We start from the raw sequence: 142,660 nt of genomic DNA on the forward strand, positions 1-142,660 counted from the left end.
CATTGTTTAAGCCAGGTAAATTGAGTTTAGGCAGCCCCCTGACGGATGGAGATATGAATGAAACACCAATGTCATTTGCTACAGCCACAATCTCAGAACAGTTCTTCCTACAAAAAAATACTTGGGGCTGGGCACAGTGGCTCACGCCTGTAATCCCAACATTCGGGAGGCTGAGGCAGGAGAATACTTGAGCTCAAGAGTTGGACACCAGTCTGGCAACACAGCAAGATCTCATCACTACCAAAAGTAAAAAAAAAAAAAAAAAGATTGGCCAGGCACGGCAGCTCACCCCTGTAATTCCAGCACTTTGGGAGGCCAAGATGGGAAGATTTGCTTGAGTCCAGGAGTTTGAGACTAGCCTGTCAAATTAGTGAGATCTTGTCTCTCCAAAAACTAAAATTAGCCGGGTGTGGTGGCACACGCCTGTGGTCCCAGCTCCCGAGTAGCTGGGACTACAGGCGTGTGCCACCACACCCGGCTAATTTTTTGTGTTTTCAGTAGAGACAGGGTTTCATCATGTTGGCCAGGCTGGTCTCAAACTCCTGAGCCCAAGCAGTTCACCCGCCGTAGTCTCCCAAAGTGCTGGGATTACAGGCATAAGTCACCACTCCCTGACTAAAATATTTTTGATCTGCAGTTGGTTGAATCCGTGGATATAGAACCCTAGGATACCAAAGACCAACTGTATGTTATTATCTTGTGATCTTTTGCAGGTGTGTACATATGACAAAGTCTAGTTTCACATAGGTAATCTATTGGAAACTTTTTAATATTTTTTCACTAAATTGGAACTGTTCTTATTAAACTGGGTGAGTTAGGCTCAGTAGTCCATAGGCCATCTTCAGTTTTACTTCCTGCTTTGTCCATATGGGGCCAAGAAGACTTGATCATAAGGCAAGTATCCACCTGCAGGGGCCTTGCAGGGAGCGGTCACTGACCTCTTAAGCCTGTGAGTAGGACCTTTATCTAAGAGGCATGCTGGTGATAACTACATGCACAACATTCGGAAACTACTGTCTACAGGCTGAAGTCTAACTTCTGGCCTAAAATTCAAAGCCTTTCATGCTTCATCTTCTGCAGTTCTTCGTTCTTCTTTCTCCTCTATCCCCTTCACCCTTCCAGTCCCACCACATAAATGACTAATTCCTGAGTAGGTCATGCTTCTCCTCCATGCCTTTACCTGTGCTATTGCCTCTACCCAAAATATCCTCTTCCACTTTTATGACCACTCCCAGACAATATTAATCCTTCCCTCTTTGGTGTTTCTGTTGTCATCTGAGTGATTTATTCAGCAAACATAGGCTATGGACTTTCTTTGTGTCAGGTAGTATTCTTGCTTGAATTCTTGCTTGAATACTACCTGACGCAAAGAAAGTCCATAGCCTATGTTTGCTGTGGAGAAATCTCAAGCCTCAAGGGCTAACAAGCAAGAGACAAACACGAAAACCAGTATTTTGTCTTAGAGGTGAGGAGTGCAGTGAGAGATACGGGTATGATGGTAACACCAAAGAAGCATGACTGGTCGTGCTAGAGAGAGGGGAGACTGGGCAGGACCTCCTGACGGGTCATTATAACAGAAGAAAAGTGTTGCAACTTAACAAAAGGGGAAGAGCCACTCTAGGAGAGAGAACCATGTGTGTGAGGCGTGGAGCTGTGAAACAGCAAGGATGCACTCTGTATTCGTTTCCTGGAGCTACTGTCCCAAAATACCACCAAGTGGTGGCCTGAAACAACAGAAATTTGTTCTCTCACAGTTCTGGAGGCCAGAAGTTCAAAATCAAGGTGTCAGCAGAATTGGTTTCTTCTTGATGTGCTGAGATAATTCCTTCCATGCCTCTCCTACCTTTCGGTGGGCTTGGGCAATCCTTGGCATTCCTTGGCTTGTATAAGTCCAGTCTCTGCCTCTGTCTTCACATAGGGTTCTCTTCTGTGTCTCCCTGTGTCTTGGCTTTCTGGCCCACACTAAAATTATCTAGGGCAATTTTATCCCAAGATCCTTAATTACTCTCTGAAGACCCTATTTCCCAATAAGGTCACATTCACAGGTACCAGGGATTAAGATTTGGACATATCTTTTGGAAGAACATTATTCAACCCACTCCTACCTCAAGAACTATAAGAATTGCTTTGCCTAGTTGCACTTTTGTGTTTACTCCAAGCTTTTATTGGGGGATTCGGTCTTCCATATGTTCCTCTTTTCCTCTTTTCAACTTTCCATTCTAATTTATACCTTCCTCAAGACTTTTTTAAATTAGTGATAATTTCTCATCTTACATATATCCTTATACTTCAGTTTGTGAAATGTGTGTTGGACAAAAGCATGAACTGGAAAGCACCTATCAGATTTAGTGGCAGACCTTTGCCAAAGGAGTTCCAGGATAGTGGTGAGCCAAGAAACTAGATTGCAGTGCATTGAGGAGGGAATGAGCAGCTACGAAGAGGAGGGTGTCTGTCTCTTTAAACCCTTGCCTGTGAAAGGCTGACAGTACAGAACACTGGCTGGAGTGAGGGTGACATTGACAGGAAGCTGCCGAAAGAGAGAGGGATGCTGGAGAACTAAAGAAAACTTGCGGCACTCACATCAAGGAAGTGGGAAGGGATGGATCCAGAGGGACAAGCCAATGGAGACAGGTGAGCAGGGTGAGGAGACGGTATCCTTCTCCTTGATGGAGAAGCTTTTTCCAAGAACAATGGAATAGGTGTGCGGGGCGTAGGGAGACTTGGAAGGACCCCCAAAGGGAATAGAAAAGGAGAGCCTCTTGGCCACTAGGATGGTGTTAGGGAGCCAGGGGAGGTTGGAGCCTATCTGGAAGTGCCCTGTGGCTGCCCAAGTGAGGGGAGACAATAAGTACACATGTGAAGAAAGGATTTCCTGTGGGAAAACCAGACTCATGCCCTTCCTGCCCAGAGTTACGTTCTTCAAGGAGTTCAGTCCTGCACACACTAGTGAATAATCTTTATAAATGTCCACATATGCCCCCCCAAGTATGTCTGCCAGACATAGCTCAGTCTTACATAGAACAGTGTACACACGTTACTAATCAGATGCTCTCATAAGGAATCATGCCATTTTGAGAGGGCCCAAAGCTCTGACAACTTGAGACCTCCTATCTGGGCCATAGCTTTCTCATTATAAAGTTGGACGTGGTAGGATTAGCCTGGATGGGTTCTCATTACCTCCCAACTCTGGTATTCTGTGGTTCTAATGGTAGTTGGTAGCCCTTGGCATCACTCAAGAATAATCCTTGATGGCCAGTGTGCAGCACTGCCTCCCTGTGGGCACCCCTCAGTCTAACAGCCACACAGCAAGTCCCCAGCCTCCCCAGCTCTGCCCCATTGTATCCAGGTAAGCAAGGTGAGCCCTTGCTGTAAGCATCACCCTGGTTGCCTTCCCATGACCCACCTTCTGAGACTCTCCTTGCTCTGTGCATAGCCCTTTTCACCCATCTCTCCAGCTCTTCGTGTTGGGCTCAGCCCTTCTGGTAGTCTTCTGATTCCATGTGGCCCCATGAGCCACTCTGTCCCCATCCAGTCGTGTAGATGTGGCTTGTGCACAGTCTAGAGACTTATAAGCAGGCCACGATGGTTGGTTGTGATCGTTATTAGGTATCATGCTCTTGATAATGAACATATCCCTTGATTTGATGCTGTTTTTATGGGAACATCGGTTTATCCCCTCACCATCCCTTTGTGAGCACACACCTAGCCTTAAGTGCTTAGAAGTGGCTGTTCTGGCGAGGCGCAGTGGCTCACGCCTGTAATCCCAACATTTTGGGAGGCTGAGGCAGGAGGATCACTTGAGCCCAGGAGTTCAAGACCAGCCTGGGCAACATAGGGAGACCTTGTCTCTACAAAAAAAAATTAAATTAGAAATAAGAAATAAGGCCAGGCATGGTGGCTCATGCCTGTGATCCCAACACTGGGAGGCTGAGGTGGGAGGATTACTTGAGCTCAAGAATTTGAGACCAGCCTGGCCAACATGGTGAGACCCCCATCTCTACAAAAAAATTTAAAAAATTAGCCAGGTGTGGTGATGCACACCTATATTCCCAACTACTTGGGAGGCCGAGATGGGAGGATTGCGTGAGCCCCTGCAGTGAGCTATGATAGCACCACTGCACTCCAGCCTGGGTGACAGTGAGACCTGGTCTCAAAAAAAAAAAAAAACAAAAAACTATTCTGTGGCAACCTCCTGGAGTCGGGTCTGTTTTTAGCTTCCACATCATTAATAGTTTAATCTCTTAAGTCACAAGTAAGGAAAGGGAGTCACATAAGACAGCAAAAGCCCACGGTTCCCAGCAAAAGCCAGAGGCAAATGAGAACCCACAAAGAACCCAGAGTTCACACCACAACCTGTGTGCTGGTCGGGGTGACCCACGCTGGACCTCCACAGAACATGGGGCCATTCAGCTAACTCAGTAAACACTTGTTGAGCATCTGACCTGGGCCAGGTCCTGTGCTGACATCTAGGACTTCCTACCCTTAAGGAGCTGTGGCTTTTTCTCTAGTGGGTGAGACAGATGGAAACCCCTTCAGTTCCACTACAGATATTTATGGAATACCTGTTATGTGCCAGGCACTTTCTGAACTCGAGGTACAGCGGTGAACTAGACAGGTGTTATCTATGCCCTCCTGGGGCTTCTAAGCCTTCGGAGAAGATAGACACTGTACAGGTGAGTTAAGTGCCCCAAAGAGTATGGCTCCTGGTGTGTAAGGGCTCAAATATCTGTTGATAGAAAGGATAAAGGCCATGTCATCTTTATTCTTTCTCACAGGGCCCAGCATGGAGCCTAACACAGTTGGACTTAAGTAAATGGATTCAACTCACTGGTCCCCAGCACTGTCCTCTGCATGATGTTACCAAAATGGGGACAACCAAAACTAACTGGACAACTTAGTCAACTGGACTGGGAGATTGTACTTCCAAATGGAAAGGTTTGCAGTGGCTCCTTTGGAAATGTGGCTTTAAGGGTGGAGAGGAGGGAAGTGAATGTGGGGCTCGCATTATAGGCTTTGGGGGTTACAGAGCTTGCTGGTGTTGCTTGCCTTTATGCTTTGTCAAATCTCAGGCAGATGAAACAAGATGTAAGCTTTCTAAATTATCAATAGAGGGCCTGTCATTCAAATTTAAGATAAGACCAGGGGAAATAGAAGTCCACCAAAATAATGCCAGAGAAAAACAACCCTGGTCTTTCAAAAAACCATAGATACACTTTCTTAGAGAAGTTTAGGCCAGGTACAGTGGCTCATACCTGTTATCCCAGCACTTTGGGAGGCCAAGGCAGGTGGATCACTTGAGCCCAGGAGTTTGAGACCAGCCCAGCCAACATGTCACTACCAAAAAAAAAAAAAAATTAGCCTGTTGTAGTGGCACACACCTATAGTCTCAGCCACTCAGGAGGCTGAAGCAGGAGGATTGTTTGAGCTCGGAAGGCAGAGGTTGCAGTGAGCCAAGATCATGCCACTGACTGCAGCCTGGGCACCAGAGTGAGAACCTGTCTCAAAAAAAAAAAAAAAAAAAAGGTTTAGTCCAGGAGGCCTAGTTGTGTTTTGAATCAAAATTCACTGCTTTAGAAAGAAACTGCATAGGTTTCAGTGTTGTCATCTGTCATAATCTCTCACACTTGTTTCCTACCCTCAGAGAGCTTCCATTTTAAGATAGGAAAGAGAAGCCCTGAAACAGACCAGTGTTACTTAAGTTACAAAGAGGCATTCATGTGGGACTATGTGTGTGGAGAGAGGTCACTTCTAGTGTCACTGGTGGTGGAGACCCAGGAAAACTTCACAGAGGAGATGGCATTGGAATTAGCTCTTGAAGCATAAAAGGACTAATAATTAGGATAAGAGGAAATGCGTCTCAGGAGGAAGACAAATATAGGCAACAGCCTGGATGTAGGATAACCTAGGACACACTTAAGTAAGAAGGTCTAGTATAATTTCCCTTGACTCCAGTTCACATGAGGGTAATAGAGGGAGGTAAATGAACAAGATCACTGAAGGCTCTGAATTTGAAGCTAAAGAGTGTGGTTTCATTTTCCTCATCTATAAAATGAAGATAATATCTCTGTTTCTTGCAAGAATTAAAGTGAGGCCAGGCACAGTGCATAGCCCTCTTCACCCATCTCTCCAGCTCTTCGTGTTGGGCTCAGCCCGTCTTCTGGTAGTCTTCTGGTTCCAGATAATGGCTATGATTCCGGCACTTTGGGATGCTAAGGTGGGAGAATCACCTGAGCCAGGAGTTTGAGACGAGCCTGGGCAACATGGCAAGACCCCAATCTCTACAAAAATTCTAAAACTTAGCTGGGAGTGGTGGCGTGCACCTGTGGTCCTAGCTGCTTAGGAGGCTGAGGTGGGAGGATGGCTTGAGCCCAGGAGAACAAGGCTGTGGTGAGCTGTGATTACACCACTGTGCTCCAGCCTAGGCAACAGAAGGAGACCATCTCAAAAAAAAAAAAAAAAAAAAAAAAATTTTGCATTAGATGTATATATATTAAATATATATATATATTAATCATTAACTACTTGCATAATGCTTTACAAAAAGCAGCTGACACAGGCCGGGCGCAGTGGCTCACACCTGTAATCCCAGCACTTTGGGAGGCCGAGTTGGGCGGATCACAAGGTCAGGAGATCAAGACCTTCCTGGCTACCACGGTGAAACCCCATCTCTACTGAAAATACAAAAAAATTAGCCGGGCATGGTGGTGGACGCCTGTAGTCCCAGCTACTCGGGAGGCCGAGGCAGGAGAATGATGTGATCCCGGGAGGCAAAGCTTGCAGTGAGCCAAGGTCGCGCCACTGCACTCCAGTCTGGGTGACAGAGCGAGACTCCATCTCAAAAAAAAAAAAAAGCAGCTGACACAATGGCAGTGGTGGCAGTGGAGAACCATCAAGGATTTTGACTAGGGGAGATGAGTCACTTGCGTGGGGATGTGTTTTAGATTAACACAGCACTGCACAAATTAGCAATTAGCACTTTTGTAATATTGGTACTCATGAATTGCTTTTCTTTCCAAGGAATTAGAAGACATGAACAGACCTGTAGGTGGTTACATCAGTCAGGGTTCTCTCGAGAAACAGAACCAACAGTGGAGATTTATTCAAGCTTGCACAGTTGTGTAGGCTAGCCAGTCTAAGATCTGTAGGGCCGGCAGCTCAGGCAGGATTTCTGTCTGCTAGTCTTAAGGCGGAATTCCTTCTTTGGGAAACTTCAGCTTTTGCTCCTAAGGCCTTCATCTAATTGAATGAGGCCCACCCACATTATCAAGGTCAGTCTCCTTTATTTCAAGTCAGCTGATAAATCATATCTACAAAATACCTTCCCAACATCATATAGACTAGCATTTGACCAAACAACCGGGCATCATAGCCTAGCCAAGTTGACATATGGAATTAGGCATCACAGTGGTCTTTATCTCAAATATGGAAATTGAGACACAGACTGGCAAACTGACACAGAAGCTTGGCCAAATTAGAATTCCTAGAACCCAGTACCAGGCCTACCAGGTAACTCTTGTGCCTTATAGTTTTATATTATTTATTCCTGCTTTTTACATAAAATTTACCACAGACATAACCAGACTGAATATCTATGGGTAGATTGTGTCGAATGCTAATGCAAACCACTCTATTTTGGGGAGGAAAGAGAGGACCGACGTCAGGTCAGGCCCACAGGTAGAGACACAGACTTTGGCTTGGTGCGAAGACACACTTCCAGACTGGAGTTTCCACCAGTGGGACAGGCTGCCGGGGACACACACAGCTCTTGGTCCCCGGAGGCGAGCAACAAAAAGCTGAGCCACTTAACATGGTGCTGCGAAGGAGATCCAAACATCCGGCCAGCATGGACCAGGGGCTGAGAAGAACCTCCCTCCGAGCCTGTTTGAATTCCGATAACCCCAGATACTAGAAATGTCCCTCACAATTAACTGCATCCTTCAGAAAACTCCTTGCTCCTCTCCCCACCCCTCCTCCACCACCAGGGAGCCTGCGGAGATTGGAGCAGAACGGGGAACCTCCCTGAGATGGAAGCCATCTGCAGGCCCCCCTCACTCTTCCTCCACCGGCGCCCTCTTGCCTGCCAGCCTACCCTGGTTAATCTTTCTGGGAGGAGAGCTTGTCAAAGTTGCCTCCGCCTCAGCCTCCTTTCACAACCCTGCCTCATCTTCCACACCAAGTCTCAGGGGGCCTGCAGGACCCACCATCATCCTGGAGAAGTCATGGGTCGCCAGCCACCTGTCTCCTGTGCCTGCACCCAACTAACCATCGCTTCCTGCTGATTTGCATTGACAACCTTCCTGCACTTGGCTGCTCAGGGGAGTTTTCTGGTTTTATCTCCTCAATTAACTTTGGCCTCCTGGGTCACTCTGGATTTCCCACCGCAGACCTGGCTGTGGAAGCCTGCCTATATGCTCCAGAGGGTTCTTGTCTTTTCACGAGCCCTCCCTTCCCATCAGCAAGCCAGGCTGTGCACACGGCAACATCTTGCAAGTGAGTCTCGGCCGGATTTTTGAAGTTCTGGTGTCAGAGCTGCAAAGGGCCAAAGGACTGTCTAGTCCACTCTAGCCCACCCGACTTCGCCTCCTCTCCTCATTTCACAGATGGGAAATTGAGGCAAGAACTGAGAAAAGGCTTGCGGTGGTCATACATCAAGTCAGAATAATGGCCAGATCTAGGCCTTGGTGCCCCCTCAACCCCCTCACCCTCTCTCTGCCACACTTTGTCAACAGAAAATAATTTGCAAACTTCAAGTTAGGAGGGAGTGAAAAATGTGTTTAAATATTGAGCTTCAACAGCCTTGTTCCTTCCAGGCACCTTCAGCTATTTGCAAGAATCTGTGGGCATAGCATGAGCTGGGCTGTGGCATGGGAGTGAGGGGCTGGATGGAGAAGATGCCTCCCTCCCGGGCCAGGAAGCCGACTCCCATCCCCTCCTTTAGCACGGTGGACTGAGCACCTCTGAAATAACACCTCCCATGGAGTTACGAGGGGCCAGGGAGCAAATGAACTCTGAGATGCAGGAACCAGACCTGAGGACAGGAGAAAACTGGGAAGGGAGCGGGGAGCAGTAGCAGAGCAAATAGAAAAGATGCCTGAAGGAAGCAAGTTCCTAGGCCACCAGGGGCCAAGCCCCCAGTACGTGCTATAGATTATCTTGGGGTTCCCAGGAGAAAGAAACTCTCAAGATCAGAAAGTCACTGTTGTCTTGGAGGACTTTCAGAGATAATGAAGTCTAGAATGCTCTTGGTACCTATGGGGAAACTGAGGCCCAGAGAGAGCTTCACATCCTATACTGAGCTGGGGGCGGAGCCAGGACTAGTGCCCAGGCCTGACCCCAGTGTGAGCCTCTTTCCACAAGGTGGGGAACCAGGGTGTGGGAGCAGGGTTTGGAGGAGACCTGAAGGAGGGGACGTCTATGGTTGGGTGTTGAACTTTTTGGAGCCCTAGAGGTCAGTGAGGCAGAAACACCACAGAGGAAAGCTGGGGTTTCTCTATGATAACAGACTCTTGTGGTGCTATGAAGAAACTGGTGTGGTTGTGATGAGGAAAGAAAGGCTGTGAAAGTGAAATTTCCAATTTGTGAGAGGAGGAAACTGCAAATGTGTTCTCCATCCCATGCAAATTATCTGTGGCCTTTTGTCCTGCACCTGCAGCGGCTCACAACATACACAACACCAGGGATCAGACAGGGCTCAGGGTCCTGCAGAGTCTGAACTGGGTCTTCCAGCTCCAAATACAGCAGGAGCACAGGGGCAGAGAAAGTCTCCCTCCAGCTGTGGGGGTGTCCTGAGATGCCTGAGCTGCACCTGTAGGGTGTCTGCCCTCCCAAGGGCCTGCCAGGATGAGAATGGGTAAACCTGGCCAAGGTGACCCCGTTAGGGACTACCCTCCTACGGACAGCACTCAGGGCCCTTCCCAATCACCCCGGATTTCCTGTCCTACTCATCTCCTGCCACGCCTCCTTTTGATCTACCCCCAAGGCACCCCTACCTTTTTATTCTGTGAGAATTTACTCATGCTGTGGGCCCTGCTGGAAATGTCCTCCTTCTACTGTTTCCCCAAACCCTGTCAGAAATTCCACGGGGAAACTCCCTTCCCTTCTGCTGCAGGCACCGTCACTGTGTCTTCTCAGCTCTGCCCCCCAGCCTCTGAGTACCACCTTATCCTAGCCCTTAGCTACTGGCTTGTCATTGTCTCTTTACATTCTCAGCCTCCCACAGAAGCCTGGGAGCTCCTCAAGGGCAGGTATCTGATTCATCTCTGTATCCCAAAAGCCCAGCGTTTTGCTTGGCACCCATTAGAGGCCAGGAAGGGCAAACCTCCTGTCAAATCCCAGGGGAGATGTTGCTAGTCAGTCCTGAACACCGTTCCCTTGGAGACTCAGGCTTCTTAACGTGGGTAGGCCCTGCCTGTCAGTCAGGACCTGCTCTCCCGAAGGGGTGCTCCAGAAACGTGTGACTCAGTTCAGCTGGCAGCTCCTGGCCCCTCAGAGGTTTGACACCAGCCCTCTGGTGTGTGATTTCTGAGATACCAAGGCTTACTTCCTCATGATGCCCGCATGCTGCCTCAACTTCACTCCTCAGACAGTCCAGGCAGGAAGCACAGGACTCCTCTCAGTTCTGTACTCACACACACTCGATATTCACACTCATACACACGCAAGTATGTACACGTGCACATATGCACACTTGTACCACCCATGCTGCCACATACACAATAACACATGCACGTGCTTGCTCACACTTGCACACACACACAAGTACACTCCCATCAAATGTTTTATGGGATTCAGGAGTTTCAGTGAAGATTTGGGGGCTACGAGGACAGGTTACATGACACTAGGCATAGCTTCCCACTGTCCTTGCAGCTCCCCCTACCCACTCTCTCTGTCCTCTCCCCCTCAATTCCCTCCATTGTTCCAGCACTGCCCCACCTCGGTCCCAAATTCTCATCTCTCTGTTTTATAGAGCCATTCTACTGTCTGCTCTGGAGTTGGGGACTGTCCATACCTGTGCCTGCAGATCCCAAACAAGGGAGTGTTTCCCAAAAGGCATTTGAATCACATGTTTCTCCATCTTGCTTAATATCATTATGAACAAATGAATGGCTGTAACAGGAGAATGTCTTGTCACAGCTGTCCATATCCCACTCTATACTAACACAATTGTGGCCAGACATAATGGTTCATGACTGTAATCCCAGCACTTTGAAAGGCTGAGGTGGGAGGATTGTTTGAACCCAGGAGTTCAAGACCAGCCTGGACAACATAGTGAAACCCCCATCTCAGTTTTTTTAAATAAAAGAAAAAAAGGAATAAACACAATTCAGTGACAAATCTCGTGTTTTGGGTCCTACTCAGTGCCTGGCACTGTGCCAGACACTGCAAATACAGAGACAGTAGCTCCCCCAATATAGCACCACAGTGCCTAATAGCAAAAACACACACATAAACAAACAGTAGGCTGGGCACAGTGGTTCACGTCTGTAATCCCAGCACTTCGAGAGGCCAAGGCAGGAGGATCACTTGAGCCCAGGAGTTGGAGACCAGCCAGGGCAACATAGACCCCATCTATTAAAAAACAAACAAACAAAAAAGCGCGCATGGTGGCCCATACCTGTAGTCCCAGCTACTCAAGAGGCTGAGGTGGGAGGATATCTTGAGCCTGGAAGGTCAGGGCTGCAGTGAGCCATACTCATGCCACTGCACTCTAGCCTGGGTGACAGAGCAAGACCTTGTCTCAAAAAACAAAACGAATAGTGACAAGTGAAGGGTGTGACTGAGGCCATCCTGGAGGTAGAGAAACAGCTTTTCTGCTGTGATATGAAGGACAGTCAACTTTCCAGGTGAGCAAGATTGGGAAGGTCATCTTGAGATGCAGGAGGAGCAGCATGTGCAAGGACACAGGAGTGCCTCACCTATTCTTCAGCTTCATATAAATGGAATTGTCTAATGAGTACTCTTGTCTCTGACTTCCTTAGCTCAGTGAGTCTGTAACATTCACCCATGGGGAGAATATTCTAAAGCTTTGTTTCAAACATTGAGAATTGGGGCGCTAACTTGGAGGAGCCCAAACTCAACACAAGTTTCCTAATCACCCCACCACAGAAGCAGGGCTCTCATGAAAATTAGCTTTTATCCTCTTCTTGTAAAAGCTTCCACAGAACCTAAGCCTCAAGGAGCACAATGTATAGCAAGCTCCCTCGCCGCCCGCACTGAGCAGCAAGAGTCTCACTCTAGTCCACAACTTAAGACATTCTATTAAACCCGGGGTGGATTTTCTATGCCCAGTGGTTTTCCATTTTGTCTTTTAATTTTTACTTTAAGGACTTAATTTTAACAAAAGAGCCAAATTACCACCAAGCTTTAAAATGAACTTGTTTAGAGGAGTTAAAAACAGGCTTTGGAATATGAAGATTTAATGAATATTGGAAGATGGTAATTAAACAGCCACTGTGGCCTGTCTCATGCTTTACAAAAGGCAAGGAACAGAGAGATCAAAGACTGGAGGTGTTCACTTCGGAACCACTGGAACCACCTGAGGAGTTTTTTTTTTTTTTGAGACGGAGTCTCTCTGTCGCCCAGGTTGGAGTGCAGTGGCACGATCGTGGCTCACTGCAAGCTCCGCCTCCCGGGTTCACGCCATTCTCCTGCCTCAGCCTCCCAAGTAGCTGGGACTACAGGTGCCTGCCACCACTCCTGGCTAGTTTTTTGTATTTTTAGTGGAGACAGGGTTTCACCGTGTTAGCCAGGATGGTCTCGGTCTCCTGACCTCGTGATCCACCCACCTCGGCTTCCCAAAGTGCTGGGATTACAGGCATGAGCCACTGCACCCAGCCCACCTGAGATTTAAAGTCTCCTGTGCCCAGCCTGCACCCCCAGACCAATGGCGTTGGAATCTGTTGGATGGGGACACAGACACCACAATTATCTCTTAGGCACTCACGTGATTTCAATGTGCATCCAAGGTTAGGAGTTTCTAGATTGATTGACAATGAAGTGATGAGAAACTGACAAAGGAAAACAGGGGTGAAGCTGAAACAGAGAGGTCTTCACACCAAAATACAGCTCAGCTTTGGAAGGAACCGAGAGGGCTATACCCAAGCCTGGTGACACCAAGGGACATTTCCAACCTCTGAGAAAGGAGTTCTGTTATGGGCTAAATTATGTTCCCCCAAAATTCATATGTTGAAGTACTAAATCCCAGTACCTCACAATGTGCCTGTATTTGTGGCTGGCCCTATAGAGGGGTGATTAAGTTAAAGTGAGGTCACTATGGAGAGCCTCAGTCCAATCTGACAGGTGTTCTTAATACATAAGAAGAGGAGACCGGAACACACAAAGAGACCCAGGAGTGCACAGGGACCACATGAAGAGGCAGCCAGAGGGCAGCCACCTGCAAGCCAAGGAGGAGGCCTCAGCGGAACCCAACCCTGCCGATGCTTTGGTCTTAGACATCTGTGGATGACGTCACTCAGTGTTATTTTGGTGTAGCAGCCCTCGCAAACCAATGCAAGCTTCATTTCAGCACTTTGGTCTTATGTCTAAAGAGTCTTCTCACAAGGTTACTTCTTTGGCCACTTCTCGGACTCTTCCCTAACAACTAATGAGGATCCCCTTAAATACTGATCCACTAAGATGTTCACAGAATATTCCTGATAATTATGGATAGTGGAAATGTTTGACAATGAGAGAATGGAGAAGTAAATGATAGCAGTCAGTTCAATAGAGCATGAAGAAGCCATTAAGTTATCAAGATTTTTTTAGCCTCTTCCCTTGTCTTCTAACAAGGTTTTTTTTTTTTTTTTTTTTTTGAGACAGTCTCACTCCCATCATCCAGGCTGGAGTGCAGTGGCACAATCTCGGCTCACTGCAACCTCTGTCTTCTGGTTCAAGTGATTCTCGTGCCTCAGCTGGGATTACAGGCATGTGCCACCAGGCCCAGCTAATTTTTTTTTTTTTTTTTTTTTTAGTATAGACGGGGTTTCACCATGTTGGCCAGGCTGGTGTTGAATCCCTGACCTAAGGTGATCCACCCACCTCGGCCTCCCAAAGTGCTGGGATTACATGCATGAGCCGCCTTGCCCGGCCGACTTAAAAAAATCTCAATAAAAGGCCTGGCGCAGTGGCTCACGCCTGTAATACCAGCACTTTGGGAGACTGAGGTGGGCAGATCACCTAAGGTCAGGAGTTCGAGACCAGCCTGACCAACATGGTGAAACCCCATCTCTATTAAAAACACAAAAATTAGCCGGGCGTGGTGGCGGGCGCCTGTAATCCCAGCTACTCAGGAGGCTGAGGTGGGAGAATCGCTTGAACCCAGGAGGTGGAGGTCGCAGTGAGCCAAGATCGCACCATTGGACTCCATCCTGGGCAACAGAATGAGAGTTCGTCTCAAAAAAAAAAAAAAGATTTTTAAAGTTGCACTTTCAGCATGATCTCTCACCTACGCAAAAATGAATTGAAAACACCCTTCAATAAGCGGATGGGTAAGTAAGTTCTGATGTATTCACAAAACAGAATCCCACACCTCCTGCAACAACATGGAGGAATCTTGCAAACATTGAGCTGCAGGGAAAAGAAGTCAGACACAAAAGATTCCATTTCAAAACAGCCAAAACTAATCTGTGCTGTTAGTAGTCAGGATAGCAGTTCCCTTGGGGAGACCAGAACGGGGTACAAGGGAACCTTTCGGGGTGCTGAAAATGTTCTGTATCTTCATCTAGGAGATCGAGACCCTCGTCCTGAGACCTCCTAACCCCATACCAGGACACTGAGTATGTGTCTACTTTCTTTGCCCCCAATGTCTAGGTTACCTATAGGTAGTCCCGCCTCCCCAACACATATGGGGACACCCACAGAGAGTCTTTAGCTTCACAGTTGGTGCCTTGACCTACCCATCTGTATCCTAAACCCATACAAGGATGTATAAATATAGAAAAATGTATTGAGTTGTAACTGTACTTTATGTAGGTTACTGTCCGTTTCTTTAAAGTGTTTTAAAATGCAGTGTAAAAAAGCTGGAAGTTAGTATGTACACAGATGGCCATGGCATTCAGCTGGGGCTGGTACAGGGTCTGTGGGACTGGTTAGGGGTGGGGCAGGTGGCTCAGTTCTGACTTGGGTTGGAAGAATGGAATCTGGGCAGGCTTCCCCTAAGAAAGTGGCTCACAGGTGAAAGCAGAATGAATGGGGGGAAAAGCATCTCAGACAGGCTTGTTCAAAGGCTCATAGGCAGGCCAGTGGAGGAGTCATCCAGGCTGAGAGCACTGGTCAGGGTCAGAGCGTGGTTGTGGTGGGAGAGGAGATGGATAGGACAGAGACAGGGACACCCAACTGCAGATGAAGTTGTCTGATTCCAGGAATGATCCCAGCTTGGCTGACCAAGGGTGGCCTGTGCTGTCAATGATCTCAAAGTGGGGTCGGGTAGCCATGCCAGCTTGGGGCACAAGGGAGAAGATATGATGTACCACAGTCTAGATGATGTGGTTGAGGTCCCAAGTCACTGTACGTGAGAATATGGATGGGTAAACCAAGGCACAAGCTGGAGAGCTCAAGACTCTGTGGATGTGTGTGTGCGTGTGTGTGTGTGTGTGTGTGTGTAGGAGAGAAGGTAAAACACACAGGTAGGTAGACACAGTGTCCTGGGATAGGGTGAGGGGATATCAGGACAAGGTCATGAGTTGAGGCTTGTAACCTAGGGCAGCTTAGGGGTTCTTAGCTGATCTGGTTTCCCCTTGGGTTTTGTTTCGTTTTGTTTTGTGAGTGCATGTGTTTAGAAATGGAGCCTTGAGGCCGGGCGCAGTGGCTCATGCGTGTAATCCCAGCACTTTGGGAGGCTGAGGTGGGCAGATCACCTGAGGTCAGGAGTTCGAGACCAGCGTGCCCAACATGGCAAAACCCCGTCTCTACTAAAAATACAAAAATTTAACCAGGCATGGTGGCAGGTGCCTGTAATCCCAGCTACTCGGGAGCCCGAGACGGGAGAATTGCTTGAATCCAGGAGGCGGAGGTTGCAGTGAGCTGAGATCACACCACTGCACTTCAGCCTGGGCGATAAGAATGAAACTCTGTCAAAAAAAAAAGAAAGAGAGAAAGAAAGAAAGAAAGTATAATGAAACTCTGTCAAAAAAAAAGAGAGAAAGTAAGAATGAAACACTGAAGAAAAAGAAAGAAGAAGGAGGAGGGAGGGAGGGAGGGAGGGAAGAAAGAAGTGGGGTCTTGCTATGTTGCCCAGGCTGGCCTTGAGCTCCTGGGCTCAAGCAGTCCTCCCCCTACAGCCTCCCGAGTAGCTGGGACTAGAGTGTGTTTTTTGCTTTTAAATAAGATCAGATTGGAAAGGATTCTTGGTGATTCTTTTCCTTACTTTATGATTTGTTTTGTAATGGTCTTTTCTTGCCCCCCCCAACCCTCATCTCATTTTACAAAGGGCAACATTGAGACCCAGATAAGGGAAGAGAGTCATAAGGGAAGGGAATGTGGCTAAATCTCCATGGACCAAGCATGCAAGGGTTTGAGGGTGTCTGCAGCTTAGTCTGTGCCCGAGGCTGGGCTGTCAGGACCAGGACCTCATAAGGCACCTGCCCCCCGCCACTGGCCACCTGGGAGGCCCCTGAACCAGTTATTTTGGGAGTGCCATCTGAATAAGATACAGAAATGTGCCGTTGTGTTTACGAAGATCAGCAGTAGTTCCTTCTGAATCTTTTCGGGGTATTTTGTCTGGGTTTTTCTTAATTATCCAGATTAGCATTAGGTAAATTCCCACATGTAAAGGTGTCTCATCTTCTGAAACCAGTTGTCAATGTGGAAGTGGACGTGTGGCTGGCTTGCCCCCTAGACAACGAATAGGCAGAGGACACTGAGACCCGGCCAGCCCCATCCAGCCCCATCCAGCCCCACCCTTCAGCCTATGAAGTCATTTCTCACGGCGTAAACAACGCAGGCTCTGCAAATGCAACTCTCTCCTTAGTGTTCAAGTACAGCATTTGTTTCCATGATGAATCGGGACCCCAGTGATTATTTCTCTCCCCACAATGTGGCTAGTTCCGGATGCTGTTGGGGGCACGCTTGGGGCCACTGCATGGGGCCTCCGAAGGAAGGCAGGAGAAAGGGATGTGCATGAATCAAGCCATGAGTCTGGGCACCACTGGCCCGTCCACCATCCGGGGAGGCTTTCCACGTGGAGGATGCACCACCGAGGGCACAGCCGCCTCTCCCACCCAAGGCCTTCACTCTGTCCTGTCTTCCCCCGGTACCCCTTTCTCCCGTCTCTGCCCAGCCAAATCCTGTCATGGTCAGCGGCCGGCTGCAGCGCCACCTCAGTGAAGCCTTGGGGGAGACGATGCCGTCCCAGTGAGGGGTACAGTAAGGATGCCACAGTCACCCCACCCTCAGGACCACCTCATCCCGGCACTGGCACTGGCACTGGCACTGTCCTCTGTGGCCCCCAGCACTTCACACATTTGTATGCTTTGTTTCAGAACAACAAACACTAAAGTTGCAGAACTTTATTTAAAAATGAAAATAAAACTGCGTGATTTATATAGACACGTATATAGATGTTTGGGAATGTATGTGTGTATATATATGTAGAGAGAGAGCATATATATATATATATTTTTTTTTTTTTTTTTTTTTGAGGAAGAGACCTTGTACAGTGGCACGATCTCGGCTCACTGCAACCTCTGTCTCCTTGGTTCAAGCAATTCTCGTGCCTCAGCCTCTTGAGTAGCTAGGATTACAGGTGTTGGCCACCACGCCTGGCTAATTTTTTGTATTTTTAGTAGAGGCGGGGTTTCACCATGTTGCCCAGGCTGGTCTCGAACTCCTGACCTCAAGCGATCTGCTTGCCTCAGCCTCCCAAAGTGCTGGGATTACAGGCATGAGCCACCACACCCAGCCTATATTTATATATTCTATATTATATAATATAAATATATAAATGTTTATATATTCTATATTACATAATATAAATTTATAAATGTTTATATATTCTATATTACATAATATAAATTTATAAATGTTTATATAAAGAAATATGTCTTTGCACATTCATAGAAAGAAATCTGGAAGAATACACACCAAACTGTTCCTCTTGCTTATCTCTGGCAAGTTGGTTTTGCTTTCGTACGAAGCAGTGTTTGAATTTGTTACAGGAATGTATTAAGTTTTTAAGCTCTTAGCCAGTATTTCTGAAGAAGAAAAGTGTCCTGGATATGCATCTGTCTTCTCTCTTGCTGGACAGTGGGAACCTGCCTCTGTCCTCTAGGCTGGGGCACAGAGCAAAGTGGGCAGATGTTTGTGAGATGAATTACAGAGAGTGCAAGAATGAGCCCCAGCTGCCTCCAGTGAGGCCTGGGAGTGATGGCTTCTCACTGTGCCCTGCAGTGCCTGGACCGGCGCTTAGGGAGTGCTCCCTAAAGGTTTACTGAATGAAGAAGGAAGGAAGAAGGGAGGGAGGGAAGGAGGGCAGGGAGAGAAGGAAGGGAGGAAGGAAGGGAGGGAGGAAAGGAGGGAGAGAAGGAAAGGATAAAGGGAGGCAGGGAAGTGGGGAGGGAGGGAGAAAGAGAAGAAGGGAGGAAAGAAGGGGTATGAGTGATCATAAACCCTGAATTTGTGTGTCTGAATTAATGATTGTTTAATGTATAAATGTGGGAATCTAATGAAACATTGAAATAGAAGGTACCAACTGGATGGATGGTGGAAATATTTTATTACTAGGTGTACAATTGTTTTCATTATAAAGTAACAGAACTGTATTCCAAAAGTATGAAAAATAGGCTGGGCAAGGTGGCTCATGGCCATAATCCCAGCACTTTGGGAGGCCGAGGCACGTGGATGACCTAAGGTCAAGAATTCAAGACCAGCCTGGCCAACATGGTGAAACCCCGTTTCTACTAAAAATATGAAAAAAATTAGCTAGGCGTGGTGGCGGGTGCCTGTAGTCTCAGCCACTCCGGTGGCTGAGGCAGGAGAATCACTTGAACCCGGGAGGCAGAGGTTGCAGTGAGCTGAGATGGCGCCATTGCACTCCAGCCTGGGTGACAGAGCAAGACACTGTCTCAAATAAAATAAAATTAAAAAAAAGAAAAGAAAACTTAATCGTTACGTCACCCTAACAAATCCCCTATTTGTATTTTCGTGCATTTCCTTCCGAGTATGTGAGTGTGAGCACATATATCTTCTCTATGTGTTCACGGGGGCTGCTCACAGCATTTTATATCATGCTTCTGTTGTAACTTCCTGTCATATCCTAAGCCTTTCTTCATCCCGTTATAAAGTCCCCAATCTCGGCTGGGCGCAGTGGCTCACGCTTGTAATCCCAGCACTTTGGGAGGCCGAGGCGGGCGGATCACGAGGTCAGGAGATCGAGACCACGGTGAAACCCCGTCTCTACTAAAAATACAAAAAATTAGCCGGGCGTGGTGGCGGGCGCCTGTAGTCCCAGCTACTCGGAGAGGCTGAGGCAGGAGAATGGCGTGAACCCAGGAGGCGGAGCTTGCAGTGAGCCGAGATTGCGCCACTGCACTCCAGCCTGGGTGACAGAGCGAGACTCCATCTCAAAAAAATAAAAAAAATAAAGTCCCCAATCTCTTATTTTATAAGTCAACTACATTAAGAGGACATATATAACTTATTTAACCAATTATCTCTTTTTATATTGAGGTAACCTCTCATTTTTTATTATTATAGCATTTATGATTTTTTAAACTACTACCTTTTGCCTAATGCCTTCATAATTTTCCCTGGGGACCACTCAGAGATGCTTGGACACCTCAGGTTAGTGTCCCCAGAAGCAGCCTGAAAGTAGCTGGGCCACAAACTTTGTTACCATGAGTTAAGCAGCTTTTGCCCTGGAGAGTAAATCAGGGCCCTGCTTCCTTTATTGAGAAAGTCTTGCTATGGAAAAAGTCAGCAGGACTAAATAGCCTGCTGAGTGACAGTAATGTACATTCCAGTGCGAGCTTCTTATTCCTCTTCATGGACATCTAACCAAGTGTTTGCAGAGCAGCACAGGTCTGCAGGTGACATTTTGAGCAGGACTTGTCTACAGAGCTTCAGTAGGCACAATTGGCTTACTGTGGAAGGTTTACACCTGAGTGGATTCATGGTTGGAGTTTGGAAGAGAATAAAGTCCCTGCCATGAGCCTGGCACTGTGCCATGGCCTTCCCATGTAACAGTGCTCAAAGGGTGCCCCTCCCACCACTGGGGCCTGCTGTTCTCGAGTTCTTCAGCATTTGCCTCATGTCCTTCCCAGGTGCTCCGGCTCCTGTCCGGGCTGCAGATCTCCCGTGCATTGCCGTGTGTGCGCACACACGGCCAGGGCTGCCCCTAGAAACAAGGAGAACCAGAGCCACTCAATTAGAGGGGCCACCATGATAACTGTACTGTTGGCATCTTTCATAGGCTCCTTAGGGTATTGCTAAAAAGAGTAATTTTGCAATTGAATTTCAATTATTCTCAGAAAACAGGAATAAGACCCCCACATGAAAGAAGGATTGTAAGGATTTTTAAGCTGAAAGGTAATATGCTCAGGTCCGCATTTTAAAAGGAGAAAACTAACTACTCTATGGAGAATAGATCAGAGAGTTTGAGACCAGAGGTGGGGACTCCAGTGGGGATGTCAGGACTGGAGGTCCCAGGAAGGTCAGTGGTGGCAGTAGTAGGTGTGAATTTTAGCCCCAATTCTTCCACCTCCCTGCATCCATGCTCTGGCTATATGAGACTTTGGGCTTGGTCTTGTGACTTACTTTGATCAATGGAATGGGGCAGACGAGTGTTGATACCAAGTCTGAGAGTTGATGGTAAGAGACCTCACATATTTCTACTTTTCCTCTCATGCATCTGCCATCACCATAAGAAGAACCCATCCAGCTTGCCCATGGACCCTAGGAGGATGAGGGACACGTACAGCAGAGATGCCCACCAGCTTGCCAACCCCTGAGTGAGCCCAGCCAAGGTCAGTAGAGCTGCAGGCCCTGAGAAGGAATGCTTCTTGTTGCAGACCACTGAGATTCTGGGGCTGTTTGTTACGCAGTATTGCTGCAGCAATGGGCAACTGATACAGTGGGCGTGGAAAGAAATTAACAAAGCCAAGAAATACTTAAGTAGGCAAGTGGAGTTGGTGGCCAGTCGAGTGAGTGGGCAAGAGGGAGAGAGCCTCAGAGAACTTGGCTTGGCTCAGGTACCTGGATGGTTGAAGGACACAGTGCCTGTGGTAAAGGACACAGAGGAGGAGACGTGGCCGCCCACAGTAGACCTACATTAAGAGCACTCTCTCCTTCCCCCTACCCTTTCTTCTTGTTTCTGGAGGAGGCCAGGGCCTGTGTCTGATGAGATAAGCTCCACAGGGACGGAACCACCCTGTGGGATTATAGGCACCCCTGCCACAATCAGCCACCCCCACGGCCTCCGGCTCTGTCAGAGCTTCTCCTCCGGTACAGACTCATTAGAACAACCCCTGATGTGGACAAGGGAGTGAGCCAGACTTCCTGGCCCCAGGGCCAACTCAAGAAAGGCCCCCAGATTTCCCAGGGCCTCCTGCAGAAAACACAGCCTGCATCTCGTTACTTTCATTTGCTTAAAATATCTGCCTTTGCAGCAGTGAAACCACCCAAAATACTCACTTCTTTATTTCCAGCTAGAGAAGTTGAACTCAATTTGCATTGGATAATCATTTTCAATTAAGTGATAACAATCCTGTTTGGTGCAAAAATAATCTTGTCCAAAGGCCAAACAGTTTATCCCATCCAAGAAACAGGAGGCAGTGATAGGAGGAGGCCTATTAGCATGCTTGCCACGAGGATGGAGAGGCCAATCCTCACCCCTGGAGGATGCCTCAGCCAAGTCATTCGTGGGGGACCTCTGACACTGTGGGCCAGGTGGGACCATTGACCTGGTTTGCCCTTTGACAGCCCCAGGGCCATGCAGCCACTCTTTCTTCTTTCTGGACAAAGAAGGAGGCACCTCCTGACAGGTGCAAGGAAGTAGAAAAGGCAGATGGTCAGAGAAGGGCCCAAGACAGAGTCCAGGACCCGAGTTCTGGGCCAGCTGGGTGTCCCTGGACAAGTCATCGCCCTCTGGGCCTCAGTGTCCCCTCTGTGTAGGGAGCAGTGGGGTTAGATGGGGACAGTTCCAGCTCAGATGTGATTCTGTCCTGGTTATCCAGAGCTACCTAGGTCTGAAGCCAGGTTTTCTGTAGGGAAAAGCCCCACTTCCTGTGTGATGTGTGGTTGTCAGGGCAGGGATTCTCTTCCACCAGGAAGAGGGAGCAGGCGCTGAGTTCTGGAGCCTCACAGGGGCCCTGCCACTCTCCTGGTCTTATGGCAATGTCACATTCTCTGCAGGCAGCTGGAGTTCCTTACTTTCCTCCACAGCCTTCCCTACTGTTGCACATCTGGGCAAACCCCCTCCCCACCAATCGAGCCGCCGTGAACATCTTGTTCAAGGCTGCTGGTGTATTCAAGAGCAGACCCTGTCTCAAAAACACAAAAAAGAAAAATGAAAAACAACCTGCCTGCCAATCTTTCTATTGTTATTTACATTGAAAAACATGAGGATCGAGGTGGTCCAAACAAATAACTCTTGTGAATTTTTGCAGCCAATACTTCAAATATTTGATACTTGAGTACCCCATGCTGTGTGCTCTCTGTGTATTCACTGACATGCAGTCCTCCCACAGCAGGAGAACTAAAACTCTTGTCACTTATAGACAAGAAAACCGAGCCTCAGAGAGGCTAAGTAATTTGCTCAAGTCACACAGAATGGAATTCTGACTTTTTGTTGGTTTCAATTGACTTCCACACTGCATTTTTTTCCTGCCTCCCTCCCTCCCTCCCTTCCTCCCTCCCTCTCTCCCTCCCTCCGTCCCTTCCTCCCTTCCTTCCCTCCTTCCTTCCTTCCCTCCCTCCCTCCTTCCTTCCCTCCTTCCTTCCTTCCTTCCTTCCTTCCTTCCTTCCTTCCTTCCTTCCTCCTTCCCTCCCTTCCTTCCTTTTTTTTGAGACAGGGTCCCACTATGTTGTCCAGGCTGGTCTTGACCTCCTGGTCTCAAGCGATCCTCACCGGGGCCTCCCACAGTGCTGGGATAACAGGTGTGGGCCACCATGCCCTGCTATTCTGCATTCTTTTCTCTACTCAGTGGTGGCAGCGGCCCTTATGCTTCTCTGGCACACAGTGTACCCGCAGCCAAGCCGCACTGAGAAGCTGGACAGGAGGAGGGAAAGAAGAAACCATCTGAGCTGCCGTATCTCTTAAGTACAGTTTTCTGTATTCAAATTAGGCGACACAATCTCCATGAATAACATTACAGTTCCCAAAGGATCACACCCAATTTAAATGTATAAGAGGCCATTAACGGGTGGGGCTAGCTATTAGAATTTAGCTCCAGTGTCATTGTGGTGTGGTTCTGCTATTAGGCAGGCGCAATGCGGATAATAGAAGCGCGAGGCACACTCGCCCCTGGTCTCCAAGGCTCTGGGTCCTCAGACTGGCTGAGTACTGGGGACGGGGTCACCCAGGAAGCCCTGACTGGCCCTCTTGAGGGTTAGCAGAGCTTCTCTCTGTCCAAGACAGGTCAGGCCCTCTTCCCTGGCTCCAGCTCCACCGTCACTCAGAGGAGCGACCTAAACAAACGCTGCAGGTGAGGATCCCCGGCCACTGACATGGATGTTTATGGAAGAGGACTCTTGGCATCAGCACCTGGGCAAGGTGGGTAGAAGCAGGAGTGGGCAAATGGGAAAGTCTAGCTGCCATGTGGGCTGAGCAACAATGGGGCCAACCTCAGGTGACACCTGGAAGCCCGAATGTACTTTCAAAAGTTCTGAATGTGGGCCGGGTGTGGTGGCTGATGCCTGTAATAATCCCAATACTTTGAGAGGCCAAGGTAGGCGGATCACTTGAGGTCAGGAGTTCAAGACCAGCCTGGCCAACATGGTGAAACCCCGCCTCTACCAAAAAATACAAAAATTAGCCTGGCATGGTGGTGTGCACCTGTAATCCCAGCTACTCAGGAGGCTGAGGTGGAAGAATCACTTGAACCCGGGAGGCAGAGGTTGTAGTGAGCCAAGATTGCACCACTACACTCCAGCCTAGGTGACAGGGCAAGGCCTTGTCTCAAAAAAAAAAAAAAGTTCTGAATGTGGAGTTTCATGCAGAGACGGCCAGGCCTTTGTACCTCCATGCAGATCAGTGGCTGGATGTGGGCTGCCCTGGGAAGGGTGTGACCTAGGGCTGGGTGATCTCTGCAGCTGAGGCTGTCCTGCAGGGCTGGTCACTTAAGGCCATATGCTGACCGCCTGCCCAGCTGCTGGGCAGCATGTCCTTCTTGGAAGGGGATCTGGGCAGGTGGCTATGACTGATGCCCACCAGGGCTGTGGCCTTGTCAGTCTGTGGGATAACACAGACCCTGCCTCAGTGGCTCCAGGGAAAAAAGAGACCATCTACATGAATTGTTTAGCTCAGGGCACACAAATAAGAGCTCAAAAAATGTCAACCACTCTTGTTATTCCCATCCTGACCCAAATCACAGGATGACCCTCTCCACTCTTCTCCCTCATCTTCGCATCCCTCCCCAGCGTCCAGCAAGTGTCCAAGCCTCACTTCCACACCTCCACTAATGGACAGATCACTACTTCCCAAGGCAGCCCAAGTCACTGTTGAACAGCTTTTTTTTTCCTGTGGTAAAATATACATAACCTACATTTTACCACTTTAATCATTTTTAAGTGTACAGTTCAGTGGCATTAAGCACATTCACATTGTTGTACAACTATCAGCACCATCCATTTCCAGAACTTTTTTCCCAAACTGATACTCTTTACCCATTAAATAATATTCCCTCATTCCTCCTCTCCCCTGAACCCCTGGCAACCACCACTCCCATTTCTGTCTCTATGAATTGGACTGCTGTAGGCATCTCATATGAGTGGAATCACACAGTATTTTTTTTCCTTGTGTCTGGCTTATTTCACTTAACATAATGTCCTCAAGGTTCATCCCTGTGACAGCATATGTCCAGATTCCCATTTTTCTTTAAGGCTGAATAATAGTCCATTGCTTGTACACACCACATTTTGCTTATCCATTTATCTGGCCGTGGATGGATAGTTGGGTGGCTTCCACCTTGTGGCTATTGTGAGTGATGCTGCTGTGAACACTGGTGTACAAGCGCCCGTGTAAGACCTGCTTTCAGCAGGGTGTGGTGGCTCATGACTGTAATCCCATCACTCTGGGAGGCCGAGTCGGGCGGATCACTTGAGGTCGGGAGTTTGAGACCAGCCTGGCCAACATGGTGAAACCCCATCTCTACTAAAAATACAAAAATTAGCTGGGTGTGGTGGCAGGCACCTGTAATCCTAGCTACTCAGGAGGCCGAGGCACGAAAATTGCTTGAATCCAGGAGGCGGAGGCTGCAGTGAGCCAAGATCATGCCACTGCATGCCAGCCTGGGCGACAGAGTGAGACTCTGTATTTTAAAAACAAAAAACAAAAAAAAAAAAAAACCTGCTTTTGTTTTTTTTTGTTTTTGTTTTTGTTTTTGGGGGTTTTTTGGGTTTTTTGGGGTTTTTTTTAATAGGGCCTTGCTCTGTCACCCAGGTTGGAGAAGGTGCGATCATAGCTCACTGCAGCCTCAATCTCTTGGGCTCAAGCAATCTTCCCACCTCAGCTTCCTGAATAGCTGGGACTACAGGTGGGCACCACCACACCCAGCTAATCTTTTTATTTCTTGTAGAGACAGGGTCTTGCTATGTTGCCCAGGCTTGTCTCGAACTCCTGGCTTTAAGTGATCCTCCCACCTCAGCCACTCAAAAATGCTGGGATTACGGGAATGAGCCACGCTGGCCACTGCTTTCAATTATTTTGGGTATGCAGAGGCGGAGCTACTGGACCATATGGCAGTTCTACATTTAATTTTTTGAGGAACTGCCATCTGGTTTCCCACAGTGGCTGCACCATGTTTCTTGAGCAGCTCTGAGAGAAAACGTTCTCTTCCATCATGCTGCATTCCCGTGACTTCCTCACTGGCCCTTGGCTTTGCCCTGGGGACAGCCCTGCTGAGTCTTTTTTTTTTTTTTTTTTTTCTGAGACAAGGTCTGGCTCTGTTGCCCAGGCTAGGGTGCAGTGGTGCGATCACAGCTCACAGCAGCCTTGAACGCCTGGACTCAAGCAATCCTCCCACCTCAGCCTCCTGAGTAGCTGAGACCACAGTTGAGTGCCACCACAGCCAGCTATGGTTTTTTCCATAGAGACGGGGTCTCACGATGTTGTCCACGCTGATCTTGAACTCCTGCACTCGGGCAATCTGCCCATCTTGCCTCCCCAAATGCTGGGATTACAGATGTGAGCCCCCATGCCCAGCCTCTGTTGAGTCTTGATGCCAACTCAGGAGCTCCGCTGAGCCCTCTGCTCTGGACACGTCGCCCATTCCAGTGCCCAGGGCCCAGACTGCCCACTTCACAGAAGTGCAGTGGCATTTTCTCTTGAGGAACCCCACCAGGGGGAGGGGGAATGGAGTCTCAGAGTCAGGAGCAAGCTCACCTGGCACTTGGAAGGAAACCCAGGCCCCCCTGCCCACACGCCTCTCCAGCAGGGCCCTCCCCTGCTGCCTCCTCCCACTTCCCCCAGCCTTCCTGCCCCTCTCCTCTCCTCAGGGCATCACCCCACCAACAGGAGAAAGTAATCCGTGACCAGGAGTACTCTCCTAGGATACTCTGAAGGCACTTGACACGCTTGAAGAGGTGACACAGATTTAAAGTTGTCACTTTGCTCAGTCAGTTTACCAGATCAGACCAAAAGTTGCTTTGATATTCAAAAATCTTCAAAAGTATCTAACTTCAATTCTTTTTTTGTTTGTTTTTGAGACAGAGTCTCACTCTGCTGCCCAGGAGTGCAGTGGCGGGATCTCAGCTCACTGCAGCCTCTGCCTTTCTCCTGCCTCAGCCTCCAGAGTAGCTGGGATTACAGGTGCACACCACCACACCCAGCTAATTTTTGTATTTTTAGTAGAGACAGCGTTTCACTGTGTTGGCCAGGCTGGTCTCCAACTCCTGACCTCAATGATCCTCCTGCCTCAGCTTCCCAAAGTGCTGGGATTACAGGTGTGAGCCACCGCGCCCAGCCCTAAACTCAGTTCTTGAAGGGATTAAGACTGTGCCTCTTCACCATTTCTGAAGGTTCCTGATTTTACTGTCCTGAGACATTTCTACCTTTATTAAATCCTCCCCATGGGATGGTGGTGGTGGGAGGAGGGACACCACCACCAACAACAAAGAAAATAAGACAGACGGGTGTGGTGGCTCATGCCTGTAATCCCAGCGCTTTGGGAGGCCGAGGCGGGTGGATCATGAGGTCAGGAGTTCAAAACCAGCCTGGCCAACATGGTGAGACTCCATCTCTACTAAAAATACAAAAATTAGCTGGGCATGGGGACGCATGCCTGTAGTCCCAGCTGCATGGGAGGCTGAGGCAGGAGAATCGCTTGAACCCCAGAGGCAGAGGTTGCAGTGAGCCGAGATCAGGCCATTGCACTCCAGCCTGGGGGACAGAGCGAAACTGCGACTCAAAAAAAGAAAGAAAATAAGACAAAATCACACTTTAGGGGAAAACAAGTGGTGACCGCTCTGCACAGCTCTTCAACTCCTAAGCGCCTCCCAAGGCAGCTGTGCCAGGTGCTGAGTCCACATATTTTCACCCTGTGCTTCTCACACTGGGACAGTGTACTTCCAGCAGCACCAGCAGCCACACAAAACCCACTCATGGGCTCTGCCCACAGCAGGCTGGAAGGCACCAGCTCTCCTGGCTGAGTGCAGGCTGGGCCCTGGGAGCAAGTGCCCCCTGGAACTTCTCACCCTGATGGCAGCATGCCTCACCCTAGCCGCAGCCCAGAGCCTCAACCTTGCTGGAAAGGCTTAGCATCCACTAGGAGGAGTATTAGACCCAACTCAGGAGAAGTAAGTTCTAGTTCTGGCTTTGCCACCAAAAATGGACTCTCATCCTCACTCTCCCCATTTAGAAACCCACAGGTTAGAAGTGATTATTTCCAAGGCTGGATGCAGAGGCTCACGTTTATAATCCCAGCACTTTGGGAGGCTGAGGCGGGCAGATCACTTGAGGTCAGGAGTTTGAGACCAGCTTGGCCAACATGGTGAAACCCCATCTCTACTAAAAATACAAAAAGTAGCTGGGCGTGGTGGCAGGCACCTGCAGTCCCAGCTACTCGGGAGGCTGAGGCTAGAGGATCACTTAAGCCCAGGAAATTGAAGCTGCGATGAGCCATGATCATGCCACTGCACTCCAATCTGGGCGACAGAGTGAGAGCCTGTCTCAAAAAAAAAAAAAAAAACTCAAACCAAAAAACAGACAAAAAAAAATATCACAGGAAATTTGGAAAAGAGAAAAAGGAAAAACATAATTACCCCATTCATCCCTTAATACCATCCCTGAGCTATTTGGTATGTTTCCCTCCAGAACTTTCCCTGGTATGAGGGGCACGGGCTACTGCTGTGCATCTCTTCTCCGTGGCGCATGGTGGAGGTCACGCTGTTCATGGACGCGTCTGCCCTGCTGTCTCCACATGGTTCCCTCTCCAGGCTCAATAGTACCTCCGTGAACATCAGCTATTGCTATATAACAATCTAACACTCAACATTCAGCAGGTTAAAGTAACAAGATTTGGCCAGGTGCGGTGGTTCATGCCTATAATCCCTGCACTTTGGGAGGCCGAGGCGGGCAGATCACTTGAGGTCAGGAGTTCGAGTGCAGCCTGGACAACATGGTAAAACCCTGTCTCTATTAAAAACACACAAAAAATTAGCTGGGCATGGTGGCACATGCCTGTAATCCCAGCTACTCAGGAGGCCGAGGCAGGAGAATCACTCAAACCTGGGAGGCAGAGGTTGCAGTGAGCTGAGATCGAGCCACTGCACTCCAGCCTGGGCAACAGAGCAGTCTCCATCTCAAAAAATTAATTAATTAATTAAAAACTTAAAAAATACAAGATTTATTATTGCCCAAGAGTCTATGGTCAGGGGAACAGTTCTACTGGTCTGGGCCTGGCTCAGCTAGTCTTGTTTATGCATCTGTGATTAGTTGCTGGGTCCCCTGGTTGGTCTAAGCTGGCGCTGTTCACATGTCTTGGCTGGCTGGTCATGGCCTGGGCAACTGGGGTGACCAGGCCACACAGTGTCTCACCCTCCATTACATTCTACTGGTCAAAGCAAGTCGCAAGACCGGCCCAGAGTCAGAGTGGGGGGACTACAAATTTCAGGGTCAAGGACATGCATACATGGAAGCCAGTAATCTTAGTGTCAATCACTGCTCTTAATCTACCATACGCCCTAATTTTCATACCTGCCATTTTTGGTAGCAATACAATTTTTCATAGATGTACATTTCATAGATTACCATTAAATAGGATGTACCACATTTTAATTTGTTTAAAATTTTTCTCGTATAACACTTGTGTGAACAACTTTGGTGGAACCTTCACCTTTGAGATCAGGAAAAGCAGTGTTTCCCACTCTGAATCAGAAACCCAAGGTTAAGTGAGAAAATTGAGCCCAAGTGTCCCAAAGGCCCTTTAGAAGCAGCGCCACCTGCAGACCTTCCCAAGTTCCTCACCTGACCGAATTCAAAGGTGTCAGACCAGGAGTCTCAGGCCAACTCTGAGTCCAGCTATTGAAACCACTTTCAGTGTCACTTTCCCTCTCTAGGCTTCAGTTTCTCCACCTATAAAACTGCAGGACTGGACTAGAACAGTCCTTCTCAAATGATGTCGCTCTGGTCTAAAAGCCAAAAAGATGCCAGTTGACCGCCTTCTTGAAAGTATTTTTATTGATTGATTGATTGAGACAGAGTCTTGCTCTGTCACCCAGGATGGAGTGCATTGGTGAGATCTCAGCTCACTGCAACCTCTGCCTCCCAGGTTCAAGAGATTCTCGTTCCTCAGCCTCCCAAGTAGCTGGGATTACAGGGACGCGCCACCACACCTGGCTAATTTTTTGTATTTTTAGTGGAGATGGGGTTGCACCGTGTTGGCCAGGCTGGTCTTGAATTCCCGACCTCAAGTGATTCTCCCACCTTGGCCTCCCAAAGTGCTGGGATTATAGGTGTGAGCCTTGTGCCTGGCCTATTTATTTTGAGACAGGGTCTCACTCTGTCACCCAGGCTGGAGTGCAGTGGTGCAATCATGGCTCACTGCAGGCTTGACCTCCCTGGGCTCAAGCAATCCTTCCACCTCAGCCTTCCAAGTAGCTGGGGCTATAGGCAAGCACTACTATACCTGGCTAATTTTTTTTTTATTCTTTCTGTATTTGTAGAGATGGGGTTTCACCATGTTGCCCAGTCTTCAACTACTTGGCTCAAGCGATCCTTCTGCCTTGGCCTCCCAAAGTGTTAGGATTACAGGCGTGAGCAACCGCGCCTGGCCTGAAAGTATTTTTAAATGCATAAGAAAAACACAAAGCAGTTCCATATCATTCTAACTGCTCAGCGGTGATCCGCCTTTTAGAAATGGTGTCGTGCTAGGAGCAGGGGGCGTGGCGTGAGAGGCTGCCCGTCTGGCACCTACGAGGGCAATGTCAGATTCGGGAATCCAGGCACGGGCAGCACATGAGGCAGCTATCATAACAAGGCTGAGGATGATGGCTGGTCTCTGTTCGGTGTCTTGTCTTGTAATCCCAACATGTATTTGTGACCTTGCTCAATGTTCATTGTCTGTAAAATGCACTACACAAATTTAATTCCCATGGTTTGTGGCTGAGCAAAGGAGGTTTCAAAAGAAAGTTGTGTGCATTCTAGTTCATGAGCTCTTGCTGTTATTTTTAAAGAGCTCCATGGAACAAATGGGTAGACTCCAAGCACCCTTTGAGCTCTAACAGCCTAGAGAAGAGGTGGGAAGGGGGTGCCTCTTTTCTCTTCCCCAGCTGAGTTCAGAGGTCAACAGTCCTCACAGCTGGACATGGGCAGGGTTGCCCAGTAGCTTAGGGGCCACTGGTCATAATGGCATCCTGCATGGCAGAGACCCTGGGAGTAGCATTTTTGGCAATGTTTGGGTTACAGACCTCCTTCCGAGTCGCCTGGAGAGGTCTTTCCCGCTCTTTGTAGTGGATGTGTGATTTTGTTTGCAAGTGTCCTTGGGAGAACCACTCCTCCCACAGCATGAGGCTGTCAATCCTGGTGGCTTCTTCCTCCAACCCAGGCCCTCTGAGGATCACTCTGCCCCACCCCTCAGCACGTGATTGGTTCAGAGGCAGGCATGTGACTCAAGAAGCCAATAAGAATTCTTTTCTGGGATTGTTACTTTAGTCCCTGGGTGAAAGGAGGACTGCCCTGGATAGAGTTGTCTTGCTGGGAGGTTCTGTATCTGTCTGCCCACCACCATCTTTCCTAACTCATAGAAGAAAGTGAAGCAGAGAGGCAAGAGATGGGGTGGGGCGGGGGGACCCGGGGGAGGGGAGAGAGAGAGAGAGAGAGAGAACTGACAACGCTGCTTGAGCCCCTGCATCCAGCTATGCCTGCTTCCCCCCAGACTTCCACACTTCAGGAGCCAATGAATTCCTTGGTTGCCTAAGCTACAATGAGTTAGTTATCTCTCACTTGCAACCAAGAGTCCTTTAAGGCCCACTCAACAGGGCTGCCATATACAGTGACACCCCTTCACTTACACAGTACTCAGTCTTTTGAGATGAATGAAGTAAATTGCTCAGTCATCACCTCCTCTCAGAAGCCTTCCTTGATTTCCCTATACAGAACCAGTCACTCCCTACTCTATGCTTCCAGGAATCTTGTAAAAATATACACTGTGGCCCAAGTCCCTCTATGTATTTATGAGAATATAAATTGAATATTCAATTTATATTCTTACACACATGTTTATCTCCCCATCAGAGTGGGAGATCCTTGGGGTAGAGACTAAATCTGATTTATCACTGTTTCCCCAGTACCCAACCAAGAAAGTGCTTAGGTGTTTGTTGAGTGAATTATAATCAAATCTCACTACAACAAACAATTGGGATGTCTCATCTAATTTGTTATTAAGAAAATTCTCACCTGAGTGGGTGGCTCACACCCGTAATCCCAACACTTTGGGAGGCCAGTGTGGGAGGATCACTTGAGCTCAGGAATTTGAGACCATACGGGCAACATAGGGAGACCCTGTCTCTACTAAAAATAAAAAATAAAATAAAAAAATTAGCTGGTCATGGTGGCACGCACCTGTGGCCCCAGCTACTCGAGAGGCTGAGGTGAGAAGATTGCTTGAGCCCAGGAGGTCGAGGTTGTAGTGAGCCGTCATCACATCACTGCACTCCAGCCTGGGCAACAGACAGAGACCCTGTCTCAAAAATAAAAAGAAAGAAAAGAAAATTCTCAACTGAGCACTGTGGCTCATGTCTGTAATCTCAATGCTTTGGCAGGCCAGGGAACTGAGGCTGCTTAAGTCTGCTGACTGGCCCCAGGTCACACACAGTGAGTCTGGGTCCTACAGGGACCAGATGTGCTGACCTCTGTGGAGCTTTGTGCCCAATCACCCAGAGGCAGCAGGAGGAGTTTCTTTTTTGTTTTATTTTGTTTGAGACAGGGTCTCACTCTGTCGCTGAGTCCAGAGTGCAGTGGCACAATCATAGGTCACTGCAGCCTCAGTCTCCTGGGCTCAAGAGATCCTCCCACCTCAGCCTTCCAAGTGGCTGGCACTACAGGTGTGTGCCACTATGCCTGGCTAATTTTTTTTAATTAGAGATGGGGTCTCACTATATTGCCCAGGCTGGTCTTGGACTCCTGGGCTCAAGAGATCCTCCCACTTTGGCCTCCCAAAGTGCTGGGGTTACACATGTAAGCCACCATGCCCACCTCAATCGAGATTTGTTTCTTTTCTTTTTTTATTGAGATAGGATCTCACTCTGTTGCCCAGGTGTACAGTGGCACCATCTTGGCTCACTGCAGCCTCTGCCTCCTGGGCTCAAGGGATCCTTCTACCTCAGCCTCCTGAGTAACTTGGACTACAGGTGTGCACCATCAGGCCTAGCTAATTTTTGTTTGTTTTGTTTTGTTTTGCAGAGACAGGGTCTCACTATGTTGCCCAGCTTGGTCTCAAACTTCTGGCCTCAAATGATCCTCCCACCTTGGTCCCCAAATCTGTGGATTACAGATGCAAGCCACCGCGCCCAGCCTCGAGGTTTGTTTCTTAAACTATTACCCTCCAGGGGCTGCTCCATATTCATGCACCTTCATGCATTTGGCTCTGGGCTGTACCCACCTCCCCTCACCCTAGATTCTGCCAAGCTGGTCCTTAGGACAGTGGCCCTGCCAATTACCCTGAGGCCGAGATCTCTGACATGTTTGTGGGCCTCACTTCCCAGGTGCCTGCCAGCCCCACATGAGCCGTCTCGTAGGGCCAAGACGGCACTTTTGTATGGGGGTCTGTTTCAGAGGCACAGATGGCTCCAAACACATCTTCTGCATCTGTAAAAGATAACAGATGTGCATTTAAAGAAAGGAATACATACATATTTAATGATTTAGCTTAAGCAACTGGGCAAATATTCATTTTCTTAAGATGCTAATACATAATTAACTGATAATAAAATTAATTGGTTAAAACAGTCTAAAAATAATGCAGTACTTATTACATGAGGGAATATAACTGCATTGAAAGAGGTTTAATTGTTCCAGAGACTGACGAGTCCCCAAAAGCAGCAAAGGGAAGAGGTTTTTCCACCTTTGGAATAAGGGCTCTGAGTGGGCGCTTGCTGTTCACCCTGTGGGAATAGGGTGGGAATGGAGGGTGGAGAGGAAGATGGTTTCTTGCAATTTAACAGCTTAACAACGGGTTTAGAGAGCATCCCAATGTCTACTCCCAACCCTAACCACACATCTTCACCCCTGCCCGGTCAAAAAATACAGAAAAGAAAGAATCTACCACAGATACCCTTTTATTAGATCAGAAGAGAGAAAGCTTGTAGATGCCTTGTGAACTCACCCCTTCCACTGCTAAGTGCCAGACCCTGTGCTGGACACTGTGGGAGAGGCCGGCTGAGCAAGTCTGTCCTCTAGGGAGGTCTGGGGTGTTTGGGGAAGGGAGTTAGGGACACACAATCCTCACAACAACCTCAAAAAGAAGTGTGAGCACATGGGGGCAGAGGGAGCGTCAGTCAGAGGGGAGGTGATTGGGACTGGAGAGAGATGTCCCAGAGGAGGTGGCTTGGGCAGGTGGGCTTTGACTGGCGTCTATGGGAAAGGAGCCCATAGGAAGAGGAGAGAGCAGGACAGCTGGGATTGAGTTGGGCTGAAGCCGGACCGGGGAGGGTGTGGCAAGAGATGAGGCTGAACCGGTGGGCTGGAGGAGGGGGTCCCAGGTGCGAGGGAAAAGCAGCTCTGGTCCCACTGTCGGCCCTGCCTTTTATTGTTAATCTCTCTTGTGAATTCGGGTGGGAAAAGGCCTGCTGAGAGTAGTGCCAGAATTCACAGGAGAAAGATTCTGTAATTTCTTTGAGCTCTGTGACTCTGGACAAAGTATTCAGTATTAATGCAGTTGACCATGACGTCTTCTGTGTGCGCGACTGACAGACCAAATTACCTTTCCTTATCTCCTGGAGAGAAAAAAGGACCATTTACTTGACATATTTCATAATCATTTCACCTGCTTGCCCCCTACGGAGAGCGCCGGTGACCCGGCCCCCTCCCCTCCCACACAATGCAGGAAGTATGTCGTCTAATAAGCCTAGGTTCTAAAGAATGTTTTTAATCTTGGAATAGTGAGTGTGATTTTTGACTGTATTTTTAATTCCCTATCTACTTTTTTAAAAGCACACGCTTTTGTTCTAATTCTCCTCTTAGCTCGTCAGGGCCAGGAGGAAGCATGGACATCTTCCATTCCATGGATCTGTTTAGCATTTGACAGGTGAGGCCCAAAGAGAAGGCATGGGCCAGGACACCTCAGGGCAGCTGGGGAATTCTGGAGTCAGGGCTCTGTGCCCTCCATGCCCAGTGGGCACCGTTCTCTAGGTGGTGTCCCAGCCCGGTAACTACAAAACCTCAGAGCATTTTTTTCTAATTGTGGTAAAATACACATAACAAAAAATCTACCATCTTAACCTTTTTTTTTTTTTTTTTTTTTTTGAGATGAAATTTTGCTCTTGTTGCCCAGGCTGGAGTGCAATGGTGCGATCTCGGTTACTGCAACCTCCGCCTCCTGGGTTCAAGAGATTCTCCTGCCTCAGCCTCCCAAGTAGCTGGGATTACAGGCACTTGCCACTGCTCCCTGCCAATTTTTTGTATTTTTAGTAGAGATGGGATTTCACCATGTTGGCCAGGCTGGTCGCAAATTCCCGACCTCAGGTAATCCACCTGCCTTGGCCTCCCAAAGTGCTGGGATTATAGGCGTGAGCCACTGCGCCTGGCCACATGGGAAATATTTATGATATTAAGTATAAAAAGCCGATTGTGGCCGGGCGCGGTGGCTCATGCCTGTAATCCCAGCACTTTGGGAGGCCAAGGCGGGTGGATCACGAGGTCAGGAGTTCACGACCAGCCTGGTCAACGTGGTGAAACCCCATCTCTACTAAAGATACAAAAAAATTAGCTGGGCATCATGGCACACGCCTATAATCCCAGCTACTTGGGAGGCTGACGCAGGAGAATCACTTGAACCCAGGAGGTGGAAGTTGCAGTGAGCCGAGATCATGCCACCGCACTCCAGCCTGGGTGACAGAGCGAGACTCTGTCTCCAAAAAAAAAAAGCAGATTGCATAGCCAGGTACGGTAGCACACACCTGTAATCCCAGCACTTTGAGAGGCCAAGGTGGGAGGATCACTTGAGGCCAGGAATTTGAGACCAGCCTGGGCAACATAGCAAGACTTGATATCTACAAAAAATTTAAAAATTAGCCAGGTATAATGGCACATGTCTATAGTCCCAGCTACCCTGGAGACTGAGGCAGGAGGATCCCTTAGCCCAGAAGTCCTATGCTGCAGTGAGCCATGATTGCACTACTGCACTCCAGCCTGGGTGACAGAGTAAGACCTTGTCTCTAAAAAATAATAATAATAATAAATTAAATTTTGTAAAAAGCAGGTTGCAAATTGGTACATATAGAGAATGGCCCCCACTTACATGAGTAAATGTGTAAATGTCAATGGGTATTTGCAAGGATATTTACCACAATTTGACCAATGGTTATTCCTGAGTAGTAGAATTATGGATGGCTTTCTTTTTCTATTTTCTTTTTTTAATGAAAAACGAATAAAATAAAAGTTGTCCTGCTAGGGCTACCATAACAAAATACCACAGACTGGACTGGGTGGCTTAAACAATAGAAATTTATTTTCTCACAGTTCTGGAGGCTAGGAGTCCAAGTTCAAGGTGCTGGCAGGCTTGGTTCTCCTGAGGCCTCTCTCCTTGGCTTGCCGACAGCTGCCTTCTTGCTCTGTCTTCTCAAGGCCTTTGCCCTGTGCACATGCATCCCTGGTGTCTTTCTTCTTTTAAGGACACCAGTCATATTGCATGAGGGCCCCACCCTTGTGACCTCATTTTACCTTAATTACCTCCTTAAAGACCCTGTTTCCATATGCAGTCACATTGGGGTTTAGGGCTTCAACTTATAAATTTTGGGGAAACACAATTTAGTCTATAACAAAAGTTAGTTTGAAAAGAAAAAGAAAGTAGGCCGGGCGCAGTGGCTCATGCCTGTAATCCCAGGAATTTGGGAGGCCGAGGCGGGCTGATCACTTGAGGTCAGGAGTTCAAGACCAGCCTGGCCAACATAGTGAAACCCCGTCTCTCCTAAAAAAAATAAAAAATAAAAATTAGCCAGGCATGGTGGTGAGTAACTGTAGTCCCAGCTACTCAAGAGGCTGAGGCATGAGAATTACTTGAACCCAGGGGGTGGAGGTTTGCTGTGAGCTGAGATGGTACCACTGCACTCCGGCTTGGGTGACAGAGCAAGACTCTGTCTCAAAAAAAGTAAAGCTTGTTAAAGCAGTGCTCTTACAAAAGGACACAGACTGTTCGTGGGATGAATTTTGTCAGTTTCACCCAACAGTTAATTTCTATGCTATGCAACCTTTCCCAGAGCTTAGAAAAAAGTTAAAAATTTTCCAATTAATTTTACACATTTTGCATAACTCCAATACTAAGACTTGATTTTTAAAAGAGCACAAGATAAAGTATATCTATCTGAAATCAAGAATCAACATCATACTAATGATAAAACACTAAACCCAGTCTAGAGGAATTTGGATTAGAGTCAGAATTAAGACAAGGGTGTCAGTTAGGTATCAGCAATGGTAGCTGCTGTGAGGAACATAACTCCAAACCTCAATGGCTGAACACAATGGAAGTATATTACTTATTTACACAAAGAGCAGTGAGAATCCCTGGTTAGCCAGCTGCCTCCCATGTGGCCATTCAGGGACCTCCGCTGCTTTTGCCATCCCCCAGAGCCACTGCCAGCTCCTCTGATGGCAAACAGGAAAGACAGTAAAGGATCTTGTGGGAGGTTTTATGGGCCAACCAGGGAAGGCACCTGTATCACCTCCACCCACAGTCCAGTGGCTAGAACCTGGTCACGCAGCCACTCCTAACTGCAAGGGAGGCTGAGAAATGTTACCTCCTTCCCTGCCCAGCAGGAAGAAGAAACAGGTGATGTTGAGCATTTCTTGCAGAATACCCCACTGTCGTCTCTGGGACCTTTGCTGACAAATCACTGATGTTTTCTGCACATCCTGATTTGCAGCAGGCAATGACTACTACCTGAGCACCATCCCAGTTTCAGAGATTAAAAATGTGAAAAACTTGGAATTGATGAAATACTCGACAGGAATAGTTGGTGAAGCTGTAGGAGATGCTGAGCTTGTAAAAAGCCCACGGATGAGCCAGGGCTTTCCGGGCATAACCCCAAGGCCAAAAACATAAATGATGGACTTAACTATATAAAAACAAAAAAATCCCTTATATCAAAAAAGAACATTGAAAGGAGAAGGGCCCACTGTGGGGGAAATATTTGCAATGTGTGATACAGAATGAGCAGGCTTGCTATTTAAAGAGCCCTTACAAATCAAGAGTGAAAAAGGTGAACAAAATGGACAAAGAACAGTAACAGGAAATTAATAAAAGAAGAACTAAAAATGGTTAAATATGTTAACTATGTAAAACTATTTAGTAGTCAAAGAAGCACAAATTAAAACTACCATGTAATACCGTGTTTTACCCTCAGTTTGGCAGAGATGTGAAACTTGATAATGGTGTTTGCAAAGACTGGCAAGTAAAGGCTATTAACCCTCTGGAAAGGGAAAGATGGGTGCCCTGTTTACCACTGTGGGTGATACGGTCTTGAAAACACTTACGCCTGTTGACCCAGCCGTCCCACCTCTGGAATTTATCCTAGGGAAACAAATGAAGAGATCTAAAAGACATATGTAAAAGGCTGCTAATCTCAGGGGAGCTTTTAAATTTAACTTTAATTTGTATCAAAGTTATACATGCACATGATTTCAAAGGTCAAAAAATTCTACAAGATTTGTTACAAAAATCAGCGATTCCCTGAAGCCGCTCCCCCAGGCGTGGCCCTGCTCTGTTTTTTCAGTCCCAGAGATACTTTTTTTTTTTTTCTTTTCTGAGACAGGGTCTCACTCTGTCTCCCAGGCTAGAGTGCAGTGGCATGATCTCGGCTCACTGCAGCCTCGACCTCCAGGGTACAAGTGATTTTCCCTTCTCAGCCTCCTGAGTAGCGGGAACCACAGGCATGTGCCACCATGCCCAGCTAACTCTTATCATTTATCGTAGACAGGGGTCTCCCTGTATTGCCCAAGCTTGTCTCGAACTCCTAGGCTCAAGCAGTCCTCCTGCCTTGGCCTCCCAAACTGTTGGGATTACAAGCATGAGCCACCACACACAGCCTCAGAGATACTATTTCAATCCTTTAAGTATTTAGTGTATTTTCTCTAAATACCATGCTTATATTGCTACTTCTTGATTTTTCAGGTTTTTACATTATATAGTGATTTGTCATTACAGAAGGGGAGAATTTGGCTCTCATCAACCACTCACTCACAATAACCCCCACCCTGGAACAAAACACATATTAATATATGTATTCCCACCCCCCACAGCCTCCCAATATAGTTATTTGTCATTCTGATCAGATCAATATTCGTTATTTGCTTTATTCTGACTGCAAATCTATTTTCAAGATTTTTAGGACTAATAATTGTCCTGCTTTTTTTTTTTTTTTTTTTTTTTTTCCTTTGAGACACAGTCTCTCTCTGTCCCCCAGGCAGGAGTTTAATGGCACAGTCTTGGCTCATTGAAGCCTCCACCACCCGAGTTCAAGTGATTCTCCTACCTCAGCCTCCTGAGTAGCTGGGACTACAGGCACACGCCACCAAGCCCAGCTAATTTTTGTACTTTTAGTAGAGATGGATGGGGTTTCGCCATGTTGGCCACACTGGTCTCAAACTCCTGACCTCAGGTGATCCACCACCTCAGCCTCCCAGAGTGCTGGAATTACAGGTGCGAGCCACTGTGCCCTGCCCAATTGTCTTGTTTTTACCATTGGCTTGGTTTACTAATTTTCATCACTAATTTAACTACAAACTCTTTCTTTCAGAATTTTGAACATATTCCTCCATCATGTTCTTGTTCCCACTGATGCTGTTAAAGAATCCAGTGCCATTTGGATCCATGATCCTTTGTATGAAATCCACTTTTTCTCTGCAAACTTGTAGGATATTTTCTTCATGCCAGATACTTGTATTCTTCAATTCTAGGTTTTTGAAAACAAAATATTTTTAAAATTACTTTCTTCTTTCTTTTTTTTTTTTTTAGGACAGAGTCTCACTCTGTCGCCCAGGCTAGAGTGCAGTGGTGTGATCCTAGCTCACTGCAGCCTCGAACCCCTAGGCTCGTGATTCTCCCACCTCAGCCCCCCAGGTAGCTGGGACTATGGGTGTGTGCCACCATTCCTAGCTAATTTTTTTAATTTTTTTTGAAAACATTTATGCCTATTGACCCAGCAGGTGTGTGCCACCATGCCTGGCTAATTATTTTATTTTATTTTATTTGTTTTTGCAGAAGCCATTGGTACCATCTAGCTAAGCTAGGTTGAAGATACTCTGGACTCAATAATTTTATATTAGGATACATGCCCTAGAATATCTCTCCCATGTGTACACAAAAAGATATTGATGCCTGTAATCCCAGTGCTTTGGGAGGCCAAGGCAGAATGATCACTTGAGGTAAGAAGTTTGAGACCAGCCTGGGCAACATAAAAAGACACTGCTTTTACAAAAAAAAAATTAAAAATGAGCCAGGCATAGAGGCATGCACCTGTAGTCTTGGCACTCAGGAGGCTGAGGTGGGAGGATCACTTGAGCCAAGAGTTTGAGGTTACAGTGAACTATGATTGTGCTACTGTATTCCAGCATGGGTGACAGAACAAGACCCTGACTTAAAAAAAAAAAAAGACATTTACAAGAATGCTTATGGCAACATTGTTTATAAGGACAAATAAAAGAGAAAGATATAATAAATAGTTATTGATGGGGAATGAATAAAGATGGCATGGTTATACAAAACGTATACAATATTGAATAAATACACAAGATATACAAGGATGCAATCTAGCTGGGCATGGTGGCTCACACCTGTAATCCCAGCACTTTGGAAGGCTGAGGCAAGAGGATCACTTGAGCTCAGAAGTTTGAGACCAGCCTGGGTAACATCGTGAGACCTTGTCTCTACTTAAAAAAAAAAAAAATTGGCCAGGCCGGGTGGCTCACGCCTGTAATCCCAGCACTTTGGGAGGCCAAGGCAGGTGGATCACGAGGTCAGGAGATGGAGACCATCCTGGCTAACACGGTGAAACCTCGTCTCTACCAAAAAAAATACAAAAAAATTAGCTGGGTGTGGTGGCAGGCGCCTGTAGTCCCAGCTACTCGGGAGGCTGAGGGAGAAGAATGGCATGAACCCGGGAGGTGGAGCTTGCAGTGAGCGGAGATCATGCCACTGCACTCCAGCCTGGGCAACAGAGCGAGACTCTGTCTCAAAAAAAAAAAAAAAATTAACTAGGCTTGATGGTGTGCACCTGTAGTCCTGGCCACTCAGGAGGCTGAGCTGGGAGGGTTGCTTGAGCCTGGGGAATTTGAGGCTGCAGCAAGCTACGATTGCACCACTGCACTCTAGCCTGGGGGACAGAGCAAGACCCTTTCTCAAAAAAGAAAAAAGGGAAAAAAATTGCGATCCTACTTAAAATCGCAATATTCCACCCCAGCCTCTCCAGCTTCCCTTATTTTTTCCCTCTGTACTTCTCACGTTCTAATATATTAATAATGTATCTCAATTTCATACCTTTTGTTTATGGTTTGGCTCACCCCACCAGAATGTGTGTCCCATGAGAGCAGTGATCCTCTCTGTTGTTTACGGATGTTCCCAGGGCTTAGGATGGTGCCTCACATACAGTAGGTTCTCAATAAGTATATGTTTGTGAATTTATGAATGAATAAAAGAAAGAAACCACTACTGAAAGTTTAAAACCATGCAAAGCAATACCACTTATCATTTATGGATAAACACGCAGTTCAGGTTTAGGTTACCCCTGGTGACAGAGGTGAGGAACAGGATCAGGAAGGGGCACCCAAGAGTCTTCCAGTGTCCCTGTAAGATTTATTTCCTAAGCAGGGCAATAGAGATGGAAATGTTTGTTATATTATTATCGACAAGTTTTGCATGGTACAGAAATTCTGCAGCTTGAAAAAAAAAAAAAGGAACAGCAAGCACCTGCAGCAGGTGTTAGAGTTTCCCAGGGTTTTTCCACATGACCTCATGGGACAGGGGTGCACAGGGGGCTTCCTGTAAGCCCAGCTCAGAGCAAGGTGGGGCCTGGGACTGGGGGTTCTTCCAGAGCTCCCTAACCGGGGGGAAATCCCAGTCAGATCAGAGAGAAAGGGGCAGCCTAGGAGGCCACCTCTTCTCGGTGAGATGGGGAGAGTGGGCCAGAATGAAGCTTGATCTTACACTGTCTTAGTAACAGCCCAACAAGTTCTAGCCCATTGCCCAGGTAGAGCCGATATATCAAGACAGAGGAATTGCAATAGAAAGAGTTTAATACATGTAGAGCCGGCTAAACAGGAGACTGGAATTTATTATTACTTAAATCAGCCCCTCGAAAATTCAAAAATGGGTCTTTTAAGGATAATTCAGCGGGTCTGGGACCAGGGAGTCAGGAGTGCGTATTGGTCAGATTGAAGATGAAACCATATGGGGGTTGAAGTAGATTCTTTTTTTTTTTTTTTTTTTTTTTTTGGAGATAGAGTCTTCCTCTGTCACCCAGGCTAGAGTGTGGTGGCACGTTTTCGGCTCACTGCACCCTCTGCCTCCCAGGTTCAAGCAATTCTCCTGCCTCAGCCTCCCAAGTAGCTGGGATTACAGACATGTGCTACCATGCCTGGCTAATTTTTGTATTTTTAGTAGAGATAGGGTTTCACCATGTTGGCCAGGCTGGTCTCAAACTCCTAACCTCAAATTATCCGCCCACCTCGGCCTCCCAAAGTGCTGGGATTACAGGCGTGAACCACCACACCTGGCCTGAGGTGGATTCTTGCTGTCTTCTGTTCCTCGGTGGGATCGCAGAACTGGTTGAGCCAGATTATAGGCCTGGGTGGCACCAGCTTGTGCATCAGAGTGCACCAGCAGTGCAGGGTCTGAGAAATACCTCAAGTGCCAATCTTAGGTTTTACAATCGCGATGTTATCCAATTCCCTAGAATTGGGAAGGTTCAGAATCTTGTAGCCAGCTGCGTGACTCCTAAACCATAATTTCTAATCTTATGGTTAGTTTGTTAGTCTTACAAAGACAGTCTGGTCCCCAGGCAGGAAGGGGTTTGTTTAGCGAAAGGGCTGTTAGCATCTTTGTTTCAAAGTTAAACTATAAACTAAGTTCAGTCTACACCCAAGAATGAACAGGGCAGCTTGGAGGTTAAAGGCAAGATGGAGTTGGTTAGGTCAGATCTCTTTCTCTGTCATAATTTTTTTTTTTGAGATGGAGTTTCGCTCTTGTTGCCCAGGCTGGAGTGCAGTGGTGCAATCTTGGCTCACTGCAACCTCTGCCTCCCAGGTTCAAGCGATTCTCCTGCCTCAGCTTCCCAAGTAGCTGGGATTACAGACACCTGCCACCACGCCCAGCTAATTTTTTCATATTTTTAGTAGAGATGGGGTTTCACCATATTGGCCAGGCTGGTCTCGAACTCCTGACCTCAGGTGATCCACCCGCCTTGGCTTCCCAAAGTGCTGGGATTACAGGTGTGAGCCACCGCGCCCAGCCTCTGTCATAATTTTCGCAAAGGTGATTTCATCTTCACCCAGGAGTGGGGACTTGCTGCTGGATCCCCCTGTCAGACACACGCTGCTGTGAGTCAGCTCTGGGTTCCACTTTAGGACACCTGGGAGCTGTCTCAGTTCAGAATCTGATTCCCTGTTGGAAGCTCTACCCAGAATTTCTCGCAATTTCAGTCTGCATCCTGGCCCCCACCGCCATGAATAATGGGGAGAATAAATATGAACCTGGTTTTGTCTACATCATAGGGCTGCTGTGAGAATCAAAAAGGGAGAAAAAAAAACCTCCCTGACGGTAGAGACCAGTCTAACTGCAATTTTGCATTTTTTCTTAACCATCCCTCTATTGTTTGATTGTGTTTGCCATTTTCTCTGCTATAAACAGCACTGCAATGAACATCTTTACATGCCTGCATATGGGTGAAGGGAAAACTTCCCCCTTTCCCTCTGAAGGTTCACTGAAAATCAACTGACAAAAGGCAGATTAGTAGGAGAAAAAGTATACACATTTATTAACATTCATGGGAGAGAATTACAGTGTGATTACCCCAATCCCCCAATGGGGTACAGAAGCTTATGTACTCTTTTTCCTAGGGGAGCAAGGAGATGGGGGATATAGAGCATTCTTTTGAGGAGCAGTAAATGATTATTAAGGAGAATGAATGGATCAGGGAGACAGAAATTAACCTGTAAATGGAATGAGTCTGAGAGGCAGACATTATCTTGTGGAAAAGTCCATCGAGGTGTGGTTGGAATTCTGACTTCTTTTCTTCCAGCTTCTTTTCTGCAGTGGATAATGGGGTAACAGAGGGATAGAAGGCAAATGTGTTTCTTTTGGCAAGATGCTTTCTAGGTCAGATAAGGAATTTCTAGGTCAGATAAGGAATTTCTAGGTCACATAAGGATAAATCCCAGAGGAAATAATTGGTTAAAGTATATAAATGGTTTCTATGGCTTTTCAACCTGATAATCAAAAAGATCAGAACCCTGTTCTAAAGAGTTCATGTGGTTGGGCGCAGTGGTTCATGCCTGTAATCCCAACACTTTGGGAAGCCAAGCAGGGGGTGGATCACCTGAGGTCAGGAGTTTGAGACCAGCCCAGCCAACATGGTGAAACTCTGTCTCTACTAAAAATACAAAAATTAGCCAGGTGTGGTGGCATACGCCTGTAATTCCAGCTATTCAAGAGGCTGAGGCAGAAGAATCGGCTGAACCTGGGAGGTGGAGGTTGCAGTGAGCTGAGATTGTACAACTGCATTCCAGCCTGGGCAACAGAGCAAGACTCCATCTCAAAAAAAAAAAAAAAGAGTGAATGCAAGTGCAAAGTTTAAGATGACTGTCCGGGAAACACAGACTCCAGAGGAATGGAATCAGTGCTCTGAAATGGAGAAGTTAAGGTTTTACTTGTATAGGTAGAAACAAAGAAGTTTAGCAGGATTACTAAAGTTTAGCAGCCTTTTCCATACGAGGCTGGTTTATTAATTACAGCAATCTGATTGGTTGCAGCTTGTTCTTTTTCAGGAAAGATATAGTCAACAATCTATCTTGAGTAAATTGATTGCCACAGAGCCCTTTGTGCTATCTGGTCGGAGTCAGGTGCAAGAGAGGAAAGAAGGAAGTTAACCTACAAGGAGAGTCAGTAATTAGGAAAAAGGGGTCTTTCCTCCAGTGCCCTTTAGTCTTTTACAACACTTTACAAAAGAATGCAGGTATGGAAAAAGCTGATCTATAATCAGAGAAACAGAGGCTGTGGTTGCGTGTGGTGTGACTCAGCTCCCACAGTCACATTTCCTTTAAGGCTCCAAATAAAATTCCAACAGGTCTGTAAGCAGACAGGGAGGATTTCCAGGGACTATAGGCATTTGGTCAACTGGAGCAATAAGCCCGTTTGACAGCCTCCTGCTTTGCAGCTTGTTTTTTCCCAAACCCTGTGTTGAATGTGGTCACCTAGTTGCTGGCACCAGCTCCTGACAGACCCAGGCAACTTCTGGTTCAAGCTTGTCCAACCAGCGGCCCAGGACGGCTTTGAATGTGACCCAACACAAATTCATAAACCTTCTTTGAACATGATGAGATTTTCTTTTTGCGATTTTTTTTTTAGCTCATTAGATACAGTTAGTATTAGTGTATTTTATGTGTGGCCCAAGACAATTCTTCTTCCAGTGTGGCCCAGGGAAGCCAAGAGGTTGGACACCCCTGTTCTAGATGAACCTGAGTGCACATTCCTCATGACCATGCTGACCATGAGCTCCACCTCATCACCATCACACGCAACCTGTGGGCTGGCATGATGATGCCCTGTGTCTGCAGCAGCGGGGCCCCTCGTCCCCTCCATCACTGCATAAAACCCTCCTGTCACCTTCCCTCAGGGAGACACTGCTTTGGAGAAGCCTCCCAGGGCTCTTCTTACCTGCGACGAGTCATAAAACTCCTACTGATCCAAACCTGCGTTCTCGTGGAGAGCCGTCTGAGATTCACCAGGTGAATGCACCCCGGTTTTTTCTGGGTAACAGGTCGAATGTGAATTACTTATTTTCACAAGCTCTTGACATGTTCCGTCAAATTGCTGTTTCCCAAAGAGTGGACTCTGGTGACATATAAGAGTGTGGGCCCATTGCATCTTATCCCAGAGATCCACTCCTGATCTGGCATTCAAAATCTGCTGAATTCAAAACGATCCTCTACTTCCTGCTCACCAGGTCTGAAAAGAAAAAAGAAGAAGGAAAGACTACACCTGACAAAAGACAGGGGGAGACATTTATATTAGTTTGCCAGTTTGAGGAAATGCCTCACTTGGCAATATTGTAAACCCAGTTTACAGCTCACTCAACTGGACAGCTTCGAAATGACTGATTTTTTGGCATACATTTTAAAAGTCAGGAGAGCTGAGACAAAAATGAGAAGTTATTAGTATTTAACATTTGATAAAATACCTTGAATATTTAAAATGCTCATAAAATGCTATTACACTGTGCTTTATTTTATTTATTTTATATTTTGAGACAGGGTCTCTTCTGTTGCTTAGGCTGGAGTGCAGTGGCATGATCACAGCCTACTGCAGCCTCAACCTCCTGAGTCAAGCAATCCTCCCACCTCAGCCCCCCGAGTAACTGGGACTACAGGCATGAGCCACCACACCCGGCTAATTTTTGTATTTTTAGTAGAGATGGAGTTTCGCCATGTTGCCCAGGCTGGTCTCAAACTCCTGACCTCAGGTGATCCACCCACCTTGGCCTCCCAAAGTGCTGGGATTACAGGCGTGAGCCACCATGCCCGGCTGACACTGTACTATTTCTGCACGGCATTCTCCAGCATTGGGCACTGTTATTTTGTTTTGTTTTTCATCCTAAACAAATAGGATGTCTAATAACCAAGTTTGTAGCTCCCGGCCTTGAGATCCATTTGTAAGAGTGGGGAAGAAGGAGGCAAAGTAATATATGTGCTAGCTAATAATTACCTGTTCTGCTTATTAAGAATTTACTTTCTTTTGGGCCGGGTGTGAATCCCAGCACTTTGGGAGTCTGAAGCAGGTGAATCACCTGAGGAGTTCGAGACCACCCTGGTCTAACATGGTGAAACCTCGTCTCTACTAAAAATACAAAAATTAGCTGGGCATGGTGGCATGCACCTGTAATCCCAGCTACTCAAGAGGCTGAGGCAGGAGAATCGCTTGAACCCGGGAGGCGGAGGGTGTAGTAAGCTGAGATCACACCACTGCACTCCAGCCTGGGCGACAGAGCGGAAAAAAAAAAAAAAAAGAATTTACTTTCTTTCTTCCAGGCCCTATGCCAAGCACTTGTGTTATCTCATTTATCCTTGGATGCTTTTAATATGGGGGTTCAGTTACCCCCATATTACAGACAAGGAAACAGAGGTACACATCCCAGAGAGGGGGAGAGAGAGAGCACCATTCTGTTATGTAGCAGGGGGGGTCAGAGAACAAAAATCGGACTGACTGATAAGAGGCAAAGGCACTGGTGCGGGCTCTGTCCCCAGCTTCCAGCTCTTTCAACCTTCTGAGTCTTGACTCTGCCCTAAGGAGAGGCTGAGGACCAGGTGATGGGCACCAATGTGTGGCTTCTTTACATCCCACAGGCCGGACCCCCTGGGCCTCACCTTCCAGGGAGGGAAGAGAGAGGTGACTGCCTTTTCTTTCTCTGCACAGAGCAGCAGGGGAGTCGTGACCTCCAGGGCTCAGCAGAGCGTGAGCCTGGCCATTGCCCAGCGGCCCGCCCATCCGTGCTGTGGTTACACGGTCTTCATGCTGGTTGGGGAGCCCCGAGAACTCGGGCTTGCTTGATCCTCCAAACACGTGAACACGTGTTGAGCACTGGCTGTGAATGCGGCAGCTGTGATGGGGGCTGGCCAAGGAGCCAGGCTCCACTCCACTGTGACGCCAGGTGTGGGGCTCGGGTAAGTCACCTCTGTGGACTCTGACCGCAGTTTCCTTATCTGTAAGATGGGGATGGTGATGACTACCTCGGAGGGTTGTTGTAAGGCTTAAATGAGAAGATGGACGTGGCTGAGGCCAACTTGGGGCCCTGTGAAGTGTGAGCAGAAAGGGGCTCTCCAGCTGCACTCCGGGTATGACTCAGGCGCCTGCTGGGGGTGCTCACTGGCCCGGCACTGACATCCATGATGGACCACAAGGGAGAAAGTGGCAGCCTAGCAGGAGGGAGGCACTTTCACTAGGGGCTGGGAAGGGTCCTGGGAGGGCTTCCTGGAGGAGGTAGTGTTTGCACCAAATGAAAACTGGTTCTATTCAGTGATGAGACTTGCTGCCTGCAACTAGAACTTCCATTTAAAAACTGGACAGAAGACTTCCCCCAGGAGGTAACTTCAGACTGACTCCTGCAGCTAGAGAGGGCATCCTTAGAGCATCTTGGGGGAAATCTGCCCACCCCTATGTATTTTCTTTTCTTTTTTACTTTTCTTTTCTTTTTTTTTTTTTTTGAGACTAGATCTCTCTCTGTTGCCTAGGCTGGAGTGTAGTGGTGTGATCATGGCTCACTGTGCCCTCTACCTCCTGGCACCAAGCAATCCTCCTGTCTCAGCCTCTGGAGTAGCTGGCATTACAGGAGTGCACCACCACACCTGGCTAATTATTTAGTTTTGGTAGAGATGGGGTCTCACTATGTTGCCCAGGCTTCCCTCCATCAATGACAGACATAATTCAATCATTCATTCATTCAATAAATATTTATTGAGCACCTACTAGGAGGTGCCAGGCATTGTTCTTGGTACTGGAATTATGGCAGCGAATGAAACAAAGCCCCTGCTCTCAGAGCTTATATCCTGGTGGGCATGGAGGGAAACTAGATAATAAACAGAAATAAAGATGTATCAAATTGGTGGAGAGTGTCCAGGGCTAGACGAGGCAGAGTGAGGGAGGGAGAGAAGGACTGGTGGGCAGGAAGTGGTGCCATCAGGGAAGCCAGTGAAGGGCCACCTTTTGAGCGAGATCTGTAGGACATGAGGCTGAGACCCTGTGGACCTGAGGGGAGTGGAGAATGTTCCAGGCAGGGGAACAGCTGGTGCAGGAGGCCTGAGTGCTGGGCAGAGGGGATCCCAGGAAAGCTGGAGACAGAGGGAGGGAGGTCAGAGGTGGTGGTGTTGGCCTCTGTGGGCCGTGATTAGGACCCTGGCTTTACCCAGAGGGAGACAGGAGCCTTTGGAGAGATCCCTTACTGGGGCAGAGGCTTGGCTCTGGCTGCCCGTGAGAAGAGACTGGAGCAGGCCCGGGGCAGAAACAGTGGGGCACCAGGAGGCTGGGGCAGAGGGGCCTCAGCTTGGACCGGGTGCAGGTGGCAGAGCTGAGCTGGGGGACAAGATCGGCTTCTGGGTGTGTTTAAAGTTGGAGCCATGAGGATTTGGGGATGAGTTAGACTCCCTACCCCTGAATGCCCTCGCAGGACCACAAGGTTCCTGGTGCTGTCACCAAATACCATCTGGAAGCCTCCTCATTCCACAGGTGATTGTGAAAATAAGACCTTAAATGTTTCATTTTGGTTTTTTCCCCCAAAACAAAACCAAATGTAATGACTAAGAAAAGCTCCACTTCCACCTCCAGGGCGCCGCTCCCTCTGGTGGAGGGTTGGCTCCTGATTTAGATGCTTTCTGTATATGAATTATTTCTATATATGAATTACAGAGAAAGGGAGGCCTGGGAGCAAGTTTGGGGCAGCTCCTCCTGGCCAGCTGGGTGGCTCTCAGGGGCTGCCAGGATGCCTGGCTTCTGCCTGAAGTGAGCAGCTCTCAGTCCGTATGGGCTACGCCTCTGCATCATCAGGAGAGGGCTTGGGAGCACACAGGGACTATGGTCTTACTCCCGAGAGCAATGAGGAGCCGTGGAATGTGGCAGGCAGGGGAAGGACAGGACCAGACTTGCTTTTTAGAGGAGACCCTTGGGCAACCCCGGGAGATCAGGTTGGAGGAGGCAAGGCCGGAGGCCAAGAGGTCTGGGTGGGGCCTTCAGGGAGCGGAGGAGGGAAGGGAAGTGGGGCCCACTGAAGGGTGGGGAGTAGCTCCCTGGGCTGCCCCTCGTTGGTCATGGCTCTGCGCTGGGGCCCAGGCCCGATGTCCACCTCGGGCCTGAGCTCCTGCAGGTGCAGCTAGATGGGCTCTGAGCTGGCGCAGCTGTGTGGGGCCTGTTCCGGGCTAGTGACTCACTTTTGAATGGCTTTGGCAGAATGAGGCAGTTCTCCCTTTCACAAAATTCATCACAGTTCAAGCTTTTGGCCCCAAACAGCGGCAGATGACAGAGGGATTTCCTGAGGTGGCTTATGGGACTTTTGCTGAAATGGCAGTGTGAACTTCACTTGGGCCTGCAGGGAGCCATCCCCTGCCTCCATCCCCTTGCTCCTCCTTGGCCTGTCCTAAATCAGGGATGGGACCTTGGCCCTTATCCAGGGCAACCTTGGCCTTCAAGCAGCATGCCTGAGCTCCTCCCTCAGGTTCTGCTCAAACCCTTTTTCCTCAGAACCTGCATGCCCCGCTGGGTCGTCACACAGCAAGGCCCATGCCTCCTCCTCCAGGAAGCTGCACTCTGCCCAGATCTCCGTGGATGATGCTAACTCGTGGGGTGTGGGGAGTATGGAAGCCCAGCTTCCTTGCCTGGGGTTTCAATAACCCTGAGATGTAACTTACATTCCAGAGTGGCCCTCGGGATCGCAATGAAGCAACTGCCTGCTGGACTTGGCCAGACATGGCACTGTTGGTCTTCCTTCCCTCCCCTCTCCTGCTTCCCACTCCTTTCCTGGTTTATTCTGGGGGCACTTCCTTAATCACTCGCTCACAAATCCTCAGCAGACAGCCTGCTTCTGGGGACCCGACCCAAGACACAGCTTCCAGGGGTCACTCCTGCTGTTTCTCAGCTTGGACGGGTCCTCTTTGACTGCACCCCTATAAAACAGAATGCAACGCAGAGCTCGTCTCCTGGGGGGAAGCTTCCCAGTGGGACCAGTCCTGCCCTCAGGTCCCAAGACCCCTTGGTGGGCCCTGTTCCTGGTGCCCGAAGACTGGCCTTGGTCCTGGGAGGTAGCCCCTCCCCTTGGCTCCACCCCCAGTTGAGTCTTTGCACACAAAGTTGTTCTGCCCACCTCGGCTCTTGACTCCACCCCACCTCACAGCCTCTCTGGGCCTCCGTGGCTCCATCTGTACAATGAGGGCACAGGCTCTGCCCCTGTGAGCGGTGGTGTGACTCTGGTTCTGGATTCCTGCTCCCAGCCTCACCTTGCGGTAGCTGAGCCAGGACCTCTGGAAAAGAGGAGCCCAGCTTGTTCAAGAACAAACAGCTGGGTCCTGGCTCAGAGAAGCAACCATTCTGGCTGTTACAACTCATTACTAAATCCCAGCTATGCCCTGAGAAGGATTAAGGAAACTACTCTGGTAAAAAATCCCCAACAGAAAGAATGCACTCCCTCCCAGGGAGCCCTAGAAATCTGACCGCAGTAATCTTCTCCTGGCGGTCTCCAACCAATGCACATTCCGGGTGTTTGCGTGCCAGAGGGGCCAGCTGGGCATCTGCGCGATCGGCCAATGCCTGGCAGAAAAGCGGCCCAAGGTGCTAGCTTTCTGATTCACGGGCAGGACTTCAGGCAGTGCCAGCTGCTGAGGGAGCTTTGTTAGGCTGCATCGCCCCAGGGAGGAAACCTGAGGCTGGATGGCAAGAAGCCTGAACAGGGCGCTGCTCTGCCTTGAACTTGCTGGCGACCCAGGCAGGACACTGTCCCCTGTTAACCCTCAGCTTTCCCACTTAAAAACTGAGAATGGTATCCCCATTTACAGGGATGTACTCACTTACACAGAATATGTCTATAGAGTGTTCACCCTGTGGGGACCCAAGCTGGGCACTGGAACCATGCAAAGGCTTGGACCCTACCCTGTCCTTGCCCTGTGTCACTCCCAGGCTTGAAGCTGGGAAGGTAAAAGGAGAGGGTCCAGGGAGAAGTGGGGTATGTATGTGGGGGCCACACCAACACAAAGCCAGAGGCCCGCAATTGTGATGCCTTGAGGCTATGGATGAATAAGCAGATGTAGCCGAAGGAGCCACTGGGGTTGGCTGGCAGGTCAGGACAGGGCAGCCATGAGGGTGTGGTCACATGCTTCAGTGTTACTGTCTTAATCTATTTTCCGCTGCTATCACAGAATACTGCAGACTGGGTAACTTATACAGAAAATAATTTTATTTGGCACATGGTTCTGGAGGATGGGAAGTCTAGAAAAATAGTGCCAGCATCTGGAGACAGTCATCCTATGGCAGAAGGCATCACATGGCCAGCATGCCCACAAGACAGAGAAATGGGGCCAAACTTTTCCTTTTGTCAGAAGCTCACTCTTGCCATAAGTAACCCAATCCTATAATAACTGCATTAATCTCTTCATGAGGGCAGAGCACCTCATGACCCAATCACCCCTAAAGGACCCATTTCTCAACACTGTCACAATAGCAATTAAATTTTATTTTATTTTATTTTTATTTTTTGAGATGGAATTTCATTCTTGTCGCCCAGCCTGGAGTGCGGTGACACCATCTCGGCTCACCGCAACCTCTGCCTCCTGGGTTCAAGCGATTCTCCTGCCTCGGCCTCCTGAGTAGCTGAGATTACAGGCATGTGCCACCATGCCCAGCTGCAATTAAATTTCAACATGAGTTTTGGAGAGGACGTTCAAACCACAGCAGTTACCTGCACCTGGATTTGAATCCAGCTCAAGCGTGGTGACCGTGGGCAGGTCCTTCAGGCAGAAGGACTTGAGGCTCTCTGAGCCGCAGTTGTCTTGACTTGAAAGTGAGAATCCTAACAGTGCCCACTTGAAGGCTTGTTGTGGGGTGAACATCACATAGTTTGAAGCCTGATCCTGTCTGAGTAGGGGTGGCTCCCTCGCCCCTCTGAATCTTCTAGGCTGGGGCCCTCTGCTTCCCAGAAGAGCAGAGGCTGAGAAAGGGGCAAGTGGCTTCCTGTGTGGCATGCAAGCCTGCAGCAGGCTGAGTCTGGGGGCAACCCAGGTCTGCTGATGAGCTGGGAGAACTGGGTGGCCTTCTTCCCCACCCCCACTGCCCTGGGGAGGCCGGCCTCCGGACAGCCTGGGGGCAGGTCCTGCTATGCCTCCCTTCCTTCCTCAGGGGTCCTGGCCCCCCAGCCTGCAGCTGTGCACACTTACCCTGCCCCCAGGGCCACACCTCACTGGGAGCGGGAGCCTGAGCACATTTCCCAGGGGTCTAGGCTGGCCAAGGGGTCCAGACTGGGCTCTCTGCTACCGTCTGTGGCCAGCTGCTCATGTCCTTTGTATGGGAGCATCAGCTTCCAGCCATCAGACAAAAGCCCAGGCAGGGCCAGGGTGAAAGCCACACTGGGCCTTGCTTGCTGTGCCTCATCAGAAAATGTTCTCCCTGTCTGGGCTTCAGTTTCCATATCTGTATAATGGGCTTCCAGCATGTGCCCTTCCCCACCCCTCACCAAGCACAGACCAGAGGCAGGGCCCCCTCAGAGAGGAGAGAGTCAGTCAGATGATCTCTATTCAAACCCAGTTCTGCTCCTTACCAGCTGTGTGACCGTAGGCAAGTCCCTCCACTGACCTGAGCCTCAGTTTCTTAGTCTGTAAATTGGGGGTCCTAAAATCAACTTCAGTGGCCTTTGTGGGGATTAAACGAACTCTTGTGTGTGGAGTGCCTGGCATGGATCACTCACTCTCAGCGCAAGTTCCCTTCCCTTGGGGCCGCTGTCCGTCTTCTTACACCCTGATCTGACCTCACCTTCCACTGCCCATCTCGCTGCTGCTTCTACTCCCTTTGGCGAGGCCGATGTGCTCCAGCCTCCAGGCCTTTGCTCACCCTTTGTTCTGCTAGGAATGCCTTTTCTCCCTCTCGCATTCCTACCATTCCAAAGCATATTGTCTTCATTGCTCAGCTCAAATGCTGCCTTCTCCAGGAAGGCTCTCTGAGGAGCTCTGTGCAAGCAGACAAAAACACGGATACGGGGGCACCAGAAGGGGCATCTCTCTGCCCACATCTCTCTACTTTCGGCCTGGATCAGACTCAAACATGGACATTTTTCTCCCCCACCTCACAGTACACAAAAGTGCCCACTAGGTGGTGATAGAATGACGAAGTCCCCGTGGGGATGGGCGCTAAGGGAGGCCAACCAGGCTCCCCCTGCATTACTCATTCGTTTATTTAACGAATATTGACTGAGCACCTGCATGATGCCAGACTGTGGGGCAACCCAGCAACAAGGCCTGACTCTCAAGGAGCTTATGTTCTAGCTGGAGGCTAGACTGGTGAGAGACACAAAAAACAAGGAAAAAAATAAAGCAGGAAAAACATGGGACAGAGATGAAGGTTACACAGAAAATGCTGGCCCAGGATCGCTTGAGGCCAGGAGTTCGAGACCAGCATGGCGAATATGGTGAAACCCCGTCTCTATAAAAAATACAAAAATTAGCCAGGTGTGGTGGTGTGCGCTGGTAATCCCAGCTATTTGGGAGGCTGAGGTGGGAGGATCCCTTGAGACTGGGCGGCAGAGGTTGCAGTGAGCTGAGATTTCACCACAGCACTCCAGCCTGGGTGACAGAGTGGGACCCTGTCAAAAAAAAAAAAAAAAAAGAAGGAAAGGAAAAGAAAGGAAAAAGAAAATTCCAGGCCCCTGAGTGTGTCCAGGCTTCTGACTGGGCATTCTTTCAGTGCAGACCCACACTTTGAACCTGAGAGACTGGCTGAGCTGGATGATTCTCAAAGTGCGCTCTGTGGACCAGCAGCAGCAGCACCCGGGAACTGGAAGGAAATGCAGGTTCTCTACCCTCTGCCGAATGCACTGAATCAGAATCTGCAACTTTAACAAGATCCCCAGGTAATTCCTTTCCAAGTTAAAGTGAGAAGCTCTGCACAAGTCCAGAGGCTTAGGGACAAATGACACCCACAAGCCAAATCTGGCCACCTGTTTTTGTATGAATCCCATGCTAAGAATGGGTCCTGCTCAGAAAAAAAAAAAAAAAATCTAAAGAATATTTTGTGGTAAATAAAAGACATGCGAATTCAAATTTTAATGGCCATAAATAAGGTTTTATTGGAACCTGGCTGCACCCTTTGTTTATGTATTGTCTGTGGCTGCTCTTGTGCCAGAATGGTGACATTAAGGAGTGGCAACAAAGACAGTATGGGCCACAGTGTTAAAATATTGACTCCCTGGCCCTTTGAAGAAAAAGTCTGCTAGTTCCTGCTCTAGTACATCTTCCTCACACTTTATGAATGAAGAATCAGGGCCCCGGGGGAGAGGGGCAGAATCCTGTTCAAGGCCTCATGGGAGCCCTGCTTTCTCTGCACGCTCAGGGTCCTGCTTCCACAGGCTCAGGCCTTAAGAGGCTGAAAGCCCCCACTTTTTCTGTCTCTTGGGTTGGCTCAGGGTTGAAACCCAGGTTCCAGGCTGTGAGGAAGTCCAGGACACACAGAGAGGTCATGTGTAGGTGTTCAGGCCAACAGCACAGCCAGGGGCCCAGCTGACAGCCAGCGTCAATGACCAGAGGTATGAGTGAGGAAGCCTTCGGATGACTCCAGGCCAACTCCCACCTGACTACAGCTACAACCGCACGAAACAGCCTTTAGGAGAATCACTGGCTGAGCTCAGTCAACCCCGGAACCAGAAGAGATGATAATGCCATCCAGCCCTGAGACTTGTTTGGAGGGTGACGCAGCCAAGGATGACACCCACTGCCCCAGAGGCTGAGGGACTGGCACGTGTATCTTAGGGTTTGGGGGTGGGAGTGAAGGTCATCCTGAGGAGGGTCCTTTTTGAGTGTGTTAAGGTGTCTGTGTCCTTGTGGACAGGCTGTCAGAATGGGCTGGGGGACGTGGTCAGGGACCACTCCCATTCCCACGGCCTGGGTGCCCTGACCATCCATGCTAGGTCTGTTCCGCGCTGGCCACACTGTTCCAGGCAAGGGCCTTTGGTCACACAGACTAGTCTCTGAGACTGGTCTGATATGTGTACTCTCAGGAGTCTGGACAGGGGCAGTCTCAATCCAGAAATGACCTCTTCAATACTTGGTGCAGTTCCCTATATGAAACGCCCAATATTCTGAGCCACCCAGGCCTGGGTCACCCGCTGACTGGCTGGAGGAAGTGCATGGGACCATGTGAGGTCACGGCAGTCCCAGGGTTTACAGTTGGAACGACCTGCATCTGCATCCTGGCTCCCCCGCTTACAAGCTGTTTGACCTTGGTGAGGTTAGATCACCTTCCTAAGCTTCAGTCTCTTCAGCCACACAATGAGCATAACACTTACCCTGGGGGGTTACTGCGATTGTCACACAAGGCAGCGTTTGCATGGGCCCTGGGCCATGCTTGAAGCTATGGGGGAGAGAAGTGAGGGGCCCAGGCTCTGGAGCCAGTGGGTTTAAACTCCACTCTACCACTAACAAGACATTGTTACAAACTTCTGTGCGTCTCAGTTTCCTCATCTGTAACATGGGGGTAATAATAGCACCTGCCTCTTGGCTTGTTGAGAGGATATATATAGTGCTTACAACAGCACAACACACATATATGGGTACTTCACAAATACGAATCCATTCAAGGAAACTAACCCTGGTGCCCTGGGATGGCCGTTGGTCAGAGACACAGAAGCCAAAGCCAGGACAAGCAGAGTGGCCCAGGCCTGCCCCTCAGCTCCGCTGGCCTCACTTCTGTTCCAGGGCTGTTCAGTTACCTGCTCCTAGGCCTGGGAGGCCCAGTGGACAACAGAGTGACCTCTTCTCCACTGATTTGATCTGAATCTATTCTGCCCCATGAGGGCCCAGATGAGGGAACTGGTATGATATTCACAGAGAGGTGACATCACCCACTGAAGATCACACAGCAAGTCCCTGGGCCACCTGGATCCCGGCTACAGCTCCACCCTGCTACCTCCCTCTCTTAAGTAACACGTTAATAAGTGTCTTACCCTCAGACCATTATCTGTGTTCCCAGGCCAGGGAACATTTCTGAAACACATCAAACATTGACAAAAGGAGGTGTTTTTCTGTCCCCAGGCCAGGCCCTTCGGCCTCTGTTAACCAGTGAGTGTCCTCTGTTAATCCTGAGCCCAGCTCCTCCCACACACAAGTACAAACAAGGGCATTGGGCACAGGAGAAACCTGTCCACCAGGGCCAGGAGGGGACATGGAAGGTTAATGGGTCCCCTCCCCCAAAGCAATGCACACAGCTGGGGCTCAATAAGTGCTACTGGGTGGTAGGAACGGAGCCAGCTGACGGCACAGGAAGAGGGATCTGCTAAGCAGAGGAGGCCTGACCTGGGCTTCATTGGGTAAAACCAGCCATCATAAGTAGCTGGCATTTCGGGAGCTCTTAGTAAGTTCCAGACACTGCCCTGAGCACTGGACATGGTCACTCACTAACGTTTCCATGTTTCACCATCTGTGGGATGCATATGTTGCTCTCCCCAGTCTGCAGACCGGAAGCTGAAGGCAAGAACGATGAAGGCATTTGCTCAAGTCACACCATTACCAAGAGGCCGAGCTTGGATTCGCACCCAGCACCCTGGCTCCAGACCCAAGCTCTCAACCACAATACAAGCCTGTGGGAGTGAGAGGGGTGAAAATATGAGTGAGGGGTGACTTCTAGATATTGGCTTGGGGTGGCTGTCCCTTTGATGGATATGTAGGAGGGGTGCAGGTGTCAGGTAAGGTATTGGGGAGAAGGTGGATGAATTGGGTTTGGCAGGTGTTGAGTTCCAGATACCTGGGGATGCTTAAGTGGAGGAGGCAGGAGAGAGGTGGCTTATGGCTCTGAAGCTGGGTGATGGGGGGGTGGAGCTGCTCACTCCAGAGTCATCAACATAGAAGCGCAGCCTGGGAGACACCTGAGCGATGAAGGGGCAAGGCCACAGCTAAGGCAGGGGAATTGATATTTAGTGTGCAAGGACTCAAAATGACAGCAAGAAAAGAAGTGGAGACTATTATTATTATTATTGAGACAGAGTCTCACTCTGTTGCCCAGGCTGGAGTGCAGTGGTGCAATCATAGCTTTCTGTAACCTCGAACTCCTGAGCTGAAGTGATCCTCCTGCCTCAGCCTTCTGGGACTCAGCCACCACAACCAGCTAATTTTTAAATTTTTCTGTAAAGATGGGGCAGGGGATCCTCCCTATATTGCCCATGCTGGTCTTGAACTCCTGACCTCAAGCAGTCCTCCTGCTTTAGCCTCCCAAAGTGCTGGGATTACAGGAATCAGCCACCAAACCTGGCCAAATGCTATTTTTATTTATTTTATTTTATTTATTTTTGAGACGGAGTTTTTTTTGTTTGTTTTTTGTTTTCTTTTGAGACGGATTCTCGCTCTGTCATCCAGGCTGGAGTGAAGTGGCGTGATCTTGGCTCACTGCAACCTCCGGCCCCTGGGTTCAAGCAATTATCTTGCCTAAGCCTCCTGAGTAGCTTGGATTACGGGCACCTGCCACCAAGCCCGGCTAATTTTTTTGTATTTTTAGTAGAGACGGGGCTTCACTATGTTGGCCAGGCTGGTCTCGAACTTCTAAGCTCAGGTGAACCGCCCGCCTCAGCCTCCCAAAGTGCTGGGATTACAGGCGTGAGCCACTGCTCCTGGCCAAGTGCTATTTTTAAATGAATGTTTTCTTTATTTTGAGAGTAGATAATAAATGCACAAGATACAAATTCCCAAAGGGTGAAAATTGTGTCTCTCTTACTCTGTCCTACTTCACCAGGTCTTCTCCCCAGAGGCAGCCACTGTCCCCAGTTTCTTCTTTTTTATTTTTTTCTTTCTTTTTTTTTTGTTAGAGACAGGGTCTCCCTCTGTTGCCCAGGCTGGAGTGCAGTGGCACAATCACAGTTCACTGCAGCCCCAACCTCCCAGGCTCAAGCAATTTTCCTACTTCAGTTTCCCAAGTAACTGGGACTACAGGTGCACACCACTACGCCTGGGTAATGTAAACAAATTTTTTTTTGTAGAGACAGGGTCTCGCTATGTTGCCCAGACTTGTCTCAAACTCCTGGGCTCAAGCAATGCTCCTGACTCAGCCTCCCAAAGTGCTGGAATTACAAACCATGAGCCACTGTACCCGGCCTGTTCCCAAAGAAACAAGAAAGATGTTTCTTGTACATCTTTCAAGGGATATTTAACACACAGGAATAGGTGGCCAAGTGTCATGGCTCACGCCTGTAATCCCAGAACTTTGGAAGTGGATTGCTTTGAGCCCAGGAGTTCGAGACAAGCCCGGTCAACATAGTGAAACCCTGTCTCTACAAAAAATACAAAAAATTAGCTGGGTGTGGTGGCACGTGCCTGTGGTCCCAGCTGCTCAGGAGGCTGAGGTGGGAGGATCATTGGAGCACAGGAGGTGGAGGTTGCAGTGAGCCAAGATCGCACCATTGCACTCCAGCCTAGATAACAGACTGAGATCCTGTCTCAAAAAAAAAGAAAAAAAAAGAATAGGCATATACTTTCTCGTATAAATGGTAACATATGCACTTTGCATCACCCTGTTTTCTCACTGGACAGTATATCTTGGAGATCATTCCACATTGGTACGCACAGGGCTGCCTCACTCTTTTGATTGATGCAGAGTATTTCACTGTAGGAATGACTCATACGTAATGAACAGTCCCCTATGAATGGACCTTTAGGTTGTTTCCCATATTTTACTATCCCAACAATGCCACAATGAAGAGCGTTTGGCAGATGGCATTTTGCACATGTGTGAATACGTCTGTAAGGTAAATTCCTAAAAGCAAAATTTCTGGGTCAAAAAAGATGTGCAGTCTAAATTTTGATAGCTACTGCCAAACTTTTTTATTGAAGTTGCTGATTTACACTCCTACCAGCAACGTATGAAAGCACCTGTTTCCCCAATGTATTATTTTTTACATTGGTATCTTGCTGTAATTTTAATATGCAGTTCTTTTGTGAGTCAAGTTGAGCACTTTTCTTTTTTTTTTTTTTTAGATGGAGTCTCACTCTGTCACCCAGGCTAGAGTGTAGTGATGGGATCTCAGCTCACTGCAACCTCCATCTCCTGGACTCACGAACAATTCTCCTGCCTTAGCCTCCTGATTAGCTAGAATTACAGGCATGTGCCACCACGCCCACCTAATGTTTGTATTTTCAGTAGAGACAGAGTTTCACCATGTTGGCCAGGCTGGTCTCAAACTCCTGACCTCAAGTGATCCGCCTGCCTCGGCCTCCCAAAGTGCTGGGATTACAGGCATGAGCCACCGCGCCCAGCCATACATTTAAAAGCCATTTCCTTTTCTATAAACTGTCCATTGATATCCTTTGCTTATTCAGATAAGCTGGGCATCTTTGTCTTAGGAACTAGTTGTGCAATAAGGAAATTAACCCCTTGTCTATAAAATGAGTTGCAAATATATGGTATTTTCCCCGATTTGTTGTCTTCTGATTTTGTTAATGTTTTTTTTTTTAAGATAAACATAAGCCTATAGCACCTGGTGTTTCCAGGCAGTCTCCCATACAAGCCATAACCAGGCTTAGTTTCTAAGATCAGATGCATTCAGGATGGTACGGTTAATTTTTTAATGGAGAATTAGTTGTATTCTTATGGCTTTCGCGCACAAAGTGTATCACTTATTTATTGCTGCATAAAGAATTACTCCAAAATTGAACGGCTTAGAGCAAGAGCAGTCAGTGCATTATCATCTCTTCTGGTTCCGGGGTTGACTGGGCTCAGCCAGTGATTCTCCTAAAGGCTCTTTCGTGCGGTTGTAGCTGTAGTCAGGTGGGAGTTGGCCTGGAGTCATCCGAAGGCTTCTTCACTCAACGCTGGTCATCGACGCTGGCTGTCAGCTGGGCCCCTGGCTGTGCTGTTGGCCTGAACACCTACACATAACCTCTCTGTGTGTCCTGGACTTCCTCACAGCCTGGAACCTGGGTTTCTACCCTGAGCCAACCCAAGAGACAGAAAAAGTGGGGGCTTTCAGCCTCTTAAGGCCTGAGCCTGTGGAAATAGGACCCTGAGCGTGCAGAGAAAGCAGGGCTCCCATGAGGCCTTGGACAGGATACTGCCCCCTCTCCCCCGGGGCCCTGATTCCCCAGTGGCACGAGGCGCACACCCCTCCACACACACAAGGACACTGTGTAGGGTCACTGTCACTGTCACTCCCCGAGCACGCACAGTCACCGCCCAGTCGCAACCCCGCGCTCCCTCACGCGAAGCCGCACGCCGCGCGCGACGTCTCTTCCGCCCACTCCAGCCTGGCCCCGCCCCGGCCCAGCTATATTCCGAGGCCAGCTTCCGCCCTTCCAGGTCCGGGTCGGCGGCTGCACGGCGGATGAGACCGGTGCGACTCATGAAGGTGTTCGTCACCCGCAGGATACCCGCCGAGGGCAGGGTCGCGCTCGCCCGGGCGGCAGAGTAAGAGCCTCACGCCTCGTGGGGGAGGGGCAGGGCGGTCCCAGGGACCGGAGAGCCGGGCGGGGCGTTTGGGCCCTGTGGCCGGCTGGGGCGGGCTTGGAGTTTTGGGGAGGCTCGGAGAAAGTTCTCCGGGGCCCAGTTCTCCTCTTAAGACGACGCTGGGACCTGCAGTTCCGGCTTTGGAGAGGGGAGATTGCCCCTGAGGCAAGGTCCAGGCTAATTCTCCACGCTCCCACAGGGCACGTGGGGTCGGGGACATGGCGGTCACTGACAAGGCCCCTTGGACGTTTGGCAGAGGCCTTTGATGACTCTTTTTCTTTATATTTACTTATCTTTATTTTTGAGACAGTCTCACTGTGCTGCACAGGCTGGAGTGCAGTGGCTCGATGGATCGTGGCTCATTGCAGCCTCGACTTCTTGGGCCCAATCAGTTTTCCCACCTGAGCCTCCCGAGTAGTTGGGACTACAGGTGCAAACAATCACCACCGGCTAATTTTCTGATTTTTTTTTTTTTTTTTTTTGTAGAGACGGGGGTCTCACTCTGTTGCTCGGGCTGGTCTCAAATTACTGGACTCAAGCGATCCTCCTGCCTCAGCCCCGCAAAGTGTTGGGATTACAGGTGTGAGTCACCATGACCAGCCTGAGGACCCTTTAAATTAATTTTTAAGACAGGGTCTCACTCTCATCCAGGCTGGAGTGCAGTGGCGCAATTATACCTCACTGCAGCCTCAACCTCCTGGACTCAAGCGATGCTTCCACCTCAGCCTCCCAAGTAGCTGGGACTACTACAGGCATGCACCACCATGCCTGGCTAATTTTTTATTTTTTGCAGAGACGAGGGTCTCACTGTGTTGCCCAGGCTGGTCTTGAATTCCTGTACGAAGGGATCCTCCCACCTCAGCCTCCCCAAGTGCTGGGATTACAGGCATGAACCACTGCACCTGGCCCACCCTTGCTAAATGGAACCCTTTTTGTGGGCCAACCTTGCCAGGTGCTTCATATACATAAACTTTTAATCCTGGCAGCACTGTGAAGTCAGTGTTATAATTCCCATTGCACGGATTAAAAACTGGAGGCTGGACTTAGGGTTAAGTTCCTTCCTGAAGCCATGCAGCTCCCAGGTGGAGGAGCTGGGGCTTGTACTCAGAAGTGTCTGACTGCTGTCTGATCACTGTGTTTGATCAGGTTTGCATTTCCAGTGTTAGGAAGAGGATGCAACCCAGCCTCAGCAGCCAGTTCTAGGGGCAAATGAGATTTTCAAATTTTGTTCACTGCAACAAAACCTTTGCCGAGGACCCACTTTGTACTGAGCAGGAGAAGGCGGAAGGCAGCAACTGCGCCCATGGTAACAGTAGCTCACACTGTACCCTGCTTCTGGGGAGGTGGATGAAAGGTGGTCAGTGCCCCGAGCTCGGTCCGGAGGTTCGAGTAGCTATCCTGTGTCCTGCCACATAGAGGCTCCACACGTGCTCTGGCTGTACCGAATTCCATGGCAATGGCCAGGAGGCACCATGCATCACTGGGACAAATATCCGGTTCCTATGAGCTGCTGTGGAAGCGTTGGGTGGCCTTGACCTTATCTTTCCTGGCCCAGTCCAACTATGAGAGTTGTCTGTTTCATGGACTCCAAGGACAGGAAGAGATGCAACAGGCCATTGAATCCAGGCCCCCCACCTGAGGCACACCCTGCCCCCCACGGGCCTTCCCTGCAGTTGGCCGCCTGCTTGGCCGCCCAGCCCCTGAGAGTGTGGGAAAGCTCTTCTCTGTGCTGACCTGAGAGCTGTCCCCATGCCTTCCCCCTTGCAGCTTAGGCTCTGCTCGGGGGCCCCTCAGCCCTTCACCTGTCACCTGCTGTCTCGGGACAGTTCTGAGACCACCCCTGCCTGACCCTGCCTCCCCTCAGCCAGCCCGGGGCAGCCTGAGGCCAGGGCCATCAGAGGCCAGGATTCCCAGCTGGGAGGGGCGGGGACAGGTGTGCAGCTCCTGCTTCTCCTGAGGGCCTCCCTTTCCCCGCAGCTGTGAGGTGGAGCAGTGGGACTCGGATGAGCCCATCCCCGCCAAGGAGCTAGAGCGAGGTGTGGCAGGGGCCCACGGCCTGCTCTGCCTCCTCTCCGACCACGTGGACAAGAGGATCCTGGATGCTGCAGGTGCATGCTGGGTGGGCAGGTGACTCGAGGGTGGCTTGGCCCTGTGGGCCCCTCAGCCTGTGCTGCTGGCTCCTGGGCTGCTCTGCAGTGCTGTCTGGGTTCTGAGGGCGTTTCCTGCGATACCAGGCCCGAGCGGGCAGATAGCTTGCTTTGGCACAGGCACTGCCCCTCCCTCCTGCTGTGAACCCCTTGGCGGGGGGTCCTGGGAGGGCAAAGACCACGGTGTGGAGACTGTGGGTGTGGGGAAGAGCATCCAAGGCCCTGGGTTCTGCAGCCCTGCCACAGCCTTGCTCTGTGACCTCCAGCAAGACCCTGCCCCTTCTGGGCCTGTGCGTAGTATGAGGGAGGACCTAGCTCAGTGCCAAGCCCCAGCAGGATGTCTTTCCGCAACCGCAGCCACGGGTCTCAGCCCGTGGAAGGGTAAACCTCCCCCTGTGAGGCTGTTGTGACAGGTTTGAGAAAAGGTTCAGACTCAGAGGCTGCCAGATGGGAAGGGACCCTTGTGAGTCAGTGCTGAGCCGCCCCATGCCCTGGCCTTGGCCTGGAAGCTTTCTAGTGTCCTGCTTGCAGGAGAGGGTAGAGAGGGTCATGTCCCAGCCACCTTCTTGGCACTCTTGGAGGTGTCCATGGGGGAGGCCCCAGCGTGGCTGAAGAAGACCCGAGGCCTCGTTGGGTGGACAGTCCAGTGGGTAAGAGTGGGGCCTTGGTGGCCGAGGCCCTGAGGTGAACCCTGCTCTGCCTGTGACTGAGCCAGGCCACTTAACCTCCCTGAGCTGCAGTGTCTGAGGCTGTCAAAGGGGATTATTCAGAGTTTTAACTGAAGAACAGAGATGTCAGCCTCTTATTCTAAGAAAACTATAATAAGCGGTGTCCCCATGATAGTCCCCAGTGCTGTGGCTTTGAGTTCCTCAAGGAAAGATACTAACAATGCACTTTCTGCACAACAGGGGCCAATCTCAAAGTCATCAGCACTATGTCTGTGGGCTTCGACCACTTGGCTTTGGATGAAATCAAGAAGCGGTAACTACAATAAACCCCAGCGGTCAGAAACAGTGGGTAACTTCTGTGTAGGTGGCACCCTTTCACATTCATTATCTTTTTTGATCCCCACAACAATACCTTGAAGTAGCAAAGGCAGGTATTATTCTTTCTGTTTCAGATGAGGAAATTCAGAAAGGTTAAGTTACTTGTTCAGTCCCTGAACCCTGATCTTCCATCTTCATATCCTTCCAAAGTGGGAGATAATCTAAATAGGAATGAGGACTGCCCGTTTTTGAGTGCTCATTTATAGTTCTGAGCTTCCTGGCAGGCAGATCAAAGAGGGAGCAAAGTAACTCCATGGAAATGTCCCAGCAGTAGACATTGGTAAATGTGGTTGAGGCTGATGTTACCACCAGATGTTTGATTCGTAGTGGGATCCGAGTTGGCTACACCCCAGATGTCCTGACAGATACCACCGCCGAACTCGCAGTCTCCCTGCTACTTACCACCTGCCGCCGGTTGCCAGAGGCCATCGAGGAAGTGAAGAAGTAAGTGAACGCAGACCAGGTGCGGTGGCTCACGCCTGTAATCCCAGCACTTTGGGAGGCCAAGGTGAGCAGATCATGAGGTTAGGGGTTCGAGACCAGTCTGGCCAACATAGCGAAACCCCGTCTCTAGTAAAAATACAAAAAAAAAAATAGCTGGATGTGGTGGTGGGCCCCTGTAATCCCAGCTACTTGGGAGGCTGAGGCAGGAGAATCATGTGAACCCAGGAGACAGAGGTTGCAGCGAACTGAGATCACGCCATTGCACTCCAGCCCAGGTGATGGTGTGAGACTCCGTCTCAAAAAAAAAAAAAAAAAAAAAAAAGAAAAAGAAGTGAACGCCTGGCGGGAACGTTGGCTCTGCTCAGCACTGGATCCTGATCACTGTGCCAGTCCAGCCCACGCATAGTCCCTGACCCCAGGTGTGCCTCATTGAGTGAGGACTCAAATAAAGCACAAGGCAGAGCTGCAATAAGGGCAGGAAGGGAAGTGGTGAGAGAAGAGGATGAGGGAGGACAAACAAGTTCTGCTGGTGAGTGAGGGCAGGCAGGGAGAGTGTGGATCAGGGAGGGCTTCACAGAATAAGTAGCAGGTGGGCGTCTGCTTGAGTCCTGAAAGCTGCAGATCCACCGTCCCTTAGATCCCCAAATTAAAAAGCTCAGACAGCTGAAAGTTCTTTCATACTAACAGGAGACTGTTTAAGGCTTTTATTTCTCCCATTGAATGTGACTTTCCTAAGTTTTGCTGCAGATGTAACACTTTTAAAACAGCGTGCTGCCCAGACACTGCAGAGGGTGATGTGTGGAATCTACCACGTGCGCCATGCTGCCTTTCACAATTTTAAAATCTAGCCTGAAGGTTTCAGATCAGGGATTTCGGCCTGTATATCAAGAGTTAGAGTTGGCCGGGCACAGTGGCTCACACCTGTAATCCCAGCACTTTGGGAGGCCGAGGCAGGCAGATTGTTTGAGCCTCAGGAGTTAGAGAACAGCTTGGGCAACATGGCAAAACTCTGTCTCTACAAAAAATACAAAAATTAGGCAGGCCTGGTGTTACACGCCTGTAGTCCCAACTACTCGGGAGGCTGAGGTGGGAGGATTGCTTGAACCCGGGAGGCAGAGGCTGCAGTGAACCGAGATCATGTCACTGTACTCCAATCTGGGCAACAGAGCAAGACCCTGTCTCAGAAAAAAAAAAAAAAAAAGAAAGTTGGGGGAAGCATTCCATGTGCAGACGGAGGGACTGGCCTGAGTCAAGGTGGGAGGTGTGCAAACGCAGGCTCTCACAGTGTGTGGCCAGCAGCATGGGCCCCGGCACAGGGCATGGAGCAGAGTAGACAGTGCTGAGTCCTGCTCACTGTCCTGTCTGGGGAGTCAGCACATCTACTGGAGGTGGCTCAGGGCAGGCTCCGTCTCTCGCCCAGGGCAGCAGGGTGGGCCCTGTGGCTGTACCCTTTGTTGCTGCCCTAAAGTGCCAAAAGAACTTGTTTTGGAATCATAAATCCTGAGTTTGCGGCCTGTTGCTCTCAACTCTCCCCTGGTTGTGTGACCTCAGGCAGGTCACCCTTTCTGGTTTGTTTTCCCATCTGCAAAATAGGATGAGAGCCAGTAAGGCCCCTTCCCGCCCTCAAGTTCTATGTCCCTGGTGGCTTTAAAGGTGGAGTCATTTCTGCTGCTCATCTGCAGTGCTGAGTGGCAGTGCCTCATCCCACTCTCAGTCCCTGACCTGGAGGGTGGGTTTATACCTTGGACCACAGTTAGAGGTGCTGGGTTCTCAGCGGCCCCTCATCTTGGTCCAAGGCTGGGCCTCTCACCTGCCCCTCTCTCTCCCCCAGTGGTGGCTGGACCTCGTGGAAGCCCCTCTGGTTGTGTGGCTATGGACTCACGCAGAGCACTGTCGGCATCATCGGGCTGGGGCGCATAGGTGAGGCTCCCACCTGCCCGCTTGCCCGCCCCGGCTCTCAGAGCTTGGTTTGCATCCCTGGCACCACGTTTCTGAAGGCTGAGAAGACCCATATGCTGTCAGGGCACTTTGCTTGCAGTGGAGATATCTCTAGTGAGGGATACAGCTTTGTAAAACACAGGCAAATACATAAATAAACCAAAGCAGGATTCCTTAAGAACTCACCAGGTGATAAAAGCAAGTTGCCTAAGGGTCAGGGGTGTCATGATTCCAGCTCCATAAAGAACAGATGAAGACTACACATGTGTTGGGGCCGTTAGGAGCGGTTACTGTGAGAGAGCCCATTCCCCCAACACCTACTCCGGCTTGCGTTCTGGAAGGTATGTGACTCATGAAGCCCTAACTCAGGGGCCAGAGGGCTCAGTGGGCAGAGTTGATCTGCAGTTCTGCAGATGAGTCAGAGCCACTTTTCTTCCAGTGGCCCTTATTTGGAGAAGCCTGGCAGAAGGGCTTGGGCCTAGCCAAGCAGTTATCTATTGGTGGTTCTCTGTCATCCTGCCTGGTGCAGGGGTGCGGGTGAGGGTGGAGAGTGTGGAGAACCTGTCTAGCCAACGAACAGCCCTGCCTCTCACTAGAGAGTTGCTTGGAGGAACCCAACAGCTTTGGGGCACGTTCTGAGCCTGAAAAGCCAACTGTACAAATCTGTCTCAGCAGCAGCTTGCATGAAAATTCTGTTTGGGGTGAGCTGGCAGTTTGGCAGTGCCACCAAAAAGTCAAATGGGGTCTGAGACTGCATTCACAGAAGCAGAGGGTCCAGGACAAAGGAGGGGACTGCTTGACCAGGCGTCTCCTGTGTGAAAACTCCAGTTCTCAGAGGTTAGGAAAAACCTGAGTGGCTTTCCAGATGGCTTGGACCATGTGAGGACAGCATCAGCCAGTGACAGCCTCAGGGGAGCTGAGGTGCTATCTCCAGATCCCTGGGGCAGTGTGGGCTGGCTGGGGGCTAGTTACAGTGGGGCAGCCAGTCCCCCACCCACTTTGGAGGAGACAGGAGCAGGCAACTGGGGCTGTGCTGATGAAAAGGATCTGCCCTGAGGGCCGCTGTTCTGGAGATGCTGGGTGGTGCCCCTACCCTTTGCGGGACTGGGAACGAGACACGGACTCTCCTTGCTCTAGGCCAGGCCATTGCTCGGCGTCTGAAACCATTTGGTGTCCAGAGATTTCTGTACACAGGGCGCCAGCCCAGGCCTGAGGAAGCAGCGGAATTCCAGGCAGAGTTTGGTAAGTGAAGCCTTGATTTCCACAGGAGCCTGTCTGTGCCCAGTTGAGAGGCTGTATTTTCTCTCAATGGTGGTGTTTTCAGGCAGAGGGCAGGAGCTCCAGGTATGTCCAGGGGCTGCTGTGTCTGGTAGATGTTTAATCTACCTGCCTCTGGACACAGGCCCACTCACGGGGCACAGGGACTTACCCAGGTCCTCTCTGTGCCAGCAGAGCAGTCCAGGGCTCCCGTCTTTCAGAGTCCTTTGTTACCATTCCCCATTGTGGGCGGAGCAGCAGGGATGGTGGTGGGTGTGAGGAAGGGCTGGGCACTTTCACTGTCTTTTCCTTCATAAACTGGCAAGCACTACCCTAGCCTTTGTGTGCACCCCTTAGTCCAGGTGGGTCCAGCCCGTGGCAGGTCCACAGCCTGGTAAGCAGAAGGCAGGCTGGATCTCAAGCATTCCCCACGCCCCTGGGCACTTTGGGCCCTGAAGGTGGTTAAAGCCAGAGAGGTCCAGATCCCACTGTGTGTGATTTGACTTTGTGTACTCATGAGAGTTGTCCAGGTAGAGACTCGGCCTTCAGGAAGCATATTGGGAGTTTTTGTTAGGGAGTCGAGAGCAAGGGGCTGGTCTCCCGCCATCTGGTTGTCCCTAGCCTGGTACTCAGTGCCTGATGGAGTCCTGCCCTCCCTCAGTGTCTACCCCTGAGCTGGCTGCCCAGTCTGATTTCATCATCGTGGCCTGCTCCTTAACGCCTGCAACCGAGGGACTCTGCAACAAGGACTTCTTCCAGAAGATGAAGGAAACAGCTGTGTTCATCAACATCAGCAGGTATCCTAGGGCCACCTCACCCAGCAAGCCTGGAGAGGAGCCGTCCCCACTGCTGCCATCTGGAGATTTTCTTCCCCTGTGGGTTGTTGATGACACCCCAGGCTGAGCTTGCTGGTTTCCATAAACCAAACAACCAACTCAGAAATTTGTGGGAATACACGAGAGCTCCGAACAGGGAAGAAGAGCCGTCGGAGTGGGCCTGGCCTGTCTGCTTCTCAGCAGTGGCCCCCGCCCGGCAGGGCCTGGCACACAGCAGCGTGGCTGCAGGGAGTGTTCCCAGGGAGCCTTGGCAGGCCCATTATCCTCACCACAAAGGGCTGGACTTCAGGATCTGAAGGGCCCTCTGGAGGCCGCCTCCCACACTGCTGAGCCTGGCTTTGGCTGGCTGTGGTTCAGTGATACTTTGAACCTTATGCTCCTGGGCAGACAGACCCTAAAACTCACGTGGTTGTAGCTCCTCACACTGTCCCTAGGGGTGCCTTCAGGCCACTGGGCATGTATGGGGGTCAGACCTTCCTTCTCTGCCACTCCAAGCCCTTCCTAGCTGGTGCCCGTCAGTTTAGGGGAAGGGGGATTGGGTGAGGTCATCCCGAGGACTCGTCCACCCCAAAGGTACCTTTAATTACCAACGTTTAGTTACAAAACAGGTGACCTGGGCATGGAAGAGTGAAACATGCAGGACCACAGGGCTCGCACTGCTGGCTGGCAGCAGTCACAGCTGCCGTGTACTGGGTGCCTGCGTGTACCCAGGACAGCCCAGGACCCTGTATTACTCAGTGCACAAGTATTACTTAGTGCACAATATAGTCTCTAGAAGATGACTTCTTGCCTTCAGTGGCCGCTGCCTATGATGGATGTGGTTAGGGGTGTGCTCATTCCTCTGCGCTGGTTTAGACAGGTACCTGATGGCACACTGTGGTGCTTCTCAGTGGGGGTCTGGGGGTCAACCAGATCAGAAACACTTGGATGGGGCCTAACACAGATGCCCTTCTGGGCCCTGTTCATGCAGTAGAGCATGTAAGAAAGCTTTAGTCCTCCCAACATGCCTGGGAGTTAGGTGGTATTCTCCTTATCTCATAGATAATTTGAGACACAGATAATTCGAGGCACAGAGATTTGAGATACTTGCCCAAGGTCACACAGCTAGAAGGAGGCAGGGCTGGAGTTCTCTTGAGTATATAAGACTTACAGACATACTATAAGCATACCTAAGACTTACTGCTTTAAAAGTCAGTGCCAAGTGCCAGGTGAGTGGAAAAATTCATTCTGTAGGTTGTTCTGCCTCAAAGGCGGCCTGGGCCGAGGGATCTTCGGGGTACCCATGTCACCACTGTCATTCCCAGGGGCGACGTCGTAAACCAGGACGACCTGTACCAGGCCTTGGCCAGTGGTAAGATTGCAGCCGCTGGACTGGATGTGACGAGCCCAGAACCACTGCCTACAAACCACCCTCTCCTGACCCTGAAGAACTGTGGTAAGAACTGCACTTTCTGATGCAAACTCCCTGCTGCCCTGCAGGACCAGTGTTTTTGAGGGGGTCCTGAGGGGCCGGGTGTGGAGCTAGTGTGAGCAGGTGCTGAACCCAAAGGGACACACCAGGGACCGTAAATGTTTATGTTGTTAGTGACATGGGTGTATGACAGGAGCAGTCAGTCCTCTTGCGCATGCTCTGCTGGGTCTCTGTCCCTAAAGGAACAGAACGTAGGTGTGAGTGGATTTGTTTAAAAAAAAAAAAAAAAAAAAAAAAAAGAGTGGGCTGGGCATGGTGGCTCATGCCTGTAATCCCAGCACTTTGGGAGGCTGAGGTGGGCGGATCATGAGGTCAGGAGTTCGAGACCAACCTGGCCAATATGGTGAAACCCCATCTCTACTAAAAATACAAAAATTAGCCGGATATGGTGGTGCATGCCTATAGTCCCAGCTGTTTGGGAGGCTGAGGCAGAAGAATCGCTTGAACCCAGGAGGCACAGGTTGCAGTGAGCCGAGATTGTGCCACTGCACTCCAGCCTGGGCGGCAGAGTGAGACTCCATCTCAAAAACAACAACAACAACAAAGTGGGCTGAATACATGTCTACATGTGTTATACCACAGTGACTCGTGTAAAACCTGTTACTATAAATTGCTATTACCAGTTTAGGTGTGAAAAATTAAAATTAATGACAATGCCAATATTTATAATTCATGCCAGTTTTTCAAGCTGTTGTTTCACGACAAAGTCCCCTTCTCTCTTCTGCTTTGTGGGGCTGGGGCCAGGCCTCTGCACACCCCATTTCTGCTGTGCCAGCTGCATTGGCAGGCCCTGTCAGTGTGGGTGTGGAAGGGCCTGCTTCCTCCTGCCCTCTCTTCCTGTCTTTGGGGGAGTGGCAGCAGCACTTCTTCATCTAGCAGCACCAGTTCCTTCCCACAGTGGCTGGGAAATCCAGTTTGCAGTTTTTCCAACACTTGGTGAACCAGCCCCATTGAGCCCTGCTCAGAGACAAGAGCAACAGCCAGTCAGTGCCCGTGCCACAGAAGTCTTGAGTTGCAGCACCAGAAGTGCCTCTGGCAGTTGCTACCTCTGTGCTACCATAGTGCAGTGGTTCTCATTTTTTTTTTTTTTTTTTTGAGACAGAGTCTCGCTCTGTCGCCCAGGCTGGAGTGCAGTGGTGCAATCTGAACTCACTGCAACCCCTGCCTCCTGGGTTCAAGCGATTCTCCTGCCTCAGCTTCCCGAGTAGCTGGGATTACAGGCGTGCACCACCAGGCCCAGCCAATTTTTGTATTTTTAGTAGAGATGGGGTTTGTCCATGTTGGCCAGGCTGGTCTCGAATTCCTGATCTCAGATGATCCCACCTGCCTCGGCCTCCCAAAGTGCTGGGATTACAGGCATGAGTGTCCGGCCAATTCTCATACTTTTGTGTTCTTCAGAATCACCTGGAGGAGTGACTGATCAAACACAGGTTGCTAGCCCCATCCCGAGGGTTTCTATTTCAGCAGGTCTGGGATGGGGTCTGAGAGTATGCTCCTCACGACTCCCAGATGCCACTGATGCTGCTGGTCCTGGGACCACACTTTGTGGTTTGCTTGGGTTTTTGTCATCTGCTCAGTGAGTTAACAACTTGATGCATAGTTAATGATTCTTTATATTAAGATCTGTTCAGGTAGCTGGTGGAGTTTATGCCTCCAGACTAACAGAGTGATCAGGGCCTTAGGTTGTCTGGGCCAGTCTCTGCCCTTAATTTGGATTCTGGAATGGAAACCTAAATAAAAGGTCTTTAGCTGCCTTCCCCAGTGAATGCTCCCATTATTGCAGCCCTTGGAAACTCTCCCATCCCTCCCCCCACCCCAGCCTGCAAGGAGCACTGGGTGTGATGTCAGGGCTGTCACCCACAGCCAGGAAAACTGCCCTCCCACCCCCATCCCAGGTCCTGGAATTCAGCTCAGGGCCCCGGGACTGCTTCAAAAGGCAGTTCTTGGTCTGAGGAGAGGGCAGTTGGGGCATAAAGCTGCAGTCCCCACTGCTGCTTCTGCAAAATGTAAGCACTGGGCTGCAGCCATGTCCTACTGCCGGCAGAAAGGGAAGGATCCAATCATTTGTGATGAAAAAAGACCATGCAGCTCCAAGCAACACAGCTAATGACCCCAGTGATCCCTATGGGGGGGAGCACCGATTGAGGCTGCCAAATGGAGACATTAACTGGAACTGCCTGTGCCTTGGGGGAATGGCCAACGGCCCCTGTGGGGAACAATTCAGGCTGAACTTTTCCTGCTTCCACTATAGTATGGAGAATGTCAAGGGGTCAGACTGTGTAGACCAATTGGGGCCATGCAGGAATGCATGCAGAAATACCCAGATCTTTGTCCCCAAGGTGAGGAAGAGGTAGACGAAAAGCCCGCAGAACACGTAGAAGTAGCAGCTCCCACTGAGGCCAGTGCAACCAAAGAGGAGGAGGGGTCAAGTTAATGAAGGCCATAGGACTCCAGTCCTTCCACCCCTTCAGAGTGACAGGGACCTTTTGCAAAATGCCATTTAGTCACTATCCAACAAAGTGTCTTTCCTTCTGTTGTCCTGTAAACTGTAATGTACAAAATAACATATTTTGATGATCAGGGGTCTTGGCCTCTTGACATATACGCTGAAAAAAATGGGGGTTGTTTATATGTGTCCTGTGTAAACCTGTCGGCAAATGTAGCCACCACTTTTGAATTCTCCTAGATGGCCCTGAATTTTGCCACTTTGAAATAATGTGCTACTCAATCTCAGCAACCCAAAACCACTATCCAAGAATGTTTCTTGTGAGTGAGTGGATTTATTCTGATTCATTGTATGTCTGAAATGTTGGGGTGGGGCTGATTAGGGTGGCTCACGCCTGTAATCCCAGCACTTTAGGAGGCCAAGGTGGGAGGATCACCTGAGACCAAGAGTTCGAATCTAGCCTGGGCAACATAGCGAAACCCTATCCCTATAAAAAAATAAAAAATTAGCCATGTGTAGTGGTATGCACCTCTAGTCCTAGCTGCTCAGGAGGCTGAGGTGGGAGGATCGCTTGAGCCCAGGAGGTTGAGGCTGTAGTAAGCTGATTGTGCCATGGCACTCCAGCCTGGGCAACAAAGCAAGATCCTGTCTCAAAAACTCATCTCTACTAGAAGAGGCCAAATAGTCAGATGCAAATTTCTCCAAACTCATCCTGACCTTGAGTATGTAAAGGGATACTATACTTCATTCCTGACATATTTTGGTTTCCATGCTGGCATTGAGCCCTGGGTTTTCTATTTGGATGGTGAAAATTTGGACCTTGCCATTCACAGTCCCTTCCTAAGTGTAGGGAAAGGCTGGTTTTTGCTGTTCCTTGTTATTCTGAAAGCTCTGGTTTGGGGTCCATGTTCATGCTGGCTCTCAGTTTGATCAGATGCAATGTTCTTGAGAGGAGGGGACCTAATTGTTACCACAGAGAAGAAACTCTGTGAATTAAGTACTGAATTATGGCTGGGCGCGGTGGCTCACACCTGTAATCACAGCCCTTTGGGAGGCCAAGACAGGAGAATCACTTGAGGCAAGGAGTTCAAGACCAGCCTGGGCAACAAAGACCCTATTACAATAATGATAAAATTTAAAGAAGAAAATGTACTCAATTAAAAGGAAACGTGATTTCTACCTGGAAAAAACCCAAAATCAGTTTTATGGGGTTTATTTGGTAAAGATGATGTCTTGCTATGTGGTCCAGGCTGGCCTTGAACTCTTGGGCTCAAGCGACCCTCGCATCTCAGCCTCCGGAGTAGCTGGGACTACAGGAATATGCCACTGCACCCAGCTGACAGTTCTTTGGAGGCAAGTAAGTTCACTTGCTCTGGGGTGGGATCAGAGATAACTGTGCTGTTCAGCATTTCATTTTGGAGTTATTTCTGTAGATCAGAAACCTTGTCATGTGGCATCATTTTCAAGGGCACATGGTACAGGTGGCCAGTGCTAAACTCCTATGCGTTCACCATTTTTTTGTTTGAGACAGTGTCTCCCTTTGTCATCCAGGCTAGACTGCAATGGTGCAATCTCAGTTTATTGCAACCTCTGCCTCCCAGGCCCAAACAATCCTCCTGTCTCAACCTCCCAAGTAGTGGGGACTATAGGTGAGGGCCACTACGCCTGGCTAAATTTTTGTATTTTTTGTAGAGATGGGGTTTTGCCATGTTGCCCAGGCTGGTCTCAAACTCCTGAGCTCAAGTGATCTGCCTGCCTTGGCCTCCCAAAGTGCTGGGATTACAGGCATGAGCCACTGCGCCCAGCCCTAGAATACAAATCTTTCATCACATTGTGACTGGGTTTTAGTAGCCTGGAGGCCCTTCACTCTGTTAGTCTGAACCTCAGCTCTGGGGGAGTGTCAAGCTTAGTGACGGTGGGAGAGAAGGCAAAGCATGGAACCATGAGGTGGTCTCTCTTTATTCTTCCTACGGGCAAACCCAAGCCATGAAAACAGCCCAGTTGAAGGCTGCTGAACCACCCTTCTTATCTCCCTCTCTCTCTCTCTCCTTTCCAGTGATCCTACCCCACATTGGCAGTGCCACCTACAGAACCCGCAACACCATGTCCTTATTGGCAGCTAACAACTTGCTGGCTGGCCTGAGAGGGGAGCCAATGCCTAGTGAACTCAAGCTGTAGCCAAACAGTAGAGATGCAGGGCCAGGAAGCAAACCATGCCCTGATATTGTCAGACGCACCCAGGCTTGATTTGGATCCACAGGCAGAGCCAAGGGAAAGTGTGATTCTCTGAGGAAAGAGTGATTCCAATAGATGTACTTGTCACATTGGTGTTGGACACACTTGAGCCAAAAGTATGGTAATTCTATTATTAAATAATTCTCTGAGAGACCGTCTTGGCCTGTAAATGGGGAAGCTAACAAGTGGATATGGCTGGGCGTGGTGATGGCACCCCTATGGTCCCAGCAACTCAGGAGGCTGAGCGGGAAGGATCCTTTGAGGCCAGTTCAAGGCTGCAGTGTGCTATGATCACTCTTTAAATCGCCACTACACTTAACCTGGGCAATGTAGCAAGACCCTGTTTCAAAAAAAACTTCTTTAAAAATACAAAAAGAGCATGTTTCAAAGTCACGGCATCCAATGATCTGCTCTGCTTCCCACCCCAGCCCTCAGCCCTGGGCATTTTCCTTATTGGAATGTGTCCAAACCACCTTACCCCTCATCTTCTCTACCCAGATTCCTTCACTTGTCCCTCAGTTGTGACCATGGCACTTGAATCTGATACCCAGACCATCAGGGAAATTAAAGAGCACTTCCAGAAAAGGAGTTAACTGGAAGAAATGAGAACTAGGTAAGGATGTAGCACTCTTATTTTGGTCAGAACGATTAGAGGTAGGTGAGTTTCATTTTAAAATTAGTTTCAGCACCTACACATATTGTTCCCTTTGCCCATCCTGTCCCCCCAGCCCCTCCCTGCCCCCAGGTGGATTTTTTTTTTTTTTAAATCACCACCTTACCCACTTCTCTCCAAGGTCAGGCCACCGCACTGCCATTGCCAGTGCCTTGCTCTGTGCTCAAGGAATCAGCTTCCAGCTCTTCCCCACAGCCAAGCCAAACTGGCAGATGGAGTTTCCAACTTGGGAGGCAGGTCCAGGGAGCAGCACAAGATTATGCAGGCCCTCGGAGAGCAACTGGGTAGACTGAAAAGCAAAATCTCATGCATGTGCGTAGCTCAAAGACAGAAAAGGAAGGCAGGGGAAGGCAGAAGGGAATGATTTGAGGGGAACAACCAATTAACTGTTAATAGGTTTGGTTTAAAACGAAGTACTAGTCAAAGAAGGGCTGGCAAAGAGCTATTACCCTCTTTGGTTTCAACCTTAATAACATAAAGAAAAAGAACACATATTTAGAGGCATGAATATGACAAATTTTTTATTTCAAAAATCTCAAGTTGTAACCAGCATAGCACCACTGACATGGATGCCTTGACAGAACTTTATGATCTGTTCACCAGAAAAGATTCTACATGATCACGCCAGACTATAATTAAGGCTAACCAATCAAAATTCAGGTACCCAAAACCAGTTATAATCCAGGTAGAAACTACAGATCATAGGAACCCTGGGACTGGTTTTCCAGGGAACCCTGGAATTATTTTTTAAGTGCTACAGCATGTACAAGGACACTGGCCCACAAGCTTGCTTCTCACACGTAGAAACTGACCGACTAAGAGGTAGATGAGAGATTCCAGGTTCCATCTAGCAGTGGAGAGGCATGTATCAGAGATAAGCCCCAAAAGCAAAGTCCACTTATGCTTCAGCAGAGGTGAGCGGGCAGGCTCCTGGCACCACCTCCTCCAAATGGAAGGTAAGGAAGGCTGCACCGCTCTGCCTGTGTCACTGGTTCCTCTCCCTGGGTCCGGGCGGGGCCTCGTTTTCTCCAGGCTAACCCACTGTGTCCCAAAGTTAATCTCACAAGACACTGGTCCCTACATCATGTAAAAGGTGGATGGGGAGCCTCCTAACACCATGTCAACATGACTGCTAACGAGGAGCCACACACACAATTGAATTTCACAGGACCTCATATCCTTCAGTGGGCTCTTTCCCACATCTACTTGAAAGGAATCACGGGTTTCCCTTTGGGCTTTTCTTCCTGGGAATCAGTCCATGGGAGATGCCAAGCCCCCCTGGAACATGAAATTATCCACACATGTATAACTGCACACTAGATTAACAGGAGAGAAAACACGCTCATTTTTGTTTCCAGCTACACATACTTAGCTTTCTAAACACAAAAACTGAATAATTTATCTGATTTATGCATGATGGTTTGGTATGTCTAAAAAAGCTATATAAAACAAAATGAACTCATGTTCGTGCATGAATTAAACTGACTTCATGAGTTCTAGGGAGACGCATTAACCTGTGCTGTTCCCCTGGACGTACACTTGGCCTCATACAGGTGCCACTAACAGCCCCGATGGCACAGTGTCAGAGGACAGCAAGGTGAGGCTGGGGAAGTGAGGCTGTAGGGCCCAGAGAGGCCCTGGGCAGTGACCCGAGTGCCTCCAACAGTCTCAGATGCTACTTGATTACTTCTGTGCTATGGGCTGCCAACTCTTATATAGCCTAGAAAATATTTACCCATGAAGACTAGCATGTTTGGATTTCAAACAATTTTAAACATTTGGTATCAGATTGGGGGAGCAACAAATAATAAAATTTAGGGTCTGTACTGTTATAGTATATAACAGTAATAAAACCCATGTGGGGCATTTTTGGTTAATCTGTCATCGAAAACAGTAATCTAAACCTGGGAGAGCTGCTATATGGGGAGGGGAGAGAAGAAATGGAGAACAGGCTTGTCCTCGGGTAGGATGTGTCAGCCTAGACTGGCCCTCAACATCTGGATGGAGCAACAGGTAAATGTGCCATGGAAGACCCCACAAAACATGACTCCACATCATCAGAACAAAGACAAACACAAGCTCTTTTCTGACTTCCTAACGTGGAACTGTAACATCTGTAGTACAAGTTGGTTAAAATACTGCTCAAACAGCACATAGGGAAACAATACCTTGTCACTCTCTACAAGTACATACTCCATTTACAATTTGGTTTTTAAACCAGAAAAAACTGTTAAAACATCTATCCAACAGTGATGTATTCAAAAGTATATACATCTAACAGTCCAAGAGAATGCTCACTCTTGACCCAGTGTCAGCACCAACGTGCAGTGTCTATGACTGCAAATCAGGTAAAAAAAAATACAGTACTTTCTGAGGTCTAGGACTAGCTCATGATACACTTTAAAGCATTTGTGGCAGACAGGTGTGTCCTCAAAGGCCTTCCTTTAAGACAGGCACCAAATCACCACTGGTTACACATAAGTGCATTTTGCATCACTGTACAGGGATATAATCCCATCAGAAGGTATAGGAGATTTAAATGCTACACAGTTTTACAAAAATTGCTAAAAAATTTTTTTTGCACTTCAAATTTTAAATGTGCCACTTTTAACATCAATTACAAACTACTTTCTGACTGCATTACCCAACCCTAAGGAAGAACCTGGTTTCAGGGATTGCATCCCTTTCCCAAGACGTGCACTTCACTCAGAAATGCAGCAGCACAAATACTACATGTTACTTCTCCGGTTATTAGTTGCTAAACTGTTTAAGAGCCACTGGGCAGCTGGAAGCCTCGAACCCCAAGGCATTAACTGCTTACCAAAAGAAATTCAGTCCGACAACTGGCCTTAGCGTTGTCTTGTAAGGACAAACAGCTAGAGCAAAGTGCTGGGAAGATTGCTGCTCTGCCAGCGCAGGCAGGTAGTCTTTGAGTGCTTATACAGGTGGCTGGACTGACTAAACCTCTTGCCACACTTCAGGCAGGCGTAAGGCTTTTCACCTGTGTGAACACGGATGTGCTTCTTGCAATCTGTCAAAGTCAGAAAAGTTTTGCAGCAGATTTTGCAGGCATACTTGCGAGCTCCCTCTACAACCAAAACATTGTGCTCTGATAAGGCCTTCTTGCACTTTGACAGAACATCTGCAGATGCCCTGGTCAACTGTGGAGGGCCAGGCTGGGAAGGATGGCCATTTTCAAATGAGGACGTAGCTCCATTCATCATTAGCTGGGAACTGGTAGAATTTTCTGGGATCTGTGAGCTCCTGACGGAAGTTACAACTGGCATTTTGGGAGCTATGCGGCGGTAGTATGGAAAGTTACTGGCTCCTCCCCTTGGGGAACCTATCATTACCCTGGAGAAGGAGGAGTGGAGGCCCAAACCAGACCTGGAAAAGTCCATCCCAAACTGTTCTCCTCCTTGGTAGCCTGAAGTCTGCACACACGGCAGGCCTATCACCTCCTGCATAGGCCTGACGAAGTGGGAGTCTGCAGGTTCACTAAATGGGTTCTCTACATGGGAGCCAGGGGCAGAGGAGGGCCCACCTGCAGGCCCAGCCTCTGGACTCAACAAATAGGGGGCCTCACTCTCCAGCCTGCAGTCACTAGTGGTGTTTGGAATATTATCATCATTGTTCTGATTTGCAGTGAAGTTACTTCCTCTGCTCTTGTTAAGAAAATTTGAAATACTAAAAGTGGACTTATGCTCTAGGTTATTTGTGACTTCCAAAATATGGATATCACCTACCCTGTCTGTGCTAGACTGGGGATCTGAAAAACTCCTATCACTGCTTTCAGGGCTGAGGTCTATCTTCTCGGCACTGACTACAACTCCTTCCACTTCCACAGACTCGCTGCCTTCTGCTTGTGAGGTCACATCACTCACTTCATCCTGAGGCTCAGGCGAGCTCAGGGGTTCAGATTTAACCACCACTCTCATGTGCTCCTTCTCACCAAGGCCAACCTCAGGATTTTCACACTGAAAACTACTTTTCTCAGTTGCAGCTTCCTGATCAAAGCTAGTCTCAACCTGAGTTGCACGAGAGGCCATGGACAACTGTGCCATGTTGCCAGCACTGTTATCAGACTGGCTAGGCACCTGGGCATCTTCTTGAGTGCCAAAAGACTGATCAAACATGATCGCACTGTCTTCCTGGTTATCAGTCATTCCATCAGCTTTAGGATTATCCACAATTTTCAGAGAATCTGGTGAAAAGAACTCCTCCCGAGAATGAACCCCTGAAGGCCCATTCTCCGGTGTAACATCTGAAATGGCAGACTCATCCATGGAGGGTCGGAGGCGCTGCCTGGCCCGCTCCTCTGCAGACTGCTTGCGCTTATGAAGGCGTCTCATGGGGAAGGGCGTGCGCTGATCCAGGTTACTGCGCATAGAAGAGCTCATGGGGGCTGGCTGCTCCTCGCCATTCTGGCTGGAATTGAGGGCTGAGCTCACGATGCTTAGTCCCAGCTGCTGTAGCATAAAGGAGCGCTGCATGCGGGCGCTCTGCTCCTGAACGCGCTCACTGGGGGGAGACATGGGCAGCGTCCTTGTCGTTAAGTAATGTTTACATGCCTTAACAACAGAGTTCAAATGCAGGTGAGAGGCTGCCAATAAGACATCCATAACATTGCTCTCCCCCAGCATGAGGGTGGAGGTATACATCATGTCAATCAGTGCAGCAAAGGCCTCTGCTGTCACCACCTCGCTATCCAGCTGGATCATGTTCATGGTCTGATCTCCTTCTGCCACTGAGAACAGGGCTCGGAAATGCGTGCTGCATGCTGCCAGCACGGAGCGGTGGGCTTTAAAGTGTCTATTCCCCACTACAATGACACAATCACAGAGCTGGCCATGAAGTCTCTGGTAGTTCAGCTGCTGGAAGATTTGTTCAAAGTGACCAGGAAAATCCATGATCCTACAGGAAAACAAAGAAAGAAAATGTTAAGACCTAGAAAAGCTTCAAAGTCAGAACACAACGGGTATGATGAAAAGAGTGGAATGGATGGCCAAGCTTGGACCTTTGAAGCCTGTGATATCTCTGATAATGGGCACATACACTAAGAGCTTGTCATATAAGAAGCAAATGCCAATTCAGCCATCAGCCCAGGAGGCATGCACACATGTGGGTCCAGCTCCCGACAGGCTCCCCTTTACTCTTCGTATAAGCCATGTATAACACTAAGGGTCTAAGTTAGTAAAGCCCAGTGTGTGAGTGATGGCGTATCTATCCTACAGAAGTTTGTTAGAGTTCTGCATTCCCTAAGGATGAGGAATGAATGCCAAGAAATTCCAAAGTCTTAGGAACCTTAAATAAGTGAAAAGGGCAAATCAGTATTCGTGTGGAAGATTTCCGGCTATAGATGGTAGCAGATTGCACACATGCATTTGCCCCCTGCTCTTTCCTGAAACCCCACTAAAATGACACGAAGCCAGGCATGGTGGCTCACGCCTGTAATCCCAGCACTTTGGGAGGCTGAGACGGGCAGATCACCTGAGGTCAGGAGTTCAAGACGAGCCTGACCAACATAGTGAAACTCTGTCTCTACTAACAATACAAAAAATTAGCCAGGCGTGGTGGTGCGTGCTTGTAATCCCAGGTACTCGGGAGGCTGAGGAGGTGGAGGTTGCAGTGAGCTGAAATCACACCACTGCACTCCCAGCCCGGGCGACAGAGCGAGACTTCATCTCAAAGAAAAAAAAAACAAAAAAACTAAAGTTTTTGTTTAAACTTTAAAGGTGTAAACCCACAAGGAAAAAGAGAATGAGAAGGCCTTCAATAGCATTTTGGAAGCTGGGGAGAGGTAAATGAGTGCTAACTGACTCAGCACACCCCAAAAGCGAAAATCCTAAACTGGGCAGCGGATAAAACAACCTAACATATATAAATCTCATTCCCAAAGGCCAAGGAACTGGTTGCCCTTGCCAGGGGAAATGGAATGAAGGTGTGGCTAAGGCAGGAGGCCTGGCTGAAAGTCTATCCAATTAAAAAAAACAAAACAAAAAAAAACACCAGGATGTGGTGGCTCATGCCAGTAATCCTACAGCACTTTTGGAGGCTGAGGTGGGAGGACTGCCTGAGCTTAGGAGTTTGAGACCAGCCTGGGCAATAAGGTGAAACCCTGTCTCTACCAAAAATACAAAAAATTAGCCAGCCGTGGTGGTATGTGCCTCTGGTCTCAGCTACTCAGGAGGCTGAAGGGGGAGGATCACTTGAGCCTGGGAGGCAGAGGTTGCAGTGAGCAGAGATCACACTGCTGCACTCCAACCTGGGTAACAGAGAGAAACCCGTCTCAAAAAAAAAATTAGCCAATCATGGCGTGCACCTGTGGTCCCAGCTACTTGGGGGGCTGAGGTGGGAGGATCACTTGAGCCTGGGAAGTCAAGGCGAACTGTCACTGGGCCACTGCACTCCAGCCTAAGCAACAGAGCAAGGCCCTGTCTCAGAAAATAAAATAAAATAAAAATAAGTGAATGAATAAGAGAAGGAATTAATCAGGTCCAATATCTTGACTACAGAAAGAGAAAAGGAAGAATACAGAGGGTGAAAATGATGTAAGAAATGGTTTTTTGTTTTAGTTTTGAGACAGAGTTTTGCTCTGTTCCCCCAGGCTGGAGTACAGTGGCGCAATGTCGGCTCACTGCAACCTCTGCCTACCGGGTTCAAGTGATTCTCCTGCCTCAGCCTCCTGACTAGCTGGGATTATAGGTGCACGCCACCACGCCCGGCTAATTTTTGTATTTTTAATAGAGACGGGGGTTTTACCATGTTGGTCAGGCTGGTTTCGAACTCCTGACCTCAGGTGATCCACCCGCCTTGGCCTCCCAAAGTGCTGGGATTACAGACATGAGCCACTACGCCCGGCCAAGAAATGGTATTTTTTAAATTTTGAGAACTGAAGAAATTTGCTTATTAAGACTAGCCAAGGCCCAACAAGTACTCAACAATATGAAGATACACATCCCCACACTAGGCTGATATCAGGAATAAAATTGGCATTCGTCTTTGCCACAGCAGCACTAAAAGCTAGAAGATGATTGTTTCTTCCAAATTATCCAAGAAAATAATATCCAACTTAGAATTCCACACCCAGCTAAACTATTAATCAATTAGGATAAACTAAGGCATTTTCAGATAACCCAAAGGTTTATCCTTTCTCAGGAGGCAACTAAGACTGTAGGAAACAGGAGACCCACCAGAGAAGACAGTCAAAGGGAATCCCAAGGATGATGATGAAGCTCCAGATGACAACTAGGCAGCAGGCCTGGAGAGCAAAAGCAGTCAGACTGGAGCAGGAAGGACTCCAAGGAGTGGGTCTCCAAGGGGAGTGGGAAAAAAGGAATGGATAGATAACCTGATGTGATTGGGAGTGCTTAGAATTTACCAGTTCTATCCAAGTGTGAAGATAGGTCATTAAATAAACAAGTTTTTAAATGGATCAATGATTAACTCCAGGAAAAAAAAAAAGGTTGTTTACTTATAGGACACAATATGTAGTTCATTTGTAGACAATATTTACACAGTCATAAAATATGTACACTAAACCAAATGTGAGATATTGGGAGGATGAGAGAAAGCAACTTTGCTTGGGGGGAGAGGGTAGAGGAGATGAGGTATAATAAAGTTAAATCTTCACTTTCCTTATTAATCTAGAAATACAGTCTGAAATAGGTTATCTCAAAAAATAGTAATTTGGCATGTTATTTAGAAGTACAGAAGTTGGTCGAGCATGGTGGCTCTCGCCTGTAATCCCAGCGCTTTGGGAGACCGAGGTAGGTGGGTCCCTTGAGCCCCCCGGAGTTCAAGACCAGCCTGGGCAACATGACGAAACCCCATCTCTTACTAAAAATACAAAAACAATTAGCCAGGCATGGTGGTGTGTGCCTGCAGTCCCAGCTACTTGGTAGGCAGAGGGGGATCAGTTGAGCCCGGAGTCGGAAGTTGCAGTGAGCATAGATCACGTCACTGCACTCTAATCTGGGAGACAGTGAGACCCTGTCAAAAAAAAAAAAAGAGAAATATGGAAGTCAATAGTGGAAGAAATAGCTGAAATAATTGAAAGTGGTTGCCTCTGAGGAGTGGGTAATTGATGGGGAAAAGGATGGGACAGGGGACTGCTATTTTGTTGTTGTTTCTTTTTACCTATAAGCCTTATGGAACTATAGGCTGGGTGTGGTAGCTCATGGCTGTAATCCTAACCCTTTGGGAGGCTGAGGCAGGTGGATTGCTTGAGCTCAGGAGTTTGAGACCACCTTGGGCAACATGGCAAAACCCCATCTCAACTAAAAATACAAAAAGTAGCCGGCCATGGTGGTGAGTGCCCGCCATGTAGTCCCAGCGTACTTGGGAGGCTAAGGTGGGAGGATTGCTTCAGCCCAGGAGGCAGAGGTTACACAGAGCGAAGATCACTGCACTGCACTGCAACCTGGGCGACAGAGCAAGTCTCTGTCTCAAATAAATACATAAAAATGTACACATATACTTATAAAATTAAATTTAAAAAAGGTAGATCTGTGATATTCTAAAGGGATATACCAGAGATCTTTGCAAATCTCCAAAATTCACAAATACCATCATGGCATTTCATAAGAAGGCAGCATGGGTGCCAAGTGGCTCCCCAGGCCCAACTACTTGCTCTGATGTCCAAGCCGTACAGCCTTACAGGCCAAAGTTGGTCAGGATCCTGGGAAATAACTGAAATGGCAAACTAAGTCCACAAAACTCAAGGGTCTACTGTGGCAACAGACTATTATGCTATTCAGCTATACTTGGAAAGTTAACTATTGGAAAAACAAAATGCCTCAAAGCAGCAGACACGTGTTGGCCATATTGTTTTGCCTATGTTGAGCTTTGATGAATTTTCAACAACAAAATAGATCACTGAAACACATACTTTCCCACTGAGGTGTCTGCTCTTTGCTATCATGTATGAGAGATCAGATCTCCAAAGATGCAGCCACTGCCACATCCCTTCTTGCTTTACCAAGCTTTCCTGCAGAAAGCAGAGAGCCAGCAGTGGCAGGCAGCAGCACACACATCCCAGGTCCCCACCCAACTCACTCAGGGCCCACAGAGCTAAAGGCTTTGGGGAGATTAAATGAAATGCAATTACTGCTCATAAGTCTATAGCCCTGCCTTAGAAAGTACACTCATATATGAATAAGTGCCAAGTTCCAGAGGGGTGATTATTTTGTAGCAGTAACAGGGAAGAAACATTCTGGTTTGAGGAATAAAATAAACAGGGAATTGTGGTGGGAAGTTGTACAAGCCTCAGAGTTGCTCTTCTAAGTGACCATGGAAGCTTGGGCCCAACAGGCAAAAACAAGGAACACCAGACACTCAGCGTTATTGCTTTCTCTTCTACAGTGGGGAAGAGACCCAGTGTGTTAGTCTGTTTTCAACTGCTATAAAGAAATACCCAAGACTGGGTGATTTATAAAGGAAAGAGGTTTAATTGACTCACAGTTGTGCATGGCTGAGGTGGCCTCAGGAAACTTACAATCATGGTGGAAGGCAAAGGGAAAGCAAGGACCTTCTTCACATGGTGGCAGGAGAAGAGTGTGAGTGTGTGAAAGAGAAACTGTCACTTACAAAACCACCAGATGTTGTGAGAACTCACTATCACGAGAACAGCATGGGGGAAACCACCCCCAGGATCCAATCACCTCCTTCCCTCCATGTGGGGATTACAATTTGAGATGAGATTTGGGTTGGGACAAAGCCAAGCCATATCACCCAGCATTGTAGTAACAGCCTCACTGGTGATAGTAACAGAGGTAATGGTAGTAGTAATAAAATATATATTTTTTACTGTGCTTTTTTTTTTTGAGACAGGGTTTCACCCTGTTGCCCAGGCTAGAGTACAGTGGCATGATCATAGCTCACTGCAGCCTTGAACTCCTGGCTTCAAGCAATCCTCTTGCCAGCCTGGGATTACAGGTATAACAGTAACTACTGAGAGTCTGACAGTCATTATGCTAAGTACTTTTAATTTACATTATTTCTAATCTTCAAAACAACGGTGGCAGGTGGGAATTATTTTCCTGACTTAATAGATGAGGGGGGCCATAAAAGACTGACTTCACAAATAAATAGTATTTCAACCAGGCATACTGATTTAAAAGGACAGCAATATTCTGCTCAATGCTTTTTTTTTTTTTAAATAAACAACAGAACTTATATGAGAAAAATAGCTTACTTAAAAATTATGGGGCTGGGCATGGTGGCTCATATCTGTAATTCCCAGTACTTTGGAAGGCCAAGATGGGAAGATTACCTGAGCCTAGGAGTTCGAGACCAGCCTAGACAATATGGCAAGCCCTCATCTCTAAAATAAATAAATAATTTTTTAAAATTGTGGTCCCAGAAACACCATTTTGAGGAAATTTTCCAAGAGCCAGGGGACCTTTGAAAAGAGGCTACTGAGGTAGCTAAACACAACCCCAACAAAGATAAAAGGTTTAAGTAATACTGGAAGACAGGCAAACAGTACATACATCTTTTAACTTCCCATCAGCCTAGAGATCCTCAGCTCTACACTAGATCCCCCATCATAGGCCTTGAGACCAACTCAAGTTCTCCACACTTCTCTCAAAACACTTTAGGGATGTTGGAACTTCCTGTTATACCTTGTTGGCAGACCATCTTCAGGCAATACAGAGGCTAATGTCTGCATCATAACTACGATTCCACCTTGGGAAAGTGGGACTAACAATTTGCAGGCTATCCAAATGTGAAGGGGGGAAGGGGTGCTCAAAAGATTCTGGGGAGCTGCAAATGACAGATGTCCACCATAGCATCCCTCTGACAAATAGGGCCCTTCTACATATTAATCCACGTGACTTTGGAAATGCATAGTTTTACTGAGTAAGAGGTGATCTTCCTGGAAATGAAAGAACCAAACAACAGAAGGACAGATGAGTTGGTGTTACACTGTAACATCTTCAACTAGCAATTTATTAAGTCCTGATTACTCTGCCATGGACAGCTAAGGAAGTAGGGTAAATTTTCTTTAAAAAAGAACTCTAAAGAAATTAAAACAGAAAATTTAAAACTATTTGTCAACTTATTTAAAAATAGTAATAAACGATTACAGCCGGGCACGGTGGCTCACACCTGTAATCCCAGCACTTTGGAAGGCCGAGGCGGGTAAATCACGAGGTTGAGAGAGCGAGACCATCCTGGCCAACATGGTGAAACCCCGACTCTGCTAAAAATACAAAAATTAGCTGGGCATGGTGGTGTGGGCCTGTAGTCCCAGCTACTCGGGAGGCTGAGGCAGGAGAACTGCTTGAACCCAGCAGGCAGAGAGTGCAGTGAGCCAAGATCACGCCACTGCACTCCAGCCTGGTGACAGAGCGAGACTCCGTTTCAAAATAAATAAATAAATAATAAATAATTACATGTTAACATAACATTTTAATAAATAACTGGGCCGGGCACGGTGGCTCACACCTGTAAAACTAGCACCTTGGGAGGCCTAGGTGGGAGGATCAGTTGCGCCCAGGAGTTCAAGACCAGCCTGGGCAACACAGTGAGATTCTATCTCTATAACAAAAAGAAAAAAGTTATTTAAAAAATAAATATTTTCCAAAAACATAAGAGGGGTATTGTTTTATATTTCGGCATTAAGAGAAGACAACTGGATTCTCATATTTGCTTCTGCATTCAGGCTTGTGATATCATACATTGCATGGCCTCTGGAAAACTCCACTCTACATTCATGAAAGAATGAGTAAAAAAAGGCCGGGTGTGGTAGCTCACGCCTGTAATCCCAGCACTTTTGGAGGTCTAGGTGGGCAGATCACTTGAGGCCAGGAGTTTGCGACCAGCTTGGCCAACATGGTGAAATCCTGCCTCTACTAAAAATGCAAAAATTAGTCAGGTGTGGTGGTGCATGCCTGTAGTCTCAGCTACTCGGGAGGTGAGGCATATGAGAATTGCTTGAACCCAGGAGGTGGAGGTTGCAGGGAGCCAAGACTGTACCACTGCACTCTAGTCTGGGCGATAGTATGAGACTCTCAAAAACAAAAAAAAAGAATGAGTAAAAATGATATAGGAATTAAAGAGACATCAGGCAGATAGTGAGGGTAAGAAGCCCTCGGTAAGGTTTTCCTTTTAATGAAAAGCAGCCCCAAGTGATTCTTCTTTCTAACAAAGAGCAGCCTGTAAAATCGAGCTGCAGACATAGATGCCAGCAGTGGTGCCAATCATGTTCAAAATGGTGGCTTCATCTTCCCTTCTCTTTTTCAGCAATGTGTACAGTAAGCAGCCGACAATGGGGCAGGCCAAGGGGAAAGCCAATTTGCATAATAAGATTAGGGTGGAATGGCCAGCCTTCCCCATGTGCTATATAAACGTCACACGTGATCAAACCAATCTGTGGGCCCTACGTAAATCAGACACCACCTCCTCAAGCCTGCCTATAAAATCTGGCAAATTCTGCCACCCGCTGGTCGTTTCCTTTCAGACGCTCCTCTGTCTCACTAGAGGGAGAGCTGTTTTCCCTTCTCTTTGTTGCTTTCTTTGGCCTATTAAACCTCCACTCCTAAACTCGTGTGTGTCTGTGTCCCAAATTTTCTTGGCCCGTGACAACGAACCCCAGGTATTTACCCCAGACGACGAAGCTGCTTCAAAAAAAAAGCAAGTAAGTCTTTATATCATTATAAAAAGTTCTGACCTCACAGACGCCTTGAAAAAGTCTGGGGGGCCCATATAGGTCACTGGACTATACTTTGTGAATTGCTGATTTAACAAAAATTTTAATTATATTTGGAAGATAGAAGAATGAGTAATATGCATTGAGCAAAACTGGCAGAATTACAAGGAGAAATTAACAAATTCATAAAGAACGGTATTACCTTTAACCAAGGAGATATCAATAGATAATGCCTAAACTGAAATTAAGAATTAGCTCCTGCCAGGCACGGTGGCTCACACTTATAATCCCAGCACTTTGGGACATCATCTGAGGTCAAGAGTTCAAGACGGCAGATCACCTGAGGTCAAGAGTTCAAGACCAGCCTGGCCAGCATGGTGAAACCCCGACTCTACTAAAAATACAAAAATTAGCCAGGCATGGTGGCACGCACCTGTAATCCCAGCTACTCAGGAGGCTGAGGCAGGAGACTCCCTTGAACCTGGGAGGCGGAGGTTGCAGTGAGCCGAGATCGCACCATTGCACCCCAGCCTGGGCAACAGAGCAAAACTCCATCTCAAAAAAAAAACAAACAAACAAAAAAAAACAACAACAACAAAAAAAGAAGAATTAGCTCCAAGCATATTATTTAATATATACATGTGATTACCAAAAGAATTAGCTAAGAGTTGAAAATGGTAGTCTTGGAGAAGAGAAAATGGAAAACAGGAACCTGGGCAACATGGTGAGACCCCCGTCTCTACCAAAAATACAAGAAAATAGCCGGGTGTGGTGATGCACAACCTATAGTCCCAGCTACTCAGGAGACTGAGGTGGGAAGATAGCTTGAGCCCGCAGGGTTGGAGGTTGCAGTGAGCTGAGATCATACCACTGCACTCCAGCTTGGGTGACAGAGTGAGACCCTATCTCCAAAAAAAAATTTAAAAAGAAAAGAAAATGGAAAGCAGGGAAGGTAAGGCCTGGTGTTTGTCTTAAATCTTGTAGAACTACTGACTCGTTAAATGATGTTCACTGGCTAGGCACAGTGGCTCACGACTACAATCCCAGCATTTTGGGAGGCCAAGGTGGGTGGATCACTTGAGGCCAGGAGTTTGAGACCAGCCTGACCAACATGGCGAAACTCTGTCTCTACAAAAATACAAAAATTAGCTGGGTGTGGTGGCACAGGCCTGTAATCCCAGTTATTTGGGAGGCTGAGGCACAACAACTGCTTAAACCTGGGAGATGGAGACGGCGCTGAGCCAAGGTAGTGCCACTGCACTCCCGCCTGGGCGACAGAGTGAGACTGTCTCAAAAAAAAAAAAAAAAAAGACAGACGTGCACTTAGCAAATTTACATATACTTTTGGTAAGATGATAAATGTATAAAGCAAGCCTGAATAGACTATAACCACACATGTACAATTAGAAAAAAACTGTCATTATCACCTCCTAAAAAGCTTTTTATCCTTAAAAGAGCTTTTAAGGATAATTTGGTGGGTAGGGGGCCAGTGAGTTAGGAGTGCTGATCGGTTGGCTTAGGGATGAAATCTAGGGAGTTGAAGCTGTCCTCTTATGCTGAGTCAGTTCCTGGGTGGGGGATACAGAACTGGTTGGCAGGTCCAGGTGGGGCCATCCAGTTGTCAGAAATGCAAAAGCCTGAAAAGACATCTCAAAAGGCCGATCTGAGGTTCACAATAGTGATGTTATCTTCAAGAGTAATTGGGGAAGTTGCAACTCTTATGACCTGCCTAATGATGGCTGGTAATATTTAGAATCCCAGCCCCTCTCATTCTAACTTGGTGGCTGGTGGCCTTTCATTTGTTTTACAAGAACAGTTTAGCTTTAAACTGTAAACAAAATTCCTTCCGAAGGCTAGTTTGGCCTACACACAGGAATAAACAAGGACAGTTTAGAGGTTAGAAGCAAGATGGGGTCGGTTAGGTCTGATATCTTTCGCTGTCATAATTTTCTCAGTTGTGATTTTGCAAAGGCAGTTTCAATTGCACTGATTAAATTTTAAGATAAGCTATTTAAAATATCTAGTAACAGAAGCATAACTCACAGTAAAAATGGGGTCACGAGTTAAACCAAATGCAGCTGACATACTAGCATCATTTTGATACATGTTTTGGCCATCCCCCAAACCCAAAAGTCAATATTCCAAGAATTAGTTGGAAATAGCAGTGTATATCACTATTAATATGAAGCTCAAAAGTGATTCCAAAGACTATGAATACAAAGGAGGCTTAGATTCATACTGTTTTAATTAGGGTTCCCCAGAAGCAAATCATAAGAGAAAGATTCAAGTGCAAGTGATTTATCAAGAAGTCCCCAGGAGAAAAATGGGAGTAAGGAGCAGGAGAAGGAAGCAGCAGCCAAGCAAAGGTATAATATGGGGCAAAATCCCAGCCTTAGTGTGTTCTAGCAGGGGTGCTCTGGAGTATAAACAATGCCTCTGAGTTTGAGCCACCTCAAGGCAAAGGTGCTGGTCTTTCATAGCCCTGCAGTCACTCAGTCAATGACTAAAAGCCTCCCTAGGGCAATGTAAACTGCCAGGCACTTCTGGTTCTCTGGGTCCATGCATAAAGTGATGCCAGTCACCCAAAGGTAGTCCTCAAGAGTCACAGATGCAAGCTGTTAAGCACACAATAGCTATAGGATGGGTGCACAGAACCAGTAACAGGGATCAAGGGGATCTGGTCAGAGCTACACAGTACCTGCTACACACACCTGGTGATACTAAAAAATAAAGTAACATGTAACCATATGGATAAACAGATGCTACTATTAGTAAGGAATATTCTTGTATATTTACATCATATATGTTGCACTGTCAATCCCCTACCCCTGTCTCATAACTATTAATTAGGTGAACAAGAAATCTCTATTCCTTCATTGGATTCTAAGATGCCACATGTCTGTCTGTCTGTCTGTCTCTCTCTTTAAATAGTGACAGGATCTTGCTCTATCATCCAGGCTGGAGTGCTGGCACAGTTATAGCCTTGAACTCCTGAGCTCAAGCAATCCTCCCACCTCGGCCTCCCATTAGCTGGGACTACAGGCACAGACCACCACACGCAGCTTTTTTTTTTTTGTAGAGACAGGGTCTCCCTATGTTGGCCAGGCTGGTCTTGAACTCTTGTGCTCAATGGATCCCCCCACCTCAGCCTTCCAAAGTGTTGAGATTACAGGTGTGAGCACCATGAAGTTTTCAGATCTGTTACACAGCACTAAGTAACTGTAACGGTGTGAAACTTTTTACCATTTCCCCACAAATCAACATTCAAATACTATCTCCACCTTTTTGGGGAGAGGGGGTCCATCTATGTCTTTGGAGGAAATCACTTCCCACTCATTCTTAGTCCATGTAGTACAGATCGAACAGCCCCAAACACCTGAGTTCACCAGGAGACAGAGGATCCAGGGAAACCCAGTCAACTTCGTACCCACTTTCCTTGATTACAGTGATTGTTTCAGACATGGGTATGTGACCCAAGTTCTGCCAATGGAGTCTGCCTGTGGGCTTTTGCTGGTACTATCAAGAAAGAGACTATTTTCACCCAGATTACAAACTGTGAGGGAGCTATAAATCTAGCACTGAGAGTGACCATTTTTGCCTGTTTGAGAATGAAGCCAACACAGAAGAAAGTGATACCAAAAACAGTGTCCATAAGGTATTAAGACTCCGGAATCCAGGCACAACTAAAGTTGGCACCACCCTAGGACTTGTTTCATGAGCCAGCGAATTCCCCTTTTACCTTAACGTGGTTTGTGTTGGATCTCTGCCACACAGTCAAACACGAAGTTCAAATTACATCTCCCAGGAAAACCTATATAATACAGCTATCTCAAAACCTTTAGAACTTTTTTGGATCTAGAGGGAATATTTTAAAAATTCAGTTCGTTTGGGGGATATAAAATTTGCTATTATCTGCTCTGATGGAAGGGAATCATGAATCAAGATCATTCTTACTCAGAACTCTCAAGTAATTCTAGCAAAGTCAGAGGGCCAGTCTAAAAGCCTTAACAGAGCTCAGGCTGAGTAAATAAGAGTTTTACCCAAAGCTGCCTGTCTGAAGCCTTCTAACCAAGGAAAAAGGCTTCAGGTCTCTTTAAAAGGCTCCAAAATGTGACAATATGAGTCAATATAGCTGGAGGAGAGTGTGGCAAGCAATCTATTGATGTATAACTGTGTCTGACTCAAAGCAAGTGTAAAGTTCAGTGTTTGTTATCTGCAGGAACAAATATTTAGGAATTTCAAAACTAAATATAATTAAGAAAATACACTCATATTACTGCCCATTACATTAACATGAATAATCAAAAGATGACTTTTCTCAATAGATTTCCTTTTCTAATAATGCTTTACTTAGGCTAATAAAAAAGTTCCTTTGTGTCTTCGGAGAACAAGCCAGCACATTTTAAACTATTTAATTTATATACTGATATACCCACATGCCTCTCAATAATATACTTCATTCATAACAAAAACTGCACCCATACTCAAACATCATCTACTACCATATCAAGTAATTTGCTGCTTGTCTGCCAGGCAGGATCCACAGAGTTGTCACCTGCAGAAAGCAAATTAACATTCTAAGGAATCCTTAACATTCAGTAGCCCAATCTAGATAAAACCCTAGCAGATCCTACTTCTTTGTGGGCTGAGCAAAAACAAAAACCCTAGTGATATGGACAGGAGACAGGGAAATGCTGGGTAGAAGGCGGCAGTACCCCAGCTAAGGCCCCAACCTCAAGCCTGGAAACCTGTAGCCCTAAATGGGAACAGGCATTCCTGTTCTTGCGCCCAAATGTTGCCTTTTGGCCTGCCACACCATGCTATCCTGTACGCATATAAACCCCAAACCCCAGGTTCCACAGGCAGATGAGCAGACAAACGAGAACGTGCAGAGGAGAAAAAGAGCAGCGTGGCAAAGGAGAGAAGAGAAGGAGCATCTGAATGTCAAGAGCCAGTCAGCTGGGGATGGTCAGAGAGGAGATCAGCCACAGGACAGCCAAACTCCAGGGGAAGATCATCTTCCCACTCCATCCCCTTTCCAGCTCCCCATCCATCCCACTGAGAGCCACCTCCATCATCCAATAAAATCCTGACATACACCATCCTTCAAGTCCGTGTGTGACCCGATTCTTCCTGGATGCCGGACAAGAACCCAAATACCAAGAAGGCACTGAGCTGGTTAACACTTAACCCATCTGCAGATGGCAAAGCTAAAAGAGCACTGTAGCATGCCCAATGGGGCTTCGGGAGCTGCAGGCACCCACCCCTAGATGCCACCATGGGGCCAGAGCCTAAAAGAGCTTGCCCCAGCTCCTGCCCCTGCCTGTCTCTGTGTTCCTCCTCCTGTAAGGGGTTTTAGCAGTGGCGGCAGCCAAACAGATGAGCCACATCATTGTCACGCATCCTGTGAGGGGGGTCAGAGAACTCTCCCATTTCATCAGCAGAAAAATAACTAGACAGAACATTTCCTCCACTTGTAGAGATGATATAGATGAAAACAAATGTCAGAGAGCAGAACAAAGCAAGGACCCACTCAAGTAGCCTAGGATTTTTTTTTTTTTTAAATACACATGGGGTCTCAACATGCCCAGGCTGCTCTTGAACTCCAGGGCTCAAGCAATCCTCCTATCACAAGGCTTCCGAAGTGCAGGCTAGGATTTTTTTTTTTGAGACAGGATCTCACTCTCTCACCCAGGCTGGAGTACAGTGGTCTGATCACGGTTCACTGCAGTCTTATCTCCCAGGCTCAAGGTGATCCTCCCACCTCAGCCTCCTGGATAGCTGGGACTACATGTGCGTGTCACCATGCCTGGCTAATTTTTGTATTTTTTGTAGATATGGGGTTTTGCCATGTTGCCCAAGCTGGTTTCAAATTCCTGGGCTCAAGCAATCCACCTGCCTCAGCCTCCCAAAGTGCTGGGATTACAGCTGTGAGCCACCCACCCACCTGGCCTAGGCTAGGAATTTTGACAGGGCTCCAACTCAGACAGAGTGGAGTACTGGAACATCCATCCATTGTTCTAATTTGACCAGCAAAGTGGGAGTAGGGGAAGGCTGGAACTAGGTGGGCACAATGATGCCTGGGTTAACCCCAAGAAACCAGACCTGTCAGCATGACTAATGTCATAATATCTCTGGTTCTGCTCTGTCAGGGTTGGCTCAGAAACTGAACAGATTAGTTCTATAAAACAGGAAAATTCCACTAGTGACTAAAAATGAGCATGACTGAGGAAGGCGAGCTAATGCTGGAAGCCCTGACCATCTCTCACCTAACTCTCCAATTCTCCCTACATTGCCACCTTGTTTTTCAGGCCAAAATCCCTAGGGATGAATTGACCTAGAGCTCCGTAACTCAGTTTGAATAAGAAAAGGTATTAGTGCCCTACTTACATTCCTAGTACAAACTCAAATGCTTTTTCTACTAAAACAGCTTATTGAGGGCACGAACTGTATTTTCTCTCTCTCAAAGTGCCTGACATAAAATACTCAGTAAATTATTTGCTGAATAAACTTTTGCTATATACGGATGATGTATAACATATCACCCAACAATCACTTTTCCAAGAATCACAACTATCTCTAAAATCAGCCAAAAACCACAACAAAAAGTCTCAGAATATCCAAAATAAAGATCAAAGACTATGGATGAAAGATTTTCTCATAGGGAAGTCCCTCAAGCCCTCACACAGTCTTTTGTTTGAAACAAAATTCAAGTTTTTCTAGTTCCCTAACTGAAGCAGCAACTCCAGAATGAGAGCAAGGAGTGGCTGCTTAAATGAGGTTAAGTTGATAGCTGTAGAAAGAGACAGCTGACCCACTAAGGGAGAAAAGAGGCCCAGCAGCTTGGAGCTAGGTAGTATATAGCTCAGGGGACCTCAACAGCCCATAAAGGTACTTGTGTATTTTTTGTGTACAAGTTCATTCATGTAATATGTTTTTTGTTTTGTTTTGTTTTTGAGACAGAGTCTTGCTTTGCCACCCAGGCTGGAGTGTGGTGGTGCAATCACAGCTCACTGTAGCCTCCACTTCCCTAGCTCAAGTGACTCTCCCACCACAGCCTCCCAAATACTGGTACTACAGGCACATGTCACCATGCCCAGCTAATTTTTTATTCTTTGTAGAGACGGGTCTCACTATGTTGCTCTGGCTGGTCTCGAACTCCTGGGCTCAGGTATTCCTCCTACCTTGGCCTCCCAAAGTGCTAAGATTACAAGTGTGAGCCACCATGCCAGCATCATCTAATATTTTAAAGTGCTTACTTGTTCAAGGTTAAGTGCTGTGGAGCATAGATTTGTATGGGACAGTACTGTCACAGATGTTTAGTGGAAATAAGATATACATGAATAACAATATTACAAAGTAGAAAGCACTAAGTGCCACATACGAGGTGAAAGAACCTCTCAATGGTTTGGAGAAGGCAAAGGTTATTTCTAGCTTCATGGTGGCATTGACAACAGAGCTAGGTCTTGGTTGGATTTGGACAAACCTCTAGACAGAGGTAAAGGTGGAGAAGGGGTTGAGGTGGGTAAAGCAATGTATTCGATTTGGCTGGAAAATAGTAAGGCTAGAAAGGTAGGTATTGGATAGTGACTGCTCATAACTGATGTTAATAATTACAAGTCATCAGAAGGGTTAACCATGAGGCACATACTTTTGTACTAAAGACTATCATCACTTTTGAGATTACTTTCTTAAAAAGTATTTTAGGGTTTTTTTCTTAAGTTTAAGCAGCGCATCAGCCAGAGTCATTGGTTGCAGCAACAAAAATTGATCCTAAACATAAAAGTAATTTACTGAAAGGCTATTAGTTTGATCATGGAATTGATGGGAAGGCTGGATATGTGAGATTGAGCTGGGAAGAAATTAAGCTAGGCAGCAGGAACAATCAGGTCAGAATGCCAAACATCTGTGCTGAACACAGCTACTACTAACCAAATGCTCACTCTAATGGAGACCCAGCCTCCCCTTCCCTACATTTGTTATTAAGTCTCGACTCTTGAGTACCTGTTTTCAATATGTGTGATAAAATGGGAAGTATACCTGAAGTTTTCGTCCTGCATTCTGAAATACAAGTTGCCTCAAGAAAAAGCACTTGTGCAGTTTTTGAGGTGGCTCAACTAATTGCTTTTCTCATGGGACACTATTTTTACTTGAAAGAACGAATGACAAACTATGGTTATTTAGAAGTATTTGCCATTTTCTTGAAAATGAATGAAAAAATGAATGAAACAAGCCTGTTATTTTAAATAAAATAACTTAGTACTTATTGCCAATAAAAAAGTTTGAGAATTCAGGTGAAAATTAGTATTTTGGAAAACTTGTATGTCACTGTGAGCTTGACAGCTTCCCACATGCTCAAATTCTTCTGACAGATCATTGGTGATATTAATGAAATGTGATTTTTTTACATTGTATAATAAATGTGTCAACATTTGGAAGATCTGCATAACTCTGAAATCAGTATTTTTCAAATGACCATGTAGCCATGTAACAATAATGCTATAAAACAAGGTATGGGTAAAAATTCATTCAAGGTACAAAACATAAGCTAATGTATTTTAATGCAACAGAATATGAAAAGTTCATTGACATAATTTCAGATTCCACATTGCACTAATCACTTAAGAAAATACCACTTGTGGAGTTTTGGTACAGTATCAGAGTAAGAATATCCAAAATTATGTGAAAAAGCTACTGAAATAATCCTCCCTTTCCAACTACATATTTGTGTGATGCTGGAGTTTTTTGGTATATTTTAATCAAAATAGTGTATCACGGCAAAATGAACGCAGAAGCATTTAATAGAATCCAGCTGTCTTCTATTAAACTACATATTAAAGAGATTTACAAAAAATGTAAAACAGGGCATGGGCATGCCGGCCCCTGCTTCTCAGCCTGCAATCCCAGCACTTTGGGGGCCCAAGGCAGAAGGATCACTTGAAGCCAGGAATTAGAGACGAACCTGGGCAACACAATGAGACACTGCCTCTACAAAAATTTTTTAAAAGTATGTGGCTCATGCCTGTAATCCCAATACTTTGGGAGGCCAAGGAGGGAGGATCACTTCAAGCCAAGAGCTGGCGAGCAGCCTGGACAAAATAGCCAGACCTTGCCTCTACAAAAAAAAAAAAAATAAAATGTAGCCAGGCATGGTGGCGTGCACCTGTAGTCCCAGCTACTTGAGAGGCTGAAGTAGGAGGATGGCTTCAGCCCAAGAGGTTGAGGCTGCAATGAGCTGTGATCCTGCCACAACACTCCAGCCTGGGCAATATCGCAAGCAAGACCCTGTCTCTCAAAAAAAAAAACCAAAAAAAAAAAAAAACAGCTAGGCGTGGTGGTGAGTGCCTACAGTCTTGGCTACTCAGGAGGCTAAGGCCAGGGAGGACTACTTGAGCCCAGGAGTTCAAGGCTGCTGTGAGCTATGACTGAACCACTACACTCCAGCCTGGGTAACAGTCAGCCTGTCTCATTCATACATACAAAAACTAAGTATTAGCTTAGCTGGGTGTGGTGGTGCACACTTGTAGTTCCAGCTACTCAGGCAGAGGGGGGTGACAGACTGAGCCCAGCAATTCGAGGCTGCAGCAAGCCATGATCATGCCACTGTACTCCAGCCTTGGCTATAGAGTGAGACTCTATGTCTTTTTTTTTTTTTTTTTTTTTTTTTGAGAGAGTCTGACTGTCACCCAAGCTGGAGTGTGGTGGCCGCATGAAGTTTTGCTCCTGACAGCGCCCAAAAGCGCTTGCTCTGGCTCCTGCACCCAATCACCCGCGTGCTCCCCTTCCCATGAGGGGTTGAGAGTTGTGGGCCGAGTAAGTGAGGCACCCAGGTCACAAGGCCCGTGAAGGGGTCAAGATAAGTTTCCTGTTTCAATAATATGGAACTGAATTGGAAGACACCAAGTTGGTGTCCACACCTCTTGTGTGGGGGAAAAAACCCCACACATTAGGCCATAATAGTCTTCTTCTGTGTTGATGATTGTTGTGGTGTAAGAACAGGGGAAAATCATGGTTTAATCAGAGTTTAATCAGAGTTTTTCCCTATATACAATACCTGACCGGTACTCTATCGAAGTTATCAAAAACAACGAAAGTATGGTAAACCAAAAATAAAATTAAAAGGACCCCTGCAACCATGTGAATGGACTCCCTCCTCAGCCAGGGCACCATAAAATTTAACCTGAAAGATTGGTTCAGGCTGGGCGCGGTGGCTCACGCCTGTAATTCCAACACTTTGGGAGGCCAGGACGGGCGGATCACGAGGTCAGGAGATCGAGACCATTCTGGCTAACACGGTGAAACCCTGTCTCTACTAAAAACACAAAAAAGTAGCCGGGCGTGGTGGCGGGCGTCTGTAGTCCCAGCTACTCGGGAAGCTGAGGCGGAGAATGGCATGAACCCAGGAGGTGGAGCTTGCAGTGAGCTGAGACCGGGCCACTGCACTCCAGCCTGGACGACAGAGACTCCGTCTCAAAAAAAAAAAAAAAAAAAAAAAAAAAAAAGAAAGAAAGATTGGTTCAGGCCATGATGGGAAGTAGGGGCTGGACATGCCTCATTATACCCTTCCACAAGTAACATCAACACAGACCTTAAGTCTGATTAAAACAAAACAAAACAAAACACTTACAGTCTATTCTCTCTAAAGCCTGCTGCTTGGAGGCTTCATGTGCATGATAAAACTTAGATCTCTGCAACCCCTCAGCATAACCCAGACATTCTTTTCTACAGATAACAACTGTTTCAACCAACTGCCAATCAGAATATGTTTAAATCTATCTATGACTGGGAACACCCCCTACCTTTGAGTTGTCCCACCCTTTCATATTGAACCAATGTAAATCGTACATGTATACAGAGATGTATTATGTCTCCCTAAAATGTATAAAAGCAAGCTGTACCCCAACCACCTTAGGCACATGTCATTAGGACCTCCTGAGGCTGTGTCACAGGTACGTCCTTAACCCTGGCAAAATAAACTTTCTAAATTGATTGAGACTTGTCTCAAATACTTTTTGGTTTACAGTATAAGAAACTTTCACAGCCAAGAGGAACCTAAGGAGACATGATGACTAAATATGATGTGTTATTGAAACCACCTTTGCAAAATTATAACTAAGGAAATTATGATAGTAAAAGATATCAAACCTAACCAACTCCATCTTGCTTCTAACCTCCAAACTATTGTCCATTCCTGAGTGTAGGCCGAACTAGCCTTGGGCTGGAATTTATAATTTAAATAACGTTCCTTTCCCAAAGCTAGGCTCTTCTTGTAAAACAAATGAAACACCACCAGCCACCAAGTTAGGATGAGAGCAGCTGGAATTCTAAATATTGTTAGATATAAGTTCTAAATTTCTTTTCAAAGAATCAGTATTTCAGTATGTTCAATTCTTTGCCTTCTACTTTTAAATTTAACTTCCTCGTAAAGCAACCTTTTTCAATTACCTGCTCCACCCTGACTCATTCAGATTACCTGCTCTGTCATAAACATTTTTCCTGCCAAACCACTCACCTTGTCAGTCTTTTTAAATTAGCCAATCTGAATTAGTTTAGCCTGTACGGTCTAACCCTAGCCAACAGACCAAGGACACAGCAGTAGGGGCAAGGGCCATGTGCGTCAGGGATAAGAACCCCTTCCCCTCCCTTGTCCAAGTGTTTGCTCACCATTGCTCCATCTATAAGGGTGTGCCCTTCTAATGAAGTAACTTGCCTTGCTGAGAGTTAAAAAGAAAATTTAATATTCGAGTGCTATTTCTTTTACAGCACTGAAACTTTATTTATAACAATTTGGGGGCTCGCTCGTGATTACATTCCCCTCCGGGGGTGGTCTCTGGTTCTCTCTTCTGAGGAGGCGCACCCCGCCCCCTTGTGGCGGCCTCAGGGGTGAGAAATCAAGACCCACCCAGTGCAAGGAATAACCCCAGCTCTCAGCAACACGGGGAAAAAAAAAAAATGGCCAGCAACCTAGCTTAATGGATCCTCACATACTGCAGCAAGCAGTCTGTGGACAGACCAAGTGAGGAGAAACCACAGGAGCCAGTGAAGTATTTCCTTGGTGGTCGGGACTAAGGAAAATGCCATGGGTTGGTAAAGCATTCCTCAGTTAGGACATACCAAGGAAAGAGAAACCGCAGGGGTGGTAAAACATTCCTTAGTGGGGCCTAGGGAGAGAAAGCCACGGGGGTGTTGGTGAAGTATTCCTTAGTCGGGATGTCTTGGAGGTTAAAAAGAGGTTAGAAATCCCCATTGTTGGGGGCGGGTTGAACCTCAGAAAGAGGTGAGAAATCCCCATGAGGGGGCGTTGAACCTCAAAAAGAGGTGAGAGTTTGGCTGGGAACAGTGGCTCACGCCTGTAATCCCAACACTTTGGGAGGCTGAAGCGGGCAGATCACAAGGTCAGAAGGTAGAGACCATCCCAGCTAACACGGTGAAGCCCCGTCTCTACTAAAAATCCAAAAAATTACCTGGGTGTGGTGGTGGGCCCCTGTAGTCCCAGCTACTCGGGAGACTGAGGCAGGAGAATGGCATGAACCCGGGAGATGGAGCTTGCAGTGAGCTGAGATTGCGCCACTGCACTCCAGCCTTGGGGACAGAGGGCGAGACTGTCAAAAAAAAAAAAAAAAAAAAAAAGGTGAGAAATCCCCATGAGGGGCAGTTGAACCTTAAAAAGTGAGAAATTCCCATGAAGGGGGGGTTGAGCCTCAAAAAGAGGTGAGAAATCCCCATGGCGGGGATTGAACCTCACACAAACCTCCAGTAGTAAGAAAAATATTCAGAGCTCCCCTTTCCTTTCTTCTCAGGGGAAGAAAGAGTAGTTCCACTCCCGCCAGTCCCTATAGGGGAAGGGGAAAGAGAGGGGAGAACGGCAGCATAAGTGGCTGGCAAAAGCAGGGAAAGAACACCAGAGAGGAAAAAGAGAGAAAGAGAGAGAGAGGAAAGAGAGAAAGAGGGGGCAGAGAGAGAGAGGAAGAGACAGAGAGACAAAGAGGGAGTCACAAAGAGGAGAAAAAGAGAGACAAAGTCAAAGAGAGAAAGAGAGAGAAGTAGTAAAGAGAAAACAGTGTACCCTATCCCTTTAAAAGCCAGGGTAAATTTAAAACCTGTAAATTGATAATCGAAGGTCTTCTGGTGATCTTATAACACTTCAATATCACCTTGTTGTCAGTGTAAACAAGGGCGTAGCCTAAAAGCACTGAGGTCACTGACAACCCGTAGCCTTCCTATCAAAAAATCCTTAACCCAGTAACCTGCGGATGACCCAAATGCATTTAATCTATAGCGGCAACTGCTTTGCTAGCAGAAGTAGAAAAATAGCTTTTAGAGGAAACCTCGTCGTGAGCACACCTCACCAGTTCAGAACTATCCTAAGTCCAAAAAAAAAAAAAAAGGAAAAAGGTAGCAGAGTTAGGAAAACTGCCTAGTAATTGCTCTGCTCAAACCTGCAAACTGTTTGCACTCAGCCAAGCCTTAAAGTGCTTACAGAAAGGAACCATCTATACCAATTCTAAGTTAATTGGGACTAAACAAGGTCTTATTAACAGCAAAGGATAATTGAAATCCCAAACTTACAAGGTTTTCAACAATAGTAAAGTTTGCTAAAAGTTAACAGTGTAACATGTATTATCCTAACTTCTAATCTTGTGGCCTAGGCAGTCTAGTCCACAGACATGAAGGAAAGTTCACTTTGGAAAAGAATGGTTATCATCTTTGGGAAAAAAAAGTGTGTGTGTGGGGGGGAATTTATGTAAAAAGAATGGGCCGGGAGCGGTGGCTCACGCCTGTAATCCCAGCACTTTGGGGGGCCGAGACGGGCTGATCACGAGATCAGGAGATCGAGACCATCCTGGCTACCACGGTGAAACCCCGTTTCTACTAAAAATACACACAAAAAATTAGCCGGGTGAGATGGCGGGCGCCTGTAGTCCCAGTTACGCGGGAGGCTGAGGCAGGAGAATGGCGTGAACCCTGGGGGGGGCGGAGCCTGCAGTGAGCCAAGATCGCGCCACTGCACTCCAGCCTGGGTGAAAGAGCGAGACTCCCTCTCAAAAAAAAAAAAGAATGTTATATGGTAAATTCTTGTCCTAAAATAAATTAACTGGTTGTTTAAAGAAAGGCATGTTCGCAACAAGTCAGAAAGCTGAGGCATGTCGAAGAATTGTCTGCGAAAGTCGTGGAAAAAAAATGTGTTATAAAAGGGAATTTAAGCAAGAAATGTTGTATAATTAAAAAGTACTTAGGCCTCCTGAATGTAAAACTATTGAAGAAACAGTTTATGTGCAAGGTGTATAAGGAAAGTAAAATACACTTTTGGTAAAGCCATTATAAGGAGGCATAAGAATGTGAATTTTTACCGACATTAAAAGGTTAAGAAAAAAACTTGTTTTGAAGGTTTAGGCAAGTTTTAAAACGTTAATTGTAAAGGAAATTGTGTGTAAACATACTGGCTAAAGTTAAAAGGGTATCATCCAGTTTTTCTGTGAACTGGACATTAAAATAAAAGCACAACGGGTTTTTCTTAAAGCACTAACCTGCTCTTTAACAAAAATTATAAAAGGTTAAAAAGAGTCTATAAAAATCTTACCTTATGGTCAGACGTTAAAATTGGATAAATATGTCTACAAGATTTTATTAAAATTGAACTTAACATTAATAACACACTAATATAAAGGTGAAATTTAGCTTATCTGGTATAAAAATCATAGAGGAAGTATTGTCAAATATAAAATGGTGTTTGGCTTTCTTTGGTCTAAAAACTAATAAAAATAGGTGCTAAAGGCAATTTCTCAGTAAGAAGGCACACCAAGGACTATAAAGTCCACTGCTGACATCCCCACATTTAAAACAAAAGATCATTTTCTTAGAAATTATATACTTGGTTTATCTTCCACTTTCCTTTCCCTAAAAACTAAGTCTTCTAGCACAGGTACCACCCCTAGAACTTCTGGTAAACCAGCACCAGCCTGAGGATCACGTCCTCATCAAAGGGTGGAAAGAAGGAAAACTCGAGCCAGCCTGGGAAGGACCCTACCTTGTGCTGCTAACTACCGAGACTGCTATTCCTACAACGGAAAGGGGATGAACTCATCACACCCGAGTCAAGAAAGCGCCACCCCCTCCAGGGTCGTGGGCCATGGTCCCAGGGGAAAACCCTACCAAACTAAAGCTAAGAAAAATTTAACTGTCTTTCATCTATTCTATTACTCTTTCTTCTTTCCTCGCTCTATTGCTGACCATCTAGTTATAACATGACCAAGTCAATTTTGCTTCAAACTACTGCATTTAATGCTTGCCTTGTTATACCCTGTGGGGACTTGCCAAGTCAAAGACAGCTCTCTATTTCAGAAAAGTACCTCTGTCCCTCCTGACTCCCCTCATACTGGGCCTTAGTAAATTGGGATCATTTAACCCAGAGAGATTTCGATAAAGACCCCAGTGTCAATCAGGAGTCTTGCCCCCCCAATGTAGAGCTTTTATGCCATAGTTGGTCCAACGTTCTGTGGAACACTAAAGAGCAAGGATGGACTGCCCCAACCGGTTTTTGTAATTTCCTAAAACCACACATTCATTTTACTAGAAGATCATAGAAGTTAAAGATTAAACTTTGGCAATTAAGACAGGATACCAAGATGCAAATGCCTGGTCAGAATGGATCAAATATTCCGTCTGCACGTTAAACAAAAGCAATTGTTATGCTGTGTGCATGGCAGGCCAGAGACCCAGATTGTCCCCTTTCCACTAAGGTGGTCCTCCAGTTGACTAGGCGTGGGCTGCATGGTAGCCCTTTTCCAAGACTCCACAGCCTGGAGTAGTAAGTTGTGCCAAGCTCTCTCTCTGCTACATCCCTTAGTCTGGCACCCTGCGGGTCAGCCCCCGAGGGCCATCCAGCTTCCGTCTCCCAACACTAAGTTCACTTTGTGTCTCTCATGACAGGGAGGAAACTTAGCATTCTTTTGAGACCTGAAGAGATCCAGTGAGCTTAAGAATTTTCAAGAACTTATCAATCAGTCAGGCCTTGTTCATCCCCGAGCGGATGTACAGTGGTACTGTGGTGGACCTTTACTGGACACTCTGCCAAATAACTAGAGTGGCACTTGTGCTTTAGTCCAATTGGCTATCCCATTCACCCTGGCATTTCATCAACCAGAGGAAGGAAAAATAAGATCGTAAAGCAAGACAAGCCCCATATGGGTCTTTTGACTCTCACGTCTATTTAGACACAATTTAGTCCCATGGGGAATACCAGATCAATTTAAAGCCTGAAATCAAATAGCTGCAGGATTTCAGTCAATATTTTGGTAGGTGACAATTAATAAAAATGTAGACTGGATAAACTACATCTACTACAACCAACAGCGATTTATTAACTACATTAGAGATGCTGTTAAAGGAATAGCTGAGCAAGGGCTACCAGCCAGATGGCCTGAGATAGCCTTAGACATGATATTAGCAGAAAGAGGAGGAGTTTGCATCATGATTAAAACTCAATGTTGTACCTTCATCCCAAATAACACCAACCCTGATGGAAGTATAACTAAGGCATTGCAAGGTCTGACTGCTCTGTCCAATGAGTTAGCCAGCAACTCGGGGTAAATGACCTATTTACAGGATTGCTAGAAAAGTGGTTCAGTAAATAGAAAGGAATAATAGCTTCAATTCTTACTTCCCTCCCAGCCGTAATGTGTGTACTTATTCTGGTCGGGTGCTGTGTCACACCATGCATCAGTGGGTTGATGCAGAGGCTCATAAAAATGGCACTTACTTAAACCTCCCTTAACTATCCTCCACCTTATCCAGAGAAGCTTCTTCTTTTGGAAAATCAAGCAAAACAACTAAGCCAAGACATGTTAAAAAGTTTGAAAAGAGCTGTAAGGAAATGCAAGAGGAGGGACTGTTAGATATAAATTCTAAATTTCTTTTCAAAGAATCAGTATGTCAGTAGGTTCAATTATTTGCCTTCTACTTTTAAACTTAACTTCCTCGTAAAGCAACCTTTTTCGATTACCTGCTCCGCTCTGACTCGTTCCGATTACCTGTTCCACCCTCATTCCAATTACCTACTCAACCCCTGACTCATTCTGATTACTTGGTCCACCCTGACTCATTCTGATTATCTGCTCTGTCATGACCATTTTTCCCGCCAAACCACTCACCCCAACACTCTCTTTAAATTAGCCAGTTGAAATTAGTTTAGCCTGTGCGGTCTAACCCTAACCAACAGGGGAACCACACAGCAACAGGGGCCATGTGCGTCAGGGATAAGAACCTGCTCCCCCCTTGTTCAAGTGTGCGCTCACCATTGCTCCATCAGTAAGGGTGCACCCTCCTACTGAAGTAACTTGCCTTGCTGAGAATTAAAAAGAATATTTTATATTTGAGTGCCATTTTTTTGCGGCACCGAAACTTTATTTATAACAATATTAACAGCCATTATTTCAGAGGTCATAAGAGTTGCAATTTCCCCAGGCCAGGTATGGTGGCTCACGTCTGTAATCCCAGCAGTTTGGGAGGCCGAGGTGGGAAGATCACGAGGTCAGGAGATCGAGACCATCCTGGCCAACATGGTGAAACCCCGTCTCTACTAAAATACAAAAAAATTTAGCTGGGCGTGGTGGCGTGCACCTGTAATCCCAGCTACTCAGGAGGCTGAGGCAGGTGAATCGCTTGAACCTGGGAGGCACAGATTGCAGTGAGCTGAGATCGTGCCACTGCCAGCCTGGTGACAGAGTGAGCCTCCGTCTCAATTAAAAAAAAAAAAAAGTTGCAATTTCACCAATTACTCTTGAAGATAACATCACTGTTGTGCAATTTCACCAATTACTCTTGAAGATAACATCACTGTTGTGAACCTGAGATTGACCTTTTAAGATGTCTTTTCAGGTTTTTGCACTTCTAACAACAGGATGGCTCCACCTGGACCTGCCAACCAGTTCTGTGGCCCCCACCCAGGAACTGACTCAGGAATTGACTCAGCATAAGAGAACAGCTTTGACTCCCTATTGAGTGGTGAAGCCATCTGGGCTTCTGGGTTGGGTGGGGACTTGGATAACTTTTCTGTCTAGCTAGAGGATTGTAAACGCACCAATCAGCACTCTGTGTCTAGCTAAAGGATTGTAAACATACCAATCAGCACTCTGTAAAAACACACCAATCAGCACTCTGTAAAAACACACCAATCAGCACTCTGTGTCTAGCTAAAGGATTGTAAAGGCATCAATCAGCACTCTGTAAAATGGACCAATCAGCACTCTGTAAAATGAACCAATCAGCAGGACATGGGTGGGGCCAAATAAGAGAATAAAAGCTGGGCACCTGAGCCAGCAGCAGCAACCCACCTGGGTCCCTTCCCTGCTGTGGAAGCTTTGGTCTTTCACTCTTCACAATAAATCTTGCTGCCGCTCACTCTTTGGGTCCACACTACCTTTATGAGCTGTAACACTCACCACGAGGGTCTGCGGCTTCATTCCTGAAGTCAGCAAGACCACCAACCCATCGGAAGGAAGAAACTCCAGACATACCATCTTTAAGAGCTGTAACACTCACCGCAAAGGTCTGCGGCTTCATTCTTGAAGTCAGCGAGACCAAGAACCCACCGAAAGGAATAAATTCCGGACACACTATGAGTTCATCCCCAAGCCAACCAATCAGCACTCCCGACTCACTAGCCCCCTACCCACCAAATTATCTTTAAAAACTCTGATCATTGGCCGAGCGCGGTGCCTCATGCCTATAATCTTAGCACTTTGGGAGGCCGAGGCGGATGCATCACGAGGTCAGGAGTTTGAGACCAGCCTGGCCAAGATGGTGAAACTCTGTTTCTACCAAAGACACAAAAATTAGCCAGGCACCTGTAATCCCAGCCACTCGGGAGGCTGAGGCAGCAGAATCACTTGAACCTGGGAGGCAGAGGTTGCAGTGAGTGAGATCGCACCACTGTACTTTAGCCTGTGCGACAGAGCAAGACTGTCTCAAAAAAAAAAAGAAAAAAAAGCCTCAAAAAAAAAAAAAAAAAAACCCACAAACAAAAGACTCTGACCCCTGAGTTTTAGGGGAGGCTAATTTGACAAATAATAAAACTCCGATCCTCCCGCACAGTCGGCTCTGTGTGAATTACTCTTTCTCTATTGCAATTCCCATCTTGATAAATCAGCTCTGTCTAGGCAGTAGGCAAGGTGAACCTACTGGGTGGTTACACTATCCTGGATGGGATCTTGGAATAGAAAAAGAACATTAAAACTAATAAAATCTGAATAAAGAATAAACCTTAGTTAATAATGTTATTATGCAATAATGTTATAATACTCAATAACGGTTCATTAATTATAACATACCATACTAATGTTAAGATGTTAATGGTGAAACCAGGTGTGGGTATATGGAAATTCTACTATCTTTGCAATTTTCTATAAATCTAAAACATTAGAAAAAATAAAGTTTACTTAAAAGAAAAGCCACTCTCTTCACTTTTCTAGAATTTTCTAGAACCGCATTTTTATAAAAATGTTTTATGTTCACATACAGTTTATTATTTTTAATGAATAAATGTAGTACTTAATTTTTTTCTCTTTAATTTCTAAAATGTTAAATACTGAAAACTGTAACTCGCAAAAAAGCTCTTTGGAGTCATCAATAATTTTTAAATGTGTAATGGAATCCTAAGGGCAAAAGTCTGATTACCACTTAAGTTTTGCATTTATGAAGAAACTCATGTATGTAAAATCTCATTCTTCAAAAATATAGGATAGGCCCAGTGCAGTGGCTCATGCTTGCAATCCCAGCACTTTGGGAGGCCGAGGCGGGGTGGATCACTTGAGCTCAAGAGTTCCAGACCAGCCTGGGCAGGCGACATGGCGAAACCCCATCGCTACTAAAAAATACAAAAATTAGCTGAGTGTGATGGTGTACACCTGTAATCCCAGCTACTCGGGTGGCGGAGGCAGGAGAATCGCTTGAACCCAGGAGGCAGAGGCTTATGACATGAGATGATGCCACTGCACTCCAGCTTGGGCAACAGAGACCCTATCTCCAAAAAAAAAAAAAATACACACACACACACGCACACAAAACTTTAGTGTAAAGGCAGACTTCAACTTACACATATGTTGAGTTACTCAAATTTGTGGAATAAAGTACCCAGCCTTTCCCTTGCAATAGTAACCTCCCAGGATCACTCACAGAGTATCCTTTTAACCTGTGACTGTCACGGCAAACTGCCAAAGCACCAGTGCCTCGTTAATTAACACTGAACCATCACTTACTACTACGTTTCTATTAGCTGGGTGACAAAGGGGGAAGATGAGAGGGTTGAATACCTACTAAAAGCCAGGTTCTATAGGTACTTTACACATATTATATCTTATGTATGACTCCCAAGCAGTGACTGCCTATTCATTTCTAGGGCCAACATTACCAAACTAGTTTAATAAGTGAAGGAGAAGCTGTATGAACCCACATCCAGCTATGAAATCTCACTTTGCTGTAATGAGAGCAACCCCCAGTAAGACATGGGCCCAGTGATTGATGAGATGACACTCAGGGGAAGGAACAAACGTAGCTGAGGCCGGGCACAGTGTAATGCCAGCACTTTGGGAGGCAAAGGTGGGAGGACTGAGGCCAGGAGTTCCAGAATGCCCTGACCTATAGATACAGCAAGATCCCACCTCTATTAAAATAAAAAATAAAAATTAAAAAGAATGTAGTTGTGAGCATGAACAAGGGCTAGGAATAAGGACTAGGGAACTGGAGGGAATAAAGGGATGGAGCTGAAAGGCAGGGTCAGGGTCAAGGGCTGGAGGTGCGGGTGAAAAGATGGGTATAAAATGACAGTGAAGGGAATGAAAATGAGAGCTAGTGCTCTGGAAGAGGTGGCAGGAAGGGTTTTTCTTCTCCCCTTCTTTTACTCATATCCTCTCTTGTTGCCAATGCCACATGCTTCCACCATAGACCATAGACCACAGACCACAATGCCAAGAGACCTCAGTTTTGGAAGATTAGGAGAAGGCAGGATGAGCTTTATCTTCTCCCACTGTAACCACCCAATGGGTTCACCTTGCACCCTGCCTAGACAGAGGCGATCAAGACAGGGGAACTGCAGTAGAGAAAGAGTAATTCACGCAGAGCCGGCTGTGCTAGAGACCAGAGTTTTACTTATTACTCAAATCAGTCTCCCCGAGCATTTGGGGATCAGAGATTTTTAAGGACAACTTGGTGGGTTGTGGGGAAGCCAGTGAACTGGGAGTGCTGATTGGTCACGTCAGAGATGAAATCAAGGGAAGTCTTCTTGTGCTGAGTCAGCTCCTGGGTGGGGGCCACAAGATTAGATGAGCCAGTTTATTCATCTGGGTGGTGCCAGCTGATTGATCAAATGCAGGGGTCTGCAAAATATCTCAAGCATTGATCTTAGGAGCCGTTTAGGGAGGGTCAGAATGTGGCAGCCTCCAGCTGCATGACTCCTAAACCATAATTTCTCATCTTTTTTTTTTTTTTTTTTTTGAGATGGAGTTTTGCTCTTGTTGCCCAGGCTGGAGTGCAATGGCATGATCTTGGCTCACTGAAACCTCCGCCTCCCGGGTTCAAGCGATTCTCCTGCCTCGGCCTCCTGAGTAGCAGGGACTATAGGCATGCACCACCAAGACCAGCTAATTTTTTGTATTTTTAGTAGAGACAGGGTTTCACCATGTTGGTCAGGCTGGTCTCGAACTCCTGACCTCAGGTGATCCACCCACCATGGCCTCCCAAAGTGTTGGGATTACAGGCGTGAGCTGTAATTTCTAATCTTGAGGCTACTGTTAGTCCTACAAAGGCAGTCTAGTCCCCTGGCAAGGAGAAGGTTTGTTTTGGGAAAGGACTATTACTGTCTTTGTTTTCAAAAACTATAAACTATAACCTAAGTTCCTCCCAAAGTTAGTTCAGCCCACGCCCAGGAATGAACAAGGACAGCTTGGAGGTTAGAACCAAGATGGAGTTGGTTAGGTTAGATCTCTTTCACTGTCTCAGTACTTTGGAGCAAGCTGCGGGGAAAGGGTGGGAAGGTGCCACACTTCTTTGTTACGTGTCTGCTCCCACTTTACCTTCTGCCATGAGTAAAAGTTCCCTGAGGCCTCCCCGAAAGCCAAGCAGGTACTGGCACCATGCTTGTACTGCCTGTAGAACAGTGAGCCATTAAGCCTCTTTTCTTTATAAGCTACCCAGTATTTCTTTACAGCAACACAGAAACAGACTAATAAAGTGATCCATTAGCAGAGTGCTGCCTTAAAGACTGACATGCCACAGGAAGTCAGTTACACGGTAAGAGTCTGAAAGCACTACATTTTAATTTCAAAATAATTTATGGCAAATTTAAGTGCTTCGTCCTGCTAGAATTTTTTTTTTTTTGAGATGGAGTCTTGCTCTGTCACCAGGCTGGAGTGCAGTGGCATGATCTCCGCTCACTGCAACCTCTGCCTCCCGGGGTCAAGCGATTCTCCTGCCTCACCCTCCCGAGTAGCTGGGACTACAGGTGCACACAACCACGCCTGGTTTTTTTTTTGTATTTTTAGTAGAGACAGGGTTTCACCATGTTGGTCAGGCTGGTCTCAAACTCCTGACCTTGTGATCCGCCTGCCTCAGCTGCCCAAAGTGCTGGGATTACAGGCGTGAGCCACCGCACCTGGCCCATCCTGCTAGAATTTTATAGTTGCACTGTACCTGTCTAGAAATTTCCCTTTCTCGGGTGCTACATTTTCCCAAAATTTTAAATAACTAGCTTGCTACTTTAATATCTACATCAAAGAACATCTTTAGCCAGTTAACATTTTAAATATCATAAAAATTTCACAAATGTTATCTAAAAGTCCATAAAAACCAACTATTAGTGGCTTCTTTTAGCTGCCTGTAAATCTGAGACTACATGTATTTTAATGTGTTTAAGAAATCTGAATGTCTTGATAACCTAGAAAATGCTGTCTGCCACCCATCCCAGTTGCCCCCTAAAATCTTTAAACAATTTTAAAAAATGTTTTCTTGGCAGGGCACAGTGGCTCACGCCTGTAATCCCAGCACTTTAGGAGGCCGAGGCGGATGGATCACCTGAGGTCAGGAGTTTGAGACCAGCCTGACCAACATGGAGAAAACCCGTCTCTACTAAACATACAAAAAATTGGCGGGGCGTGGTGGCGCATGCCTGTAATCCCAGCTATGCTGCCTCGGGAGGCTGAGGCAGGAGAATCGCTTGAACGTGGGAGGCAGAGGTTGCAGTGAGCCAAGATCGCACCATTGTACTCCAGCCTGTGCAACAAGAGCAAAACTCCATCTCAAAAAATAAAATAAAATAAAGTTTTCTTTTCTTTCCAATCCCAACTGATGTGTAGCATAAACAACTTTTAAACATGTCTTTCGCTGCTTTTTACTCCTGACAGATCAAGAAACTTTTTTTTTTTTTTCAGGCGGAGTCTCACTCTGTCACCCAGGCTGGAGTGCAGTGGCACAATCTCAGCTCACTGCAACCTCCAGTTCAAGCAATCCTCCTGCCTCAGCCTCCTGAGTAGCTGGGATTACAGGTGTGCACCACCATGCCCAGCTAATTTTTTTTTTTTTTTTTTTGAGACGTAGTCTTGCTGTGTCACCCAGGCTGGAGTGCAGTGGCACGATCTTGGCTCACTGCAACCTCCGCCTTCCGGGTTCACACCATTCTCCTGCCTCAGCCTCTCCTAGTAGCTGGGACTACAGGCGCCCGCCACCACGCCCGGCTAATTTTTTGTATTTTTAGTAGAGATGGGGTTTCACCTTGTTAGTCAAGATGGTCTTGATCTCCTGACCTCGTGATCCGCCCGTCTCGGCCTCCCAAAGTGCTGGGATTACAGGCGTGAGCCACTGCGCCAGGCCATTTTTTTAAATTTTTAGTAGAGACCGAGTTTCACCATATTGGCCAAGCTAGTCTCAAGCTACTGACCTTGTGATCTGCCTACCTCGGCCTCCCAAAATGCTGGGCCTGACCAAGAAACTTCTTTCTTAATGAAAAAAATTAGTCCGGCTAGGCGCGGTGGCTCACGCCTGTAATCCTAGCACTTTGGGAGGCTGAGGCGGGCAGATCACCTGAGGTCGGAAGTTTGAAACCAGCCTGACCAACATGGAGAAACTCTGTCTCTGCTAAAAATAAAAAATTAGCCGGGCATGGTGGTGCATGCCTGTAATCCCAGCTACTCGGGGGCTGAGGCAGGAGAATTGCTTGAACCCGGGAGGTGGAGGGTGCAGTGAGCCAAGATCGCGCCACTGCGCTGGATCCAGCCTGGGAAACAAGAGTGAACACTCCCCACCACCCCCTCCCCCGCAAAAATTAGGCCAGACGCAGGGGCTCACACCTGTAATCCCAGTACTTTGGGAGGCTGAAGCGGGAGGCTCACTTGAGGCCAGGTATTTGAGACCTGCTTGGTTAACACAGCAAAACCTTTTCTCTTCAAAAAAATTTTTTTTTTTAATTAGCTGGGTGCTGGGTATGGTGGCTCATGCCTATAATCCCAACATGTTGGGAGGCCAAGGTGGGAGAAATGCTTGAGTCCAGGAGTCTAAGACCAGCCTGGGAAACACAGGGAGACCCCGACCTCCACAAAAAATACAAAAATTAGCTGGGCGTGGTGGTGCATGCCTGTAGTCCCAGCTACTTGGGAGGCTGGGTGGGGGAGGGTTGCTTGAGCCCAGGAGATTGGGGCTGCAGTGAGTTATGATCATCCCACTACACTCCAGCCTAGGTGACAGAGCAAGACTCTATCTCAAAAGCAAAACAGAACAAAGTAGAAAGAAAAAAAAAACTAAACTTTCATCAAGAAGAAAACTATGACAAAGCTTTGGAGACACTATTATTATGGTGCCTTTCCAACAGAGAAGATGAAAATGGACTTAATCCATTTCTTACACCTAGTTTACTTTCAAAGCAGTATATGCCTTCACTTCTCAATCATTTATCAAATCAATAATGCTCAGCAAGTGACCTTCACTTGACCTGCAGAGTTGCTTTTGATCATCTATTCAAAATAAGTACAATGTAAGTAACTTAATGTGTTAAGATTTTTGTAGCATTTCTGGGCTCCTCCCACAACCGAATGCCCAAACACTGGATTTTGTTTTCCCAGTCTTCCTTCCTCAAATCCTCTTTGCAAAAAAGAATAAACCATAAGGACTATAAAGGTGAAAGTCTTGTATTTTTAGAGGAAGATGACTGAGTGGATTTTAAATTATAACTGACTAAGATGTACTGAAAAATTAATTATACCATGTCAACAATACCATGCATAGAAAAAAGGGAAGCAACTCACTCTAAACATTTTAAACTTCAGAAATTGGCAATCAGCCAGACACAGTGGCTCTCATGCCTGTAATCACACACTTTGGGAGGCCAAGGCAGGCGGATCACTTGAGGTCAGGAGTTCAAGACCAGCCTGGCCAACATGGCGAAACCCTGTCTCTACCGAAAAATACAAAAATTAGTCAGGCACGGTGGCACGAGCTGTAGTCTCAGCTACTCAGGAGGCTGAGACACAAGAATCATTTGAACCCAGGAGGCAGAAGTTGCAGTGACCCAAGATCAGATTGCACCATTGCACTCAAGCCTGGGTGACAGAGTGAGACCCTGACTCAAAAAAAAAAAAAGTAAATTAGGAATAAAGGCATTTGTAAACTTGTTACCATACAAAGTAACAGATTACCAAGTATAATTTCCAAAAAGTAGACCTATCACTTAATCATCCTTTGAAATTTGTAAAATCAACATTTTATTTGTTAATTTCCATTTATATAAGGAAAAATAATCACGCTCGATAGGCTTCTTTTCAGTAACAAACATTTTCCAGAGCAGGAAAACGAATTAGGAAAATTCACTGGTTACAATTACAATGAATTAGTTGGGTACAAAAGTCTCTTTATGGGGGGTAGGCAGCCAGGATTTTACTATGTTGCCTGGGCTGGTTTGAACTCAAGTGATCCTCCTGCCTCAGACTCCCAAGTAGTTGGGACTACAGGTGTGTGCCACCTGAGCTAAAAGTCTATTAATTTTACCAAATTTCATTAAATCTAAGATGTCTGTGATTATAAAATGCATTATTTCATGTAATACTAGGAAAAAAAACTGCCAATTAAGCTACGGCATAATGCTTACTTATGGTATCCTGTCTTCAGGGAAGAAGGAAAACTGTCTGCCAATGACTACTAATGATAGAGGCAGGAGACAGACAAATGCCTAGGCAGACAGGGGCACATCCCCAGTGAAACCCCACCTCCACGCCGAAGACAGTTTAAAAGCCTGAAAGCCATGCTACAAGTCAAATCCACGGACCAGATTGAGAACCTGTGTTCCTGTTTGGCATGCTTTCCTCTGATTGATCCCCACCCTTCACCTGTTTTACATATATCTACCCCTTTCCTAATTGGTTTTCCACACTGTCATGCCCACCTTTGAGTGGTGTCTCTGCTTTAACCTTTTTTTTTTTTTTTTCTGAGACAGGGTCTCACTCTGCCTCCAAGACTCCAAGCGTGCAGTGGCACTCTCAGCTCAATGCAACCTCTGCCTCCCAAGGCTCAAGCGATTCTTCCGCCTCAGCCTCCTGAGTAGCTGGGATTACAGGCACACGTCACCATGCCGGGTTAATTTTTGTATTTTTAGTAGAGACACGGTTTCACCATGTTGGCCAGATTGGTCTCGAACTCCTGAGCTCAGGCAATCTGCCCACCTCAGCCTCCCCAATTGCAGTAGAGGCATGAGCCACCACACCCGGCCTTCCCTATAACCTTTTTGCATACTCAGAAACCAATCAGCACACACTCCCCATTCTGAGTCCCTAAGAAGCCCTGGAACCAGCCACACTGGGAAAGAAACTACCCAACTGCCGGGGTGGGGGACCACCCCCTGCATGCCCTCTTCTCTGAGAGCTGTTCCATCACTCAATAAAATTCTTCTCTGCCCTCCTCACCCTTCGAATTGTCAGAGTAACCTAATCTGTTTGGGATGTCAAGATAAATCAAAGCTTTGAGGAAATATAGGTATAACTAATAAAATGAAAGGCACCTCCAAAACTGGATCTTGAAATTAAAAGCTACTAGTCAGTGGTGAAAATGATGAGAACATATGTAAAGAGCAATAGTTCACTCAGAAACAGCTGGTCTTTTAGGAGATGAGAAGTTCACTTCATACTTAAAGGCACAGTGTAGTGCTACATTCCATCCCACCTGCTACACTAACAAAACTGGCTCTACTAGACAACATCCATATTTGAGAAATATCACGTACAGTAAAAGAAAAATCACATGCTTAAAACTGACAGAGGGGGAAGTATTTAAAATTAATTTACATTAAAAAAAAAAAAAGCTGAAAGCTAACATAGAATCAATACCTTCGGTTCTTTTTTCCATTTCCAAAACGAATGTGAGCCAGATTCAAGATTCTCTGTCAGCACTACACCAGGTTTTGTCAATTTCACTGAATACAAGATATTTTAAAGTCTCCAATTCGATATAATTCATGCTGAGTTCTTTAAGTACTATTTGATATCCCAGTGATTTTTTATTAATTCCACTTTGGGGGCAGTCTTGTGAGTCTCTTTTGAGAGCGTTCACTCCTAAGTTTGTAAGATGCCTTTCCTCCAAATCTTACCATTTTCAGAATTCTGCTAGAGACATATCAATTAACCAAAATCCAGCTTGTCAGCATCCTCAGCTAACTAAAAGTTATGTTTTGACACAACTTTTAGGGAAAAGGGGCAAATCTCTAGTAAATGGGTTGACTTCAGGACTCTTCAAAAAAAGAATCTGTTTATTCAGCAAAACCCAAGGGCCCAGAACAGGTCTCCACCCAAGTAGTCTTAACCTGTAAGGTCACCAAGCTGGCTGTGGTGGCCAGGTCAATCTTCCCAAATTTGATGAGATTTCCAGAAGGTTTAAAAGGAAGAGTGAACGGTTTCCTTTGGCTTAGGGGCTTTTCTCTAAAATTCCTTGTCTTCTTCCCATCTGGTCTTTTCCCTCTGAACTATTAGCTTACTGCCAACCACCGTCCCCACAGAAATCACAAGAGTTTAGGCAAATGAAAAGCAAGTTCTGCCCAGCCTTTTACGTCTAAGGCACAACAGCCCATACTAGGACAACAAATTACCAACGACTTAATGACTAAGGCACAGCACTCTCTTCAATCTCTAAAGAAAAGCCCGTAATGTTTTCTACTTAATACAGGTGAAAAATATGAGAACATGTTTTGGAATATTTTTGCTTCAATGTTTGAAGGTGAAGAGTTTCTTCTATTAATTCAAGTTAACTAGAGTCAGAAGATACTACTTAGTAATCAACTTTACTGTGCTTTCACCTAAAATTTTTCCTCCAAATTATTTAGGATTTGCCCTCTGTTCAGAAAATTAGTTTCCACAATATCCTTCACTATGCCAGAATGCTGACTGACTTTAAAAAAATGACCATTATGAAAGGAAAAAACTAACCTTCAACTCCCCTTAATTCACTGCCTTTTATTATTTACATACAAATCTGTCCTCCAAACAGGAGAAGATGGGACGGCAGTGTCTTACCACCGCATCCCCCACAGCTCTTCGCACGAAGACTGGGAGCAGTGGGCATTCAATAAATGCCTATTAAACACTTCATTCCTCTCATAACAAGTTGGGGCATTCCAAAACACTGGCTCCACCCCTCCAAGGTCGGCCACCGGCTCCCGATGGCAGTCTGCCTACGGCCTTGCTCTGGTGAAATGAAACCTCGTCGCTCAAGAAGACCCAGGATGGGGGCAAGGGAGCCGTCCGACCCCATCCCGCAGGGCAGCAGATCCTCTCTTCATCCCGCCAGGCCGTTGGGCCTGAGGCCTTTCTCACCCCATTCGGGAACCTACGTCGCCAGCCGGGGATCCGCAGGGGTACCAGCCCCCGCCCCACCCCGCAGACAGCTTGGCGTCGGGACACCGGGGACGCCTGCGCAGAAGAACCCGCCTGGCCCCTTCGCTCCGACGGTAAACAATGCCCCCTCAGAAAGACAGCCAGGGTAGGCTGGGGGCACCAGTACACGTCTGCGCGCTCCCCGACGCCTTGGCGCGCCCCTGGTGCTCAACCTTCCCCACGTGAGCGCGCCCGCCATCACGCTACTCGCTGACCCAGTCTCCTCACCTGAGCTGGGCTCCGCCCCCCTCCTCCTCGCTGAAGGAGGCGGTGACCCCACTCCGATCGGACTCGGCTGTGTCAGAGGAGGTGGGAACGTCCGGACTAGCGTCTCCGTTATGGGACTTCCTCCCCCTTCCACCCGCCCCCCTCCCACCCCGCCTCTAGTCCCCTAGCTCCTCCAGCCAGTTCGTCGCGGCACTCTGAGAACACGGCGGCGGCGCCCCAGGATAACGGAAGTGACGTAATGCAAGCGCGCTTACTCCGCCCCATTCCTCCTCCCCCGGTTGGGCTGCAACCAATCAGCAATGGGGAGGGCGGGGCCGGGGTAGGAGTGCAGCCAGCCGGCGCACGGAACCTGGAGGAATTCACTTAGCCCCCGGAAAAACTGACCAATCCACGGTCCCTGGAGTCTGGTTGTGTTTACTACCGACTGAATCCGTGAGCTCTCTGACCAATCACCCTTTGCCTTACAACACGTAAAACGGTTATCAAATGCCTTTTAGGGCGGGATTTGTCACTAAACTGCTCCAGGTTTGGACTATAGAAATGCAGCTGTTCGCTGCAACCAATCAAAGCCCTCTGTGGTTTAGGCAAGCGGGCTTTCCGCCTAAATCCGCCAATTACAACAACGACTGCATGAGGTCTGAGGGCGCCCGAGAGGCGGGCCCTCAGGGCAGGCCGTACCGCCATTGGCTGGTCCTGAAGGATTTTTCCACCCTCGTGGTGCTCGGCCCTTTAGTGACCGAGGGCTCTTCTCCGGGGTGAATTCCCTTCGCTGAGCACACACACCTACAGGGTTGGAGATGGAGTTCCCACTTCATAGACGTTGGGAAAGATAAGATTCCAAGAAGCTCTTTAGGTTGAACTAAGCCAAAGTCCAGGGTAAAAACCGCGAATAAAAAACGCTGTCCATCGGATGGCAGTTAGGTCGGACCCCGCCCCTTGTCCAGTCCGGGTGGCTGCGCGTCTGGAAACGGTGGCGCCCCAGGAGCCCGGCGCTTGGCCCCGCACTCGGCTGCAGGTCAAATAAGCCTGTAGTCTCCATGCCCAGATTTATAATCACCTGCACCCCACAAAAACAAAATAGGAAGCGCTAAGCTCTCCCACTCATATCTCAAACGTGGAAGGGTCGCGGACTTGTATGGGACGGGGTCTGAAAAGAGCGAGCCCCGGGGCGACGCTCGGGCTTCCAGGTGCACCCTCGGAGGGAGAACCCGATCCCTGAGCATCGGGCACTGGGGCCAGGGAAGAAGCCCCCTTTCCTCGGGTGAGGACGGCAGAAGAAAGCTGCCTTCTCCAGCGCAGCTTGTCTGGGAGCGCTGCGTGGCTCTGGAGACAAAGGCAGGCCCGCGAACTCCGCTGAGTTCTCCTGGGGGTGGGGGTAAGGGTCTTGGAGGAGCTCCCATAAAAATGGAACTCCCAGCCGGGCGCGATGACTCATGCCTATAATCGCAGCAATTGGGAAGGCTGAGGCGGGCAGATCGCCCGAGATCAGGAGTTCGAGACCAGCCTGGCCAACATGGTGAAACCGTCTCTACTAAAAATACAAAAATTAGCCGGGCGTGGTGGCGGGCGCCTGTAATCCCAGGCAGCTACTCGGGAGGCTGAGGCAGGAGAATCGCTTGAACCCGGGAGGCGGAGGTTGCAGTGAGCCGAGATCGTGCCGCTGCACTCCAGCCTAGGCAACAGGGTGAGATTTCGTCCGGGGGGGTGTGGGGGAGAAAAGGAACTCCCCTCTTTAAGAATTGAACACATGGAATACCCCTACAGCAGATTCCATCCCTTCAGTTACTGGTCGGAAGTGTTGATTTCAAAAAGCAACCTGTTTGCGTGGATTTCTTTAAGGGCTCAGTGGAGTCTGATGTTTAATTCTTTTCCTTAAGATTCGCTGATACTATAGCCATCACACGTATTTTACTGCCAGATTGATCGGTAAAATAAGGAAAATATGGAATGATGACAGTAAGCCAAGCAATAGGAGAGATTCTTTTGCGTATCTGGCTCTCAACGGTAAATGCCATGACCTAGATTGCCTCAGATTTACAGGCTGGCAAAAGTTTTAAAAATTGTATATTCAGAATTTAGGAGTGTGTGGAAGTGGACACCCGCTATATTGTGGATGGGAGTATCACTGATGCCCAGTTTGACGATCACTTCGTAGTATCTATCAAAATTTAAAATATGCATTTGTTCCCTTCTAGCTGGCAATTCCTTTCTAGAAATATATGCTACCGAAATACAAAGATGTGGAATAATAAACCCAAGGCTGTTTACCACACCTTTGTTAGTACAAGGGGCGGGAGTGGGGGTGAGTGGAGAACAAACCTAAATGTGCAACTAAAGAAGATTACAAAAATTTGATAAATATGTATCATGGCTTCTTCATGACTAAGGCTCCTATAGATACAAAACGAAAGTAATAAAATCCTGCGGCCAGGCGCGGTGGCTCACGCCTGTAATCCCAACACTTTCGGAGGCCGAGGAGAGTGGGTTACGAGGTCAGGAGTTCGAGGCCAGCCTGGCCAACATGGCGAAACCCCATCTATACTAAAAAAGTACAAAAATTAGCTGGGCATAGTGGCGGGCGCCTGTAACCCCAGCTACTCGGGAGGCTGAGGCAGGAGAATCGCTTGAACTCGGGAGAAAGAGGTTGCAGTGAGCCGAGATCTTGCCATTGCACTCCAGCCTGGGCGACAGAGCAAGACTCCGTCTCAGAAAAATACATACATGCATACATACGTACATACATACATACCTACATGCGGAGGTACACGTAAAAGTTTGTGAATGTATGACTGAGTGTGAAAGGTTACTATCAAATATTCATAATGTCATTCAGGGAAGGAGAGTGGGGGTGTCATTAGGCCGGGCGCGGTGGCTCACGCCTGTAATTCCAGCATTTTGGGAGGTCGAGGCCGGTGGATTGCCTGAGGTCAGGAGTTCGAGACCAGCCTGACCAATATGGCGAAACCCCGTCTCTACTAAAAATTCAAAAAATTAGCCGGGCTTGGTGGTGCATGCCTGTAATCCCACCTTCTCAGGGGGCTGAGGCAGGAGAATCGCTTGAACCCGGGAGGCAGAGGTTGCAGTGAGCCAAGATTGCGCCACTTCACTCCAGCCTGGGTGACAGAGAGATACTCCGTTTCAAAAAAAAAAAGAGGGTCTCCTTAATTTTTAGTTTTACAGACTGCTGTATTAATTTAGTTCCTACAACAGGTGTTGTTACTTTAATAGTATTTAGGAAAACCTGAATTTCAGGTTGCTTAGATTTTCTAATCACTGACAAAATTATTCCTAAAGTAACCTATACATTTCCCCAAAAAGGTATCAATAAGATACTTCCTGAAATCAGACAAGTAAGTTCTAAGATTCATAAGGGGAGATAATATTGAAAGAATAGGCAAGACAGTCATGAAAAAAATAAGTTGGATATCTACCTGTGAGGCAGGATAACAGGGTCTGGAGGCGGGGACCCTCAGGCCGACTCCTGCTGACTGGATGTCAGAGGCTACTCTCTTTTCACCCACGCCTTTTTCTGCGTGGCACTTGCTCCGTGGCAGTTGTAAGCTCTCCTTTTTCTGTCTGGCAGTTGAAAAGTGAAAATACTGGCCGGGCGTAGTGGCTCACGCCTGTAATCCCAGCACTTTGGGAGGCCGAGGCGGGCGGATCCCTGAGATCAGGAGTTCGAGACCAGCCTGGCCAACATGGCGAAACCCCGTCTCTACTAAAAGGACAAAAATTACCTGGGCGAGGTGGTGGGCGCCTGTAATCCCAGCTACTCAGGAGGCTGAGGCAGGAGAATAGCTTCAACCTGGGAGGTGGAGGTTGCAGTGAGCCGAGATCGCACGCCACTGCACTCCAGCCTGGGCGACAAGAGCGAGACTAGGTCTCAAAAAAACAGAAAGGCAAGGCAGGGCAGGGGGAGGAACGGCAGGGCAGGGCAGGGCAGGACAGGGCACCAGGCCAGGCCAGGCCCTCTCATAGCTCCTTTCCTGCAAACAATCAGACTGATCATGGGCCCACTCTTCATGCTGATTGGTCCCTTCCTGCAACCAATCAGACTGGTTACTGGCCTACTCTTCATTCTGACTGGTCCCCTCCCGCAACCAATCAGACTGATGGTGGGCCAATGGGAAACCTCTAGGGATATTTAAACTCCAGAAAATTCTGTATCCAATGCTTTTGAGGCTTGTTCAACCCTGCTCCCACCCTGTGGCGTGTACTTTTGTTTAAAATAAATTTCTGCGGCTGGGCGCTGTGGCTCGCGCCTGTGATCCCAGCACTTTGGGAGGCCGAGGCGGGCAGATCACGAGGTCAGGAGACCGAGACCATCCTGGCTAACATGGTGAAACCCCCCCTCTACTGAAAATAAAAAAAAAAAATTACTCGGGAGGCTGAGGCAGGAGAATGGCGTGAACCCAGAAAGCGGAGCTTGGAGTGAGCCGAGATCAAGCCACTGCACTCCAGCCTGGGTGACAGTGCGAGACTCCCTCTCAAAAAAAAAAAAAAAAATTAGCCAGGCGTGGTGGCAGACGCCTGTGACCCCAGCTACTCGGGAGGCTTAGGCACGAGAATCGCCTGAACCCAGGAGGCAGAGGCTGCGGTGTGCCGAGATCGTGCCATTGCACTACAGCCTGGGCAACAAGAGCAAAACTCCGTCTCAATAAATAGATAAATAGATAAATAAATTTCTGCTTTCACTTTCTTGCTTTGTTTTTGTGTTTTGTCCAATTCTTCAAAATGCCAGAGAACATGGACAACTACCTTCAAGTGGTAATACCTGACTTTTTACAACAAATTTAATATCAATTTAATCAAATATAATATTTTTAAACTAAACTATAATAGCAAAAGAAGAAAACCTGGAACAATTTTTTTTTTTTTTTTAAGAATCTTGCTCTGTCACCCAGGCTAGCGCAGTGGCACGATCTCAGCGCACTGCAACCTCCACCTCCCAGGTTCAAGGAATTTTCCTGCCTCAACCTCCCAAGGAGCTGGAACTACAGGCTCACACCATGTCCGAATAATGTTTGTATTTTTTAGTAGAGATGGGGTTTTGCTATTTTGACCAGGCTAGTCTTGAACTCCTGACCTCAGGTGATCTGCCCACCTTGGCCTCCCAAAGAGCTGGGATTACAGGCGTGAGCCACTGCACCTGGCCAAACAATATATTTTATAACCTTGAAGTAAAGTAGACCTTTTTAAACAAAATACAAAGCCTGAGAGGTAGAGAGTAAGTCTGATAAATGAAGCTAAACAATAATTTACATTTTTCTATTGTGCAAAAATTCCAAAATTGAAAGACAAAGAACAGAGAAAACTATTTGCAACACATAACATAGATTTAAAAAAAAATTTTTTTAGAGACAGAGTCTCACTCTGTCACCCAAGCTGGAGTACAGTGGCATGATCAACTCACTACAGCCTGAACCTTCTGGGCTCAAGCAATCCTCCTGCCTCAGCCTCCCTAGTAGTTGGGATTACAGGCATGTGCCATCATGCCTGGCAAGTTTTTATTTTTTGTAGAGATGGGGTCTCACTGTGTTGCCCAGGATGGTCTCAAATTCCTGGCCTCAAGCAGTCCTCCTGCCTCAGCCTCCCAAAGTGCTAGGATTACAGGCATGAGCCAATGTGCCCAGCCATAACATAGATTTAAAAGGCTAGGTTCCTTAACATATAGAGTTCCCGTATCTCAGTAAGACCAACAACCAACTGTAAAAATAAGCAAAGGACACAAATAGAGAATTCATAGAACAAGACATAAAAATGGCTCACGCCTGTAATCTCAGCACTTTAGGAGGCCAAGGCTGGTGGATCATGAGGTCAGGAGTTCGAGACCAGCCTGACACACATGGTGAAACCCCGTCTTGACTAAAAATGGAAAAATTAGCCAGGCGTGGTGGCACGCACCTGTAATCCCAGCTACTCAGGAGGCTGAGGCAGGAGAATCGCTTGAACCCGGGAGGCAGAGGTTGTGGTGAGCCAAGATGGCACCACTGCACACCAGCCTGGGCAACAGAGCAAGACTCCGTCTTAAAAAAAAAAAGAAAAAGAAAAAAGAAAATGGCTGATAAACATGAAAAGATTCTCAATCTACTTCATACAAAAGAAATACGAAATATAATACAATGAGATATCATTATTCAACTATCCAGATCAGAAAAAAATCAAAATATTTTATAACACACTATGTTTGCAAGGGTTTAGGTATAAGCGGCCATTCTTATTCATAGCTAGTGGGAGTAGATATTGGTACAGATTCTACAGAAGTCATTTTGGCAGTATCTACTAATGGAATCCACTCAGAACTACTGATGTGCTGTGGAGATTATTTTAAGCTGAAAACATCTAACAAACAGCAGCCATAAAGAAAAAATCTTATCTAAGCTTCTTTTGTTGATTTATCCAAAGCTTCCTGAAAATACAACCATCATAAATCCCCTTTCCAGGTGGTTTACAACCAGAAAGGAGATAGCTCATTTGCACCTGGATGAGAAATTACATAAACAAAAGGTTATCAGAATTGTCTGTACCTTCCACTTCTTTGCTCTCACTTGTTTCTCACTAGTTTCTCACCATTTGCTTTCCCTTGAAGTCCTAACTCTCTTCCTTGAAGGTCCTATCTCTCCTTATTAAGATGATACATAAATCCTTAACTCTAGCTGTAGGGAGTGTCACTTTTTTTGTACACTTCTGCATACATGAATAAATTTGTCTTTTCTTCTGTCAATCTGTCTTTTTTCAGTTAATCTGTAGGGCTCCAATCATTGAATATTAAGTTGGTAAAAATTCACCTACAAATAACCTCATACTCCATGAGATCACACTTTTAGAATTTTATCCCACACATATACACAAGTATAAAATCACATATGCACAGTTATTTATTGCAGCATTATTTGTATTAAAAAAAATCCAAAACAGACAATTCATCAGTGAGGACTAACTAAATAAATTAGAGTACATCCATACAATTGAATCTATGAAGTTGTTAAACAAAATATTGAGGGAGGCTGGGCGCAGTGGCTCACGCCTGTAATCCCAGCACTTTTGGAGGCCAAGGCAGAAGGATCACTGGAGTCCAAGTGTTCTAGACCACCCTGGGCAACATAGGGAGGCCCCATCTCTGCAAAAAATACAGAAATTAGCCAGGCTTGGTGGCATGCACCTGTAGTCCAAGCTACTTGGGAGGCTGGGGTGCAAGGATCACTTGAGCCTGCAATGTCAAGGGTGCAGTAAACCATAATCATGCCACTGCACTCCAGCCTGGGCGACAAAGTGAGATCCTATCTCAAAAAGAAAAAATATTGAAGAAGGAAAAAAAAAAGAATGAGGAGACTTTCACTTTTGCTATAACAGAGTAACTAACTGCTCCCATACTTGTCCTCCATGAGTAAACACCTAGAAAACTAGAAAAAAAAATGTGGAAGAATGTTTTCAGACATTGGACAATAGGCAGCACAAAACTGTGATTCCTGAGAGAGGGGGGAAAAAAAAGCAAGGGAGCCTTACAATTGCTCCAGTTTCCTTCCTGGAGACAGTTTCTGGACAATGGCACAGGAGGGAGAGTTCAAACAGAGCATGGTAGCCTCTCACTGATTTGAAGAGAGAGATTGGAATTCCAAGAGAGTGAGTCAGCAGGAATTTGCAGGGTAAATTACTGGAGAAGAGGGACCTAGGCATAAAAAGCCTTCCAGAAATTCTTCATAGTAATCTTCCACAGTCTGTCATTGATTACCAAACTGTATGAGTAAGATGAAACTCTAAAAGGCCAGGCAAAGAACAATTCTTGAAAATCACACAGAGATGGGAAACATTCAAATTCTGACTAAAGCTAAATGATAAAAAAAAGATTTTGTTTGTTTTTCAATTTCTTTAAAAGAAAGGCTTTTGGCCGGGCACGGTGACTCACACCTGTAATCCCAGCCCTTTGGGAGGCTGAGGCGGGTGGATCACAAGTTCAGGAGTTCGAGACCAGCCTGGCGAATGTGTTGAAACTCCGTCTCTACTAAAAATACAAAAAAATTAGCTGGGCGTGGTGGCAGGCACCTGTAGTCCCAGCTACTCAGGAGGCTGAGGCGGGAGAATCGCTTGAACCTGGGAGGCAGAGGCTGTGGTGAGCCGAGATCGTGCCACTGCACCCCAGCCTGGGCAACAAGGCGAGACTCTGTCTCAAAAAAAAAAAAAGAAAGAAAGAAAGGTTTTTACATTGTATGTGAAACAGTGTAATATTATCTCTATGTACACGGATATTTTAAAGATGCATTTTTTTCTTTTTTTTTTTTGAGAGAGAGTTTCGCTCTTGTTGCCCATGCTGGAGTGCAATGGCTCAATCTCGGCTCACTGCAACCTCCGCCTCCCGAGTTCAAGCAATTCTCCTGCCTCAGCCTCCCAAGTAGCTGGGATTACAGGCGTGTGCCACCATGCCCAGCTAATTTTGTATTTTTAGTAGAGACGGGGTTTCACCACGTTGATCAGGCTGGTCTCAAACTCCTGACCTCAGATGATCCACCCACCTCGGCCTCCCAAAGTGCTGGCATTACAGGCATGAGCCACCATGCCTGGCCAAAGATACATGTTATAAACCCTAGAGCAGGGGTCAGCAAATATTTTCTATAAAGGGACAGACAGTAAATATTTTGGGGTTTGCAAACTGCAAGTGGTCTCTGTTGCATATTCATCACATATTTTTCTTCCTCCTTTTGTTTTGTTTTTGCAACTCTTAAGAAATGTATAAACATTCTTAGCCCAAGGATTATATAAAAATAGGCCAAATTTAGCCAGTGGGACATTGTTAGAAACTGAATGTTTGTGTCTCCTCCACCTGGATTGATGTGTTGCAGCCCTAACCCCCAATGTGATGGTATTAGAAGGTGGGACCTTTGGGAGGTAATTAGCTTTAAATGAGATCTTGAGGGTAGAGCACCCAGGATGGGATTGGTGCCCTTAAAATAAGAGGAAGATGGAGTGGTGGCTCACACCTGTAATCCCAGCACTTTGGGAGACTGAGGCAGGCAGATCACAAGGTCAGGAGTTTAAGACCAGCCTGACCAACATGGTGAAACCCCGTCTCTGCTAAAAACCCAAAAATTAGCCAGGTGTGGTGGTGCACACCTGTAATCCCAGCTACTCAGGAGGCTGAGGCAAGAGAATCGCTTGAACCCGGGATGTGGAGGTTGCAGTGAGCCGAGATAGCACCATTGCACTCCAGCCTGGGCAACAGAGCAAGACTCTGCCTCAAAAAAATAAATAAACAAATAAACAAATAAATAAACAAATAAACAAATAAATAAATAAATAAGAGAAAGAGACACTAGAGCTTCTCTCTCTGTCATGTGAGGATACAGCAAGAAGGTGGCTGTCTACAAGGCAGAAACAGGGCCCTCACCAGGAACTGAATCTGCTGGCACCTTGATCTTGGACATTACAGCCTCAAGAACTGTGAAAAATAAAGGTCTGTTGTTTAAGTCACTCACTCTGTGGTATTTTGTTATAGCAACCCAAGCCAACTAAGACAGTCATATTTGCCACCCCCTTCTCTAGATCAACCACTGAAAACACTAAAGAGGTATATCTAATAAACCAATAGTGGAAGTAAAATAAATACTAAAAAAATTCTAATAATCCAAAAGAATGCAGGAAAAAGGAATAAAAAAGGGATGGGACAAATAGAAAACAGTAACTGAATGGTAGATTTAAACCCAACCATGCTGATAATTACACTAAATGTAAATGCTCTAAAAGTGTCAATTAAAAGGCAGTGATTGTTAGACTGAATAAAAATAAAGACCCAACTATATGCAGTGCATAAAAAACCTGTTTTAAATATAAAGACATAAATAGGTTGAGAGTAAAAAATATGGAAAAAGATATACCATATAAACAACAATCATAAGAAAACTGGAGTGACTGTATTAATATTTGGTAAAGTGGATTTTAGGATAAGTTATACTGCAAGAGATTAAGAAAGACAATTCTAATGATAAACAGGTTAATTAATCAAGAAGAGATAATACCCCTGAATGAACATGTTTCTAGTAACAAAGCTTCAAAACACATCTTAGCCCATTAGCTGTTGCTATAACAGAGCACCAGCACAGGCTGGGTGTATTAGCCCATTCTCACACTGGTATAAAGAAATACCTGAAACTGGTTAATTTATAAATAAAAGAAATTTAATTGGCTCACAGTTCCATAGGCTCTACAGGAAACATGGCTGGGGAGGCCTCAGAAAACTTACAATCATTGCGGAAGGTGAAGGGAAAGCAGGCATGTCTTACATGTTGGGAGCAAGAAGAAGAAAGTGAAGGGGGATACTTTCAAACAACCTGATCTCATGAGAACTCTGTCATAAGGCAGCACTAGGGGAATGGTGCTAAACCATTAGAAACCACCACCATGATCCAATCACCTCCCACCAGGCCCCACCTCCAACATTGGGGATTACATTTCAACATGAAATTTGGGTAAGGACACAGAGCCAAACCATATCACTGGGTAACTCATAAAGACAGGGAATTAGTTGGCTCATGGTTCTGGAGTCCAGGAAATCAAAGAGCATGGCATTGGAATATGGTGATTCCAGCCTGGAAAGGCAAGCCAGTGTATGAGACAAAGAGAGAGAGAAATTGGGCTGAACTAGTCTTTTTTTAAATCAGAAAACCACTACTCTGATAACTAACCCACTCCCATGATAATGGCATTAATTCATTCATGAAGGCAGAGCCCTTATGACCTAATTACTTCGTGTGTGTGTATGTGCGCGTGTATGTGTGTGTGAGAGAGACAGAGAGAGAGCCTTACTCTGTTGCCCATCCTGGAGTGCAGTAGCAAGATCTCAGCTCACTGCAGCCTCAGCCTCACCAACTCAAGCAATCCTCCCACCCCAGCTTCCCATGTAGTTGGGAGCGTAGGCGAGTGCCATCACACCCAGCTAATTTTGTTTGTTTGTTTGTTTGTTTTGAGATGGAGTCTTGCTCTTTTGCCCAGGCTGGAGTGAAGTGGCACGATCTCAGTTCACTGCAACCTCTGCCCCTGGGTTCAAGCGATTCTCCTGCCTCAGCCTCCCAAGTAACTGGGATACATGCACCTGCCACCACGCCCAGCTAATTTTTTTGTACTTTTAGTAGAGACGGTGTTTCACCACGTTGGCCAGGCTGGTCTTGAACTCCCAACCTCAGGTGATCCAACCACCTCGGCCTCCCAAAGTGCCAAGATTACAGGCGTGAGCCACTGCACCCAGCCTTGTTTATTTTTTTGTAGAGACAAGGTCTCACTATGTTGTCCGGGCTGGTCTCGAATTCCTGAGCAATTCTTTCACCTCAGCCTCCCAAAGTGCTAGGATTACAGACATGAACCACCATGCCCTGCCCCTAGTCACTTATTAAAAGCCCCACCTCTTAATACTATCACAATGGCAATTAAATTTCAACACGAGTTTTGGAGGGGACATTCAAACCATGGCAATATGTGAAGACAATAAAACTGACAGAACCAGGCCGGGTGTGGTGGCTCACACCTGTAATCCCAGCACTTTGGGAGGCCAAGGCAGGCAGATCACTTGAGGTCAGGAGTTCAAGATCAGCCTGGCCAACATGGTGAAACCTCGTCTCTACTAAAAATACAAAAAAATTAGCCAAGCTTGGTGGCAGGTGCCTGTAATCCCAGCTACTTGGGAGGCTGAGGCAGGAGAATCGCTTGAACCCAGGAGACGGAGGTTGCAGTGAGCCGAGATCGCACCACTGCACTCCAGCCTTGGTGACAGAGTGAGACTCCATCTCCAAAGAAACAAAAACAAAAAAACCTGATAGAACCTAAAAGGGCAATTCTAGAGACTCAGCAGTATCCACCCTATAGTATGCTTTTTCCATTTTCTGTGTTCCTCCTAGGAAGTTAGTTCCTGAAGGCAAGGATCATAGATTTTAATTCTTATATCTTTTGAAATGTTTTGTACAATGTTAGAAGACAGCATGAGGATTTTAAAGCATCTGGAAATTGCTCAGTGGTGAATTTGACTGTGTATTAAGAATCCTTTTTAGGGGTGGGAAGGAGGACCAGCCAAACCCTCGTGTGGGACAGAGTGTGTGTGTGGTGTGTCCCCAAGGGCAGGAAGGTGGTGAAGGGAGGTGAATCGGAGTGGGTGGAGGGAGGGGAAGGGCGGGAGGAGAAAAAGGTGGGAAGAGGACCAGGTGGGAGGGTGGCGGCTCAATCAGGACCCAGCGGGGGCAGCGCAATGAGGCAGGTGACCCTGTTCCTGAACGGCAGCCCCAAGAACGGAAAGGTGGTTGCTGCATATGGAAGTTTATCTGATTTGCTTTCTGTGCCCAGCAGTAAACTCGGCATAAAAGCCACCAGTGTGTATAATGGGAAAGGTGGACTGAATGATGACATTGTTTTGATCAGGGATGATGATGTTTTGTTCTTGTGTGAGGGAGAGCCATTTACTGATCCTCAGACAGATTCTAAGCCTCCTGAAGGATTGTTAGGATTCCACACAGGCTGGCTAACATTAAATGTTGGAGGGCAGTACTTTACAACTACACGGAGCACTTTAGTGAATAAAGAACCTGACATTACGCTGGACCACATGTTTAAGGACATAGGTGTCTGGGGAAATAAGCAAGATCATAGAGGAGCTTTCTCAATTGACCAAAGTCCTGAGTACTTTGAACCCATTTTGAACTACTTGCATCATGGACAGCTCATTATAAATGATGGTATTGATTTATTGGGTGTGTTAGAAGAAGCAAGATTTTTTGGTATTGACTCATTGATTGAACACCTAGAAGTGGCAATAAAGAATTCTCAACCACCAGAGGATCATTCACCAATATTCCGAAAGGAATTTGTCCGATTTTTGCTAGCAACTCCAACCAAGTCAGAACTGCGATGCCAGGGTTTGAACTTCAGTGGTGCTGACTTTCTTGCTTGGATCTTCGATACATTAACTTCAAAATCGCCAATTTAAGCTGCTGCAATTTTGCACATGCAAATCTTTGCTGTGCAAATCTTTTTTTTTTTTTTTTTGAGACGGAGTCTCGCTCTTTCACCCAGGCTGGAGTGCAGTGGCGCGATCTCGGCTCACTGCAGGCTCCGCCCCCCGGGATTCATGCCATTCTCCTGCCTCAGCCTCCCTTGTAGCTGGGACTACAGGCGCCTGCCACCTCGCCTGGCTAATTTTTTGTATTTTTAGTAGAGACGGGGTTTCACCGTGTTAGCCAGGATGGTCTCGATCTCCTGACCTCGTGATCCGCCCGCCTCGGCCTCCCAAAGTGCTGGGATTACAGGCGTGAGCCACCACGCCCAGTCGTGCTGTGCAAATCTCGAACGAGCTGATCTCTCTGGATCAGTGCTTGACTGTGCAAATCTCCAGGGAGTCAAGATGCTCTGTTCTAATGCAGAAGGAGCATCTCTGAAACTGTGTAATTTTGAGGATCCTTCTGGTCTTAAAGACAATTTGGAAGGTGGTAATCTGAAAGGTGTGGATACGGAAGGAAGTCAGATGACAGGAATTAACCTGAGAATGGCTACCTTAAAAAATGCAAAGTTGAAGAACTGTAACCTCAGAGGAGCAACTCTGACAGGAACTGATTTAGAGAATTTTGATCTGTCTGTCTGGGTGTGATCTTCAAGAAGCCAACCTGAGAGGGTCCAACATGAGGGGAGCTATATTTGAAGGGATGCTGACCCCACTACACATGTCGCAAAGTGTCAGATGAGAATTTTAGGGGCTGAAGGAAGATGTACAAGATGAAAATGTTTTCCTTATCACTTTTCTTTCTCCACCCACTCAGTTGTCTAGAAGAAATAATGCTGTCAGGAAATTTTAAAAAAATCATTTAGAGGATTACGCTTGTTCTCAGCAGTGCATAAGGGAAAAAACTGACTTTTTTTTTCCATATTCTGATTTTTAACAGAAAAGCACTCATTTAATAGATATAGGGAAACTAGATATTGCTGCCTTTTGAACGGGGTAGGGGAGTTTACCTGGTTTTATGACCAGGAATAGTATCTATTGTATTTGCTTTTAAATGGGCATGATGTGGAAATACCATCTTGGTTTAAGATGCATTTGAGGATTTTAATTTATGGAAAGCACAACATATGTAATTATGTTTATTGAATACCTAGATGCAGTATGGATATTTAAATTGTTAAAACTTTATGAAAACTTGGAAAAGGTTGCTCAGGTTTATAAATAGCTTTAGTGATGCCTCCCCTCTTTAAATACCTGTCACACCATATGAATATGGTGAGATCAGACTCCCTAAGACTCTTTTCAGGTTCATTTTTATGTTTACTTTTTAGAACAAAATGTAGCTAAATTAAAGTAATATCCAGTTCTTACTGATTGAGACAGAGTGGAAAGAAAGACATCATTGTACATCACTGTCATTCCAAAGGTACAGTGGAACTCCGGATGGAGGAAGAACTTACCTATCACTACAACACTTATAAATGAGCATTTCTCAGAATTTCATTCTAGGGAAGTTCCACTCAACACCAGACCAATTCTATCTATTTACACTATTTAGCCTAGCCTTTCTTTTTTTTTTTGAGACGGAGTCTCGCTCTGTCACCCAGGCTGGAGTGCAGTGGCTCGATCTCAGCTCACTGCAACCTCCGCCTCCCGGGTTCACACCATTCTCCTGCCTCAGCCTCCCGAGTAGCTGGGACTACAGGTGCCTGCCACCACGCCCGGCTAATTTTTTTTGTATTTTTAGTAGAGACAGGGTTTCACCATGGTAGCCAGGATGGTCTTGATCTCCTGACCTCGTGATCTGCCCGCCTCAGCCTCCCAAAGTGCTGGGATTACAGGCCTGAGCCACTGCACCCAGCCTTAGCCTAGTTTTCTAATACAATCATCACAAACATAGGAAGATACTTCAAAACCAAAAAACCAAGGTGCATCATTAATATTCATTTAATTCAAATACCAAATAGTTTACATAGGGCCAGCTTAGAAATAGATATTAAATCCAGATCTACTGCAATCAAAGCTTATACTATATGAATGAAGATGGTAGAGTTGCCTGTTAAAAGGCAATGTAATATAATTGCAGCTAGAATCCTACAGTGGGGAATGAGGAATTTTAAACAGACATTTGATTACAGCCACCAAAAAATATATATAAAGTAAAACTAAAGGCATTTGGGTGATCCAAGATCTAATACCAATCAGTCAGCACCTGTGATTCTTTTACTTATATTTTTTGTTTTTTTAAAAACAAATTTTAGCCCAATTTTCTTGAGTCATTATCTCTCTGCAGCAGCAGAGGAAGGGCCTGTCTTCCCTACCAATGGCCTGGAGTCCTTATGTCTACCCCAAGAGCAGGGTTATTAGCTGTGTCCAAATGGGTTCTAAATTCTACAGACTCATCAACATGAGGCAAGAAATCATTGAAAACCACTTTTGTCTCCTTTGGGAGAATGACATATCTTTAGTATTTACGTAGCTTATTCTTCTGTATCTACATATGCAAAGCTTTCCTTAACAGTAAGGGGTACACATGCATAGTGGGAGAAGATCAGACCTTTAGGAGTGAAGGAAAGCAACTTCAGAAATGAATTATTTTCTTTGCTTTATTATTTTTACCAAGACAGTGAAGTATTGTATGGGGAGATAATCTATTTTCATAATCAATATGTGCCTAAATTATATTTAAATCATTTCACTCTGTACTATATTTTCAGGAATTATAGAATGTGTTATTCATTCACTTAAAGGTACTTCTGTAGAAATAACCTAAAACTGCAGAAGGATGTGAATGATCTAAACGTGGTGTGCTTAGAAACTGCAGATTTTAGATCTAATGTATAAACGATATAAAGTGTTAAAAAAAAAAAAGAATCTTTTTAAAAGAACAAGATCATGTCCTTTTCAGGGACATGGATGAAGCTGGAGGCCATTATCCTTAGCAAACTAACACAGGAACAGAAAATGAAATACTGTTCTCACTTATAAGTGGGAGCTAAATGATGAGAACACATGGACACACAGAGGGGAACAACACACACTGGGGCCTATCGAAGGGTGGAGGGTGGGAGGAGAGAGAGGGTCAGGAAAAATAACTAATGGATATTAGGCTTAATATGTGGGTGATGAAATAATCTGTGCAACAAACCCCCATGAGATGAGTTTACCTATGTAACAAACTTACACATGGACCCCTGAACTTAAGACAAAAAATAATCTTTTAAAAAGGTTCATGTTCAATTCAAATCCTAGAGCTTCATCCAAAATAGCAGGCACAGTGTTTGTCTGTTTGTTTTCCCTTGAGACAGGGTCTTGATCTGTTGCCCAGACTGGAGTGCAGTGGTGCAGTCATAGCTCACTGCATCCTTGAACCCCTGGGCTCAAGCAATTGTCTTGCCTAAGCCCCCCAGTAGCTGGGACTACAGGCACATGTACCACACCCAGCTAATATTTTTATTTTTTGTGGAGGCAGAGTCTATGTTGCTCAGGCTGATCTTGAGCTCCCGGCCTCAAGCAATCCGCCCACCTTGGCCTCCCAAAGCGCTGGGTGAAATTTTTTTAAAGGGAGGTACAAAATTGAATACAATATTATATCAATTATATAAATGTGCATATGCACAGAGAAAAAAACTAGAAAGAAATACAACCAAATTGAACAATTTTTGCCTTTTTGTGGGGAAGATATCATAGATTACTGTAATTTTATTATTAATATGTTTCTGTATTTTCAACATCAAATATGTATTTCTTTGATAAGTTTTTTATCTAATACATATTCAGAAAAATTTAAATATATAAACAGGCTGAATCTAACTTGAGTAAATTTAACAGCCCTTAATACAAAGTTCTGAATTTTTGTTTTTAAAAAAAGTTACAAGGATGATATAACTTAGCAGAAGCAAAGCCAAGAACTTTTGTTTATTCTTAACCCCAGTAAGTTAACCGTGCTGTATAGATGTTTACAACGAATGCACAAGGGATGTGATTAATTCTCCATGTTCTGTGCTACCCAGCCCAGTGCTGGAGTACTGATCTGTATGGAACCCCGAGGTATGAGAAAGATCCAGATATACTGGCATATGTCTAGCAGAGGTGACCAGGAAGAGGAGGGACCTAGAAACTTTGGTATGTGAGGGATAATTTTGGCTAGGAGAGGAACAGATACATGGAAAGCATGATAGACGTCTCCAGGCTTTTGAAGGGCACAGGCAAGAAGAGCTGGTTGTGTTCTGCACGACCCTGGAGTGAAGAACTGGAGCCATAGGGAGAAGCTACAGAAGGTAGAGTCAGCTCCATGTAAGGAAAAAACCTGTTCAAGGTGAGAAGTCCACCTTATAAGGAGTGAGTCATCCATGTTTGTAGGTATGCAAAGAGAGTCTGCATCAGGGATATAAAGGAAGGGAATGGGAATGACCAGAGGAGAGAACAGGAGAGTGAGACAAACACAGAAGAAGAAAGGAAGGGAGGAAAAAGAAGCAGAGGGACAAGAAAGGAAGAGAAGAGGCAAGATAGAAGAAGCTATTCTCGGCCGGGCGCGGTGGCTCACGCCTGTAATACCAACATTTTGGGAGGCCGAGGCAGGGGATCACGAGGTCAGGAGTTCAAGAGCAGCCTGACCAACATGGTGAAACCCCGTCTCTACTAAAAATACAAAAATAAGCCGGGCGTGGTGATGCACGCCTGTAATCCCAGCTACTCAGGAGGCTGAGGCAGGAGAATTGCTTGAATCTGGGAGGCAGAAGTTGCAGTTAGCCGAGATCGCGCCACTACACTCCAGCCTGGGTGACAGAGCAAGACTCCGTCTCAAAAAAAAAAAAAAAAAAAAAAGCCATTCCCAGAGTACAGGGCGAGTCACTGCAAACAGTATGGAATCTGACTCGCCTTTTCAGGTCTTTGTTAGTGTTACCCTGAAACACCAGCAGATGGAGATATTACCCCAGGAAAGGAGGACTTTGCTTTTCTCCCTCTCCTTTCGCCTTCTGGAAAACCATTTTCCTTCTCTGAAAAATGATACTAAAAGAGAACTCCAGGTGTCTCTGAATTATTTCAGGTTGACAACTTACTCTAAGTGGTTCAGGGCAAAAACGTTTCTTGCAGTGTTTGAGATTGGGTAATTAGAAAAGTGTGACAAGTGCTCAGGCAAAGGGGCGTGCAGACTTTAGGGTTATTCTTAGGATCCTGGGTGTTGGAGGCGGGTGTTGAGGGTGTGTGGAAGGAAAAGAGTCTTGAAAGAAGGTGATTTGGAAGACAGAGGGGAGTCAACCGGAGTTCTTACCCTTCAATAGTACGCATCTTTGGGCAAAGGGGGCCTCGGCTAGGGTCCATGCTTAAAGGCCCTGCTTTCGCCTTCTTTCTGCTCTGAAAACTCCCCGTGCAGAAGAAGGGTTGAATCCGCAGTGAAAAAGGGACATGTCCATCAGCTCGGACTCCCTCTTCTATTTCAGTCCAGAATCTCCTGCCCAAAGGCTCTAGGGTTGGCTGGGCTTCTGTTCCATCACCTCAGGGTTGATTGGGCCACAGGTGTGCACGCCACAGCCCACGGCCAGGAGCTTTTTGTCGGACTGCGGACAAAGCTTGTATCTAGAGCTGGATGTCCACGTGGGTGGGCGGAAAGCCCTAGAGAGGGGCGGCTCTTCGCCAGCGGCCACGTTTAGTTGGAACTCAAGCAGTTCCTGTCAGAGAATTCTAAATTTGAACTTGGTCTTTCGGTCTTGGGAAGATGTGTTTGTCACGGTAGGAGAGAGAGGTGCTGAGCCGGTAGAAGGCTAACAGCAAGCTTAGGCTGAAGCCTCAGGATCCTTTGGCGCCTCGGCCTCTGGACCTACAAAACCCGGAGTGCAGGCGAGCGCTGAGCCAATCAGGTGCTGCGCCTCGGCCAGTCGCGCGGGTGTGCGGCACCTTGTGGGCGGAGACCACGCCTCTCCACGCGGGGGGCGGGGACACGCGGCTCGCGCGCTGTGGGCGGTGCCCGGCGGGGCCACGCCTTTTCCGGCCCGCCGTGCGGCCTGGGCTCCCGCGTGTTTGAAAGTGCGCTTATGTCTGCTGCTGTCTTAACTCCTGTGCTTGGCGGACAGACAGGCGAGATGGCGGCGGAGGTGTTGCCGAGTGCGAAGTGGCAGTATTGTGGGGCGCCCGACGGGAGCCAGAGAGCTGTACTGGGTAAAGACTGCGGTGCTGGAGCAGTGCTCCTCTAACCCTCTCCCCTTCCGTCTCGGTACCTCAGCTGTCCTCTCGCCCTCCGTTAGGCTTCTCCCCAGCGGGGCCAGGACCCCTCTAGTCTCCACCACTCTCCTGGGCTCGGTCAGGGCTCCCCTGTCCGTCTTTCTGTCACTACCTCCCAGCCAGATTGGGACATCCCACTCACCCGCTCCCCGGGGCTGTGTCCAGGACCCTGCTGTCCCCTCACCTACCAGGTCTCCCACCTCCCCCGTTTCCCTCTCTTCACTGGGCAGGGATTCCTTCTGTCACTTTAGGTGTGGACCAGGCCTCTGCTGTCAGCCTCCTTCCGTGAGACATTTTCTCCTGTCACAGCCCCTCCCCAGGGTTCTCCCACTTCCCTATCTCCTCTTCTCAGCTGGCCCCGATCCCCTCCAGTTCCCTTTGGGTCAGGACCCGAGCTTCCTTGCCATCCCCATTCTGACACTCCCTCCCAATGACAGTCTAGTCCCACCGTACATTGTGTGGCCTTCGGCTCTCATCTCATTCTTGGGCTGCACTCTTACAGTCCAGTTCTCCAACGGGAAGCTACAGAGTCCAGGCAACATGCGTTTTACCTTGTATGAGAACAAAGATTCCACCAATCCCAGGAAGAGGAATCAACGAATCCTGGTAAGTGAAGCAGTTGCCAGCTGTCTCCACTCTGCAGGGCTCAGAAGACCCCTGGGAGTGGGTGGATGTGGGAGGGAGTGAGGGGAGAAAAAGGGGAGTAGTAGCAAATGGACCTTTGAAGAACTCTGATGCCCAGCAACTTGGGATGTGGGGACAGGCTCCATTTTTCATTCATTTGTTCTTTCAACAACCATTTATGGAACTCCCCCCCCTCCCCATCCCTGTGCTGCAAGCTTCTAGGAAAACAGCCATATCAGGCCTAGCCCCACTCAGAGTTCATACTCTAGAGGAGGGTTTCTCAACCTCAGGACTACTGACTTTTTGAGCCAGTAAATCTTTGCTGTGGGGGCAGTATCCCTAGTCTCTACTCACTAGATGCCAGTAGCACCAGAGTGGATTTCCCTGGGTTAAGAACCTCTGCTCTAGAGAGATGAGAACTGGCTGTGAGGGACACTTTTACAGAAAGCTCTGAGGCCACGTGGGGAAGAGTACAGGGCAGAGTGAGCTCAGTGGGAGGAGAGGTCTCTGCCAGAATGCCTTGCTTGGGGAGGTCATGTTGGAGCTGAGCCTTGAAGGCTGGAATGAGGGTTTGGCAGTCAAGGTTTGGTGTTCCAAGTGTAAAGGATAGCGAGGACAAATGCAGAGAAGCAGGAAAGCTTGCTTATGATTGGGGAGTGAATCAGCCATGGTCCTGAGAGTATACAAAGAACAGGCCAAAGAGAGATTGCTTATGGAATCACTTTGTTGCATATCTATAAGTGCCAGAAGCCCAGGGCCTCTCTCTCAAGTCTTGTGGTAGAATTCCCCCAAGAGCTTTTCCTACCATTTAGAAACTAGCACTATCTGAGGCTTCTCTTCCAAAAGTCGTCTTGCTTCCCCTGCAGGGACACCCCATATTCCCTTAGAGATAGTGGGGCTGGATCATCTGCCAGAGATGAACTAGTTCTAATCCATCGTGAGTCTGCATTCAAAAGCCTCAGCAAATGTAGAAAAGAGAGATGATGCTTAATACCTTTCAACATTGGTTGTAAATGGAGTTTCCCCTCTCTGCATTTTAGGCAGCTGAAACAGATAGGCTTTCCTATGTGGGAAACAATTTTGGGACTGGAGCCCTCAAATGCAACACTTTGTGCAGGTAATGGCAGGGGAAGGGGCAGCGGGAAGGGTGATGGGGTTGGGAGTGGTGGCAGCACTGGCACTGCTGTTCTCTGTCTGTTTTAAGGGCAGCAGGAGCCATCTAGAGAGGTTTACTAGGTTATCCCTGTTTTCCTATTAGACCCAGAGACCTTCCCTGCACGTGTAGACATTGCTGAAAGGAAAGATAACTTGAATTTCCTAAAAACCTCATTCATTTGTAATCTTGTTTATTTATAGCTGTCTTATTCCAAAAGGCAGCTCTCTCCATTAATTTGGAATGTGTGACTAGTAGGTCAAAGCTTGCGTGAAGTTTACCTGGGAACTAATGACGGGTAAAGAACTTGCTAGTGTTGAAGGCTCTGGACTGGGAAAGAGGAGCCTGGGATTCCCACCCAGCTGTGCTGCTGATTGACTGAGTGGCTGGGTAACTCTGCCCATCACTGACCCCCAGCCTCCCCCTCTGTACAGTGAAGATTGTCCAGCCTGAACTGTATCACTCTCGGGGGCTGGCATGATGCAGACAGGGCCCTGTGATGGTACCCAACAATGAACTACAAACTAGGCCCTTTCTGAGCCCTGCTAGACCATACTCCGATAGAGGTCAGATTGGTGTATAGGTGCTGAGAACTATTAACCCTGCACTCTCCCCTCTCAAAGAAGCCCTAGTTCCAATTGGTCTCCTCCCCATTTACTTGATTTTGCCTCCATAAAACTGTTGTGCCATAAATTCTAGTGTAATTCTAGGTTCCTACACCCCAAAAGAGTTTTCCATTACAGTACAGCAGCGAGCCCAAATGTGATCGACTATCAGAATCACCTGGTAGCTTTTTTTTTTTTTTTTTTTTTTCCTAGAACCACCTCATATCCTCCCATCCCATCTTATCCTTTCCTTTTCCCTCTCTATGCACAGAATTGCTGTAGGGTAGGGGTAGGGGAGATTATTGTTACCCATGAGTAGATGATGCATTCCTCAGGTGTGTGGGCAGAGAGAAGGTTGAGAACTTTTAAACAGGAAAAAGGGCCAGGCACAGTGGCTCACACCTGTAATCCCAGCACTTTGGGAGGCTGATAGGGGCAGATCACCTGAGGTCAGGAGTTCGAGACCAGCCTGGACAACATGGTGAAACCCTGTCTCTATTAAAAATACAAAATTAGCCGGGCATGGTGGCGTGCGCCTTCCTGTAATCCCAGCTACTCGGCAGGCTGAGGCAGGAGAATTGCTTGTACCCAGGAGGTAGAGGTTGCAGTGAGCCGAGATCACGCCACGCCACTCCAGCCTGGGCGACAGCAAGACTCTGTCTCAAAAAAAAAAAAAAAAAGCTGTACAAATAAAGCTTTTGAATAATCCATTGTTACTTGTATTATTCCTTCTTTATTCAGGCACTTTGTGGGAATTTTAAACAAGACCTCTGGCCAAATGGAAGTATATGATGCTGAATTGTTCAACATGCAGCCACTGTTTTCAGGTAGGTCCCAGTCATGAAAGCTGACAGAAACAATGCATAGTTTGGGTTTGCTGGATGAGTTGGCTTGAGTTTTAGATTTATAAAACACATTTTGTAGTTATTTTAATTTATTTATTCTGTTTTTTCCTGCTTTGTCTGTGTTGAGAAAATGGTTTTTTATATATACTGTTTTTTGTTTTGTTTTGTTTTGTTTTATTTTTTTTGAGATGGAGTCCCACTCTGTCACCCAGGTTAGAGTGCAGTGGTGCGACATTGGCTCGCTGCAACTTCCACCTCCCGGGTTCAAGTGATTCTCCTACCTCTGCCACCCAAGTAGCTGGGCTTACAGGTGCACATCACCACACCCAGCTAATTTTTGTATTTTTAGTAGAGACAGGGTTTCACCATGTTGGCCAGGCTGGTCTCAAACTCTTGACCTCAGGTGATCCACCTGCCTCGGCCTCCCAAAGTGCTAGGATTACAGGCGCGAGCCACTGCGCCCAGCCTAGAGTTTTTTATTCAGCACACACTTATTGATAATGTACCAGGCACCAAGCTGGGGCTGTGGATGTGGCAGTAAGCAAGACAGACACAGATCCTGTCCCCATAGTGTTTAGAGACTTGAGGTCAGAGGTTCATAAAAGCAAGCGGAGCAATGATGAGAGCAGAATATTAGAGGACATGTCTGATATAAAATCTTTTCCATCAAAGAACTTCCTTCATTCTTTTTCTTTTTTATTTTTGTAAATTATTTCTTCCTTGATCATTTCAAGGAACTATCTTCAAACCAGTACAAATATTTCATATGTAATACCTGGCTATTTTCTAAACAACTGAGGAATTTGTTGCACAATAAGCTACCTCACGTCTTTCAGCAAGAAATATATTAAATTTGAAGAGTAAAGACATTACATAATGAACTAGGACATAATTAAAATTTGCTTTAAATATTTCTTTGGGGGAGAGAACACTACACTTCTACTCAATGAAGAGAAACATTTTTACAGTCCAGAGGTCTTTTATTTTTTAAACACCTACTACACCATGAATTCATAGGGAAGAGGTTCCAGCAGCTCAGGCTCCTTCCCATTGGTTCTCACAAAGTGTGCTTCTCTGGGTGGAGCAGGCTGGTGCTTCAGTTGAACCCAGGTACCTTTCTCTTTTGCTTCTTTCTTTTTCTAATCATCTTTCTTCATGCGTTTCAGGAAGCTGTCTCGGCTCTTAGAGTGCTTAATATGCACATTAATTCTCTTGGCAGGAATCTTGCCCTTGACTTGTTTGTCTACAACAATGCCAGCAGCATGCTAAACTGTAGACTCTTCCAGTTTAGCCATGGTAACACTTGAGGGGCGTTCCTTTTTGAACAGTACCCATTCCCTTGATGTCTACGGTATCACCTTTCTTATAGATTCATATATATGTGGCCAAAGGAACAACTCCATGTTTTCTAAAAGGTCTAGAGAACATATATCGGGTGCCTCTCCTCTATCCCTTTGTGTTCGTCATTTTGATGGATTACTGCAAGATGATGGTTCTGGCCGAAAGGGATCTTTCTTAATTCTTAAGTGTTACAGTTGGGGTAAAGAGGTTTTAGAATTTCTGGTAGACAAAGGAAATTGCTTATTAAGTTGTATAGTAACTTTGATGTTGAGGACAAGTCTCTACACTAATTTGAGGAAGATCTATTTTTTTTCCCTAATCCAGTGGAAGAATTTACATTGTTTCTCTGCTTTGTCATCTTAGAATGCTCAGGGCTGGAGTGAGATCTTCCAAAATAATAAACAAGAGGGTCACACTCAAGGGGCTTCTGTTCCTTAAATCTCAGAACTTGAATCCTTAGTGATGCCCTTAAATACTGAGAACCGTGGCAGGATAGGGCAGTAGACAAGAAAGAACCACTGGGAGCATTGTGAATCTGCCTGATACCTCAGAGGCATTAATTCCAGCTTTATTCCTTCAAAGCAGTGTTTCCATCCCTTTTGAGAATCTGATAAGGACCTGGACCTACTTCTGAGAAACATATATAATACACAAATATATATATGGGATTTTTTTTTAATATGGGATTTTATACATAATTTTTTTTTTTTTTTTTTTGAGACCCAGTCTCACTTTGTCACCCAGGCTGGAGTGCAGTGGTGCAGTCTGGGCTCACGGAAGACTCTGCCTCCCGGGTTCAAGCCATTCTCCTGCCTCAGCCTCTTGAGTAGCTGCGGTTATAGGTGTGCACTACCACACTCGTTTAATTTTTGTATTTTTAGTAGAGATGGGGTTTCACCATGTTGGCCAGGCTGGTCTCAAACTCTTGGCCTCAAGTGATTCACCCACCTTGGCTTCCCGAAGTGCTGGGATTACAGGTGTGAGCCACCATGACTGGCCAAATTTTACACATAATTTTAAAGGGCTCTTGAGTCCTGACACCCATCTGTGAATTTCCTAGGTGTCCCCCTGCTTTGCAAACATATATAACTATATTTAAATCATCCTCCAACTGTTGTTGTAAAATCCAAGGAGGCAAGGAAAATTGTAAAGTGTTGATTAAACATATTTTTGTTTTTATATGTAAGAAATTTGTAAATATGAGTTTATTCTCGCTAGCACACACACAGAGATAACATTTAAGTCCTTACTATATGCTAGTCACTGTTCTAAGCACTTTCCATGCATAAACCAACCTTCTGGAGTTAAGTACTGTTTTTTTTTTTTTTTTGAGATGGAGTCTTGCTCTGTCACCCAGGCTGGAGTGCAGTGGCGCAATCTCGGCTCACTGCAAGCTC

The 142,660-nt window shown here is 47.1% G+C and overlaps 3 protein-coding genes and 3 pseudogenes across 9 annotated transcripts in view; 4 read left to right on the forward strand and 2 right to left on the reverse strand.

Annotated features, from left to right (window-relative positions):
- Positions 1 to 61,050: 61,050 nt before the first annotated feature.
- Positions 61,051 to 75,206, forward strand: GRHPR (glyoxylate and hydroxypyruvate reductase). Its single transcript, XM_032164181.2, has 9 exons — positions 61,051 to 61,193; positions 63,210 to 63,340; positions 64,288 to 64,360; positions 64,753 to 64,869; positions 66,701 to 66,789; positions 67,945 to 68,049; positions 68,726 to 68,861; positions 70,205 to 70,335; positions 74,874 to 75,206. The coding sequence occupies exons 1-9, from the start codon at positions 61,111 to 61,113 to the stop codon at positions 74,993 to 74,995; spliced, it is 987 nt and encodes a 328-aa protein (XP_032020072.1). The 5' UTR covers positions 61,051 to 61,110; the 3' UTR covers positions 74,996 to 75,206.
- On the forward strand, positions 71,503 to 74,866 carry LOC116475096 (mitochondrial intermembrane space import and assembly protein 40-like; annotated as a pseudogene).
- A 1,023-nt stretch (positions 75,207 to 76,229) lies between the features above and the next one.
- ZBTB5 (zinc finger and BTB domain containing 5) lies at positions 76,230 to 117,682 on the reverse strand. 7 transcript variants are annotated; one of them, XM_058445049.1, is made up of 3 exons: positions 117,504 to 117,682; positions 100,845 to 100,982; positions 76,230 to 80,639 (listed from the first exon to the last, which is right to left on the reverse strand). In XM_058445049.1, the coding sequence occupies exon 3, from the start codon at positions 80,633 to 80,635 to the stop codon at positions 78,602 to 78,604; it is 2,034 nt and encodes a 677-aa protein (XP_058301032.1). In that variant the 5' UTR covers positions 80,636 to 80,639; positions 100,845 to 100,982; positions 117,504 to 117,682; the 3' UTR covers positions 76,230 to 78,601. The 7 variants fall into 7 exon arrangements, with proteins under 7 accessions (XP_058301032.1, XP_032020071.1, XP_058301031.1 ...); XM_032164180.2 differs by lacking the exon at positions 100,845 to 100,982; XM_058445048.1 differs by lacking the exons at positions 100,845 to 100,982; positions 117,504 to 117,682 and adding an exon at positions 117,216 to 117,329.
- Positions 117,683 to 129,729: 12,047 nt separating this feature from the next.
- LOC116474175 (BTB/POZ domain-containing protein KCTD9-like) lies at positions 129,730 to 131,215 on the forward strand (annotated as a pseudogene).
- Positions 131,216 to 136,456: 5,241 nt separating this feature from the next.
- POLR1E (RNA polymerase I subunit E) overlaps positions 136,457 to 142,660 on the forward strand; it is a 20,980-nt gene continuing 14,776 nt past the window's right edge. The window contains exons 1-4 of the mRNA XM_032164183.2: positions 136,457 to 136,632; positions 137,198 to 137,301; positions 138,360 to 138,436; positions 139,819 to 139,904. Coding sequence (XP_032020074.1) covers positions 136,509 to 136,632; positions 137,198 to 137,301; positions 138,360 to 138,436; positions 139,819 to 139,904 — 391 coding nt within the window. The 5' untranslated portion in view covers positions 136,457 to 136,508. The remainder of the gene's footprint in view (positions 136,633 to 137,197; positions 137,302 to 138,359; positions 138,437 to 139,818; positions 139,905 to 142,660) is intronic.
- On the reverse strand, positions 140,852 to 141,389 carry LOC131384354 (large ribosomal subunit protein eL21-like; annotated as a pseudogene).

This window comes from Hylobates moloch, unplaced genomic scaffold (assembly GCF_009828535.3).
Source record: "Hylobates moloch isolate HMO894 unplaced genomic scaffold, HMol_V3 SCAFFOLD_10, whole genome shotgun sequence".
Lineage (NCBI taxonomy): Eukaryota > Metazoa > Chordata > Mammalia > Primates > Hylobatidae > Hylobates > Hylobates moloch.

Coding starts and splice junctions, on each gene's coding strand:
- GRHPR (XM_032164181.2), top strand. CDS start 61,111: ATGAGACCGGTGCGACTCATGAAGGTGTTCGTCACCCGCAGGATACCC. Junction 64,361..64,752: donor TTGGATGAAATCAAGAAGCG/GTAACTACAATA, acceptor TTTGATTCGTAG/TGGGATCCGAGTTGGCTACA. Junction 64,870..66,700: donor GCCATCGAGGAAGTGAAGAA/GTAAGTGAACGC, acceptor TCTCTCCCCCAG/TGGTGGCTGGACCTCGTGGA.